The 101,407-nt window shown below is 51.0% G+C and overlaps 2 protein-coding genes and 1 pseudogene across 4 annotated transcripts; 1 reads left to right on the top strand and 2 right to left on the bottom strand.

Annotated features, from left to right (window-relative positions):
- Positions 1 to 25,693: 25,693 nt before the first annotated feature.
- LOC111093311 lies at positions 25,694 to 32,121 on the bottom strand. 3 transcript variants are annotated; one of them, XR_005355927.1, is made up of 5 exons: positions 31,830 to 32,121; positions 28,930 to 29,216; positions 28,769 to 28,836; positions 26,782 to 27,309; positions 25,694 to 25,900 (listed from the first exon to the last, which is right to left on the bottom strand). XR_005355927.1 is itself a non-coding variant. In XM_038531422.1 (5 exons), the coding sequence occupies exons 1-5, from the start codon at positions 31,938 to 31,940 to the stop codon at positions 25,803 to 25,805; spliced, it is 687 nt and encodes a 228-aa protein (XP_038387350.1). In that variant the 5' UTR covers positions 31,941 to 32,032; the 3' UTR covers positions 25,694 to 25,802. The 3 variants fall into 3 exon arrangements, 1 of the variants encoding a protein (XP_038387350.1); XR_005355926.1 differs by having other exon boundaries at positions 26,782 to 26,904; positions 28,930 to 29,005; positions 31,830 to 32,042; XM_038531422.1 differs by having other exon boundaries at positions 26,782 to 26,904; positions 31,830 to 32,032.
- Positions 32,122 to 48,986: 16,865 nt separating this feature from the next.
- SLC9A1 (solute carrier family 9 member A1) lies at positions 48,987 to 97,584 on the bottom strand. Its single transcript, NM_001287028.1, is given in 12 exon segments — positions 48,987 to 50,839; positions 51,450 to 51,522; positions 52,886 to 52,987; positions 53,122 to 53,236; positions 53,497 to 53,670; positions 53,790 to 53,860; positions 54,347 to 54,436; positions 55,944 to 56,146; positions 57,077 to 57,294; positions 58,618 to 58,868; positions 62,043 to 62,503; positions 96,425 to 97,584. Coding segments are annotated over 12 exon segments (2,451 nt in total). The 5' UTR covers positions 96,780 to 97,584; the 3' UTR covers positions 48,987 to 50,501.
- Positions 97,585 to 99,881: 2,297 nt separating this feature from the next.
- Positions 99,882 to 100,435, top strand: LOC100683190 (annotated as a pseudogene).
- The last annotated feature ends 972 nt before the right edge of the window (positions 100,436 to 101,407 follow it).

Raw genomic sequence — 101,407 nt, 5'->3', positions numbered from 1 at the left:
TTTATCATCTTTTCAAACTTCACACATCCAGAGATAAATTCTTGAGCTGAACTGCTCCTCTTGCAGCACATGGCGATTTCCAGTTCTTGGGCTGAAAATCTGAAACACCACCCCCCCTTTTGTTAAAAATATTTTATTTATTTATTCATGAGAGACACAGAGAGAGAGAGAGAGGCAGAGACACAGGCAGAGGGAGAAGCAGGCTCCATGCAGGGAGCCCGATGTGGGACTGGATCCCGGGTCTCCAGGATCAAGCCCTGGGCTGAAGGCGGCGCTAAACTGCTGAACCACCTGAGCTGCCCTGAAACCCCCCCCCCCTTTTTTTTTTTTTACTCCTTTTTTCTCTCACATCCCACATCAAGTGTGTCAGGAAGTCCAGTTGGCTTCACCTTCAGAATACAGACAGAATTCCAGCCCATCTCACTCTGGCCGCAACTTTCCGCGTCCTCATGGCCATCGCCCTTCTGCTGGGTTAGCCTCCCTACGCCCCTCTACTATTGCACTGGTCTCCCACAGTCTGTTTTCAACCCCGCAGCCTGAGTGATCCTTTTATTTTTAAAAAAATTTTCCCCAAAGGTCTAACCCACTTATTTATTTTAGAGAGAGAGAACATGTGAGCACGAGGGGCGGGGGGCAGAGGGGTGGCGGTAGGAGCAGAGGGAGAGGGAGAAGCAGACTCCAGAATGGAGTGCCATGTGGGGTCGGACCCCATGACCTTGAGATTAGGACTTGAGCTGAAATTGTGAGTCAGATGCTTAACTGACTGAGCTTCCCATGAGCCCCAGAGCATGCCATTTTAATGCCTCCATCTCACTTGGAAGAAAGCCAAAGTCCCTCCAATCACAACGCTCTACAGGACACCCTCAACTTCGTCTCCTCCTCTCCCCTCATTCCTCTGTTGTGGGTGCACCGGGCTCCTGAATGTTCCTGTCCCACCTCAGGGCCTTTCTGATTGCTCTAGCACCTGTGCAGACTCACTCTGGAGAGCCACCTGGCTTCTCCCCTGTTTCTCCAGGTTCCTTTCCTCACTGCAGCCTCGCTCACTAACCAATGAGCATGGCCACCTCCCACCCCAGCTGTCCTCTTCTCTGCTTTAGGGTTTCCACTGCCCCCAACACCATCTGCACATCACGCTGCATTTTTACTTATTTTATTTGTTTATTTGTTTGTTTGTTTATTACTCTTTTCCCTGTTGGAACAGAAGCTCCAGGAGGGCAGAGAGTTTGCTTGTTTAGTTTTCTGTTTACTTCAGCTCCTGGAACTGTGTTGCGAGTTATTCAGCACTCAATAAATCTTCATGGAATGAGTGAAGGGGTGCTTGAGGAAAGAAGGAAGGAGCACTCTTCTAGAAGCAGATCTTGCAGGGCGTGGTGCATCATGGCCACAGCCAGAGCTGTGGGTCCTCCCCAAGGTCACTGAAAGTTGGTTCCCGTTTTCCAGCCAAGGAAGCCTGCTCTAATGGGAGCCAAAAACTTGAATTGTAACTTGGGCATAAAAGACCCAGCGTGAAAAAAAAAACGGTGTGTGAGTGGTGGCTGGCATGTAGTCAGCACTCAATGAATGATTGCTCCTCCCAGAAACAGTGCTAATTTGCTAAATGGGAGCAAGGTTGGGACAGGTGTTTTTTTTGGGGGGGGGGGTGTCAAGGAGAAAGGAAGAAGGGTGAGACCATAGATGAGGACGAGGCTCTAGAGGAGAACCAGGAAGACTGGGGGCTGGATCCTGAAGGACAGGAAGAGGCACCAGAAGGCAGAGGTGCGAGCACGGCACCCTGGGACTTCTCTTCCCTCAGGTTCCAGGCTGCTCACAGAGTCCCTCCCTGTCCCCAAGTTCATTGGAGTCTGAGTAGTGACAATGACTGATGATTAATTATGCCCATTTCATGGGTAAGGAAACAGACTCAGGAAAAGAGTGATATGAGTCTGTCTCATCTCCTCTGCTAGAGGAGGAGCTTCTCAGGTTCAAGGGCTCCTTGTTCCCATTTCTGTCTTGTCAGGACTGATGTTGCTGACAAACAGGAATGAGTTCTCATCAGTGGGTTCCCAGCCCCAGCAGACCCCATGCTCCTTTTTATAACAACTATTCTGCAGTACCTCTTTCCTGTAATGGAATACAATTCATAGGTGATATATCCTACATACACATTCTAATATGGAAAAAAAAAAACCCAAGATAATGCCCTCTCTGAAACATAAAAAGAAATAAAAGGAAGGCAATCTCTGTCTTTTTTTCCCCAAGCTTTAATTTTTTAAAAGACTTTATTTATTTGAGAGAGACAGAAAAAAGGAGCAGGGTGGGTGGTAGAGGGAGAAGCAGGCTCCCCACGGAGCAGGGAACCCAACCTGGGGTCCATCCCAGGACTCCAGGGTCATAACTTGAGCTGAAGGCAGACTGAGCCACCCAGGGACCCCTCATGATTTAATTTTTAAAATTGAGATATAATCAACATGTAACATATAAACATCAGGTGTACAACATAACGATTCGATATTTGTGTTTCATTGCAAAATGATCGCCACAGCAAGTTTAGTTAACCTCACCAAACAGAGTCACACTTATTTTTTCTTCTGAGAATTTTTAAGATCTACGCTCAGCAACGCTTAAAGATACAATATTCTTAATTCCAGCCACCATGCTGCACATTACCTCCCTTATGTGACCTATTTATTTTATAACTAGAAGTTTGCAGGTGTCTTTTCTTTAGCCTGTACATCTGCAGCCAGACTCCTGTTAGAACAGGACTTCTCAAATTGGAATGTGCCTGGGAGTCACCTGGCGATCTTATTAGAATGCAGATTCTGAATCAGCAGGTCTGGGGGAGGCCCTGAGAGTCTGCGTCGCCAACCAGCTCCCAGGTGGCGTCCGGGCCGCTGCTCCCGGGCACGAGAGGGACCCAGAAGGATCCCACGCAGCTGCCCTCCCTGCGGGCCTCCGCCCCGAGCCGCCCCCTCCGGGCCGAGCGGGGGGGCAGCCGCGTCCGGGCCGCCCCGCCCCTGCCCAGCCTCATTCCCGGCAGCCCCGTGGCCCGGCGCCCGCTGCCGAGACAGCAGTTCCCACGGGAGGAGCCCGCCCGGGGAATGGGCCGCGGGGAGGGAGGGGGCCCCGGGAATTGACTTTCGAGGGGGCGGAGCTTCCGTGTCCCCCGTCCTGCCAGTCCCGCCCCCTTCCCTGCCGCAGCTGGGATCCCCAAATCCCAGGGCGCTGATCCCTTGCTTCTCCTCTTCTCCTACTCCCTTCGCCCTCAGTTTGGGGAGGCGCCTGCCCTGGGGAGCCCAGACGCATCTAGCTGTTTCCTACCCGGAGGAAACTCCACGTAGGGGCTGGCAGGCAGGCAGGCTCTGTTCCTCTTGAAGCCCAGTTTTCTGTCAAAGGAACGGGGTGGGAGGAAACTCTTTCAGCTTTCTGGGTGCCAGTCACGGAGGGCTTTCTGGAGGAGGCAGGAGACCAGCAGAGTGCGAAGGCTCTGGAGGGATGCTCTGGACAGGCCGTCTCTCAGACTCCCTTGCCTGCTGACTTGGGACACCTGCAGGACCATTGCTGCCGTCAAGATTCCAGGGGACACAAGTCAGGCTCCGGGTGCATGGAGCCTGCTTCTCCCTCTGCCTGTGTCTCTGTGCCTCTCTCTCTCTGTGACTATCATAAATAAATAAAAATTTAAAAAAAATTTAAAAAAAAGATTCCAGGGGACACTGTTTTTTTGGGGGGGCCAGGATCAGAGGAAAGGGTCTTGTAGGAAGGAGAGGCCTGGGTTTGAGCCCCACTTTGCCACTAGCATGCTGTGGGCCTCCTGGGCAGCCTCTCTTCTATCTGGGCTGCTATAAAGCAATGGGATCTGAGGATCCCCAAGGCTGGTCCAGCTCTAAAGCCTACGATCCGTGGGGGCCAGTGAGGAAGATTTGTCCAATCCTGAGGTGGGAAGGCCAGGTAGAAGGCTTCTGCTGGGCTCAAGCTGGTTCTGGGCAGGGGTGAAGTAGTAGGTCCTGGAGAGACTTTGAGGAGGTCTCCCACCTGAGAGCTAGGCCAGATTGATCCACTTTCTGGGCTCTGCTGGAAGGCAAAACATTAACCTGTACGAACAACAATAATAAATGCTCCTCTCTCCTGGGAGCACCATACTCTACAATTTACAAAGCACTTTTCTTGCCACCCTCTCATTTGATCCTCACAAACTTGGTATTATTGCCAGTTGACAGATGAGAAAACTGAGGCCCAGGGAAGCCAAGTCACTAGCATGAGGTACCAGAGTTAAAAGGATTTGCCAGGACTTGGACCCAGTATCCCGTACACGTTTTAGGAAAGGTTTCCTGGGTCTCCTGGGTCTCCTGAGTCTCCTGGGTCTGAATTATCCAGAAATTACAACCCTTCAAATGTTTGAACATGGGGCCCTAAATTTCTGTCAAGTTGACTAACTTTGCGTATTAGAGCTAGCGGGCGAAATCTCTCACTGTGCAGATGGGAAAACAGATCTGGGGAGGGAAAGAATCTTGCTGGAGTCCATAAGCCAGATAGGATCCTGGCCTCCACCCCCTAGGCTCTTGGATGAAGTTCCTGGGACTTTCACAGCTGGCAACAGAGAACCCTTTGTTCTGGGGACAGTGGGGAGGGACAGTTTAAGGCAAGAATCCTCTAAATCAGAGGGAACCTGGCAGGTGGGGAAGGGTTAGGCCTTAGAAAATGTGTTTTGCCTTCAGGCCTTATTTCCTAAGACAAAGATGTGTCACTAAAGCAAGGAGGAGCTGGTGGTGAGTTTTAATTTTGTTTTGTTTTTCACAGGTTGCTTCCCCAAGCAGAGGACTGCAGAGGTGAACGGTGCTGAGCCACCCCCTCATCAGGTCTACTCCTCTTTGGGCTCAGGGCCCATGATTCTAGGCCTGTGTGCAGATGGAGGTGAGAGTTGTTTTCTGCGGCCCATCAGAGCCCAACCTAGAACCAGGGTGGGGCTCTGTCCGGGCCTGGGTGGGGATCTTTGTCACCGGGCTCAGGCCCAGTTTGTGACCAGCGTCGGGGCTCATCCTGAGATCAGGGAACAGGGAGAAGCAGCCTTTCAGGGACAGACCCAGCCTAGGATCCCAACTCTAGGACAGTGAGTCAAGTAGCCTAGCTGGGAGCCCATAGGCTTTTAGGCTCCTGGGCCCGAGCAGAGGCTCTGGTGAAGGTGCTGTCCCAGAGCTAATGCCCAGGGTCTCTCTGGTCCCCTCTCAGATGTATCTTGGGGGCAGGTGACCTCCCATCTCCACCCCACCAAACAGGCTCCCTCTAGACTCTATGGACATGGTTGGCTGCCTCCTCCCACTGATTCTGCTCCAGAATCTGGAGTTTACATGGCAAGTGGTAGGGTCAGTGTCTCTCACTAACCTCCAGGCTCTGTCCAGAGGTATGCTGGTGAACTGGCTGTTAAAAGTCCTCCTCTGGGGATCCCTGGGTGGCGCAGCGGTTTGGCGCCTGCCTTTGGCCCAGGGCGCGACCCTGGAGACCCGGGATCCAATCCCATATCGGGCTCCCGGTGCATGGAGCCTGCTTCTCCCTCTGCCTGTGTCTCTGCCTCTCTCTCTCTCTGTGTGTGTGACTATCATAAATAAATAAAAATTAAAAAAATATATTAAAAAAAAAGTCCTCCTCTGTGCTTGATTTCAGCACCCATGTGATGATACTACATGCAGAATTGGGAAGAATTGGCTCTCACGAGCCAGTAGGAGCCAGTTCTAGTTTACCTCTGGCTCTGTCCCAGGCCTGTGCCTTTCACAGGTCCCAGGAGGTGACTTACAGGGTCCTGTTAACTCACAGGGTCAGGGGTCCCTATCCTGTCCTTGTGAAGGTGACAGCGGCTGTTGTTGACATTGTGCTTGTGATGATTGAGACTTCAGTTGCTACCAGTGGCCTCTTCTCAGTGACAGGGGAAGGGCCAACCGAGGAAGTGCCTCCATCATCTCCCTGGGGAAGCCGCTAAGAGATGCCTGGGGAGCTCGAGGGCTGACTAGACCCTGGCTTCCTTAAAGGCTGGATATTGACTCTACCCGGGACCCTGGAAACTTGACATGGCCTAATGGACACATGTCTTGCCACTGTCCTCCTCCTCCTACACAGTGATGACCTAGCATCTATGTCACTGAGGAAACAGGAGCCCAGCATAAGGGGGAAGCCCTCACCTTACCACTACTAAATCTATATACCTACCTGGACTGTGCCCATCTGCTCTTTCTTCCTGATTCATGCTTGAAGACAAATAATTTCTTCCTGATTCATGCTTGAGGAAAGGAAGAAAGAAAGAAAGAAAGAAAGAAAGAAAGAAAGAAAGAAAGAAAGAAAGAAAGAAGAAAGAAAGGAAGGAAGGAAGGAGGAAAGGGAGAAAGAAATGAAAAGAAAGAAGAAAGAAAGAAAGAAAGAAAGAAAGAAAGAAAGAAAGAAAGAAAGACTCCCACTGAAGAAAGAAAAGAAGAACGAAGACAGAAGAAAGAAAGAAAGACGAAAGAAAGAAAGAAAAAAGAAAGAGAAAAAAGAAAGAAAGAAGAAGAAGAAAGAAAGAAAGAAAAGAAAGAAAGAAAGAAAGAAAGAAAGAAAAAAAGAAAGAGAAAGAAAGAAAAGAAAGAAAGAACGAACAGCTCTGGAGCACCTGGGTGGCTCAGTCAGTTAAGTGTCCAATCCTTGGTTTCGGCTCAGGTCATGATCTCACAGGCTGTGATATCGACCGTGGCTCTGCACTCTGTGGGGAGTCTGCTTGAAGATTTTCTCCCTCTGCCCACCCCCAAAATAAATAAATAAACCTTAAAAAACAAAACCAGCTCTCAGTGGCTTCCCATTGACTGGAATAAATGCCAGCTCTTTATCCAGCTGACCTTTACCTCATTTCCTCCTCCTATCTGGCTTCTTCTTCTTTTTTATTTATTTATTTATTTATTTATTTATTTATTTATTTATTTATTTATTTATTTATTTATGATAGACACAGAGAGAGAGAGAGAGAGAGAGAGAGAAAGAGGCAGAGGGAGAAGCAGGCCCCATGCCAGGAGTCCGATGCGGGACTCGATCCCGGGACTCCAGGATCGTGCCCTGGGCCAAAGGCAGGCACCAAACCGCTGAGCCACCCAGGGATCCCCCTATCTGGCTTCTTATACACTTCAGCTACACTGGCCCCGATTCTGTTCTGGAAGCTTGTTCCTGCCTCAGGGTGTTGGAGCTCACAACTGCCCCAGATCTCTGCACATCTGGTGCTCATCTGTCCAGCCGCAGCTTGAGGAGGCCTCCCCTCGCCTCTCCCTCTGAACGGCTCCCTGGTTTTTCTCTGTTTCATCCTTCTTGTGTTTCAGGCCCCACAGTGGCCTCGTCTACTTAAGTGTTACTACTTTGACTGTCTTCCCCCCCCTAGATTGTAAGCCCCTTAGAGTAGGGACTTCATTCTCTGCTGTATGGGTACCTGGTTGGTGCCAAATACATGGATGTGGAATCAATGAATAGATGACCATGTTTCTTTCCTTTCTGTTCTCCTTGGGTCATTGGTAACATCTTGTTTGGATGTCTACGCCTGGTTTCTGCTCTAAACCGGACTGTAAAAGGAAGGGGCAAAGTGTCCCATCTGCACTTGGCCAGAGTATAAAAGATGGACCAGTGTCCCACAGAAGCACCTGTGGTGGTGGCAGTAGAAGTTGGTGGGTGATCTCAAGGGGCTTTGGGTCTGGCCAGGGTCGAAAGGTCTAGTCACCTTCTTTTTCGGTTCGTTTTTAATAAAGAGGACAGTGTCTCCTCTCAGCTTCTTTATCCCATCATAACCACCAGGCCTCCTCACCGAGTGGATGTTCATTGTTTTTTGGCTGCCCTGCCTCCGCACCCCGTTGCCATTAGGGGGAAGGCCCCACTGTGTGAGACCCCCTCACCCACTACTGAAGCTGAGGGGGACCGCAGACCCCTCCCTGCACCCCAGGCAGGTAGGATAGGGGCACATAACCTGGGCTCAGCCACATGGATGCTCCAGCCCAGAACTTTGAATGTCAGCTGATGCAAAGCCAGGAGGGCTGAGAATTTGCTCAGAAGGCAGCCTTTGGTGGCAGTGGTCAATGTGGTGTCTGATGGTGACCATCATATCCGAGTGTCTTGCAGTGGGGCCCGGTCTGTCCAATACAATCACTTCCTTGCTCCCTGCCCTTCATCTGACCCAGCTCTCGGGCTTTGTGTCCATTCTGGAATGCTGGAGACCCAGCAGCAGAATATTGCTGCAGAAAACCCTCGTGTTACTGTGATATCGCCGGCCCGCAGGAACAGCCTAGAAGTGGCAGGAAATAAAAACCACATACAAACAACACCCCCCCCCCCCCCCCCGCCGCCACCTCCACCCTCAAACACCAACAATGACAGCTAACTCTTCCATAGCACTTGTCATGTGCCACGCACTGTTCTATTATTGTTCCTCTTTTACAAATGAGAAAACACAGGATCGTGCCTCTCTTAACGTTCCGAATCCACGCTAGGATCCGCCACCACCATTAGGCACCACCTTAAACGCCATCAAGTCAATTACCGGCCTCCTCGCCCCCTCCACCAACATCAAGATCTGACATAGCCATCGGCTTTTCCATCACTTGACAACGTCACCATTAGTGTCACTGTCACCACTGCGGCGATTACCCTCATTACCTCCCTCCCCAGCGGCAGGGCGGTGTCGTTGGGTGACCAGTGAGGTCACTTCCTGGCCTTGGTGTTCACAGACGTAATTGCCTAATGAGATTAGCTCATGGCTGCTCTGAGCCAGTAGTTACCCTGCAGAACTAGGAAATCCTCTTGGGCTCTGAGGAGGCTGAGGTTGGTTTATAACTGGAGGGATCTGCGGCTGGGAGCGTCCGGGACAGGCCTCCGGGGGACCATTTCCTCCATTCCCCTGCCTGTGCGGTAGAGAAAAGCGACAGTGCAGTAGCTAAGAGTGCTGCTAGAGGGGGGCCGGGCTGGCTCAGTCAGTGGAGCTTGTGACTCTTGACCTCAGGGTTGTGGATTCGAGCCCCGTGTTGGGTGGAGAGGTTGCTAAAAATCTTTTTTTTTTTTTTAATTTTTATTTATTTATGATAGTAACACACAGAGAGAGAGTGAGAGGCAGAGACACAGGCAGAGGGAGAAGCAGGCTCCATGCACTGGGAGCCCCACGTGGGATTCGATCCCGGGTCTCCAGGATCACGCCCTGGGCCAAAGACAGGTGCCAAACCGCTGCGCCACCCAGGGATCCCAGGTTGCTAAAAATCTTAAAAAAAAAAAAAAAAAAGAGTAGAATCAGCCTAGGTCAACTTAAGCGAGTGATTTCACCTTTCTGGGGCTCAGTGTCTTCAGCTGTGAAATGGGAATTATAAGAATTATCTTATAGAGGGGTGCCTGGGTGGCTCAGTCAGTTAAGGGTCTGCCTTCAGCTCAGGTCATGATCCTGGGGTCTTGGGATCAAGCCCCATGTGGGCTCTCTGCTCAGCCGGGAGTCTGCTTCTCCCTCTTCCTCTGCCTCCCCCCTCCACTATGCTCTCTCTTTCTCTTTCTCTCTCAAATAAATAATCTAAAAAAAAAAAAAAAAAAAGGACTATCCTATAGAAGAATATGGGGAGTAGAGGTAATATAAATAAAGAAACTGGTAGAGTGCCCAGCGCCCAGGAGGCTCAGAAATGGAAGTCGCCAATATCTTTCATTTGTAAAATATTTATACAGTGCTCACTTTGTTCCAGGCACTGTTCTGAGCACCTTACAAATTTCAGCTTATTTATTTATTTTTTAAGTAGGCTTCATGCCCAGTGTGGGGTTCGAACTCACAACCCTGAGATCCAGTCTCATGATCTACCAACTGAGCCAGCCAGGTGCCCTTCCAGTTTATTAATTCAAACTTCATAAGAGCCCTAAGAGAGGGGGTCCTGGGTGGCTCAGTTAAGTGGCTGCCTTCGGCTCAGGTCATGATCCCAGGGTCCTGGGATTGAGCCCCATGTGGGCTCCTGCTCAGAGGGGAGTCTCCTTCTCCCTCTCCCCCTGCTTGTGCTCTCTCTCTTAAATAAATAAATAAAACCTGGGCAGCCCTGGTGACTTGGTGGTTTAGCGCTGCCTTCAGCCGAGGATGTGATCCCGGAGACCCCGGATCGAGTCCCATGTCTTCTTCCTCTGCCTGTGTCTCTGACACTCTCTCTCTCTCTCTCTGCATCTTTCATGAATAAATAAATAAAATCTTTAAAATAAACAAATAAAACCTTTAAAAGAAGCCCTAAGAGATAGGTACTACTTTTGCTCCCATTTTACAGATGAAACCAAGGCACAGAGAGACAGGTTGAGTGGCTTACCCAAGGTTACACAGCTGGTTGGCGACTAGCTGGGATTTTACACAAGGAGTCCTGCTCAAGTCTGAGCTCTTGAAGCTGTTGCTCTTTGTTCTGAAAAGTTGCCTTTCCTCCTCCCCTTCTAGTCCAGGTTGGAGAACCCTCTGCTTTTTTTGTCGAGCAATTAGAAAGGGGCCTCCAGAAGTCACTGCATCCGAAGCCTCATCCTGGGACAAATGCCTCCATTCACCTTGTCCAGGACCTCCCATCCCTCCCAGCCAGGAAGTCCTTCCTGTTTGTCTGACTTGAGTTTGGGTTGAGGCAACAGTTCCTTGGGGGAAACGTCTTTAGCTGGGATGCTTGTCAGGGGGGCCTCAGAAGAGGTGATAGAGGAGGGAGGGGTATTGACCTTGGCCACTGAGAGAGTGGAATTGGGAGCTTCTGGGTGCTTGAGAGGGGACAGAGCCCTGGGGCAGGCCTCCTTGTTAGCGGCTCTCCATAGGGCCTTGTTTCCCCCACCTCTTCCCCTAAGTGCACCAGGGATGTCTTATGCCTCACTGAGCTCCAGGCCCCTGACCAAGCCCCCCTCCCAGGCTCTCACAGGCCTCACCCAGGCCAGCTGTGTTCCTGACGACGAGCCACCCTTCTCTGTCCTCTCTGTACCTGACAGCATCACAGACCCCTGGGTTCTGAGACTCCATCCTGTCCCGGCTCCCCTACCGCCTATGACTGCCTGGTCTCCTCTCCCTCTTACCTGTGTTGGTGGGGCTCCCCGGGGAGCTGGCACTGGACCCCAGGGCTTGGGCGTCCCAGTCATGTTACGGCCTTGTCATGTCCCAAACCTACCACACCTTCTCTCCCCAGTTTGGCCTCCGGTCGGCCAGGGGCCCAAACCAGAAAGAAAGTTGGGAGTCCCCCTAGACTTGCCCCTTTCTCCTCCCTCCACATAATGGTCTGGTGGTCTATCACTTAATGAGTGCTTACTGCATACCGGGCTGAGTAGCACCCACAGTTGGGGCTGGGTGAGGTGGGTTCTGGACATATACGAACCACCCCTGAAGTTCCCACAAATATGGGGAACAGGGAAGAGTTTTGTAAGAGGTCTAAATTTTCCACAGTTAAGCTGGGGTCAGGAGAGCCCCTCTGGGGGGTCGTATGAAGAGCTGCTCATGGAGGCCAGGGGCACCACCCAGACCCCCTTCGGGACTGATGCACTCATTCCCCCAGAAGCTGCCTGATACAAGGTTACGTCCCCTCCCTGGGGGCAGCCTGTACTCAGGTCACTGGGGAGGCTCAAGGCCTGGCTTCTTTCTCTCAGTCTGGGCCAGCTCTGAAGGGCCCTCCCAGCTCCCAAGTTCCTCTTGGGACAGGCTGGGGCCTCTGTTGTGGCTGCACAGAGGCCACCACCTGCTGTTCTCCTCACTTTTTTACAGGAGTCGCTCCTGCAAGCAGCCCTCAGTAGGCCTCCCGCATAAACACCTTGTCTCCGTGTCTACTTCAAGGATCCTGAACCCAGATGAGGTGGCCCCCGAGACAGACATCCAGCCATGGGTGAGGCTCCCCACGGGCTGGACTTCCTGCCTCCTTCTCTCCATCTCCGGAGCCACCACCTGAGGCCTGGTGTCCGTTCGAGTCAGAATCACCAAAGATTCCCAGTTGGTTCCCTCTCCTTTCCTGCCTCTCCTATGCAGGGCAGCCGGAGAGTCTCCAGGAAACTCCGTGGCATCAAGCTCCCCCAGGCTACCTGTTTCTAGGACAAAAGGCTCCTGATGCCAGTGGCCAGACTCACCTCCCACCGGCTCCCCTCACTCTCCTGCCAGCCACCGCCATGGCTGGGACTGGGACCTTGGCCTCTTGGCTTTCACACAAACTCTTCCCTCTGCCCTGAGTGCTCTGTTCTGCACTTCAGATTTCTGCTCAGGACCCTGGGACAAGGTGCTTTCTCCAGGGATAGCCCGTGACTGGTCAACAGGGAGGTTCAAAGGCCTGCCCTCCCTGCCTCAGTTTGGATTAACCCTGAAGGGCTGCCCCAGCTCCCCGGGGGGCCATTTCTGACACCCTGCCACCAATTAGGTGAGGCCTCCTAGTCCCTCATACTTTTCATTCCAAGCCCTTATTCCATTTTGTAACTGTCTTCACTCTTTTGTCCAGTACCTCCTACGTACCAGGCCTGCGCTAAATGAGGAGACGGGCCATAGCACATACATGACACACATAATACGAGGCGGTGCTCTGGAAGAAAGTGAAGGACAAAGGGTAGAAGGAGGGAAGATGCCATCTGTTCTGAGAGCTGTATGAGGTGAGAAGAAGCCACAGAAAAGTCTGGGTGTGGAACATTCCAGACAGGGGGAACAGCAAGTGCAAGGGGCCCTGAGGCCAAAGAATTTGAGGGACAAGGAAGCCAGTAGACTCAGAATGGAAAGAACAAGGGCCAGAGTGACAGGCGACAAGGCAGCAGAGGTGAGAGGATGCTGGTCACGCGGGGCTTGTGAGGCCGAGGAAAGAGTTTGGATTTTATTCCGAGTGGGAAGCTGATGGGAGGCTCAGGGGCGGCGGTTAGGAGGCTGTCGGCACTGCCCGGCTGGTGGAGAACTTTCTGCAGAGGGGAAGCCGGAGGCCTTGTTCGCAGGAGAGGGCCGCTGTCCTGAGCGGGGATGGTGCTGGCCCGGCGGGGCCGGGCGACAGGGGTGGACACGGGATGGAGCAGGCGGAGAGCTGACGGATGCCCCTGCGGGTTGCCTGACATGACGGAGACATCACAGGATGACACCTGCGCTTTGAACCCCTGGTTTTTATGTGACTACTTGGTTACTTTCTATCTTTTTCGTCCAAGAGAGCAGGGACTTTGTCTGCTCTGTTTTGCTCACTGCACTTAGCCTAGACTCCAGTACACTGTAGATGCTTCGTGAGTGTTTGTTGAATGACTGAATGATGGAGATATGGCATTTGCTAGGACTTGAACCCTGATCTTTCGGCTCCGTGACCAGCGCCTTTTCTCTCCCACCAGGGTTTTGATGAGGATCAAAGAGATAGGAGTTGCGCAAGGGGGTTGCAAGTGGCAAAACAGAGCCCACAAGCTGGTGGCTCTGGGGCCATTTACCAAACAGTAGCTCAACAGACTCGCCTCAGAGCCCAGCACAGGCTACAGCCTGTGCTGCCTGCAGGGTGGGCACCCCACTAAGCCAGCCTGGCCAGCCTCCCCTGGGGAGCAATCCTGCCCCTACTCACAGCCCCTGGAGCCCACGCTCGGAGCAGCTCTGCCCAAAGAGTACACAGGTGCCCAGGCTGATGCCCAGGGGAGGGGCCGGTATACTCTGCTCTTCGGACCCCAGGGGCCTAAGCCAGCCCCCCACCCCCTTCAGGAGATGTGGAGCAGATGTGAAGAGAACGTAGGCCTCCCCACAGGCTCGCTCCCCCAGGCCTCGCCCCAGGGAGGCTCCTCTGGGAGACCTCTCCTTCCCCTGGGCCAGCTTGGGTGGGAGAAGGGGTCAGCGGGATGCACTGCCCCCCCGGTTCCTTCACCCCACCTCATTGGTGCCCTAGGGCAGCTGCCTGCCCTGTCCTGAGATTTGGGGTCTCCACCGAGGCCCTGGGAGTAAGAGTCATCCTTGGCCACTGCTGGGCGGCTTTGTGGAGACCGAATCCTTTGTGATTCTCTCTCCTGACCCCTGTATTGTTCTCCCCAAGCCCTTAATCCACTTGCTACCTAGACATTCATTTGTGTGATGAACTACCTGGTGTCAGCTCTCTGGGTGCCAGGAAGCGCCTTCACCAGGAGATACCCAGCCCCCAGCCTGGGCTGGTTTTCGCAGGAGGCACCCAGTAAATGTTGAATGAATGGCTGAAAGCGCTTAGCAAGCTAGAGAGCAGGAGTGATGGGAAAGTTTGGGTCATGAGGGTGGAACAGTAACTGTTCTGTCCACAGGCCGAGGGGGCAACACAGCAGGAGGCCACCAGCCCATGGCTGTGGCTGGGGTGGGGGTCAGTGTAAGCTGAGTGGCCTCCCCCCACCCCCCCCACTTCTACACCCCAGCACTTAAATAACAGTAATAACAGCCTTTCCATCCATCCCTGAGTCTGTGCAACAAAATCACGAGGTGAGGACTACCGTTAGTCCCATTGTGAAGATTTGGAAACCGAGGCTCAGGGAGTTTAAGGAATTTATCCAAGGTAAATAAATGGTGGGGCTGGGATTCAAACCCAGGTCTGTCTGAGGTCAGGTCCACCAGAGGGTTAGCCATGGCACCCTTCTGCTCCTCTCCTCACCTTTAAACTTCTCAGCCTCCCCCATCCACATCTGGCCTCCTCCAGACTCTGCTCTGTCCTCAGGCGCCTCTCAGGCCTCTGTTTATCCATCTGTAAAATGGACACACTAACCCCTGCCTGTTTTGTAGTGAAGGTCCGTGAGGATGGGGACTCTTTCTGTCAGACAAGGGCTGGGCGAGCTGGCACCGAGGGAGTGGAAGCCACTGCAGGGTCCCGTCCGAGGCCACCAAGAGGGGCCGATGAGCAGGGCCCTCTCCCAGCTCTGTGGCTGCGCACGGCGGGCGAGTGAGTATGAGTGTGTAGGTGAGGGTGTGGGTGAGTGTGGCACTAGGCCTGCCTCCTGGGAGCTCTTGGAGGTCAAGAAAAGCCCCCTCTGCTTCTAATTTAAGGCTTCCAGTTGATTAAATAAAAAAAGTAAAAAGAGCTGCATAATACATGGTATATTTTAAATGTTTACATTTAACAAATGAATGCTTTTAACACACAAAATACAATGCAATATAATTGTGCTATTCACAGGATAATTACAGGATTTATAGAAAATATTAATTCATAGCGCACTGCGGGAGGTGTGGCTGGGTAATGAGACACAAGTTTAGAGTTGCCTAATGAGCGGCTCTGTGCTTCTCTCCCATGGTGTACCTCCGTCGCTACATGTTACATCCTCCTTTGGGCATCTCAGTGGCTTATAAGGCCCTACTCTGTCGGCCCCACCTCTCCCCACTCAGCCCCCTCTCTGGCTTCTTTACTGCTCCTTGAACCGCAGCAGGCCCAAGGTTGCCCCAGGGCATTTGCACTTGCTTTGCCCTCTGCCCGGGGCCCTATTCCCTATTCCTTGTGGCTTACTCTCACAGCACATCTTCTGGTCTCTATTTTTTTAAAAATATTTTACTTATTTACTCATGAGAGACACACACACACACACAGAGGCAGAGACACAGGCAGAGGGAGAAGCAGGCTCCATGCAGGGAGCATGTGGGACTCGATCCCGGGACTCCAGGATCACACCCTGAGCTAAAAGCAGACGCTCAACAACTGAGCCACTCAGACATCCCTTTGGTCTCTATTTGAACGTCTCTTCCCTGGAGGCTCTCCTGCACCACCCTATTTAAAATTGCAAGCCATTCCCACAGTCGCTGTTCCTGTCTTTGTTTTTCTCCCTCCAAGAAATTTTCCATGCCACACGCACACATTGGCTTACTGTTCGCTGCACCACCACGGCTTCCACCAGCTGGCACATAGAAGGTACTTAGTAAATAAGAATGAATTATTGGTTCCACCAAGGATCTCTCTCTAGTGCCTTCTCTGCGAGGGCAGTCCCTCAACTGGTGTCCACCCTGGTCCCTAATCCGGTGCCCATGCACTCATTATAGGGTGGATCTGCTGTCTTGTGGGGTTGGCTGCTCGGACCCAGGGATCTCCTGGTGCTGCTATCTCTGAGGCACTGATTTTTTTTTTTTTAAAGATTTTTATTTACTTATTCATGAGAGACACACAGAGAGAGGCAGAGACATAGGCAGAGGGAAAAGTAGGGGGAGCCTGATTCAGGACTCGATCCCAGGACCCCAGAATCACAACCTGAGCCAAAGACAGACGCCTAACCGCTGAGCCAGCCAGATGTCCCTCTGAGGTGCTGATTTAAACCAGGTGGTGCCGGGCCCCCTCCAGTTGGGAGTCTCAGGCTACTTCCTTGGTGGCCTCCAGGAGAGGGGGTGCGGCCAGCGACTAGCTCCCCGAGGCCATGCCCCTGAAGTGCATCTGGGGTGATGGGGCAACCATCTGGGGATGCCTAAGGTTAATTTCCATGTGCCAGACCCTGTGTCTCATTTTACCCTCATCTCATTCTCATTTTTAAAAAAGATTTTATTTATTTATTCATGAGACACAGAGAGAGGCAGAGACAGAAGCAGAGGGAGAAGCAGGCTCCCCATGGGGAGCCCGATACAGGACTTGATCCCAGGACCCCGGGATTACACCCTGAGCCAAAGACACTCAACCACTGAGCCACCCAGGTGGCCCATCTCATTCCCATTTTGTGGTGGAGTCAAAGGAGGGATTTGTTTGCAGTGGCTCCCTGGATGAATTCCCGGCAGACCTCTCCTCTTCCCTTGACATTCCTGCTGGAGGCTGAGTCTGCGATGAAGGCCATGCAGCTTCTCCCATCCCGGACCTTGCTCCTGAGGTGGCCTCCACATTTTCCCCTTCCTGCCCTTATGGGTCTCATCTCTGCGTGGTTGCTTTAGGGCCTCAAGGCAGGGCAAGGTGAGGAGCCTCCTCTGCGATCTGGAAACTCTGTGCTTCCCTCTGGGAAAGCCTTGAGGGAAGGCAGGTGTGTGTGAGGGAAGCAGTTTAGGAACCACATCTGCCCTTTATCAATCTGCCTTCCTCACTAGACTGTCGGTGCCTTGAGAGTAGGAGGCTAGTTTGTGGGTTTTCTTTTGTTTTAGTTAATTTTTTAAAGATTATTTATTTATTTATTCATGGGAGACTCAGAGGCCAAGACATAAGCAGAGGGAGAAGCAGGCTCCCTGTGGGGAGCCTGATGCGAGACTTGATCCCAGGACCAGGGATCGCAACCTGAGCCGAAGGCAGAAACCCAACCAGACGCTCAATGCCTGAATCACCTAGGCGTCCCTGTTTTTTTTTTTTTTAAATAAATCTTGTATTCATTCACTGATCTGTTAGGTTGTTCACAAAGGTTTATGGAGCACCTATTCTATGTTCTGAGATCAAATCTGAGCTCTGGAGACGCAGCAGCTAAGAGAACAGACTATAGGTCCCTGCTCTCCCTCCCCCACAGTCTAGGTGGGAGCTGGACGCTCAAGAAGGAAATCAGGCCCTACAAGCAGTGAAGAATGCCCTGGAAGGGATTAACAGGGACTGAGAGGATTACTGGAGATCCTGGCGCCCAGTGTAGGGTCTGGCAGAAAGTTGGCACCAAAAACATTTGAATTCGAACTAAAGGGCCTCAAACCAACTTGTTAAGTAGCAGGATCAAGGGCCTCACCACCCCTCTCCTGTGTAGAGAGGAGCTCTTCTGGTCCACCTCCTTAGCTGCACAACCTTGGGAAAACTCCTTCACTTCTCTGTGCCTCAGTTTCTTCATCTATATAATGGTACTAAGTGTTCCCTGCCTTTTAAGATTGTTCCAAGAACTAAATGTGCTACAGGCTTGAAAGGGGCTGAACACTCAGCCTGGAATATCTTCAGTGTTAAATAAATGAAAGGGTGAAGATGAGGGTGAAGAGGATGGAAGCCAGGAAAATGGGGGGAGTGTTGGCCTGGCTCCCCTTGCTCTTGGACGTTGGGGCTCTGCTCCGCCTGGATAGGCAGTTTCAGGAATAGCCACGAGATGGTGCCCAAACACCAGTTATTCAGGAATCTTGATTTCTCAGCAGATGAAGCTGTTTAGGGAAGTAGGGGCCAGAGAAGCATGTGCATTCTGTGTTGTAAGATGGGCTGGGGTGGGGACTTTCAGCTACTTGAAATCCAGCCCCTTCTCACCATTCTCTACCTTCAGTTTTCTTCTTGGGGTTCCTGTCCGTGTTCGGGGGTCCAGCCCTCCCTTGCCCCTCAGGCCCCTAGCACTGGAGTCCAAGGCTTCTGTTGAGTAGGTCCTGGTTCTTTTCTACCCAATGAGGGTACCCTGGGTCCTTAAGCCATCACTTCTTCCCCTTCTCATTCACGAACCAGGCAGAGGTACTTAACTGAACACTTCCTTGGGGGCCTTGTAGGATGGAGAGCCAGAGGAAATGACCCTATTTCTGTTCATCGTATCCTGGGGGGGGGGTGTGAGTGGGGGGAGGGGCAGGAGAAACCGAAAGAGGGAAAAGGAAAACATGCAACAGTTACCAAAGGCCTCCTTCTCATCAGCACGTAGGAAACAGCCTCATTTCACACACGCAGGAACCGAGGCTCAGAAGCGCTAGGCCACACGAATGCGTTGCCCTTCCCAAGCACCAGGCTCCTTCGCCAGCAGCGAGGTGTGGCCCAAAGTGAGTATATTCATAAATTCATTCCACAGCATCTACTGAGCTCTGCAGATCCAGCGAGAATCAGACCTGGCCCCTGCCCTTGGGAGCTGGGAGTCTGGAGGGAGATGCTGGCAGAGAAGCACACAAGGGCAGCTTGTCCCCGAAGTCTGTGTTGGGCGCAGTGGTGACCCAGAGGCTGCTGTTGTTGGTGCCACCTGAACAGATGGGAGGGGGCAGGAGGGATGGAAGGTGTGAGAGACTTTGTAGATTCCTTGGGGACCGAGGGTCTGTGGAAATATCATTTTCAAAAAGGTGAAATCATGACCCTCATACAATAAAAACAAGTGAATGCACGTCCAAGATTTCCTTTAGCTCATTAATTGACAAGGAACCAGCAAAATGTTAACACAGCTCAGATGAGGATTCCACTTCAGGCATTTACATTCTCTACTGGACAAAACTTCTTTGTGTTATGAACAAGACTCATTTGCTTGCTCTTGGGCAGGAATCATTTCCATGATTATCGGTTTTCTACAAATCGCCTCTATCCCTACAGAGTTATAAAGTCAATCAAATAATCAATAGCACACAACCCTAAAGAATCAGGTGATCATCCAGAGGACACGTAGCTGACACCCAGACCTCCTCTGAAAGGACACCCAGGAATCGCTCAGGCCTTTTTCCAAGGCTTTGATATGTTTTCTTGACTGACCCCAGAAGGATCGGGATAAATTAGGTAGCAGGTGTTCCAGAGGAGGCAGGTCATCTGGGTCGTCTGGTCTCAGCCTTCTGGGGTTCCCTTTCGGCTCCCAGGAGACGGACTTCCCTCCCAGTCCGGGGGGTGGGGGGTGGGGTGGGTGGGTGGGGGTTGGGGGGGTAGCTGGCCCCGCTCAGTGCCCACCAGCAGGTGGCGCCGAGGCAAATTCGCAGCAGGAACATAGTGGGTTCTGGGGCTGGGAACAGGGGGGCAGCTCCCAATTTTCCGCCATTCCTGGTCTCCAGCAGTCAGGTTTCACGATTTCAGAATTTCAGAGGGCCCTTCCCACCTACAGTTGTTGGTTTAGTCATTCACTGATTCAGTTTTTTTTTTTTTTTTTCATTTGACAAACGTGCCCAGGCCCACAAGTCAGGTTCCCGAGGTTCTCCTTCTCCAGACAGAAACTCACAAGTATCAAAGAATCAGTCCTTGTCTTTGCTTGTCTGGCTTTGCTGCCAGGATTTGGAGCCACCTGAGATTCTGAAATCTCACTCCACCCCACTCCTGCCCTGCCTACCAGGGTGTTCATCCCCCCGCTCCCCGGAAAATTGACCTCATCAGAGGTTGAACAAAAGGCTTTACTTCTATAATCTCCTTTTAAGATCTTATTATTCCCATTTTCCACTGAGAGAGTGGACTCCTCCTCTTCTGGAGCCGTTCCGCTGTGTGGGCCGGCCAGGCCTGCATCCCTCAGGGCTCGAGGATGGCTGAGATGCCACCCCAGACCTCACCATTTCCCTGGCCTTCCTGTACTTACACTCACAGAGGCCTGCAGCATGAAAGGAACCTCCCCAGCCCTTCTGGTGGGTCTCAAAACTTCTGCAGAATGGACTGGGAATAACTATAAACTCAGTGCCACTCAACTCAGCAGACAAGGAACTCTGGAGCGACCTCACTTGCCCCTTCAGCTGAGGCCCTTGCTTTGGTAGAGAGGCAGCCAGTCCCGGGTGGAGATAGGCAGGCAGGGTCCTGATGGCCATGGGGGGGTGAATGAGGTACGTGCTGGGGCATAAGAGCGGGGGTGGGGCTGCCATGTAGGCCACCAGAAGGCGCATCTGTTCCACTGGGGACTGGGCAGCAGTTTCCAGAACGATCCTACCCTAGCTCCTTGGCTCTTCCCTGGATTCTGGGTCCAGGATTGTGGAAAAAACCTTCCTCCACCATGGGTGGGGAGTGAGTCAGGGTACTGGCCCCCACCCCATGACCATGACATCAGCAGAACAGTGGTCACCAAATGCTGTTGACAGGTCCTTCAGGAGTTTCCTGAAAGAAAAATCTTGAGGGAAAAGAGTGAGACTACTTGGAGTGGATCCTGTGTGTGTGGGTGGGGGGGGGGGGGGCGGCGAAGCCCTGGTGTCTGAGCACCCTGGGCCTGCAGACAGTGAGAAACAGTGGGCATGAAGTAGAGATGAGCAGGGGAAGCAGGAGGAGACTGAGAAGGCAGGAAAGGGAGGAAGACTCATGAAACCCTCAGGGGCCTACCTTTCCCTGAGGGAAGTGGCAAGCCCAGACAGGCCCCGAGAAGTCCCCACGCTGTTAGCACAACCTTGAGTCTCCCTTCCCTTCCAGGGCAGCATGCTGCCTGACTCAGCATTCCGGAGGGCAGCTTGGATCAATGGTCTGGACTTCTTTGCTCTAACAAATCAGGACATCCCTGAGTCGTTGCTTCAGACAGATCTCTGGGTGTTTTGTGAAGGCAATAGTTCATCACCTCAGACGTGCTCTGAGAAACTCTTGGAACTTCTGGTTTGGGGAAGGCTGTGCAGCTGAAAATGGGCCCCCTCAGTGGTCCAAACCAGATTTTCTGGTTTCTTCCGCCACCAAGCAAAATTAACTGGAATGGCCTCTGTTGGGCTTGTAGACATTTTGGGGTCCTTTGGACTCACCTCAGGAGAAGAAAAGGTGGACCTCTCACTAGCCTTAGGAGGGACACTCAGCAATCCTGGTATGTTCTAGGTCAGAGGAATTGTAAACTTATTTTGTCCATCATGATGATGAAACAGGACATACCCTAAAAGGACATGGGCATTAGCAGCTGTTTCCAATAGTTTGGGCTCCTTTCTTGGATTGCCAAAGGAGCGTCCCTTCCTCTTCTCCCTGACCTAGATGTTAGTGCCTGAGGTCCCAGTGAAGCCAGTTTGGGTCACACACACAGTTGCCCTGTAGTGCCCTTTGTGACTGCTTTCTGGAGAGCTTCTGTGCCCATTCTCATTCTCATTCTCAGTTATTAGTTATCTATTGTTAGATCGCAGACGACCGCCAAACTTAGCAGCCCTCCATGTCCCTCGCTGATCTACTGTCCGCATCTCAGAAGCGAGTTCCCATCTTTCCCAGGCCTCCACAGCTCTTTCAACACATGCCTTTGGTGCCTTGTGGTTTCTTCAGAAAACTGACCAGACAGGCCTGTTTCTTAGGGACAGCCCAGTTTGGAATCATAGGGACCACCTCAGATACACTAGCTCTGATCCCATCTCACCCTGCCAGCCTGTAGTAGTTAAGGTGCTTTTGGAAGCCAGGGATAGAAGCTGACTCAGCCAGAGGTGGAATTTAGTAGAAGGATGCTAGACTGTGTCACAAAATGGAGGGAAGCCAAAGAGCCAGGATCCAGGAAAGGTAGGGGCCAGGCAATCCTGCCCCTTAACAGCACGGTTCTGTGGGCTGTCGTGGCAGAACACAGCCATCAATGGACGCAGTATCAAAGACGCTTACCTCTGTCCAGTTTCCTGGCAGAGAAACTGATTAATCTAGCTTGAGTCAGGTGCCCATCCGTGTCCAATCAGCAGTGGCGGGGAAAGAATCCCTGCCATGGGGGTTTTCACAGGGACAGGTCCTGAGGCGGGCAAAATTGCGGAAGGCCAAGACCCACTAGGAGATACCTGCTCAAGGCAGAGGTTTGTTCTGTGCACAAAGTATCTGAGATATTAGAAAGCTCCAAAATCACATAGTATCCCATTGTCCTTTCAAGAATCTTCCTGTGACTCTGATAGCCATTCACTTATTCAAGAAGCTTTTCCTCTTGCTTATTCTTCCCCTCTGAATATCCTGCCTAGAAGCTGGCACCAGCTTATGGGCTTTAAAGTCACTTCAAAATGTGGTTCAAAGACCACTTACTTCAGAATCACCAGGGAAACTTGTTAAAAATCCAGGTTCTAGGGATTGGGCCTCAGAATCTGTATTTAAGCCCACTCCACAGGCGATCCTAATGCACAGCAAAGGGTGAGAAGCACCACCTTGGATCGCTTAGGAGGCAGCTTCATCCCAGCTCCCCTGAGCCCCATTCCCTGGCCATCTCCTGGATCTTGTCAGACACTCTCCAGTGACCCTCCTGTCCCTCTCTTAGCAGCAGCATGGGCCCCCGGGACACATGCTTCTTATTCTGACCCTACTTCTGATGCCATCTTTTCTGTTTTTCCTACCTTCATTCTCCTGTCGTGCTGATTCTCCCCAATATTCATTTTAAATTTTATTTTAGCATTTAAAAATCTTTCGTATTTACACAAACAACCTGAAAATCTTTTTTGGAGGTAGGTAATGAATAACCAAATAAAGGAATGAATTTTAATTGTCCCAGTTCCTAGGGGGTTATTAGTCTCTGTGCAGATGGGCCTAATGAGCACCGTACTAGGATTTCTAATTACCCGTAATGAGCTTCCAAAATTCATGGGGCATAATAGGGTGAGGTTGATTGTTACCCAAATGGCCCAATGAATCAAGCCTCCTGGTAGCTACACCCTTGTGTAGGCCCCTCCCACACGGATGCTGGGTTTGGCATGTGACTTGCTTTGGCCAGTGAAGGATCAGCAAGCAAGACACAAACAGGGGCCTGATGAGTGCTTGTGCTTTGGGGGTTTTTCTCAGAATGCGCATGGAACCACCATATGAGGAAACCCAGCCTGGACTATATCTTCCTTGATGATGAAAGACCCCATGGAGAGGGAGTCTAGCCATCCCCAGTGTCCCAGCTGAATCCAGCCCTCGTCCATTGCTCCAACTGAATGCAGCTGCACAAGCAAGCCTGGAAAAAGCAGAAGAATGCAGCCAGCCTAGAGAATAATGAGAAATAATAAATCATTGTTTTAAGTCCTAAATATTGAGTGGTTTGTTATGCAGCAACAGCGAACTGATACAGAGAATCACAGTAATAGTCTCAGAACAGTGTTTCTGTGCTACTGTTTCTAGTTGCTATTCTGGAGCCTCATATAGATCTGCTCTAGTGAAGCAATCCAAAAATACAGTGGCTTAAACAAGATTGTTTCTTTTTCTTGCATGTAAGAGGTCAGAAGTAGGTGATTTCCAGGCTGGGGGTGAGGGGACAAGGGGCAACTCTGTCCACCTTCAGAATGCCTCTTGCATTTCTGGATCCAAGGTGACTGCTCCAGCTCTTGCTATCTTCCCACCAGCAAGAAGAGATAAGAATGAGAGAGGGCATGCCCAATCCTTTAAAAGGCAAAACCTCAAAGTGGCACACATCACTTTTATTCATATCATTTTGGTTAGAACTTAGGCATATGGCCTAGTTGCAAAGGAGCCTGGGAAATGTAGTTTTTAGCCAAGTAGCATGTACTAAGTTAAAACATGGCAGTTCTTATTAAAGAAAGGAGAAATATTTGAGAATAACTAGCAGTCCATGCCGTGGTCTGCCTCCAAGGTGAATATTCTCATTAATAAATATGAGAGTCTCTCAGCCAAGTGGTTTTATTTCTCATTCTAAATCAATAATGGGCATAAAGCTTTTATATATGGATTGGCTAGGATACTTTAGGCTGCAAGCAACACTCAACTAATAGTTGCCCAAAGAGTTTGGAATTTTTTATCTTAAGAAATCTTGGGGCACTTGGGTTGCTCAGTGATTGAGCATCTGCCTTCGGCTCAGGTCGTGATCCTGGGGTCCTGGGATCGAGTCCTGCAATGGGCTCCTCATAGGGAGTGTGCTTCTCCCTTTGCCTATGTCTCTACCTCTTTCTCTGTGTCTCTCATGAATAAATAAATCTTAAAAAAAAAAAAAGTTGGGACGCCTGGGTGGCTCGGCGGTTGGGCCTCTGCCTTCGGCCCAGGGTGTGATCCTGGAATCCTGGGATCGAGTTCCACATCAGACTCCCTGCATGGAGCCTGCTTCTCCCTCTGCCTGTGTCTCTGACTCTCTCTCTCTCTCTCTCTCTGTCTCTGTCTCTCATGAATAAATAAATAAAATTAAAAAAAAAAAAAGGCTTGAAGTCAGCCATTTTGAATGAATACTCCTTTCTTCTTTCTGCCCTCCCATCTTCCGTGTCAAGGTCCCTCTTCCATGGCTGAAAGATGGTGCAGCAGCTCTAAGCATCATATCCACAGATAACAAAAATAGTAGTAATAGCTCTCATGCACCGAGTGCTCACCATGTGTCTGAACTATATAGACATTTTAGGTGTACTTGCTCACTTGATCTTCACAACAACCCTATGAGGAAGGTGCCACCATGATTGTCATTTTGCAGATGAGGAACATTAAGGAGAAGATAGAGTAACTCATTTAGGACCACACAGCTAATTAGAGGCAGAGCCGTGCTTTTACCCTGACTCTGAGCCCCCACTTTTATCAACAGGGGCTGCTCTGTCACAGACAGCAGCCCAGGAAAGGAAAGCTGGGGCAGTGTTTGCCTTAAAAGGGCACCCTCTGCTTTAATCAGAGAGGGAAACCCTTCCCAGAAGCCCCCGAACCACTTCCCCTTCTGTCTCATTGGCCAGAACAGGGTCACCTACTTACCCGACCCAGTCACACGGCAGAGAGGAGTGGGGACACACATACAGTCCCCATCCCCTGGAGGTGGGCACACCGCCCTCACACCTGAACAAAAAGGGCTTCTTTTAGGGAGGAAGCAGGGGGCAGATGACTGCCCCCCGGGAAGAAGCGAGGCTTAGCTGGAGGCTCCCAGCTTGAAATAAAGTTGGCTCAGACGCCATCCCTCACCCTCCACTTCTGCAAAGTCTCAGGCTTCAATTGTGTGGCTCTGGCTTCCTGCTTCTGCTGAATTCTAGCAGCTGTTCCCTTTATTTCTGCCCTGGAATTGACTCAAACATAGGATGCAGCCCATTTCTTCTCTCAAGAAACTGTGAATACCAGGCTGCTCTGTGAGCAGAATTTCACTGACGATGTGTCAGTTTGAGGAAATGGTAGCGTTGCTCAGCCCAGACTGGAAGTGGCACTGGGACATTCCTGTTCTTAAAAAGCTGTGGCCACCGGGCATTCCTCCCTCACCCCTCACCCCTCAACCCAACCCGCACCCTTCCACTGCCAGCCCCTCGTCTTCCACCTGGCCTCCTTCATGGCTCTGGCCACCGTGGTGCTCCAGGGGCCTCCGATCAGTGTAGGGCAGTTGGGTCTCCCACCCCACCTTCTCCCCCCAACTGGCTACCAGGACTCTCTGCCCGACCAGACCAGTAAGAGGCTTCAGAACAAAGGGGCCCTTTATTTAATGAAGCAGGATTTACTCTCTTGAGAAGGAAGCTGTGGTTATAAATAACAATGGTCCCCTTCTGGACTCTTCCAGGTGCATCGGAAATTCCAATTTCAGAATAAGCTGACAGCCAAGAGAGTCCTCCCCATGTCAGGTCCTGCCTGAACACCCTTAAAGTTCACAGTGAAAGACACAGCCACTTTTCCAGAACCTGGGGAGGTAAGACCAAGATACATTAGAAAAACACTGTCCTTCTAGAGTCTTCTAAAACGTCCTTCAAACTGATGCCTCTGGATGTCTTCATGGGTTCCTCTCCCCTGCTAGCAAGTTCTCTGCCTCTGAGGTTCAAAAGCTTCAAAGATTCCTTTTGGGAGCTGTTGTCAGTGGTTTTGAGAGCTAAAGAGGGGGGGATCCCCTGCCATACTTTTGCATAAGTCCCAGCATCCCCACCGATGTTTCTAGAATCATCTCAGAGCTAGGATAGCTCAGAAGGGAAGCCCAGTGCCCACTCCGGCTCACAAGGAGGCAGAGTCTCACCCTAGCCCCCATGCACCCCCACCCAAACTCCCAGGGATGGACCCAGACTCAGGGACTCTCCTGCCCTGGGCCCTCTGTGCAGGTGTGGGGGTTGTGGGCGTGGCCACAGGCCTGACAGAGGGGAAGGGGGGTGGAGGGAGCTGCAGGGTGCTGATTGCCCCAGGAGGGGGATCAGCTACGAGGGAGGGAGGGGAGCGTAAGGAGGGAGAACTGAAGAGGAGCTGGCTGGGTCACGAGTGGAATGAAGGACCGGTGAGAACTTGTGAGTCCCAGGGTCAGGTGGCCGCAGGGCTTTTAAGAACAGAATGTCTCTTGGGCTACTTTCCACTGTGCGCCGTGTCTTTAGTAAAAGTCACACTATAGCCTGTAGTCACGATTGCTCTGGGAACAGGGGAAAATATTCTCATCCCTTGTCCCTCATTTGGGTCAATTCCACGGTAGAAATAAAGGCAACAGCTGCAAGAAATCAGCGGGAGCAGGACAGTGGCCATGAGAGCATCAGCCCTGAGGACCCACAGAAATCTCCATAGCCAGGGCCACAGGGTTTGCACGCACCTGCCTCAGTCTCCAGGGGCCAAGACCGCAGCCGGATTCGGGTTACACCCTGGGGCCCAGACACTGATCCCTCTCTGTGCCAGGATTCTCCAAGTGTGGTCCGGGGCCAGCAGCACCTGGATGCTGGGGAGAATGCAAACCCCTGACCGCCCCCTCAGGCCTACCTAATCAAGCCTGGGGGATGGGGCCCAGAAATCAGTTTTAACAAACCCTGTGGCTGATTCTGAGGCACCTGGAATCTGAGAAGCACCTGTCAAAGCTGACAGAAGCCCGATTGGTTCAGGTGTTCTATAACCAGGGGTTCCCATTCCTCTCTGCCAGTTAGTCTTTAATGGGCAGGTGTGGGACCCCGTTCTGCTTGATGAGACCGAAGGGGGTTCTGGAGAAACCCCTATCCCTCATAAAACAAGAAAGACATCTGAGGAGAAAGGCTTGCTCTGTCCTTTCACTTTTGGTTGCTGTCAGAGGCCATGTAGCAGAGGGCTTAAAAGTGGGGTCTCCACAGTCAGGCTGTCGGCGTGTGGAGTCCTTGGGTAGAGGGCAAAGAGAAGAAAGGAGAAAATTATAATAGTAAGAGTTGCTGCCATTTAGCAAGGGCTTTCTGTACGCCAGGTGCTGTTCTAAGCACATAGCACATTTCACTTCATAATGGATCAAGGACATAGACTCTGTTGTGCCCATTTTATAGATGAGGAAACAGAGGCACAGAGAGGCTTAAATCACTTGGATTCAAGATTCAGACTCAGGCCATCAGGTCCGGGCATTGGCCTTTTGCTAAGCGCAACAGGAAGCTGTTGAAAGATCATTAGTAGGGTGGCAGCTCTGATTTGCCTTAAAAAAAAAGTCACAAAAACACTTTGCTCATAAAATTCTCCAGGTGGCTGGGGAGGAGCCGGAGGCACTTGGGCGCAGGCTCCAGACTCTTTCCCTTGCCTCTGAGACATCACCCCCCACCGTGAGGAGAGCCAGAGGCTCAGGTGACTGGGACCAGGGTGACTCAGATGCTGCTGGGCTGGGAGGACCACAGATCCCAGTCACCCTCTGGGGAAGAAAACAAACAGCACCACATCGCCATGATACTCATTAAATAGAAGAATGGAAAGATGGTCTTCAGAGAGTGGAATTATAGGTGATTTTTTTTTCATCTGAATTTTTATACTTTTTACCAGTTGACAATGTATCGCTTCTTCTTTTTTTTTTTTCTTTTAAGATTTTTGTTTGTTTATTCATGAGAGACAGAGAGAGAGGCAGAGACACAGGCAGAGGGAGAAGCAGGCTCCATGCAGGGAACTCGATGTGGGACTCGATCCCGGGTCTCCAGGATCACACCCTGGGCTAAAGGCAGGTGCCAAACCGCTGAGCCACCCAGGTGGCCCTGACAATGTATCACTTCTTATTTAAAAGCCAATTTTAGGGGATCCCTGGGTGGCCCAGCGGTTTAGCGCCGCCTTCAGCCCAGGGTGTGATCCTGGAGACCCAGTCTCTCTGTCTCTCATGAATAAACAAATAAAATCTTTTTTTAAAAAAGCCAATTTTATTATGTATAAAAAAGACGGGATGAGGGGCCAGAACTCAGGCCTTCCCGGCTGGTTTGGCTTCCACTGGTACCAGTTTTAGCTGAAATAGTCATAATGATGGCTGGACCCTGGGAGGCTATTGAGAGCGTGCTGGCCCCTTTCTCAGGGCTTTATGTGACATGTATTAACTCATTTAATCCTCACTAGCTTGGCCAAGGTCACAAAGCAGAGGAGTGTCAGGCTGGAGTCCAGCCGCTCAACTCTGTATTATGCTGGTTTTCTAGAAATTGTTTCCAAGTGTCCTGTGGATGAAAGGCCTGGCCTTCCCTCCCTCCCTCCCTCCACAGTGAAAATGGCCTGCACTCTGTGACGGGCAGGATCACCCGGGTGGGGGTTGCAGAGCTGGGCGAGGCGATGGCCAGGAGTATCCCGCAGTTGGTCGAATCCTTGAGAGCCCACACGGAACTCACTCTTCTGGCAGGGGTCTGTCCACAGAACCAGCAGCCTCGACTCCAGGCTCCTGGAACTTTCATGGTACCTGTGGGTAGGGAGGGGTGGCTATTTGAGGCTGTAGACATCTGAGCATTATGATGAAAAATTTGTGGCTTCGAATCCCAGCTCTGCCACATACCAGGTGTGAGACCTTTGGCAAATACATCTGTGAGTCTCAGTTCTTTCTTCGGTAAAATTAACATCTTGGCGGTTGTCTGCCACAAAAGGCATAATATTAGTAAAGCTCTTAGCGTAGTGCCTGGGACATGGTGAACACTTATTCAGATGATGATGATTTTTCAACAAGCTTTTACTGGGCATCTCTTTGTGTGTCCAGCACTGTGCCCAAAGCAAATTTCTCTGGAGGTGTTGGAGCCCAGCAATTGGACTTAGCAATTGTCTAGCAGGGTGACAGCTCTGATTTGCCTTAAAAAAAAAAAAAAAAAAGTCACAGAAACACTTTGCTCATAAAATTCTCCAGGTGGCTGGGGAGGAGCCGGAGGCAGTTGGGCATAGGCTTCCCAGACTCTTTCCCTGGTCTCTGAGGGACAAATGCCCACAGACAAAATGCTTCAGCAGAAAGAAGAAGCCAGAGCTAGAAACCCCTAGCATGTCCTCAGAGCACAAGATGGGGTTTGAGTGGAACTTTAATCTTATGGGGCACCCCGGCTGACACCGGGCTTATAGGCATCAGGATGGCACATATACTTTCTTCCCGGGGGGCAGAGGTCTGACTTCTCAAGGTTTGGGAGGCAATGTACCCGGGTCTTGGGAGGGGGGTGTTGTAAATTGTGTCTGGTCTCGACTAAGTACATATGGTTCTCCTACATCCTTTTGCCTGCACAGAAATTGTTCAGAGTCCCTCAGGGAGTCAGCAGGCGAGGCTAATCTCTCAATCCGTGTGGTTTGGTGGTGGCTGCGTGACACACAAGGAAGAGCCGGGTCTCCCTCACAGGATTATTGGAAGAATTAAATTCATGGTTACACGTAAAATGCTTAGAATAGTGACAGGCATTGGGGAAGTAAACAATTGATGTTAGTTGAATTTATCTTTCTCTTCTACCACCTTCTCCTGCTTCGGCTCCTTTGGATGCCCTTTCTGTGCCTTAAATCACCACTTACCAACACTCAAATATCTACATTTTCTCTCCTCCCTTCTAGCACATCTAGCCTTATGACCAGTGGAATGTAAGTAGAAGTGGTACTGGCAACTTTCACGAATCACCCTTTAAGTGGAGGGATTGTGCCTTTCTCCTTCCTTCCCTCTTTCCTGCTAGACAAAACATAGGCATGAGGGCTGGAGCTAGAGCAGCCATTTTGGACCATGAGACAATAGCTGAATGTGGAAGATTTTGGAGCAAAAGTCTAGGTCCTGAATGATTGTGGCACCACCATACCAGCCTGGACTACATTTCCAGACATTCACAGGACAGAAGTAAACTTCTGTCTTGTTTAGACCCCTGTTATTTCTTTTTTTATTTTTTTTAAGATTATTAAAATTTTTTTAAAGTAAAATCTACACCCAACATGGGGCTCGAACTTGCAACCCCAAGGTCAAAAGTCACAGCAGCCAGGTTCCCCAAGACCTCTGTTATTTTGGATAGCCATCGCTCAAAACTGAAATGATTCCAAACTCATACAGGAATAGAACTTGGATTTGGAGCCAAGCTTGCCTGAGGCACTCCACTGGAATAGACGGAAAACTACCTGAATCAGGGTCATAGGGTGAGGAGCTTGGTTAGAAGAGTATTTCAGAGTCCCACTTTAGCTCTGCTGATTTAGACTCTCTTGGGATACCTGGGTGGCTCAGGGGTTGAGTGTTTGCCTTTGGCTCAGGGCGTGATCCTGGAGTCCTGGGATTGGGTTCCCTGCAGGGAGCCTGCTTGTGTCTCTGCCTCTCTCTTTGCATCTCTCATAAATAAATAAAATCTTAAAAAAAAAAAAAAGACTCTCTCGAGTTGGGGCCTGGGCAATTCTATTTTAAGCAAGCCTCTCACCCAGAGGGTTCCGGTGTACCCTCACGTGGGAACACAGCCTGTCATTCTCCCTCTTCTCCCAAGCCTTAAGAAAATCAGGGGGCCGTTCTGATCCTTTGGGTGGAACTACAGGCAGGTGGAAGCCAGGGACCCAACACAATGGGCTTCTAGAAGGGGAGGAGGAGGTGGGAGGGGAGGAGTCAAGGGTCCAGCCTTGGGCCTTCAGGTAATCCGCATCCATCCCCCAGAAGCAGATGCTGTGTAGGCCTCTCCAGGGAGGCAGCTGTGTCCCCTCAGGTCTTGGATGGTGTGGGGGCCCTGTCGCCTCCCCGGCCCTGCTCTTACCCGGGGCGGTTGCTCCCAAGCCAGAGAGATCTCTGAAGCCCCGAGTGTCTATGGCATGCTGAGCTGCTCTCATGGAGCTGGGGACAAGCCCCGGGAGGCAAATCTCAGCTCAGGAGCTGGGGTTTCAGCGTAAAGCTGTGCCCTCTTCTGCAAGCCACACTTCTCCTTTTGAGAAACAGCTCAGGCCTTTCATAAGCTGTCGGGCCCTGGGGGAGACTGAAAGCCTGACACAGGCACCTGGGGACCGTGTGATGAGAGGCGAGCGCTGAGCGCTGCCGACCTTGCCACAAAGTCAGGTGCGCCCAGCAGCATCTGTCGTCAAGGGGAGGAGGCACGTGGGGAGCTGGGCCGGAGTGTCCGGGAGGGGGGCGAGCCGCTGAGCAGGTGCCTGGGTCCCCACAGTCCCTTCTTGGGCTCGCGGCCACCCTCCCTTCCCTCGCCCCGCAGCCGCAGGCCCCGCGACCACTTGCCCAAGGATTGCCCGCTGAGCCCTGGCCACGCCAAGCGCCCCGGGGCCACCTGCAGCAAGGAGGTGAGCGGTGCCCAGCGCCAGCAGGCAGGGCCCTGTCGGGGGCTGGAGGCGCCCCGGGGCAGAGGGACCCTGGGCCGCAGCCACGTCCTCCCCCTTTCCAAAGGCCAGTGTGAGAATGACCTTGGAGGTGATGGAGTGGGGGGAATGAAGGGCTGGGGGGCCCGGGGGCGCCTGTGCCCGCCTCACCCTCTCCCCGCGGGAGGTAGAGTTCGGGCACAGCCCCTCCTTCGGGGACAGGGAGCCATCAGTCCCGGCTTGCTCGTTGCCAGGCAACCCAGGATGAGCCTTCGAGGTCATTTCTCAGACAATTCTGAGCTCTCTCCACAGCCTGTTAACAGATGGTTCTGCAAGCAACCAGCCCCAGCCAGGAATCGATCGCTGTGGCACTGCTGCCCGTTTCCGGCGGCGCCAGTGACAGGAAGCCCTTCCAGAACTCCCAGTACTGCATGTGTTGTCCGGGGGGTGGAAGGGGAAGCGGCCTGAGGTCAGGATCCAGGTCAGCTCCGGTGGCGGCAGGTGGTGTTGCCCGGGGGGGACAGGACCCCGGAAGGAGAGACGTTGGAGGATCGGTGCCAACAAGGCACGATGTGGTTAGACTGTCAGAACGGGCCCAGATGGCGGGAGTGCTTGTCCCAAGTGACTCCTCCACAGAACTCCCCTTGAAAGGAAGCTCTTAATCCCATCTTCCCGTCTCTGTTTTTAGGACTTGGACAGAATTCAAATCTCTCAACCTCAGCTGGGCCCAAGCTTTGATACTTCTAATTGCAAGAGACTCACATTTTAGGACTAGAGATACAGACCCTTTCCTGCCCCATTATTCTGATCATCCGAGATAAAGCTAAGCAACATTCTGACTATTATCCCCTGGGGACAGAACTGGGCTGAGCTGGGTCGTGACTCCTACTCATTTGAGGCAGTTTCAGAGGTGACATCCCAGCATGACTTTCTTGCCTTATTTGAGGCACGAAGAGCTTCAACTTTCTAATAGAAATGTTAAACAGCAAGCCAGCATTTTTTTTTTTCCAGGACAAGGACAAATTCCCGTAAGAATTTTGCAAACATCACATGTTCTCTTTCCCCTTGATGCAATATGTATAATTTATCTTCTGCTATAACTTGCTTAAAGTCACAGTTTGTTAATTCCATCTGCTTCCCAAGAGGGGGACAAACTAAAGCAACGTCCTGAGTTCTGAGTCTCCCACAAGCCACAGTTGGTCAAGAACCCAGGCAATGGAGGGACAGCAATTTGTCCACTTGGCAACAGATCCTTATTTTGGGATCAGGTTTGCTATCCTACCTTCTCTCTGCTCTCTCTGTACTTCCATTCGTAAACTTACCGAATGCCCCTGGTAGGCATAATCTAACACCACTTGTCTCCCACTAAGAAGTTCATGTTTCTGTGAACACCGAAGACATGCACCAATAGGCCAGTGCCCAAGGGAGTCAGTGGGCTTTCCTTGAGCCCATCGCCCGGGACTAGGTGGCCCTGAAGCATGGTGGAAGGCCCTATGGTGTGCTACGTTATGATATGAGCTGAGAGACGGCACCTCATGGGGCCCGCCGGTCTGCAGGTTGTGGAGTGTGTGCTGAGCTAGTCACAACGCATGCTAGCTCTCCTGGGAGTCAAATACGTGGGGCTGGGACCCAGATGGGGGACATTGGAGTAGTTCATACTTAGTGCACAGGTGGAGAACTGGGTCTATCAAGAGATGCAAAGTAGGGGCACCTGGGTGGTTCAGTCAGTTAAGCGACAGGCTCTTGGTTACGGCTCAGGTCATGATCTCAGGGTCCTGGGATCAGTGGTGGGTAGTGCCTCGGGCTCTGAGCTCAGCGGGAGTCTGCTTGGGGATTTCTCTCTCCCTCTCCCTCTCCTCTCCCTGCTCGTGCACACACTCTCCAATAAATAAATCTTTAAAAAGAGAGAAAGAGAGAGATGCAAAAGTGATTCCTCTGAAGTGGAAGCTGAGACCATCACCGGCCATTGAGAAAAGGATCATAAAGTGGGTTTTGGTGTTGGCTAGGGGGTTGACCTTGACTATGAAAAGGGGATGAGCCCACTATTAAACAGAGGTAGGGAGGGATCTGGAGAGAACCTAAGGTGGAGTGGGACCATCTGGGGTCCTACCTTCCTTCAGACCCAGTGGTGAAGTAAGTGGAGGATTTTCATCCTACTTGAGTGAGTCATGAATGGATCTTCTGGCTGCTGTGCTATGGGCAAAAGGAACATGAATTAGGTAGAGCCAGGATGGAACACTGCCCTCAGAGGACCAACAGGACTCAGAAGCCTGTTGGTGGGTCCTGTGGAGGGTGGTAAGGGCTGGATTGGGACCATCAGAGGTAGCCTTGCCAGACCGGCCCAGCCCCTCCTAGCGTAACCTGTGACCTGAAGTCCTTCCAGCCTCTACTTCCTCTCTCTTCAGTCCCTGGTGCCAGCTCTCTTCCTGGAGGGAAGGACAGGGACCCCTGGCTCTAGAGAATAGTTTCGTCTGGGTTTCTCCCTCCGCACAACATTTTTTGGAAGTGGTTCATAGTGGTATATCCAACTTTGGGTCTGGTGTGATTTGTATATAAACTTAAGTTGCTAAGCCTGTCATAATTGTTACAAAGCAATAGATTACTAGCTATGGAACTTTCAGATATTGTTTTTTGGATTCAGTTTTGGAAAGTTTTCTGGAAATTCCTAGAAGTTAGTTCATATTGCCTAAATTTTCAAATATATTGGCTTAAAGTTGGTCATAATATCTTTTTTCTGTTTAAAAATTTGATTGTAAAACTCATGTACAGAAAGGTGCACAAAATCGAAATGCATGGTATAACATATAGTTATAAAGCAAACATCCATGTAATCACCACCCAAGTCAAGAAATTGAATATTGCCAGCACCACTAGCATCCACATGCACTTCTTTTTAATCACACCCCCCTACATTCCCCTTAGGGGTAATCATTCTTGCATTTTTATGGTAATCTCCGTCTAGGGTTATAATTTTATTGTTCTTTATAGTTTATCCATCCATATGTGATGCTGTTTGGATTTTTTTCTTTTTTTGATCTTTGTATAGATGGAATAATTCCCTGCATTTCTTTTGTGTTTTGCTTCTTTTGTTCAGCATTGGATTTATAACATTAATCTATGTTGTTGTGAGATTGTGGTTTATTTTCATTGCTATTTAGTATTCCATGGTGGGATCATAAGAAAATTTATTTATCCACTTTACTATTGATAGGCATTCTGATTGTTTTCAGTTTTGGGGCTACATAAATAATTTTTCTCTGAACATTTTTGTGCTTGTGTCCTGGGACATAGCACATGCACTTCTTAGGGCATTTTTCCAGTAGCAGTGTTGCTGGGTCACAGGGTATGAATATTTATACCACTGTACTGGAAAATGCCGAACTTTCCCCAAAGTAGTGAGGCTAATACTCACCAACTGTCTGAGAGTTCCTTTTGTACCACATCCTTGTCACTCTTGGTCTTGCCAGGCTTTTGAATTTTACCCAACAGACTTGTATATAATGATATTTCATTACAGTTTTTGCACTTCCATGATTTTTGTATGGATTTAAGGACTTTTCCACATATTTATTGGCCATTTGGATTTTCCTTTTTTTGTGTGAAGTGTGTATTGAATTTCTTTGCCCATTTTTCTATTGAGTGTTTTTCTGGTTGATTTCTGGAGTTCTCTATATATTCCAGATAGGACTCCATTAGCTGTTATATATGTTCAAGTATTACTCCACTGCATGGCTTGTCTTTTTATTCTCTCTTTTTAAAAATATTTTATTTGGGGATCCCTGGGTGGCTCAGTGGTTTAGCGCCTGCCTTCAGCCCAGGGCATGATCCTGGGGTCCCGGGGATCGAGTCCCGCATCAGGCTTCCTGCATGGAGCCTGCTTCTCCCTCTGCCTGTGTCTCTGTCTCTCTCTCTCTCTCTGTGTGTGTGTCTATCATAATAAATAAATAAATAAATAAATAAATAAATAAATAAATAAATAAAATCTTTAAAAAAATAAAAAGATTTTATTTATTTATTCAATGAGAGATACAGAGAGAGGCAGAGACATCGGCAGAGGGAGAAGCAGGCTCCTGTGAGGAGATTGATATGGGACTCATCCCAGGACCCCAGGATCACAACCTGACCAAAGGCATATGCTCAACTACTGAGCCACCCAGGTGCTCCCTCCTGGCTTTTTATTCTCTTTATAGAGTTTCTCAATTTTTATATAATTAAAGGTATCTCTCTCTTCCTTTATGGTCACTCGCAGTAGCTTGTTCCCTTGTGTGGTTAACCGTTCACATTTAAAAAAAAGGATTTTATTTATTTATTTGGGGGGGGGGAGACAGAGAGTGAGCAGGAGATGGGAGGGGGATAGGGAGAGGGAGAAGCAGATTCCCTGCTGAGCAGGAAGCCTGATGGGGCAGTGGTGAGGTGGGGGGTGTTCAATCCCAGGACCCCGAGATCATGACCTGAGCCGAAGTCAGATGCTTAACTGACAGCCACCCAGGCACCCCCACAGTTCACATTTTTAAAAACATAATTTGAGCCAAAAATAAAAAAATAAAAAATAAAATAAAAAATAACATAATTTGTTAAAATTCTTGAGGCTTTGGATGATGGCGCATTCCTTCAGAGGGCATTTGTATCTGCTTCTAGCAGGTGCCAGGGGCATTGGAAGCCCAGGATCACTTTAAACTAAATTTACAGTCAGAATATTTGTAGACCACAGTAGGTGATGTGAATTTGGCATGCAGTTCTGCATGGACAGCTTTAGGATGCAACTTCTCTGGATGGGCTTTTTCTCTCTTGCTCTTTGTGACATGGTGGCAATTTCCTTGCAGTCCCCTGGGGGTATAGGAGTAGTTTCTTCTGGTTCTCTCTGGCACGGAGATTGTGACCCTTTGGGGTCTAAGATTCTCATTCTTGGTTAGGTCCTGGTTTTTGTGAGACCAAATAAGCCCAAAGTCCCTATGTATCTGGCTGGCAAATGACCTCCAGAGCTTGGCTCACATCTCTCACTTCCCTTAGATTTTGCCTGGTTATTCATTATAAGCTTGTCAGCTCTTTTCAGGAAGATGTTTTTAGGAAGATGCTTGCCAGAAATTTCACTTACAAAGACTTACGTACTAAAATGTTAAGTTGGTAAGCTAATTATAGTACATACAAATTAGGTATAATAGGTAATGTTCAAATGGGGGAATTATTAAATTATAATTTTACATATGACAATTACCATGCTTGTTTTCTAAAATACCCGCTGTGGCAGACTGCTGGATGTCCTGGAAACCCATTCTCTCCTTCCTTGGCATTTAGTTCAGTTACCTAGCTGCCCAGGTAGCAGCTGCATTTCTCCAGCTCCCTTGTGGCTGGGTAGAAGGCTTTATCATGGGCTACTGTCAATGGATGTGAACAGAAATGATGTGTGGCGTCTCTGAACACACCTTAAAATTTCAGCTGTATTCTCATTCACGTCTGTTTTCCTCCCGCGGGGCTGAACACAGACGCTGCTTTGACGATGAAGATAAAGACAACACCATGGGGGATGTCAGAGCAACAAGATGGAAGGGACCTGGTCACTGAACAACCCCCACAATCTGGACCACTTATCTCAGGATTGAAAAAAAAATCCCATTAAGTCTGCGTACTGGGGGCTTTCTTATAGCAGGTTAGCCCTTTCCTTAACATACACCCACTTCATCTGCTTGTGCCACATGGAGGTGTCCAGGCCATGAACCTCCATTTCCACCAACTTCAAGATTTACTTCTCTTTCGATCTCTTCTAGATTCTATGGGTTTTTTTTTTTTTTGTTGTTGTTACAATCGTGTCCCTGCAAATATAAACTCCTTAACCTCTCTTTTGCTTCACCTTGCTTACTTGGCAAAACCATCCTGGTACCTGTGCTCAAGTATCTGAAGATCACTGAAAAAATCACACAAGTAGGCTGACCGGTTTCCTGTTCTCAAACATCCAATGGAATCAACATGGAAAATTCTACTGTTTTCCTAATAAGAATGATTTCCTTCTTCTCCACTCTCTCAAGATGATTATTGCATTCCTTTCCCTCATTCCTCAGATTCCCTACCTCCTCTCCCTGATATAGTCTCATTTGGCGACCTTGCCTCACTCCTTACTCAGACAATTAAAGCCCTCTCTCACCCTGACATGGTTTCATCTTCGCCTAAGTCTGCAACCCCAACTACTTGTGCACGCTCTGGACAAGCTGCACCAGGGTGTTTGAATCTTTACCCCTTTTTACTTTCTCAAAGTGTTTCCTTCCCTACTGGGTCATTTCCCAACAGCTTAGGACCATCTCTAATATACTCCCATCTTCCCCAATGAAACAAAACAAACCTCGGTATTGGTCTTCTGTTCCACCTAACACACATCCACGAACTCAGCGGCTTAGAAGAGCAGATTGCACCACAGTTTCTGTGGGTCAGAAGTCCAGCATGTTTTCGCTGGGCTTTCTGCCCAGGGTCTCACCAGGCTGAAAACAAAGTGTTGGGCAAGGCCGTGACCTCTCCTGAGGCTCGGGCTCCTCTTCCAGGCTCACTGGTTGGTGGTAAAATTCAGCTCCTTAGAGTCGTAGGGCTGAGATGGCCACTTTCTTCTGTCAACTGGGAGCCATTCTCAGCTCCTAGAGGCCAGCAGCTATTCTCTGCCATGGGGCCTTCTTCACGACATGGCAGTTGGCTTCTTCAAGGCCAGGAGTGGAATCTTCTTTTAAGGGCTCACCTGATTAAGTCAGGCCCACCCAGGTAATCTACCTAATGATTAACTCCCAAGTCAACCAATTGGAGACTTTAATTATAACTGCAGAATCCTTCACCTTTGCCATATAATGTAACCTAATCACAGGTGTGATGGCCTATGATAGTTTCTGCCCACACTCAAGGGGAGAGAATTATACAAGGCATGAACACCAGGAGGCAGGAATCTTGGGGGCCTTCTTAGACTTCTTCCTATCACAGCATCTCTTGACTCTACCTCCTGCAGTCATTGCCTCAATCCCCTCTCCCTAACACAGCAAACTTAAAAGTGCAGTCTAGACTTGATGTGTCCCATCCACTCCCCAACCCACTCTAATCCATTTATTGAGATATCCTTGTCAAGTTACTGGTGTCCATCTTGCCAAATCCAATAGGCACTTTTCTTTTGAATTTTTTCTTTTACTTTTTTTTATTATGGAAAATTTCAAACATAAGAAAAATAGCACAATACAATGAATGTCCATGAACTCAAGCGCTCAGCTCCAAGAGATACCAGTGGGTGGCTAATGTTCCATCTCAGCCCTACCACTTCTCTCTTCACTATTCTTCTGATTATTTTAAAGCAAATCCAAATTATTTATATCATTAATAAATAAATCAGTACCTCAGGATGGATTTCTGAGATAATGACTTTTTAAAAAAGATTTCGTTTTTAAGTTATCTCTACACCTGATGTGGGGCATGTACTCACAACCTCGAGATCAAGGCTTGCATGCTCCATGGACTGACCTAGCTGGGTGCCCCTAAGACAATGACTTTAATTTTATTTATTCATTTATTATTTATTTAATTTTTTTTGAGAGAGAAAGTGGGGAGGGGCAGAGGTAGAGGGAGAGGGAGAGAATCCCACCCAGGCTCCAAGCCCCGTGTGGAGCCCCACACGGGGCTCAATCTCATGATCCTTGGATCACCACCCTGAGATCACGACCTGAGCCAAAATCAAGAGTCAGAGGCGTAACCAACTGAGCCACCCAGGCGCCTCAACAATGCCTTTTAAAATATGAGCACATAGCATTGTCAAGAAGAAAATAACAATTCCTTAATGTTACCTAATACCAGTCCTCACATTTCCCTGATCGCTCCATAAATCTCTTTTGTAGTGAGTTAGTTTGAGCCAAGATCAAAACGAGAGCTATTCATTGTATTTGGTTGATAAAGTCCTTACATTTCATTTAAGCTACAGTAATCCTCTTCTTACTTTTTGAGGTTTTGGTCTTGCCGCTTACTTTTCAAAGCAACGTGGTCACTGTTCCAGAAATCTCCCCTCTCTGGATCTGGCTGCTTGAATCCCAGTGGTGATGTATCACAGGTTCCTCTGCCCGATGAGCACTTTTCTATTATCATCAGACCCATCCTCCTAGCTGCATTCAACGCTACTGGCCATTTTCTCCTCCTTGAGATACTCTCCTTTTGCTAACACAGCTCCTGACCCTTCTTCCAAGTCTCTGGCCAATCCTCTTTGGTGTTGCACAGTTTGCTCCTCTTCTACCCACACTTGAAACACTAGTGGTTCCTCAGGCCCCTGGCTGGACCCTTGGCTTTTATGTTTACCTGCTTTCCCTAGTTCTGTGGCTTTTAGTGTCATGAAGACACTGTAAGACTCACACCATTTTCTCTCTGGCCCAGTCCTCTCCTGAGCTCCAGATCACTTCTGTGAAGACTTACTTGATGGGTCTGCTCAGCTCTCCCACCAGCATCTCCAACTCAACCCATGCTAAAGGAACTCTGGATTTCTGGCTTCCCAGACCGGTTCTCCCTCTGAGTGAACAGCTGCACCCCACCCAGCCACTGGAGCCTGGATGCTGGAGTCTTCCTTGATTCCTGCCTCTCTCGCTTCTTCTATGCAACCCATCAGGGTCTGTCATTATACCTCTCAATTACACACGCCTACGCCAGCCTTGTCTGCAACCCAGTCCCAGCCATTGTCACCTTGATCTGGGACACTGATCTGGTCTCCTTACTTTCTCCTTCCATTCCAGACCTTCTTCAATCAGTTCTTCACATGGCGCAAAGTCATGCTTTCGAAACATACATCAGATAATGTAGCTCTGCTGACTGAACCACGGGAATATGTCTCCAGTGCACTTGAAATGGAATTCCTGCCTGCACTCCTGTGCTTCTGTGCTTCTCCAGCCACAAAAAGCCTCTTGGGTCATAGTCCTGCCCATCTCTCTGACCGAATATTCTCCTTACTATGCATCATAGCTGGTGCCTTCTTTCCCTTTAGCTGCAGTCAACACAGTACCTCCTCGGAGAGGCCTTCGGGGTCCCCCGAATCTGAAAGGGCTCCCTCCTATTATTCTCTTGGTCTCCTTCAGTGCACTGAGCATAAATATAGTGACGTGTGTCCGTGTTTATTAGCTGTCTGCTCCACTGGACCACAGTCTGTTTCACCTTTGCATGAATGGTGAGCTTGTGGAGAATGGGCCCCTATTCCAGCTGCACGACTGGGCTGACAGCTAACCAGCCAGGCTCCCAGAGCCCTCCCAAGCAGCGGCAGAACACTGGGTGCTGTGAGGATTAATTATGCAGGATGTGAACTGCAGGGCCCGTGGCTAGATTTTTAAATATCACTTTTAAAACATGGGCATAAAATTCATCCATAGTAATATGCACACATTCTAAGTGACAACACTCTGATCAAGATAAGGAATATTTCTCTCACCCCAGAAATGCCCCCTTGCTCCCTTTCAGTCAACCCCCAGACTCACAGCAACCACTGTTGGTAGCTGGATTTTCTTTTTTTAAGAATAAAGAGAATATTTTTAGTAATCTCAACACCCAATGTGGAGCTTGAACTCACAACCCTGAGATCAAGGGTCACACACTTCACCGTTTGAGCCAGCCAGGCCACCATGGTAACTGGATTTTCACATGCTGTCCAGGCAAGGTCAGCGGAGAGTTCTAAAATATTCCAGCCAGTCCCCATATCTTGACAACACTGTTTTCACCAGTGAGATCCATTTCTAATAACAGTGTGCTCGCTGGCCCAGCCTCTGGGGTTGATGGGAAATAAAAGAAGCTGAAACCCTGTGGTGGCCAGGATGAGAGAATTGCCCTGCTGGCTAAATGGGGCCGATAACCTCCACCCTCACCTCTCCCGGGGTTGATTCCGTCAGAGTAGCTGTCCACTCCTAGAGCTGAACTAACACCTAGCTAACATCACACCGTTGGTGCTCAAATTCAGATGCTACAGCAGAGTAGAACCAGGGGAACAGGCTGGGCAAAAGGGATAGAGTCTGGTTGATGTCCTGTGGGCCACAAGGCCCAGTCCAGCAGACATAGACCACATTCGAACAGTCTTCTCTGACCACCTGACACCTCATTTGAGAGCCGCCTCTGACCCCCGCTTCCCCCTTTCCCAACGTAGGGTCATATCAGGGGCTTCTCTGAGACATGAAAAGAGAAACAGCCCCAAAAATGCATGGCCAAGGCTGCCCGTTTCTCTCGGAAGCCCCCAGGTTTTCCACCTTCCCGGAGTCCAGGGATTCCTGCTCCTGGGTTCGGTTCTTGTGGTCATCCTTCCTGAAGTCTCTCTCTGGGACACCCCGGGAACTAAGATGAGGTGAGGGGGAGGTCTCAACTCTCCACAAGTGCCCCCCTCTAATGTCCATCCTTCTCCTGAGCACACGGTGCAGCATGTAGTAGGTCCTCAAAAAATATTCCTTGATGGAAAATTGCTTGCCTGGCTCTCACCTGATCCTTTCATTGAGCTTATGATGTGGGTAGAAATTAGGAAGACTGTCACAGATGAGGAAACGAAGCTGAGGGTGGGTGTCCGCCCCACCAGCCTGCTGGTGCTTCCAGGACAGGGGTGCTGGTGCTTCCCTCTTATCACCCCACAAACACACGCACGTACGCCTGCACACTCTGGGCCTACCTGCTGAATTGCATGGTGGCAGCTAAGACTTGGTATCTTTGTAAAATGGGGCATCGTGTCACATGTTCTCCATCTGTCAGTACAGGCTCACTCTTCACCTTTCTTCATTCTGCACTGATCAGTGGAGGCCGACCTTCCCCAAGGCTGCAGCTTTCACCAGGTTCTGGAATCTTCCCTAGTTCCCTCGGGTGGTAAAAGCTTCTTGCTGCTGCTAGCCCTGACTGCTTCACCAGCCTTTCTTGGTTCCTTTAACTCTGCCCACCACTTTGTAAAAGTCCCTTCCTCAAACCCTTTTCAATTACCCTTTAAATATGCCATCTGTTTCGATCCAGGGCCCCGATGGCTACGAGAATTGATATCAGAATAGCCCTGGGAAATAGATCCTTGGATGCGATGCTGACATCTGAAATTGGGCTGCCCACACATCTTGGTTAGTGCTCGAACAGCCTCCTTGACAGGGGGTAATGGACAATGGTAATTGAGGCATGTGGCGGCATCATAGCCACTGACTTCAGGGCCAGTGGTGGCAAGAGATGGACGGGGAAGATGTTGGGAGATCAAGTATCTCTGGCACTTAGTCACCATGGTGACAGTAGTGATTACAGACTGGAGTGGCCTTCTGACTCTACATCTGATTGCCCTAGGAAACATACACAAAGAAAAAAACAGATTGAAAACCTTAATCTGGGCTACGCTAGGGAAAAAGTTTCTCAGTATTTGCCTGGAGGCAATGAGAGGCGATGGGGTGCATTCTGAGGAAAATCAGCATCCCTCGTGAGGCAACTTTCCAAGTGAAGTCACTGAATGACTTTTATGCCAGGAAAGGCTGGTTTCCTCAGAACGAAGGCAGGGCATTCCGCCCTCACCAACAGGGAAGATTCAGGGTATGTTGGGGGTTCAAAATTCTACCCAAATATCCCATCCCATGCCTGAGGGTCCTATTCCTTCTGAACCAGTGCTCTTCCCTCAGCATAAGATACTTGGTGGGGTTGCCATCTCACTGGCTCTGCAACCCTGGGGTTTTGACAGGGCCTGGGCTTGGTTCTCTGCTACATCTGTGCTGTCACTTCCAGAGAGCAGAGATTCCTTCAGAATCACCCTGGAGGCTTTCTGAATTTCCTCTCTTGCATTAAGTCATGAGTTCAAGGCTTTCAATCTGTTCTTAGCCCCATAGGATCCAAGGGCCCATAGACCCTGTGTCTGTAAATTAATTGGAAGAGTCCTCCCACTAATTTCCTGACTGGGAAGTGTGGAGGTGCCAAAAGGAGGTGTGGAAAAGCCAAATGGAAGCCCCTGAAGAGCGACGTCACCACCATTAAAGTAGCCAGCAATGCTGTTTTCCTAAGGGAATTTGAGAAATTAGTAACACCATTAAAGATCTAAAATATGCAGAGACTGTCATTCCTATCAAGACTGTTTACCTCATCTCGCTGGTGCAAAAACCAGCTGGGTCTGGGGAATGACTACAGATTAGGTATGATGCCAATTGCTGTGGTTCTACACATGAGATCTTTACTGGAACAAATCAACACATCTCCTGGTCTGGTGTACACCTTTGACCCCAAATGCTTTCTTTTCTATTCCACTAAATAAAGGTAGTCAGAAGTCATCTGCCTTTGTATAGCAGAGACAGCAGCACATTTTTCCCTCCACCACCCCAGAGCTTTGTCTATTTTGCGGATAATATAGTCTGAAGTGACAAGAATCATCTTGATATAGTTCAGAACACTATGCTGGCTCATTATATTAGTTAGATTTTGGTAACTGGGCCTAGTGAGCAGGAAATTGGGAGCACTTTAGATTCTTGGTAGAACATATATATGCCAAGGGAAGGGAGATAAATCTCACAAAAATTCAGAGGCACGTCATGTCAGTGAACTTTCTAGGATATCAGGTGATCTGGGGCATATCAGGATATCTACTGTAAAACAAGACAAGTCACTGGATCTTATACTGCCCACTGCAAAGAAAGGGGCAAAATGTTTCATGGGACTCTGGATTTTCGAGGCAACATATATTCCATTTGGCTGTGCTGTTCTACCCATTTACTGAAAAACTGTAAGACTGCCAACTTTCGAGTAAGGCTTGTATAGGTGCTGTATAGATGCTGCATAGACAAGCTCCAACAGGAAAGTTGCAAGACTGTTACAGACCTTTAGGGTTTTGGATTAATTTGTGTTCACTTCTGCCAATAACCAGTCTCCACTTAAAAACAGCTCCTGGCTCACAACTGGACATGGTGGAGGCTGAATGCCTGACTGTGGACACCAAGTGACTCATGCCACCAGAAATGGATATTATCTGATCTAGCTAATCAAAACACTGGACATGCATGGTAGCATTCTATTATTAGATGGTATATATGAGATCAGGTCTGAGCAAGTCCAGAAGGCACAGGGAAACTGCATGAGCAAGTGGCTCAAATTCCCATGATAACTCCTCTTATGGCTTCACTGCTTCTCCCTCAGGTTGGGGAAGCTGCTATGACCAGTTTGCATGGAGGAAAAAACAGAGACATGATTTCCAAATGAGTCTGCTTGGTATGTAAGCACCAGCCACAAGTGGATAACTGCTGCATTAAAGCAACACTCAGGGTGTCTCTAAAAGACAGCGATGAAGGGATAACCTCTCAGAGTATCAGGGTAGAATTTCTGGTTCTATCGACTGTCCATTCTGCACGGAAGATGGCCTGAGGTGCAGACCTACACTGATTCATGAGCAGTGGCGAAGAAGTTTGCTGACTGGTCAGAAACCTGAAAATGACAAGGTTGGGAGATTGGTGGTGAGGTCTAAGGGAGAAATATATGGATGGACTTCTTGAAATGGGCACAGGTGGGGAAGCTATTTCTAACCCACACAAATGCCTTGAGAGAGCATCCATTACGAAGACAGCTGCCAATAATCAAGTGGATGAGACACATTCTGTAGATGCCAACTTCTTTTCCCAGCTACCTGGGTTCTTACTCAATGGGCCCACATACAAAGTGGCCATGGTGGCAGGGATGGGGGCTATAGTTAAGCATAATAACCTCCCAAAGATGTCCTAATTCTTGGGATCGGTGAAAGTATTTTATATGGCAAAGGTGAATTTAGGTAGTAGAATTAAGGTTGCTAATCAGTTAACTGTTAAACTAGGGAAGAGTATCCTGCATTATCTGGATGGGTCCAATGTAATCACAAGGGTCTTTGAATGTGGAAGCAGGAGGTAGTCTGTGTCAGGGTGGTGTGGGAAAGGACTGGCCATGGACAGGCTTGAAGATGGAAGGACATGTGCTAAGGAATGCAGGCAGCCTCCAGAAGCAAGAAAAATAGATTCTCCTCTAGGGACTTCAGAAAGGAATGCAATCTTGCTGACATCGTGGTTTTAGCCCAGTAAGACTTATGTCAAGCTTCTGACCTCCAGAACATAAGATAATAAATTTGTGCCCGAAGCTGCTAAATTTGTGGTAATTTATTATAGCAGCCATAGAAAACTAATACACACAGGCTCAACACCTTTCCCTCACGTAATCTGATGGGCAGTACCGCTGCTGAGCACCCTGGCTTCCAGCAGCAACCACCAAGCTGAGTTTCCTACGTGGCACCATTCCCCAGGGCAATGGTTCTCAAAGCGTAAATTAGGAACTCGTGGGGGTTCTTCAAAATTCTTTCAGGACTTCTTTCCTATTAATACTAAAGCATTCTTTGCCTATTTCATTGTCATTCTTTCACGAGTTTATAGTGGAATTTTCCAGAGGGCTCACATATGTACAACAGACTAAATGCTGAAGCAGATTTGACAATCTGTCTTGTATTAAGCCAAATCTCTTTAAGAAGTTTGCAAAAATGTTAAGTAATGCTGCTCTCACAGTTTTCGTTGTGAAAGTTAATTTTCATGCAAAACTTTATATTTGTATTAACATGTAATAGATTTATTTTAAATGAATATTTTAAAGTTTAATTTCTAGTCCAGCAAAATAAATATAAGCCCCACAAAAACCTTTATAATTTTAGAGTATAATATTTCAGTAATTTTTAAGAATGTAAAGGATTTCTGAGACCAGAACTTTGAGAACCTCTGTTCTAAGGGGACCATCTAGCTATCCATTGGCAGGTTGATTACACGAACTCCTTCTTTTATGAAGGGAACAGTTACTTATTAGCTCATGGTAATAAATATTTATTTCTGATATGAACTTCCCTTCCCTGCCTGCAAGGCTTCAGCCAGGACCATCATCTCTGGACTCTCTAGAAGGCCTTATTCATCACTCTGCTACCTCACATGTTGCCTAACTTCATTTTATGGTGAGAGGCATAAAGCAACGGTCTTAATGCACTGGACTTACAATGTGCCCTGTCACTAAGAAACAGTTGAGTGTATAGGATAGTGTTACAGCTGGGAGATAGCACTCTGTAAGGTGAGGTTGACAGGTAGTATGCAGTATGTCCTTTAAATCAGTGGCCAATAACTGGGTCCACCTCTCGTAGTCAGAATGCAGAGGCCCAGGGACCAAGGGGTAGTGATGGGAGTGGCTCCTCTCAGTATTATCCCAAATAACTTACTGGAGGAAGTTTGGCTCCCCATCCCCTCAACTTTGTGTTCAGTAGGTCTCTGGTGCCCAAAGGAGGAATACTTCTTCCAGGGAACACCTATGCGGTTCCTTTAGATTGGAAGGAGAGTCTTCCCTTGGGTCATTTTGAGTCCTGTCTGTTACTCAACCCAAAGGCAGAGAGGGGGGTCAACTGTACCAGAAAGTGTGATCAATCTAGATAACCAGAAGGAATATGGGGGATGGGCAGGAAGGCTATATCTGGAATCCAGAGGATTTACTGGGTGCCTCTTTGATCTCCCACATCCAGTAATGGCCATCAATGGGAAATTTGGCAACCCAACAAATCTTAGGCCAAGAAGAACCTGAATTGCACAGGACTAAAGGCTTAGGACATCCCACCAGGTAAAGAACCCAACCAGCCAGAGAGCTGGCAGCTGGTTAAGGGGGACATGGAAGGGGGTGGTGGAAGGAGGGTGCCATTGAGTGCTAAATGAAGCCTTGTGACCAGCTGCAGAAAGGGATGCTATGGTGGGTTCTGGTGTAATTCTGCACCCTATGCTCCATATCACTGAAAGAGCCTTGGGGATGACTAACATTTTAAGTTAAAGGGTATGATTGAAGGAGGACAAGAATATGGTAAATATGACAAGGAGGTGGTGGCTGATGAGACCATTTTTCCTGTTGGGGATGAGCTTTCCTTCCATTTTTAAAAGATTGAGGTGAAACTCCCATAACATAAAATGAGCCGTTTTAAAGTGAATGATCAGTGGCACTTTGTACCTTCACAATGTTGAGCAACCAGCACCACAAATGATTTCCAAAACTTCTCATCACCCCAAGCAGAAATTCTGTAATCATTAAGCAAGAGGAACATGAGTTTTTCATCTGCAGGATGGGTGGGTGATGGAGGGGCAAAAGGAAGGGCTCTGTTCAGATATATGTCCCCTAAATCCACTCTCCTCTTGCTCCATTTACTGCAAGGCTGACCTTTGGGGATGGAACTCAGTAAAGTCACTCAGGAGCCTTCCCTTCCAGCTTTTGGATGAGTTTGGCCAAGGGGAGGCACCAGCAGGATCAAAGACAGAGTATTTATCCCCTGCCTCCCTGCCTGGCAGGGACGATGCTCTACTTCCTATGGCTATGGCTCCAGCAGGGCACCCCTGTCCCATAGTAACGGCTCCCTCCTCTTGTTCAGGGCTAGGAGTTAGAACAGCTTCACTGTAGTGTGAGCCCCTTAGGCCTCATTCCTGGTAGGTTCCCTTAACCCTGCCCACACCTCTGTAAAGAATCCTATAGTTAAAGGCTCTTCAATATCCCTTTGAATGTACCATCGGTTTCTTGTTAGGACATCGAGACTGATACAGGAATGGATGCTACAGTTCTTCCCTACAGTTCTTTTGGTACTGACCACTCCAGACTCCCAGGCGGAGCAAACAAGATGCTTTTTCCAGGCAGCCCGGGGTTCCAGGGGTGCCTGGGGTGTGTGCCAAGGCCCCACTGCCCTCTGGTGGTCAGTTCCTGGAAATGCACCTCAGGATCCGACCTCCACTGAACCAAGCCCACTGGACACCCGCACTGTGCTGACCCCGACACACCTGGGCACTTTGATCCACAGTCACTGTCCTCACTTTACAGGTGACAGAACCTTCCCATTGCCCTTAGGATAAACCAAAATCTAACCGAGGACTGCAAGGTCCCGGCTTTACCTCCCTTCTTGCCACTCTGACCCAGCCAAATGGGCCTTTCCTCAGATCCTGGGGTCTTTCCAAGTGCAGCTCCCAATGAGAATATTCAGGAACTCTGAAACATTCTTCAGCTGGTTAACCTCAGCTCATTCTCTAGTCCTTTCCTAAGATGACCTAGGACAGTCCTCCCTGCCCCCTTGCCCCCCCTTCATTCACTGTCATTCACAAACATTGGGTTTTTCCTGGTGTGTCCACGTTTGATTGCTGCTGCTCCCTCCCCAGAAGGCTGAAGGCACTCAAGGGTCCCGGGCGTCCTGCTTTGCTCACTGCTCTACCTCCAGTGCCTGACACAGTCATAACCATGCCAGCAACTGACGTGGATTAAACATTTCTCTGTGCCAGCCATTGAACTAAGTCCTTCAGGCCTCCAGACCACCCTCCTTCCCAAAGTCCTGGTCCCTAGGAAGCAGCCCTCAACTCTATAAAAACTCACACAGATTTATTAGAATATGAAAAAAGATTCCGTTTCTTCTGTACAGGCGGCAGAGCAGCAGCAGCTGTGGTGGCTTTGAACATGGTTGTCAATGTCACCCTTGCACGGTGACTCCTGCCCAAAACAGCACTTGCATGGAGAGAAGGGGTTAAGATGAGCACCCACTGCCCAGTCCGCTGGGAAGAGGGACACTCTGACTATTGCACAATCCTGGGGAAGGACAGACACCGATAGGTCTGGGCCTGGCCATGGTGGCAGTGGGGTGGGAGTGTGTGCCTGTGAGCAAAGGCCTCTGGGGGCCCAGGACTCTGCCCACCCACCAACCCTGGTGGGGTGGGTGATCCTCGGGGAAGCCTTCTCCCCTAAGGACTGGGCTTCACAGCAAGCTGGGTGCGGTGCACATAAGAGGTCCAGGGACCAAAGGGGTGGAGGGGGATGAGAGAAAGAACAGGCCAGCAGGAACCGAGGGTCAGGCCCAAGAGCACAGAAGGGGCCAGGAGGCCCAGCAACAATGAGTTAGAGAGAATCATGAATTGGAGTGGGAAAGGTCACTTCTAAAATCATAGCTTTGGGGCCACGGTTAAGAGCCCAGGAGGGAGAGGACCAATTTGGGGGAGTGTTGGGCAGACAGGCACAGATGAGGAGGAGTAATTCTCTGGAGTAGGAGGGCCAGAGCTCTGTTAAACCAGGGGTTTTTAAAATGTTTTAAAAACAGGAATGCCCTCTGTGCAAATTGAATCATACATGGAGTGTGAACAAACAAAACAGATAAAAAGGCAGCACTTTCTGGAGCCTCTGACAGTAGCCCCTGGTGGGCTCAGGGGTCTCTTCTTGGGACAGTTTGGAAAACTAAGTCATATCACTGTCCAAAGTGCCCCAGCTCCAGTCAGAGAAGCTCAGAGATGCCCTCATCCTGCAGCTCTGAGTAAAGACAGGTCAGGGGGGCTGGCCAGGGGGACAGAGATGGCAGGAGGGAGGGTGGGCCTGCCATGTGTCACCAATCCCTACCCCAGACAGACACCCGGTCCCCCAGTCTTTCCGCTGTTAATGTAGGGTCTGGCTGAGGCCAAGAGAGGTCTTGATTCCTTCCCTTTCCAGGCAGGACCAAGGCTGAGCCAGAGGCTCTTTGGTTAGGAACTAAGATTGGTTTGAATGAGGATGATGGAGTAGGCGGCAGGCCTCCGAGGGCTGGGAATCTCAGAGGCCCTCGGCCGGGGTTTGGGAGAGAGCCTGAATCGGGAAGGGGCAGATCTGCCTCACAGCCCAACAGTTCTGCCAAATGGTTTGGGAAGGCAGTTCTGGTGGGAGGGAGGGTGCTTCCCAGGAGGCAGGGGGAAGCCGTGCTGCGGTGGGGGCTGTGGGCCCAGCTGCCATGCGGTCGGGGGAGGGGCAGGGCCAATCCAGGTCAGGAAGGATGAAGGGAGCCCCCAGTTCCCCCAGCAGCCCCTGCTCTGGTGGGAGAGTCTGTGGTGGGATGGGCACTGCCCACTGACCCCAGTGCTACTGCCCCTTGGGGATGAAAGGCTCTCCCTCCCCAGGCTCAGGGTGGGGACCTGGGTCACTGAGGCAGCGCTGTATCCTCTGGGAGCTGGGGCTGTCATTTGGCCCAGGGGTGAAGACATCATCGGTGCCTGGGGAAGAGGGCTCCTTGGTCCGCATCACAATGCCCCCATCATCCTCCTCGTCCTCTTCCACCACCCTGGCTGGATCTCGGTTCAGCCCCAAGACTTTGCCCTTCAGCTCCTCATTCACCAGGTCCACGGACTCAGGCGACTGCGGGGAGGCTGGGTCGATGGTGATAACAGGCAAGTCGGCCTTCGGCTCATAGGCCAGCGGGTCTGGAGAGGAAGAGTGAGGCACAAGCTGGCTTCTGCCCCTGCCCAGCACTTGCCCCACTGTGGCATGTGCCAGCAGCTCCCACAGAACCTTCTAGTGAGTGTGGCAATGCTGCCATGTTTCAGATTACTCCACATGGGCTGTATGAGCCCTTACCAGACAGTTTTTCCCCTCACACTGAAGTTCCAAAGGTCAGGCTGTGTTCTTCTCCTCAGAACAGGGCCTCCACAGAGGACCCTCCCCAGACCAAGAATTAGAGCTCTTCCTAAGGTACCAGCTGCCCCAGGGCCCACATATTGGATATCCCAAGACCCTGCTGGCCTCCCTGCCTGGCACCAAACCCCCTCACAGTCCTCTCTGTAAGCCCCAGAGGGAGCACCTCTGTCCCTGGGGAGGACAGCAGGGCCATTCCTCTGCCCTCTTGAGGGGACCCCCAACTCCAGCCGATTTAGAAGGAGCTCAGGGATTGGGAGGAGGTCAGAGGGAGAAGCCTGTCCTCCCCCCAACGACTCTCTGAGGCCCAATCCTGTTGGGAGTCTCATCCTCAGGAGACAGTGGCACGGACTGCCCAGCCTTGAGGCCCCTCTCCTGGCACCCTGTGGCTTGTCTTACCTGAGCCAATGCGGGCCCTCGACATGGTGGGTGAGTCCAGCTTGTGGGCTGGCACCGTCAGGTAGTTATTGATCTGGCAAGAGAAAAGGGCAGACGGAGGTGAGCATGGGCAGCCCTGGGGATGGCACCTGAAGCTGGTGGCCACACCCTCCGTTGGCATGTTCGGGTGCCTGCTCCCTCCTTGGCAGTTCCTCATTAGGTTCTTGGTCTGTCTCCCTGGTGCCAGTGATGAGGCCATGCTGGAGCTTCAGGGGTTCCTGAAGGCTCAGCCCAGCCTCTGTCAAGCTATGCAGTCTCCGGAGCCGCCTTCAACTGTCCTGTCGTCTCCCACAGTGACACTGCCCCAGTCTCTTCTCCAGCCCACACTCACCCCAGAAGTCCAGACCCGTAAAGTCAGCTCAGGAGTAGACATCTGGCCCCCAACTGGCCCCCAGGTATCTCAGCGCAGTATGTTGAAACAGCTCAGATTCTGATCATCTCTTAAGACCGTATTCCATCCTCAGCACCCCCTATTGCAATCACCACTCCCTACACCCCAATCAGAAGGCTAGAGAATGACCCCTCTTTCCTCTTACCGCAGCCCCACCTCAAACTGGTGACCAAATCTGGCTAGCTCCACCTCCTAAATGTCCCTTGAATGTATCCACTCCTTTCCATCCCACCTCCCACTTCCCTCCCCACCCCCTCCCAACTAATCCAGGCCACCCTCTACCCCTTCCCATGTCATCCCAGTCTCAGATCCCTTTGTGACTCTTTATGTCCTTGGAATAAAGCCCAAAGCCTGACACCGTTAACTCAGTTTCTACAACGGGCCTTGTTCTGTGACTGGGACCTTATGCACACAGCCTGGGCCTCCCTCTGCCCATACTCCCTTCAGCCTGGCTCTGTTCCTAAGCTTACCCGACTATCGCCCTGTTCAGAGTGCTCAGGGCCCTTGCACTTCCTGTCCTGCCTGGGCTGCTGCATGAAAAGCTCTGCAAGGGAGGGACTGGGTTGATTCACTGCTGGATCCACAGAGGCTACTCTGCTGCTCAGCATTTAGGTACCACTCAAAAAAATGTTCCTGAGCAAACGAACATGAATGCATGTAAGCCTTCCTTGCATTGTTATTTGGGGAAGCTCCCTTCTTCCTTGGCCTTAGTGTTTTGTTTTGTTTTGTTTTTACCAGAAAATAAGAGGTTAAGCACACGGATAGACTCAGATGCCTAAGGATGCAGCAAATAGGCACTGGCCTCTTTGCTGCCCTGAGTGGGGAGGAGGTGGAGGAGGAGGCAGCTTCTGGAACCTGCCCCGGAGCTCAGTCTTCAAAACAAGTAGAGGAGTCGAAAGAAACTGCAGTGGCTCTCTCTGCAAAGGGACTTGATGGTAGGGTATAGGAAGAAGAAGAACCCAGACTCCCAGGGAAAGGCAGGAGCCAGCTCCAGTCCCAGACACACCTTCTGCTCTAGCTGCCGGGCCTTCTGTCTGCGGAGCAGCATCTGGTTCCAGGCCTCCTCGTAGGGATCTGCCACCAGTGTGTGTCTGTTGTAGGATCGCAGCTGTGGGAGGAACAGCTGTCAGCCCCCGGAAGCTGGGCCTGACGGGGCCAGGGAGGCTCTGCACCTGTGTGGGGCAGGGCTGGAGCAGAGGGGCTCCTCTGCTGTAGGGCACCCGGCAGGGAGCTGCCCCTCACCCGCTGCCTCGTCTTCTGTAAGTTGTTCCTCAGGATTTTGCGGATCTCCTCCTCCTTGTCCTTGGACAGTGCCGGCAGGATGCGCTCAGCAGGCAGAGACTTGGGGTGGATGTTCCTGCAAAACAGGCCACAGGTTAGGTCCCCCAGAAAACTCCTGTGACCCTGGAGCCTGCTGTCCTAGGCCAGGAAGTCATCCCAGGGATGGCATGCGTGGGTGGTCATCTGTGGCCCTGCAGCTCTCTCAGCCACCTTGCTGGGACAACAGAGGGGCCTGCCACTGCCCCGCCCCCCGGCCCACTGGTGGCCTGCCAGGTTGGTGTGGACTGGGTCGGTGTGGGGGTACGGAAGCTGCCAGCGTTGGCCATCAGCACTCACTGCATGGAGACAGTGGAGACAGCAGAAGGGATCTTGCCCATGCCACCGCTCTCCACCAGCTCAATTGCCTGCTTCATCTCCATCTTGTGGTAGAAGGCGATGAGCTGGGGTTCCTTGGAGCGCTCCCCTGCTATCAGACACTTCTTCACATATTTCTTGTTAAACCGGTTGAGCCTGGTGGGAGGAGGGAGAAGATGCGTGTAGGCAGCTCCTCAGGGTGGGGAGACACCCAGGCCCAGGGAGACCCTCACCTGCCCCTCCCCACCCACCAGCCCACCAGGCCTGCCACCTACTTGTCCTTCCAGTGGTGGTGGCCGTAATGGCCACAGATGTCCTCGATGCCTGTCAGAAGGTGGTCCAGGAACTGAAATGGGCCCAGGGCCAGGTCAAGCCTCACTACTGGGAAGGTTCCTTCCCTACCAAGATTTCTGACAGGCCCCCCTCACCCCCCACCTTCCACCCTGGTGCAGCTCTGCTCAGCCCAGCCTTGTAGTTCCAGGAGCAGCCAGCAGGTGGCACCAACATCTCACTCATTCTGAACCTGTAGCACCTCAAACCCCGACAGGGAGCCTGGCTGAGCCCCCTTCCCTGAATCCACTTGTGCCCAATGCCTGGGTTAGGTTCCTACTAGAGGTAGAAATGGCATGACACCCCCTCCTAGAGTGGGCTCCTGGTTGCCCACACTACATGTGCCTATGGCACGATCTGGTGACCTCAAGGGGCTGAAGGATCACCCAGCACTGGGATAAGGGTGGAGGGGCCAAGTGAAGCAACGGACATGAGGCCTAGCTGCTGCCCAGCTCCCTGAGCCTTCTCCTGCAACCAGCAGCCAAGGCCCAGTGTCCAGTACCTGTGTGTGGATCTCCTCGTTGATAGAGCGCTTCGTTTCTTGCTTTTTCTTCACAGCCAACAGGTCTACCAGGGGCCGAATGGTCATGCCCTGGAGGACAGGTGGGCGTCAGGCACTCCAGGTCAGTGACCCTGGCAGGGAGGCCACAGTGCCTCTCTCCCCCACCACCACCCAGAGCCCCTGAAGCTGGGATGCTTTCTGCTCTGAGGTCCCCACTCCCCCAACCTTCATGTCAGCCCTTGTACAAAGGCAGGTCCTTAAGGCCCACTTCTTCCTGAAGACATAGCCCACCCAGCTGAATGACTCACACATCAGCCATCCAGTCCGGGTGAGGGGGTCAGAAGGCCTGGGTTCAAATGTGGACTCAACCTCAAATGCGCTTTGTAACCCAGAGAAGTTAGATCTGGCTGATAGGGAAAACCACTTCTGTTCTACCTCCCTCACAGGACTGCAATTGACCAGCTGGTAACGGCCGCAGCAAGCTAATTTAATTGCACGAATACCACGTGCCAGAATTAGTTGTGATTTACTAGGTACTAGCTCTTGAATACCCACACTGACCCTGAGAGGTAGGTTCTTCCATTGTCCCCATCTTACAAGTGAGAGGTTAAGTAATTTCCTGAGGTCTTACAGAAGTAGTGGTAAAGCTGGATTCAAACCCAGGCAGGGGCACCCCTCCCTCAATGCTGACTTCATCGAAAATGGGCCTGGCTAGCCATTAGCGTACACAACTGCAAAGTCAAGGTGATAAAATGTTTTTGACGATGGAAACAGGGCAAGAGGGCAAAAGAGCCCTATCCTTGTAAGGGACAGAAGGTGAGTCTGGCCCCAGGAAGATGTCTCCACATGGTTTTCTCCTGAGAAGGCAATGCTGTTTCCCATGAAAGCTTTGCCAAGATTTATGTCTAGGAAAGACAGAAGGGACAGAGAAATGGAGGCCCGGACAGACTGTTTCTCACTTGCCCAAAGTCAGAGGTCAGGTACGGTGGAGCAATTTACACCATCCAGGCTGGGTTTTTCTGGGAATTCTGAAGGGGCTGGGGGAACTCTCAGCTAAGCCAGGGTCATTAAATGCACAGAAATCACTGGCCAGCAGGCTGGAGGGACTCTGGGATCATCTGCCCTCACTTCATAGATGGGGAACCAAGACCCAGAAACAGGAGGGTCTTTCCCAGGGTCACAGGAGAGCAGCAGAGCTTGGGCTGACTCCAGACCTCCTGTTGCCCAGTTCAGCAATCTTTATAGCTCCCCGTGTTGTGCTATTATTCCCATTTTATAGGCACAGAAATGGAGATCCTAAGACATTAGGTCATTTCCCTAAAGCCCTATAATGAGCACCACAAGCCTGCTGACTGCACCTTCTCTCAACACTGTCTGGATTGAATGTTAGGCAGCATTCTGACTGGTCGCTCATTATCACAATTCCCCCTTCACAATTAAGGAAACTGAGGCCCAGAAAGGAGGAGCGGCTTGCCCAAGATTGTGTAGCAAGTTATCGGTGGACCAGAGCCCATGGCTCTGTCTCAGGTTGTGCGCCTCCTCTTTCCACCTGCAGAGTCAGGGTCCCCAGGCAGGGCCGCTCCGCCCTGGCCAGCACCTGCACAAAGACGGTGAAGAAGATGACAGTGATGATGGCAGTGAGGAACAGGTCACACATGGGGAAGTGCTTCTTGTCCAGGAGGTAGCCCAGGGAGAAGGCTATGGCCCCTCGAAGACCCCCGTAAGCGATGATGAACTGGTCCTTGGGGGTCAGCTTCACAATTCGGAACTTGTTGATGAACCAGGTCAGGCCCAGCACACCTGCCAGGGAAGGGCAAGAAGAGTGTCATGCTGTCCCCAGCCCCTCCTGGCTTCTGCACCTGCTCTGCCTGGAGGAAGCCTTGGCTAGTATACCCACCCAGTGCACTCATTTCCTGGGTCCCTCAGCCATGAGCTGGGTGGATCCTTAAGGGGGTCTCCCAACCTGGATGTGCTTTAGAGGCATCACAGAGGCCTCCAGTGGCTGGAAGTCAGAAGGGAGATGGCAGGAGAGTTGAAACAAGACTGGCCACAAGTTGGTATCTATTAATCACGATGGGTTTGTGGGATCTACTTTTCTGTGTGCTTCAAATTTTCCATAATAAAAAGTTTTTTAATGCAGAGACCTGGATTTGACCTCAACCCACAGAACCAGAATCTCTAGAGGATGATACCCAGGACTAAAGGGGTTTAAAACACAGCATACCAAGTAGATGCGATAGCCAGTCTGGCTCAGGGACATAGACCTACTCTTAGAGAGGAGGTGAGTGAGATCCAGAGGGGGAAGCGACAGAGTCATGAGGTGAGGGGTGTCTAGAAATTATAAGCAGAATCCAAGCTCCCAAGGCCTGATCCCTGTGTGTGCCCCGGGGCCGGTAGCACTGACAGGTTTGCAAGTGCTCAAGTCATCCGTGCCACGAGGCAATGCAGAGGAACATTCAGAGAACTTCCCGGGCTCTGTGGCACAGGGTCCCTGAGGTCCCTCCTTTCTCACGCACTGTGGCCGTCTTCCCAGAGATCACGGACTCACGGTGAGCCATCGCAACGCCTGGCAGTCTCAGCACTGCTGAGGGGGCAGGGAAGCCCGAGCAGCCGGCAGCCACCTGGGGCCCCTCAGACCAGCCGCCCGGCCCTCCCCCGGCCCGGCCTGCCCTCCACCCCACACGTGCGTGCACGCACACACCTCTACCCGGCTCCAGCCCGGGACCTCACCCAGCACTCGGGCGATGAGGCAGAAGAGCAGGGTGCTGATGACAAAGGTCCAGTTCCAGTGGTGGGAGCCGGCCACGGTGGAGACGCCGAGGAAGATGAAAATGAGGGTCTCACTGACGCTGCTCCACATCTTCAGGAAGTACTTGATGGTCGTATGAGACTTGTGGGAGATGTTGGCCTCCACGTAGGGGCGCATCACCACTCCTGAGGCGATTAGTCTGGGGTCAGGAGAGAGGAGAGTTTGGGGTTCAGTGGGGCTGCACCTTCCCAGAGCCCCTCCACTGCAGGGAGGCGGACAGGTGCCCGCGTGCCTTGCCCCCTGACGGGTCAGAACCCGCCACGGGCCTTACTGGTCTCTTTGGCCTCAGTCTTCTCACTCAACCCTCCAGACATGGGCACATTTTTTTTTTTTTAAGATTGTATTTATTTATTCATGAGAGACAGAGAAAGAGGCAGAGACACAGGCAGACGGAGTAGCAGGCTCCATGCAAGGAGTCCGATGTGGGACTCGATCCCAGGTCTCCAGGATCACGCCCGGGCTGAAGGCGGTGCTAAACTGCTGAGCCACCCGGGCTGCCCTTGCATTTTTTTAGATGAGGGATCTGAGAGAGAGATCACTGCCTGTCCACTGTCACCCTGCCAGCGAGTGGCAGAGCTAAGATGCGGACTAAGGTCTGCCCAACTCTAAAGCCTGTGCCTGGGGATCCCTGGGTGGCGCAGCGGTTTGGCGCCTGCCTTTGGCCCAGGGCGCCATCCTGGAGACCCGGGATCGAGTCCCACGTCGGGCTCCCTTTGCCTATGTCTCTGCCTCTCTCTCTCTCTCTCTCTCTCTGGAGGACTATCATAAATAAAATAAAATAAAATAAAATAAATAAATAAATAAAGCCTGTGCCTCTTCCCCCTCAAAGCCATGCTGCCCCTCTCTGCCTAACAGGAGTCATACACATGTCCATGGCCTTGGTTTATTCCCCTGGAGCATGGTGTCTCTAATGCACAGGCGTTCCCATAAGGAGCTCTGTTCCAAGCAGCTGCCCACGTCCTCGCCTGGCGTCCATACCTGGGCTCTGCTCCTGCTGGCCCGGCCTCCTCACGGTCACCCCGAATCCCCCAATCCAGCCTGGCCCCTGCATTTCCAATGTCTTCCCCTACTGGGCAAATCTTTGCACCTCACTGCCTCTCCACATTCCCTGAACTTTAAGACCCAGCTGAAGCCTCTGGACCTCTGCATTCCTCACTGCAATGGAAGCCCCAAGCCTCCTTGCTGCGGCTACAGAAGGAAGGGCACAGTGAATGTGAGAGCCTGTGCCCAGCTGCAACCAAGGAACTCCCTTTGAGGCAAATGAAGGGAAGAATTAGCAGGGCTGAGGCCTTCCAGAACTTTAAACTCAGTGCTTCCAGGGGCAGTCCCGGGACCTGGAGCCTGGTCCATTCCATGAGTCTCATCCCAGAGCCAGAGGCTGGGCCCTGGAGAACTCCCTTGTGACCCTGCAAGCCTGGGGAATCCAAGTTGGCAGCCTCCCCAGTGCTGCACCCAGACTCACGCCATGATGCCCGACAGGTGGAAGAGCTCAGCTGACAGGTAGGCCATGTAGCTGTAGAGGAAGACGAAGAGTGGCTCGATGACGCGGATGTGGGCGGTGAATCGGGAGGTGAAGGCTGCGATGACTCCGTAGACCACACCTACAAACACCCCGCCCAGGGACACTACGAAGAAGCTCAGGAAGCCAAGGACGATGTCCACGATGCCCACTCGGTCATAGTTGGCAAACTCCTCAAAGAGGTGATACAGGACCTGGGGAGGGTGTGTAGGCTGGTTGGCAGGAGGGCAGGGCCCTGGCTGTCCAGCTCCCTGGGGTCCACCTAGGGTGAGTGCATGTCCTCCACCAACCATGGCTACAAGAAGAGGCCACATGATAGCAGAGAAACCCTAGTGCCAAGCAGGTGGTCAAAACCACCAGCCTAGGGGCTAAAGGGCCTTGCTTCAGGCCCTCAGCATGCCATGCTGATTAAGAGCACTAACTCTGAAGCCAAACTATCTGGGTTGGAATTGTGGCTCTGCTGCTCCCTAGCTGTATACATGGGGCAAATGACTCAATCTCCCTGTGCCTCAGTTTTCCTAGCCATACAATGAGTTAATAGTACCAACCTTATAGGGCTATGGGGAGGATGAAACTAGTTCATAAAGGCATAGTGCTGAGAGCTATGCCTATCACAGTGGTAGCTACTATTGGTGCTACTAAGTGGCCTCTCGCACTGTTTGACCTTGGGCCGATTGTGTCCCTGTCTGGATTTCATTCAGTCTTTCCTTAGCACAAAGCAGAGAAAGTTCAGACAATGAACTAGAACAGGACTTCTTAGCTTCTGAAAATTTCTGAAAATATACACAGCCAGGCCATACCCCACTTGGATTCTCTGGAGGTGGGGTCCAGAAGTCTCTATTCAATAAGCTCTCCAGGTGGTCACCCTGCAGAGCCAAGTTCAGATGCTATGCAACTATAGGTTTTCTAATGTTTCTCCACCTCCTAGACCAGGAAGTAAACAGTCACTGTAATGCTATCGTCAGACGTTTACGTGGCAGGTCACATACTAGAAAGCCCTTGGACAATGGCTATCCTGCTAAACACACAACAGCCTCATGAGGCAGGCGACCCAAGGATGCCAGGTTCCTTTCCTACACTGAAGCTCAGAGTGGTGGAGTCCTCAATGGCAAAACCAGACCCAGAACTTGTTCCCTGACAGCAGTGGGTAGGCTCTCCTGGAGAGGGGCAACTTTGAGGCTCTGCCTCTACTTAGGGGCTGGCTCCCTGGCTACTGGACCTACTCCTAGCCAGCTCTGCCAAGAAAACAGTTGGGCAGTTTCCAGGCCTGGGGCCGCTGAGAGAGGGAAGAGGGCCTGAGAATTGCTGAGAAGGAACTCTCCAAAGCCCCTGCTACTTACAGGCAAGGAGGCATGGGCAGGGGTGACCTGCTCCAGAGCAAAGGCCTGAGACCATGCAGCCCAGGGGCTCCTTCTGCTTTAATGTTGGGAAAGAGTCACACTCATGCCCAGAACTCTAGAAAGGGCCTGACTTGGGCCAAGCAAGAAGGGGAGATGCCAAGCACTGGCCTGACCCCAGTGCTGCCTGGGAGCTGGGGCAGGGCTCCAGCAGTGGACAACAGGTGCGTTCTCAGCTCTAGGCCACCTAAACTCACTCCTGGCCTGAGGAGATTCATGGGTTCTGAGGGTCTACCATCTGGGTCAACAGGGCAGGTAGAGAGGGCAAGCTCCTCCTTTTCCACCAGGTTGTACTATCAATGGGACTACAGAGGCAGCGCAGCATAGTGGCAAGTGTGTGCATTCTGGACTCCCACTGTGTAGGTCCCAGGCCCAGCTAACATACCCCTGGACGAGTTCCCTGTTAGTAGCTATTTCCTCACTTGGAAAAACTGGGGATAAATACAGTGCCAACTTCATGGTGTTTCTGTTTGGGTTAGATGAGGCAATACATATTCAGACAGGAAGTGCTCAGACAGGAAGTGAGCAGGAGCAATTAACACCAGCACTCCCACCACCTGGGGAGGTGTGGCCAGCAGCCCAAGGTGGTCTTGATATAACCGCACCCCACTGTTTCCCAGGAGTGCCAACCTGAACCCAATACTCAGATCCAACTGGAGAGGGCTTGGTCTTTGGTACCCACTGGTGTGACTCCTATAAGAACCCAGGGAGAATGACAGGCTGGGTACTGCAATCCTTGTTACAGATAGAGAAACTGAGGCAGGAGCTGGTGCTAGAAGGACCAGCACCGAGGCCTGCCTGCTTAGACCAGACTGCTGTGCTGCCCCACAAGGACCTAATGAAGGCAACAGGGGAGGAAGAGGACAAGCCAACCACCACTGTCTCTTCTCTGAAGTGTGGCTTCCTGAGGGACTGGGGGAAGGTAAAGAGGGAATGCATGTGTGAGTATGCACTGGCATGCACACGTGTCCTTGTGTTTTCCTGTGTGTACAGCTGCTCTCTGAGCAGTCCAACTAGGAGGAGAATGGGGGTATTTTCACAACATGATGTGAGTGTGCACATACACATATCTGTTTCCTGAGGAAGCTAGCTGGGAGGAAGGGCATGTGTAAGCACGTACAGTATGGCCATGTGCGGACCGCGTTAGGAGTTCCTGTCCTTGCTAGACCATAGGAGGAAAGTACTACCTACTCGGCTACTTTGCTGCTAACAAAGGTGAGGCCCAGAGAGGTACAGTCACTTGCGTAAGGTCACATAATAAGCAAGTGGCCAAGCTCAGGTCAATCCATTTATTTATCACTTTCTGGAGGTTTGTGTTTTTGTTTTTATAATAAATTTTATTTTAGTTTTTTAAAGTAGGCTCTATGCCCAACATGGGGCTAGAACTCATGACCCTGAGATGGAGAGTCATAGGCTCTAACAGATTGAGCCACGTAGGCACCGTTTCTGGATGTTCTGAGGGCAGGGTCCCTTTCCACCACGGCTGCCCCTGAACTCTACACAAACTGAACTGTAACGTAGGGCACAGCCAACATGATGGCTAAACTGGCCCTCATAGACTAAATGGCCTATAAAGGGTAAACTGAAGTCTAAAGATGATACATAATTTAACCAAGTTCACATCACAGTCCAAGTCAGGGACAGAACATATGGCCTGGGAAGGCCAGGAGCTCAGGCCCTGAAGTCCCTGGCTTCTAACCCTGGTCCTATCACATGTTAGCAAGGTATCTGACTTCAGGGGGCCTGCTGCCTCCTCCATAAAGTGGGAATAAGAAGCACCTCCTAAGGTCATCACAAGGATTAAATGAGATAATCCACATCGAGTGCTCAGCACGATGCCTGGCACACAGCAAGCAGGAATGGACATTTGCTGTTTCGCTACTATGATTAGCAGGTGGATGTGGGATTCGCTCTGGACCCGGATTCGGGTCTGAGCCCCGGGTGCATGCGGGTGTGGCCACTGCTCCTCACCACAGTGACGGCGTCATTGAGCAGGGACTCCCCAAAGACAAGGATGTGCAGCAGCTCATTGATGTGGATCTCCTCGAAGACGGCCAGCACGGCCACCGGATCCACGGCGGAGATGATGCTGCCGAAGAGCAGGTTGTCCAGGAGGCCGATGTTGTTGATCTGCTCACCGCCCACCAGGCACACGGCGTACATGAGGCCGCCCAGGAAGAAGGCATTCCACAGTGTGCCCACCACAGCGAAGATCAGGATGGTGCCCAGGTTCTCAGTGAACTGCCGCAGTGGCAGGAAGTAGCCAGCGTCCAGGATGATGGGTGGCAGCAGGAAAAGGAAGAAGACGTCTGATTGCAGGAAGGGGGGCGTCTCGCCCACGCCCTTGATCAGGCCCCCCACTAGCAGCCCCACTACGATCAGCAGGCAGCTTTCCGGGACAATGCTCGAGATAGTGGGGATCACGTGGAAACCTGCAGAGGGCAAGAGAACGGGAAGCCGTGGGCTTGCGGCGAGCCAGGACACGAGGCTGGGGATGGGGCTGGTGACAGCAGTGCAGGCTTGGCCTCAGAGGGCTGCTCTGTTAACTCCCTGAGCCTTGGCCTCCTCACCCATGATGTGGAAGTGGTAATACCAGCTTCCCAGGGTTCGCTGTATAAACTAAGTGATGATGCTCTTAAAATGTTTTTTTCTAGGATATATAGATGTTATCTCTGTCTCTGTCATAAAAGAGTAGAAAGAAGTGGCTCTGTATGCCTCCGGAAGGCAGAATGATACATTGCTTACTGAGGCCCCAGGTATCTAAGGGCATTACCTACACCTCCAATCCTAGACTCATGTGCTCTCCTGCTGAGTCCAGAGAGCTGCTCAAGAAGCCAAACAGAGATCAATCAATTTTCCATGTGAGATAAAACCTATCTGCCATCCTGTTTCTAGCCTAATCCTATCCACTTTAAAGATGGAGCAGCTGAGGCTCAGATAGAGGAAGGGACTTGCCCAAGGGCACACAGCAAATCAGTAGCAGAACCAGGACAGAAGCCAGGTCTGGCCTCCCACCCTGCCAGCTCCTGTCAAACTCCTAAACTCTTTAGGTCAAGCTCTGCTCTCCTCCTCATCAAGGCATGAACATGTCCCTCTCCCCGAACCAGCAGCAGTGGCCCCTGGGGCTCCCAATCTAGAACTAGGAAGTAGCACAAATCTCCCCGATGAGAGGTCAGTGCCAGGTTTGGCCCCAAGCTCCCAAGGGGTTTTGATTTGGTTTTGGGTGGGGAGGTAGGTGGAGAAGACCCAGCCACCCAACTGCGTGTTGGGTACTAAAACCCCAGGGTCAGCTTAGTTAAGAAAGTATGATACTTTGCTCAGGGTGAAAGCTCTTGCTCTCCTCCTCAACCTCCCTAGCCTATAAGCTCTGTGCAGGCAGGTACCCTGTCTGTCTATAATGAGATCCCCAGGGCTAGGGGCATAGTAGGTATTCAGCAAGTACCTACTGATCTGAAAATGCACAGGGTTAGGCCATTACTCACATAATTTCTGATAACCCATCTGGCCAGGCTTTGGCTCTCATTACCCCTGAGAGCCTTGGGAAGGAGCAGAAACATCCCTCCCCATGCCCAAAGCCCCTCCCACTCTCTACTGATCTGGGTAGTGCCAGTATAGCTACAAGTCAAGACTCAACACTCGAAACACTGGCAAGGCCCAGAACATTGGCACAGTGCCGAGCTCCCAAGAGACACTCAAAACATGTTGGGAAAAAAACATGTCTCCATCCTAGGCCAGGAGAGAATCCCAAAGCCACCATGCACGTTCTCCTGGCTTTAAAACAGACTTGACCAAATTCACCTCTTGCTGAAAAATCCCCCAGTCTTTACAGTGTCTACCAGTAACCCCCAGTGTTCAGTGGCTGGTGCACTGGAAGGGGCATTTCCCCCAAATGAGCCACATCCTCTTTTGATCGCAGATCTTTGCCTAGTTATCTCTCCAGAACACTATTCTTGTACCTCTATCCCTACTGTGTGTGACTGACACTGCATGTTTCTGTGTGCTTCCTGGAGCACCCCTGTCTGCTCATGTTAGGGCAGGAGTCCTCCTCTGATGCCTCTCCTTAGACCTTCAATCCATAGTTGCTACCCAGATTCCTCTCTCTGCCTGGCACCCCTCGAGGTCAGACAACCCAGGCAGGAGCAGTGAAGACAGGACGATGGTACCACACCTGGAGACATGCATTGCCCTGGAGGGGAGATAGGATGGCACCGGGGTTGAGAGGAGCAAAGCTCCTGCAGCCAGTGGGAAGCAGCTTCTCAAGACCAGGAGTCAAACTCCAGGTCTAGCCAGCTGACCTTGACACCCAAGCCTGGAATTAAGCACCTGTCCTAGAAGTGAGCACCAACAAGTGCCTTAGGAGAAGGCACAGTCTGAAGAGAAGCCCAGGGCAGGTAGATGACAGTCTCCACCTCCATCTAGCATATTAAGCTTTAAAAATGCCTCCCCACCATCAGTTGGGGAGGCACTTTGCCATCAGTTCAATCTATAATACTTGACTGGCCCCCGGAAGTGCCATGCCATGCATTGCAGACCCAGAGACAAGTACCAGAGGGACAGGGTAAGGTGGCCTGTGAAAGAAGCCAGGAGTAGTAACACAAAGAACGCTCATTATTCCTCAAGGTGCACGGTGAGCCAGGCACACAGCATCTCTCTAGTTCTCAAAATAGCCCTGTGGGATGTGTGCTGTCCCCATTTTGCAGAAGAGAAAGCTGGGGCTTGGCAAGATTCAGTAGCTTCCCAAAGTCTAAGGCAGGAGTTCTACTCTAGCTTAGAATATCTGTAGCACAGAAAGCTACTCAATCTTTTACTCAAACATGGCTATTTTCTCTGAGCCAGGCTGGTGCCGTGCACTGGGGACGCTGAGGTGACTCAGAGTCAGAACCTCATGACCAGCTCATGGGAATGGCCACGCTTTTCCCAGTCTCAGGACCTTCGGGCCATCAGGCCTCCCTCACTAAGTTAAGAGACAGCTGGCATTCCTATTCGACAGAGAAAAGCCTGGAGTTCAGAGGAGGCAGGACAGGCCCAGGCCACTGAGGACCTCTAGGTCCTGGGCCTCCTGACTTGGGTGCGGTGTACTTTCTTCTACAGAAGCTGGCTCCCAGAGTAGTTCCCAGCTGGAGCCATGTTCCCAGAGCACGTCCCCCTGGGTCTTCCTGTGTTGGCCCTGCCTTTTGGTGAGCAGGCTCTGACGGGCAAGGGCAGGGAAGGGATGGGCCCAGGCTTAAGGGGAAGGTCTGCAATCCACTCTTGGCTCCATACTTCAGGTAGGCGGGACATTAGTGAAAAGTAGCTTCCAGGGGGGAAGGGTGCAGCGGTGTAGGGAAGGGGGGGTGCTGAGGGCCTGTTCTGGCCTCTTTCAAGGCCCTAACTCCACCAGCTGTCCCCACCCTGCAGCCTTGAGAGTCTCCTTAAAACACAGGAAGTTTGCTGATACCAGGTGTGGTGAAAGGGGGCACAGTTGGAGCTCCCAGTCCCCTGACAAAATCCCAGCATGAAAGTTAGACCCCAAGATGCCAAGAAATAAGGCAAAACTTCCAGGGCCCAAATTTGTGGCAGTAGTGATGTCACCAGGATGGAATCTGGGGTGGGGCAGAGGCAGTTAGAGTCAGATCCAGAGCTGGGAGAGCTGGACCAGACCCTGGACATCATCTAAACCCTCTGCTCCTTGGTCAGGGAAACGGAGACTCAAAGACCACCGGTGACCTGTCACTGTCACATGACCATTCCACAGTGAGAATGCAGGAAGCTCCAGGTCCAGCGATCTCTCAAACCACACGGCCTCCCGTGAGGGCATCCAGTCCTCCCAGAGCAAGGGCCGGGGAAGGTGTGGAATTCCACAGCTCCCAGTCACAGGGCGAACCCACTCACGTGGTTCCCGCCATGGGAGGTGAGCATTTCCGTGTCCAGTATAGGTGCCAGGACTGAGGGACACACTCCCCCACACTCCGGCTCTCTTACACTCTCAAACTCTCTCTTACACACTCACCCACACACATTTTCACACACCACTCTCACGTGTGCTCTCATACTCTTACATACTACCTTTTACACATTGTATTACTCTCTAATACACACTGCTCACACTCACCCACTCTTATACACACTCACTTCCTCTTACACTCATCCACACTCTACCTCTCTTGGATAACACACACACACACACACACGCTTATACACATACAGAGGCACACTGAACAGACATTTGACCAAACTTCATTTGGTCAAACAGACATTTGACCAAACAAAATTTGTGAGGGGTTCCTGGCACCCCACAGCTTCTCTGCCCTCCACCACGAGCGTGTTTTATTTACCTCTCCTGGGACAGTCCCCAGCTGCTGAGACTGGTGCAGTGGAGCAACAGGCAAAGCTGGTCTACGTCACCCTTGGTTGCCAGGGTGATGGGACACCCCTGATCCTGCTTCCCACCATCTGTCCCCGGTGGTCAGAGGGGAGTGCCAGGAAGAGGGGCCTCCTTGGCCCATCCATGCCAGTCACCAGAGACCCAGGAGTGTGCAAGGGGCTCCGCCGCCCTAGTTCCAGGCCAGAGGACTGCTCTGGGGCTGCAACTCGGCCAGGTCCCAAGGGATTCCTGGTTGCACATGATTCCATTTCTCTAACTCCCTCTTCAACTGCCCCAGCAACCAGTCTCAACTACAGTCCTGAAAGGTAATACGTCCCTAGGAAAACCTGGCACTCTACAGTTTACCGCAGTGTGCTCTGAGAGAGCTTGTGTTCTTAGCCACTCATCACATCATCTCTGGTTTTATTCTTATTTTGTTTCTAAGGGGAGCGTCAATGCCCAGGCCCAAAGAGGCCCAAAGTGGCCCTGAGAGAGCCAGAGATGTATTCTTTCCATGAGCTCTCCTCCAGGGAAATCTCACTACTGCTCCCCTTCCACTCTAGTGGCCTAGTAAACACCTTGGGAAATCCTTCCTATTTTTAGGTTTGCCCCCTCCAGGAAGCTCTCCCAAGTTAAATCAGTCAGAAGTGCTCAGTCTTATCTGCTAAATTTCTAAGGCAGGAGGTGGGAGTTATCAGAAGGCTCAGCCTCTGTCGGCCTGGTCTGTTTTCAGCTCTGATCTCCGCTGGGACTGGAGGCTCCGTGAGGGTAGGAAGAGCTCTGATTCTTCTTTAGTCTGATTCTTTCCACCATCAACGTTAGCTATGAGGATCAAGGTAAAAGGACACACCCTGAGCCAGTATCCCAGCAGGCTGACAGCCAGACCAGCAGAGACAAAGATATGTGGCACTAGCTTCCCTCCCTGGATTCCAATCAGGGTTCCTAGCTGGGCAGCCCTGGACATTTATGTTTCATCTTCTACTCTCAGTTTCCCTATCTGTGTAAAAGCCTATTTCAGAGTGTGTCTGGGGTACAAGAGGAAGTAATCAGGGCAAAGCATGCCAAACAACGCTGGCACTCAATGTTAGCAAAAAGTGGCAACTGCTATATTATTTTAATTTCTTCAAAACCAAAGTATAACATGAATCACTCTGCATTATCAAGATCTACTGGTGTAAACCTGTCCATCACTGGGCATTAAGCTACCTAAAGGTGGAAATTGTCTAGAGCCATCCAGCTCTCCAGCTTCCAGTAATATAGTAGGCATTAACCATTTGTGAATTAAGATAAAACTGACTTTTAGGGGAAGGAGGTGGGGATGGCTAAAGTTTCAAGAGTAGGTGATGCTCCCAGGGCAGGGACCATTTGGATTGGGCTTTGAGGGATCAATAGAAGTTTGCCAGAGAGTAAGAGAGAGAAGCAGGAGGAGAGCCATTCTAGGGTCTGAATCCTCTTAAGAGCCCAGGACAGGGCAGCCTGGGTGGCTCAGTGGTTTAGCGCCTGCCTTCAGCCTAGGGTGTGATTCTGAAGACCTGGGATCGAGTCCCATGTCGGACTCCCTGCATGGAGCCTGCTTCTCCCGCTGCCTGTGTCTCTGCCTCTCTGTGTCTCTCATGAGTAAATAAAAAAAAAAAAAAAAAAAAAGAGCCCAGGACAAGTATCCTGCACAGAGCAAAGAGATGTAAGGGTAATGAATAAATGAAAGACAAGGAAAAATAAAAGAGAAATAGGAAGGCAGGCTGACTTCACCAAGTCTTTGCCAATATTCACATATGAGTGTTTTTGTGAAGAGCAAGTGAGATGTTATATGATATATGTTGCCTGTGTCTTTCAATCTTAGTCCTTATTCTGTAACTGGGGTGATAATGTCACCCCCAGGGTAGCTGTATAAGTATCACTGAGATAATCACTGATTAGCTTCTGGCCTACAGGAGTCACCCAATGAATGACAATTTTTAAACGCATAACCCAACAGTGCCCACTCAGGGATACTGTATTTGATCATGACTCACTTGAAGATACACTCTCCAGCACAGAGAAGAAAAACATACATGCTAGACCCTCTGAGGTTCTGACACTAGGGGCTGCGCTGGAGCTTGCACGGATCTCCTCTCATTTCCTATTTTTAACCCAGACTCTCATTTGATAGATGAAGAGATGGAGGTGCAGAGAAGTGAAGTGACTTGCCCAAGGCTACCTAGCTGGCAAGTGGCAGAGGCAAAAGTAGAACCCAGGTCTCCGGATTGCCGGCTCTGTGTTGTGCTGTGCCAATGAAAACAAAGCCCGTCGGGATCAATGGGAAGAGCATTCAAGTTTGCAGTATGCCTCCGCTGTGGATGGAGCCATAAATAAGTCTGTTCCAAGTACTCGGGCAGGAATCATTCCCCGTAGCGGGGGAGTCAATCTCTCCTTGCCTCCCCCTCTCGTCTTCCACATGGCACCTCTATTTCTTGCTTGCTTCGCTCCACATCTCAGGGAGACAGGGTTCCACCCTCCGGGAACATCGAGTGTGGGTAGGAAATTAGCTAAAAAAGCTCTCTGAGAACACAAACAGCATGTATTAGGCTGCCTGAGGCGTGGAGGAAAGAAGACTGGGCCAGGAGGCCGACACCCAGATTCGAGGCCCAGCTCTGCCCGCCAGTAACCACGATGCTCTGGGCAAATCATTACCCCACACACAGGCCTCAGTCTCCTCACGGTAGACAAGTGAGAATCAAGGGGTTGGACACAGAAACAACTGCATTTTGTCAAGTAGCAGATTAACATCAGAGATGATTGATGAAGAAGGAAGGACAGAAATGCCACATGAGCTGGAGGGGACCTGCTGGCCAAAAAGACTTGAAAGCAATAGGTAGAGTGACACAGCAATAGGCAGGCCCTCTCAGAGACCTCACAGGAGAGGTGCTCCAGAGCAGGTGCTGTGGTCAGGTTTCCAGGGTCGGGGAGCTGGCCAAGCTTAGGGTTAACCCCCAGCACTTAACCTACCATCCCCAACCCCTGAACTCCACTTGCCAGAAATCCTCACATCCCAACTGTGTAAACACAGAGGGAAATTATTTTTCACCTCTATTCACCTCTCAAAACCTAATTTCTGGACCATGGTGGTGTCACCTCCTCTGAGAAGGCTTTCCTGAGCTGCCCCGGCTGAGTCAGGTGCTCCTCCTAATTGTGGAGCCAGGAGCTCCATAGCTAGTGTTCTAGTCAGCTTGGCATCCCAGCACACGGCCTGGGGCCCACAGGTTGATGTTCAGGGAATGGTGGAAGCTTCCTAAAGGATGTGGGGCTGAACCTGGGCCTCGTGAGCTGAAGCCTATAGGGGGAAGAGTGTGAGCAAATGAGTGGAGAGGGGATCTCAGTGGTTTACTGAGGGCCCTGAAATTCTAGCCCACATAGGAACAAGGCTGTACAAGGAGGGAGACACCAGTGCACAGCGGGATGAGACAGGCCATGCAAGGAACTGAATCAGGGGCCCCAGCTGGTGCCGTAGGCCGCAGACCTTCATGTCTGGACCCCAATACCCCTGACTCAGCCTTGAGCCAGGTTCTTCTCCTGTTCCCACTAGTCTTTTCCCTGGGTTTCAAGGACACACATCAACAACCCCTACCCCACCTCACCCCCCACTCGGGTGGCACTTCTTGGTACCCAGCCCAGCCTCCCCAGTCACCTAAGCACCCCATAAACATTTGTCGGATGAACTTCCCTCCAGCAGATTCTCCCCACCCCCCACAGGAAAGGCTCTGGATTGAGAGTCCCTATGTAGTGAGGTAGAGGATGAGTCACTCGAAGCAGGGGGGGGTGGAGGGACAGGGACTAGGGACTGGCAGTAAACAATCCGTGTGTGTTGACAAGATACAGAGCTCCAGGAGGCAACAACAGCGCCTGGCCAGCCAGGGGTTCCCAAGCAGCCAGTAAGGATGACAGCTCAGGGGGTGGGTAGGACCTCAGGCTCCCAAGACTTGTGGCCAGCCTGGATCCCTGGCAGGTACATGTTCCACATACTGGTTTCTTTTTATTTTTTTCTTTAATGGAAATACATTGCTTTGATGATTTTTAAACAGAACCCAAACTCATTTAAAACTTTTTTGCAACAGGATCTAAGTACAGTAAGCAGAAGGAGGATTATCTCCCAGTGGCTCTCCTCCTTTCCCTTTACCTGCTATACAAGACACCCTCTTACCTCAAATCCACACTGTGAACAGTTCAGTATACAAAATTCTAAACTATTCTGTATCTATAGTTTTAAAATTTGGTATAAATGGCATATTCTACATACTGAGCTAGAACTGCTTCTATGGGGCAGAGACTGCACCAAACACTTTGCTGAGGCATCTCATTTAAATTTCTCAACAACCTTAATGGTACTATATTATTAACCCCCATTTTAAGGTAAGTGAAGAGAATATCAGCGGGATGACTGCTTCCACGCCCCAAGGTCACAGAGCCAGGGCTCCAGAGCAGTGTCTCAGACCCAAGATGACCTCACCTCCTACTGTCTCCCAGGCCCCTCCTCCGTGGAGCAACTTCACTGTGGCCATGGCCCTGCCTGGGCCACAGTATACTGAACAGTCCCCTCCATGATGGCATTAGGATGAAGGCTGGTTTCTCATACTGAAATCCTCCCTTAAGAGCCCCAGACAGTCCTGCCCCTGTGGCTGGCGGGGAAATCAGAGGGCCTCTGCTTCTCTGCTTCCACTTCTGTACCTTCACCCGACCCCATGGGGTCACTGGCATCAGTAAAGTCGAAACCATGCCCCTTGCAAGAGAGGCCCTTCTCGGCTCCCCGAATTTCAACATGTAGTGTAGAGGAAGTGGAAGCATGGAATACTTGAGCTGGAAATGAACCTGGGCTTAGTCAGGATTCAAGCCCCCCACTCCACCCCCACCCCCACCTTCCTCTCCTGGTTCCCAGGTGGGCGGCTCCCCAGGGGTGAGGATTTGCCCTCCCCCACCCACCCCATCCACAGCCCTTCTCCTGCCAGACTATCCTCAGAACCTGCAGGCCACAGCAGGAGCTCGAGCCGGCTGCCCATGCCAGAGGCAGGGGGGAGAAACAAGAAGCTCCATGAGAGAGGTTCCATTTCCAGAAACTTTAGACCTTGGGAAAGCTGGATTTCTCTTTTTCTTTTCCTTTATTAGGGGTATGGTCGAGTTTGTAAAATGCAAATTTAGGAGAAAACTGAAATCAAGACTACCGAATACCTGTTGTCCTTTAGTTTCCCTTCCAGTTGAAAGTCACTTAGCTTAGAAGCTTAACAATGAGTTAAATCCATTATATATAACTTGAACTTTTTCACAATATCATCAAAGCAACACAAAGAGAAATTCTATCATTTCCAGGACAACAGCCCTGCGGAAAGCGAGGCCCAGCGTCCCATTTTCAGCTGCTCCAGGGGAGGGAGGAGGGAAGCTGTGGAGGGAGAACCAGACAAGACTCTAGAGGTGCTGGCTGGGTGACAGAGGGAGAAGAGCACCCAGGGAAGCCTCCGGGGTCCCTTCCACTGCTCCCAGCTCAATCAGTGCTTCCCAGCATCTGGGGGCAGTGATAAAGAAGAGGTACCAGGTGCCCCTCGACTTGGGCTTTTCAGTGAACTCTCAGAAGGGAGAGACATCAATGAGAAAACATGACTTTCAGAGGACTGAGTTTGCAGTAGGGCCTGAGAGGATGAGGACGCTTCTGGGAGGGTGGGGCACAGGTGACCCTGAGCCTGGTGTGCATGGGGTGGACTCTTAGTGGCAAGGGCGCAGGAGCTGAACTCTCATTTCCCTACCACCAAACATGTTCCTCCTCCAGTGGTCCCCACTGTCCCAGCATCATTCAGTTGCTCAGGTCCCAAACCCCGGAATCATCCTGACTCCTTTCTCTTATACCCCATCTCCAAACTCCCTCTGGCTCTACAGCCTCCTTGTTTTTCCTTGAACAGGAGAACAGTTCCATCCCAAGGCCTTTGCATTTACTCTTCTTTCTGCCTGAAACACTGTACCACATAGTTGAACCAACAGATTCCCTCCTTCTTCCAGGTCCCTGCTCAAATGCCACCTCCTCAAGGAGATCCTCCCGGGCCTCTCTATCCACTCATCTTGCTTTATCTTTACTGTACTCACCACTACTTGAAGTCTGTATGTGCTCATGAATGGGTCCCCAGTTTGCCTCCCTGAGGGCAGGCTGTCACGACTGCTGCTGAACCCCTAGCACCTATAGTTGTACCCATCACACGTAGGCTCACTATCAGTATTCGCTCATCTGACCAACTTCTGCCTCAATGACCTAACAAGGTTGTTGTGAGGAGCACGTAGGACCACAGATAGGAGAGCACTGAGCAAACCAGAGGCTTTGTTTGGTGGATTAACTGGAGAAGCACTCCGGTTCCTCTAGCAGCTTTCCCTCAATACTCCCCAGGGCAGAAACTTGTCACACTTGAATCCACTCACACTGTGCAGTTGATGGGTTGTCTCCCCCTGCAGACAGCTCTCAAGGGCAGGGACTCTGTCCTAGTCATCTTTCACCCTCCGGCACTTAGCACAGAGCCTGGCACGTGGCAAAGATCGAGACTTGTCTGTTGAGCCTGCATGACTATCCAAGGGCAGGATTCCAGCCTGATTTAACCTCATGTCCAGAATGTGGCAGCAAGCTTGTGTGCACTGAATACCAACTGAACTGGCCTGACCTAAAGTTAGGGAGGCACTGGGGGCCTTTGGGGCACAGCAGTGGCATGTGGAAAGGTGGGAGGTGTGGGTAGAAGGTGTGTGGAACAAGCATGCTATACTGAGTTTTTATCAGGCACAGGTGACAGTGAAGGCTGGAAAGGAAGTGATGACCTAGGTGGGCACAAAGCAGCCATTTCTCTGGGCAGTAGACAACAGATGAAGAAGCAGTTCGAAGCAGACACTCTCCCAAGATCACATGGGTAGCAGCAGAGCCAGGTCACAAATCTGGAACTATTGACTCCCAATCCAGTGCTCACACAGAGTCATCAAAAGGCTCTAGTCTTAGATGATGTGAAAGTCCTGCCAGTAAACACCTCGGGGAAGAAGTAATGGGAGATGGTACTGGACACCCCCCACCCCAGCTTGGCACCCTGGAGTGGGGAGAGCAGTCCAGTTGCAGAGCTGTTAAGGCTAAGCTCCAGGGGCACTTGTACAACCTCTTGCAGATTCCAGCAGGATCAAGGAGCCTGCCCACCCCTCCCCCAGTCCACCTCCAAATGCCTCAGGAGACCAGAAAGCTATATTCGGGGAGAGGAAGAGCCCAAGCCAAACCCAGGCTGGGGATTGATGCAGAGACCTGGGTTCCGATCTAGACCCTGCCACCAACTTACTAGGTGCTTCGAACAAGCCCATGCCTTTCTCGGGCCTTCCCCATCCTCAGAGGATGTTGAGGGCCTTTTCAGCTCTGATATCTGACCAGTGAGCTCTGCTATTAGACAAAGCACTTCATGCTCACCATCTCTGTGCATGCCAACGAGCACAGTACCCTGAGCCCAGGACAGCTTCGCGGTGTAAGACAGCACGAAGCATGGGCTGGTGTAAAGAGCCCTGGTCTGCCAACACAGGAGCTGGCTTCTGTCCCAGTTCTAAACCTGAACTTCTCTGTGATCTCCGGCAAATCACAGTCCTGCCCCGAGCCTCACTTCCTTCCTCTCTAGCATGGCGATAAGCAATGCTCAGGGCACTAGGTGGCTGTGAGGAAGAGAAAGTCAGGTCTTGGATGGAGGGGTGGGATGGCAAGGGGCCTCTATGTTCCCAGGCAGCAGAGCATGTCTGCTTTCCGGGGCTCGGCCTACTCTGCAGCCGCCTGACTTGGGTTCCACAGGGACACAGCAGGAATATCATGCCACCAGGGGGGCTAGGCCTCCCGCTGGAACAGAGGTCACTCACTGGCTCGCTCTGGAGCCAGGGCCTAGTGAGAGGAGGTCCCAGCAGTCAAGTGCTCCGGAGGACTGAGGCAGAGCAACTGGGCCTGGGCCAGGGGAGGTGGTCCCACATGCAGGGTGGAAGATCCTCAGTGACACAGCTGGGAAAGGTGACATCTGGAAAAACAAGCAAGGATACAGTTGCCTCAGGGATCTGTCTGAGGTTTCAACCCAAACTCACTCAGCTGGGAGCCCCGTGGTTGAGAGTATGGTCTTGAGAACCAGGGGCCTGGTTCCCTGGCTCTGCAACCTACAAGCCATGTCTCCCCTGCAGATACTCTGACTCTCAGGTGAATCTCAGTTTCTCCATCTGAGAAGTGGGCTCATAATCATTTCTATTTCAAGGGCTGTTCTGAGGATCCAGTGAAATTATGTATCTGGAGCCAAGAACTGCCAAAGAAAACTCTCAGCAAAGGGCACAGTCCCATCTCTGTACCCCTAGTCCCCAGGCCCACAGAGGGCCTGCTGGCATCAGGGCACAGCTGCCAGGGAAGCAGCCACAGTTGGGAGATGGAGCCACACTCTGAGGCAGCCCCTCTGAAACAGGGCTTGGTACCTTGTCCCTGTCATTGTTGGTTCCAGGTTGAGCCCGGTGGCAGAAGCCTATGGAGATGCTGAAGGGAAGGGGAGAGGAGGCAGAGGGGGAAAGTAGATTGAGGCAAGGGGAGACAGAAAGAGAGTCGGGGGGAGGCTGGGAGAGGCAGAGGAGGCTAAGGGGAGGCACAAGCCCTCTGGATCCCCACTGAACCTATTTCTTGTCCCCTTTAAAATCTGTAGAACTGCTTTCTAGGGTACCTGAGTACACACAGGAACTGTGGACGTAGCTGGGCCATGCACATGCAGGTTCCCTGAAACCTCAGCAACAAGCCTCAGAGGCAGGCTGGCAGAGTGGGAGGCCAGAGTTTCCCCGAAGCAGGTGCCCAAGGCATCCGTCTCCAGGAGATGCACTGGAAGGCTCCCACACACTTCTGAGAGCAGCCCAGCTGGCTGAGCATCCTGAGGAGGGAGACACAGAGGGCACACTTGGAGGGCCTCTCCCTGCCTCCTCTCCCTATCCACTGGAACAGTTTGTCACCTCAGGCCTCCAAGAGCCATGAGATGTACTGAGTGGATGGGAGAGCTGAGCATGCTCAGTGGAGGCTGCCCTTTAGAGGACACTGCAGAGAAAGGATGAGGACACGGCTGGCTGCAGGCCTTGGTCCTGGTGCCAGGAGGGCCCAGAGCTACAGAAACAGCAAAGGGAGGTCAGGTCTCTCCTGGGGTTCAAGAAGAAGCTCAGTAAGAAGCTATAGGCGGTTAGAAGAGACAGCCTTCTGAGACCATTCCAGCCCAACCCCTCCATTCCATAGATGCAAAGAATAAAGCCCAGAGAGGGCAAGGACCTCGGCCAAGGTCACATAGCAAGGTGTTGGCAGAGTCAGGATTCAGCCTGAGGACTCACACTCCAAAGCCAGTCCTCGTGTGGAATGCAGTGCCACCTCTCATTACTCCTAACTTTACCTACAACTACCTTTTACCGAGCACCTCACTGTGACGTGTTGTACGCCTTAACTGTGTGCGTTCCTTAAAAGTTCTCTGACCTACGTATCATTCTGCAGCTGAGGAAACTGAGGCAGGGAACGGTGAAGAGACTTCATTAACCAAGGTCCTACAGTTAGGTCTTTCCCACTCCAGAGCTTCGGACCAGCATGCTTCCCCCAGCTCTGGGCCCTGGCTTTCTGTTCTGCTGTGCTGGGAACAGGAGGCCCTGTTTGCTTTGGGCTGTCATCTGCTTGCCAGGGGACTTTGGGAGTGAGATACCCACCCTCTCTAAACTCCTGGTTTCCTCTAAGATCCCCAGCAGCGGGCAGCCTGGGTGGCTCAGCGGTTTAGCGCCACCTTCAGCCCAGGGTGTGATCCTGGAGACCCAGGATTGAGTCCCACGTGGGGCTCCGGGCATGGAGCCTGCTTCTCCCTCTGCCTGTGTCTCTGCCTCTCTCTTTCCTTGTGTCTCTCATGAAGAAATAAATAAAAATCTTTAAAAAGGGAGGGGGGGACGGGAGGAAGGGGAGGGGGATGATCCCCAGTAGCATCAATACGTCCTGGTTCTGTGTGTGTTCTGCCAGCAGAGACAGGAGCTGTCTGGTATCCCAGTGAAGAGAACAGAAACCTGGAGGCACCTGCCAGGCCTGGGTGAGGCCTGCAGGGCCCCTTCTTAACACCTGCGTGCACTGCTCTGGGGGACACAGTGTGGTCCACTAGCCACGTGCCAGCATGGGAAGGGAGAACTGTCACCAAGTCAGGTGCTTACTCATTTGGCCTCAGCAATCCCATAAGGTAGGCATTATTTCCATTTTCCAGAGGAGAAACTGAGGCATGGAGTTTAAAGAATTTGCCCCAGTGGCACCCAGCCAGGCAGCAACAAAACTGATACCTGATTCCAGGGCTGTCTGACTCCAGAGGCTGAGGTCTGTGCTAGCACCCGGCTGCTCAATAGGACATGACCTGTAACTGCTTCCTGGGGGTGCTCTCCACCAAGGGGACAGGTTCTGGAGTCCAGCCCACAAGTGGTTATGCAGTGAGGGCCTGGCTGGAGGCTAGGAGCCCATCAGTGATGAGGTGAGCACACAGGGGCAAGGTCCCAGGCAGGCTGAGAGGCTGCCGGCCTGCCGCCTTGCCCACCACCAGTGTGCCCCATAGAAGTCACTGTCCCACAACCTCAAACCATCCAGTGAGAGAGGCACTATCACACTCACATCACAGACAAGGAACCCGCAGCTCAGAGGGGCTAGGCCACTTGCCCAAGACCGCCTAGCTGGTAGGGGGCAAGGCCAAACAGGATTCGAGCCCAGGAAGCTGACTCCAGAGAGGCCGGGTGCTCATCCTCCGGGGTATTTCTCCATCATGTTCCTCATCTGAGTCACAGAAAAAAGCTGGATGAGTATTTCTCAACTCTCCAAAGGATGGCCCTAACTAGACTGTCTCAGAATGTTCAAAAGGAGCAGAGTGGGGTCCCTGCTATGGTACTAACTATGCTTATTATCCATAAATGGATAGAATACCGGCCCTGAGTGCCAATCCCCATGTGCCTGGACTCTGGGCCTCGGGTTTGCCCAGCCACACAGTGATAGGGCCAGGTAACCTATTAAATAGCCTGTTCACTCTGGCTTCCTAGATTTAAGGCCACTGGGTTCCACCACTTTCTTGTGCATGTGACCCTGGGTGAGCTAGTTAACTTTTCTGAGCCTCGCGGTCCTCATTTATAAAACAAGGATGCCTCCTCTTGCCTCACAGGGTCAGATGAGGCCCACCAAAGATGATGAAGGCAGAGAGTGCCACACAAAGCGAGAGGTCCAGCAGAGGTGGCCTCCTATTCTTGGTGCAGGACTTCTGTGACATCACCATTCACTGCCACCAGGACATGTGTCACTGCACAGCCTTGCCCTGAAAGTGAATACGAGGGCTCACACCCCACCCTGGACCAACAGGGCACTCCCAGCAGCCCTACCCAGCCACCTGATATCACTGCCATGGTGCTTTCATAAAGAGCTGTGGCTGCAAAAGAGGCGGGAGCCAGAGTACAAGGAGCCACTTCTGCCTTTGTGTGCCTGGTACCCAGTGCGGCGGCCAGATACAGGGGGAGTGGAGCCCACCTGGGCTGGTTCTGTGCCAATCTTATCATGCCAATTCTTCCTGGGGAGGAGCAGGGTAAATGAGGCACAGGCCCCCGCCCAGGCTGGTCAGGGTTCTGCTTCCGGATTCCTGACCTCAAGTCTACACCGGTCAGCTCACAGGCTTGGGGGAGCCCTCTCTATCCTCTTATAAAGCTGGGATGGCAAAGGCTCAGGTGATCTGAACACTATGATATAAGATGCCTCAGAGACTACGCAACTCCGGGCTGTTACCTGCAGGAGGGGACAGGGAGCAGGGGTGCTGGCTGGCTCCTTAGGGAGAGGCAGGGAGCTCTGTGGGGCCGGGGAATGGACAGAAGTTCAAGCTTGGGGGCACAGTTAGGACGGAGAAAGTGCTGTAGCCTTGACTGGGGCAGCATCTCTTCCCTACCCAAGCCCCCTACACCTCTGCCCCACCTGCCCGCTTCCCCACCCTCCTGGACCAGAGCACCCCCTCCGCTGGGGCAGTGGTGGGAGCTCAGAAGCTGCGGGGCCAATGTCTCCCTTGATTTGATTCTGGCTCCATCACTTGCTGGTTCTGCAGCCTTCCCTGGGCCGTGGTTTCCTCACAGGCAAGAAGGCAGGCTGGGCTCACTTCTCAGAGGCCCGTAGCTCTGACAGTCCGTGATTTTACATAATAAGCAGCACACGTGCGTCACTCTCCACCTCGTACTTTCCACTTTGTACTTTGCTGTATGTTATCTTCTACCCTAACATTGATCTTTCCTGTATGTTATCGCGTTTAGATTTAGACCTTGTGGCATCCATATGAGGCAGGTGTGGGTTCTCCTGCATTAAAGAGAAGAAAACCAATGCTCGGGGCATTTAAGCCCAAGAACACACCCAAACAGGGAACAAGAGAACAAGGCTTGCACCCAAGGTTCCAGAAGCCAGGAGGAAGCCTGAAAGCAGCCCTGCCAGGCCAGAGTGGAAAGCCCCAGGTGACTGGTTCAGGAGCTCATTCCAGTCTGTTCCTCTTAAAGCTGCTCCTTCAACGCGGATAAGGGAACTCTTAAAAAGTCAGACGAAATAAAAACAGGTAAGTTGCAAAAGAGTATAAACAGCATGATTACTATGTAACTATTTTTATTAAAAAGAACTCCAGGGTCTCTGGGGTAGTGCAGTCCGTTAAGTGTTCCACTCTTGGTTTTGGCTCAGGTCATGATCTCAGGGTGGTGACATCCGCACTCAGCACAGAGTCTGCCTAACTAAGTTCCTCTCTCCCTCTGTGCCCTGCCGCCCACCATGTGCACCCTCTCCCTAAAAATAAATTAATTTAATTTTTTAAAAAACTTCACACGACAGTCAAATCCAGGCAAACAGTGATTGCAAAGCGATCAGCTCTAAAGGGCAGGTGAGTGAGAGGGACAGGATTTGCATTTTTTCTTTACACACTTCGGTAGTGTTTGAATGTTTGGTTCCTTTTTATGAACAACAACCACAATCTGGGAGAAAAAAATGTTTTGGGCACCCGCTCTAAGTCCAAACTCAGTATGAAACACTTTCCTATAATAGATTATTTCATTTAATTTCCCAAAACCCTATGGAGCATAAGAATGTTCACAGCAGCATTATTCATAATTGTCAAAGGGAACCAGGGGCGCCTGGGTGGCTCAGTGGTTGAGCATCTGCCTTTGGCTCAGGTCATGATCCCAGGGTCCTAGGATCAAGTCCCGCATTGGACTCCCCTCAGGGAGCCTGCTTCTCCCTCTGCCTATGTCTCTGCCTCTCTCTGTGTGTCTCTCATGAATAAATAAATACAATCTTAAAAAAAATGGGAATCAACTCAGATGACCATTGGCAGGAGAGTGAACCACTGTGGCTTCTTCACACAAGGCAATGCTGCACAGCAATAGAAACACACTCATGCATGTGACAACAAAGAGGAACCTCCTGAGTAGGCTGTGCAGAAGCAGCCAGATACAAGCAGTACCCACTGTCTGACTCCGGTTATATTAAGGTCAAGAACAGGTACAAGAAACTGATGATGACAGAGGTCAGAACAGCAGTTACCCCAGAGGAATGTGGGGGTATGGACAGCAAAGGGCATGAGGGGACTTTAGGGGGACACACAGATATCCTCTCACTTGCTTGTTTTGTTAACTTCGTCGCAAACATTGGTAAATCATCACTGAGCTGTTCACTTTAAGATTAGCACACTCTGGGCAGCCCGGGTGGCTCAGCAGTTCAGCGCCACCTTCGGCCCAGGGCGTGATCCTGGAGACCCAGGATGGAGTCCCACGTCGGGCTCCCTGCATGGAGCCTGCTTCTCCCTCTGCCTATGTCTCTGTCTCTCCCTCTCTCCTGTGTTTCTCATGAATAAATCAATAAAATCTTAAAAAAAAAAAAAAAAGATTAGCACACTCTACTGTATGCATTTCTGCATGTTATCCCTCAATTAAATAGAGGGAGGGGAGGACAAGCTGAAAAAACCATGCAAGGGAGAATCACATACAGACGAATGATGTTCACAGGTCAGGTATTCGGCCTAATGTCACATAGCTGGCAGTAGCGCAGCCGGGATTCGAAGCCAGGTCTGCTGGACTCTCACAACCTTAAGCCACCAGGCTCTGCTAACTGTACTGTACTGGCTGTACCACAGGATGCCTTGAATCTCCACCATCTGGGCCCCAGCACAGGCATCCCCGCCTCTGCTTGCTCCTCACTGCTAATCACTGGTGGCTGTGGTTCAGTCACCTGCTCATGGTGAGAGGAGCCCAGCTCAGCACACTCAGAGCTGCTGTTTCACCCGCTACATGCCACAGGGAGCAGAGGCCAGCCCCACAGCTAAAGCTTTGGGCCTGGGGACCCCTGGGTGGCTCAGCGGTTTAGCACCTGCCTTTGGCCCAGGGCCTGATCCTGGAGTCCTGGAATCGAGTCGAGTCCCACGTCAGGCTCTGGGCATGGAGCCTGCTTCTCCCTCCTCCTGCGTCTCTGCCTCTCTCGCTCTATGCCTATCATAAATAAATAAATAAATCTTTAAAAAATAATAATAATAAAGCCTTAGGCCTGCTGGGAGCCAGGACTGGAGGTGTGCTCTGTGCTAGGAGAGGTACCCTGGACACAGCTTCTCGCCATAATGGGCTCTGGCCCACAGTGATGGAACTTCAGATGGGGAAGGACAGCTGAGCAGCAGAGCTGGGCCTGGGCTTGGCTCTGACACCTGGCCAGGTGCTGAGGCTGCTGGGGCACAAGCCTTACATTGCCTCCGAAAATCATACACCTGCCAGTCAATCATACACCCTCTTCCCAACAGGGGAGCAGAGGAACTTTCAGGAACTTGGCTCCTCCAGAGCCACCCACTCTGCTTTAAATTCCTAGCCCAGGCTCCCTCTCTCCTCCTTCCAAGGGAGCCACCTCCTGCTGCTAGGCATGGATCCCCCCCTCCTGCTACATCCTTTCATTCCCCCTCCAACTCCTACACAATCCTTGTCCCAAACCATTTCCCGCAGTTTTCCATCTGATCAGTTTCTTGGGAAGGATAATTATCTACGGAGGGAGGAGGCGGAAAAGTCCCAGAGCCAAGAACACTGTGAGAAACTTCATCTAATCCATTCTCCACCTGCCAAGAGACCCTTCATCCTCAACACAGGCCAGCTGCGATCATGCCTCACCCCAAAACCTCACCACTTCCCGTCACTACAAGAAAGAGTCCATACTCCTCAACATTGAACCAGAGGCCTTCCTGATTTTTCCCAATTTAGGTTCAGGCTCTGTCACCACTGCATTTTAAGTGGCAGTGCCAGAACCAAGCCCCGTCTGCCACCAGGGCCCACGTTGCTCCGTGCCGCCTCCTGGTGTCACTTCAGCCTGTATGGGGGCTGTTTACATGTCTGTCTCCCACACACTACTGTCAGTACCACCAGGGTGGGAGCCCCTGCCCTCACAGCTGTGCTGACACACGGCAGGTGCCTGGAGGCCAGCTGAAGAGAACCTGGGACACCCAGGGCCAGCCACCTCACCTGCAGAGGGAACAGGGGGCTGTTTCAGGGGGAATTGTGGGGAGGAACGAAGACACCCTTACACCGTCACAGAGGGCCTCTGCATTAGGGGTTTGGGAGACCTGGACTAACCCTGGCTCTGTCACTGTCCACTGCAGCCTGTGGGCAAGTCATTTCCTCTCTGGCCTTTTGCTTCCTCCTCTGTGAGATGAGGGGGTTGGGCTAGGCTCTATGACTGCTCACCAAGCATTTGCCAGCCTTACTGCTGGGTGCTCTCCACAGCACTGTCAAGGACCGCCCCCCCCCCCCCAGGTCTGCCTGCCAGGCCCCCCAATGCTGCAAGAGCTGGCAAGTCTAAGCCTCTTGGTCCCCAACCCCCTTATCTTTTCTTTCTCCAGCCTGGATCCCTCACTCTGTCCCTCGCATCCTTCGTAACAATAAAATCTGATTCTCTGATTCTAAGCTTGGTCTTTCTGGGTCTGGCAGCCACCCAGGTCATGTGGAACCATAGATTCAGCAGGGAACAGACATGTCAGAAGCCTGGCACTTGGCTACACCAAGGCTCGCACAGGACAGGTCTGGTGACTGCTTGCCTGCAGGCGCTAGGGTGGGGCAGGGGAGGAGGAGGCAGGAGTCCAGCAGAGCCTGGCGTCCTCTCAGCCCCTCCCTTCCTCATGTGCCCTCATGCCCCTCCTGCTCTGCTCCCGCTCCCTGTTCACCCTTTCCTGGGAAGGGCTCTCCCAGGCTGGAGCTTCTGTCCCACTGCTGGTCTGGACACAGGTGCCTGCATGGAAGCTTCGTACCTGTTGCTCTCCTAGACCTGGGCCGAGTGGCCATGGGCCAGGACTTGCTTTGCTCAGCTCACTGAGGCCAGCACAAAGCCAGAGCCAACTCTCCATCTCCGGCTCCTGGGCTGCTCTGCACATCCCTTCCCACATCAGACCACATCACCCTGATCAAAAGCGTTCAATGGCACCACATAGCACCTAGAACCCAACCCAAGGCCAACCCAACCCACTCTTAACACTGTCTTCCCCTCCATTCTCAAACCACATCTCCTTCCCTCCCCCTCCTTCTCATTCTACTCCGAGTTCCTCAAACATGCCTTCCCCATGGCCCCTGGTCTTTGGAAGGCAAGCTCCTTCTTGTCATTTACTCAGCTCAAAAGCCACCTCCTTAGAGAGGCCTTCGCTGAGGATCCAAAGGAGCACATCTCTCTCATATTTATTTTCTTCAGGATACTTATCACTGCCTGATACCATTGTGTCTACCGCCCAACACCCCACACTGGCATGCGAGCCCCCCGACACCAGGAGCCTCCTTGTCTTTCTCCTGGCTGTGTCCTCAGCACCCAGAATAGTGTCTGATGTGGGAGGAGGGAGGTGCTACACACCAGACTCGGCGGCCAGGGAGGCCTCTCTGAGATGACCTCCGATGCAGGGCCTGGACAGGGAGCTGGCCTGTGGTGGGCGGTCTTCCAAGCGGCTGAGAGCAAAGGCAGAGGCCCTACAGAGGAAGGTGCACCTGAGAAACTGAGGCAGGCTGGTGTGAGCGAGGCATGGGAAGGACAACAGGCAGCGAGGGTGAGAGGTATAGCCACACCTCTCCTGGATTTTCCTCTTATCCCAGGTTCATCAGGAAGCACTTGGAAGGTTTAAAGCAGGGGAATCCTGAGTTCTGGTTTGCATTTCTGAACAATTCATCTGGCTGCTCCATGGAGAACTGATTATAGGCAGAGGGGAGTGCAGCCAGGAGCCTGTTCTGGAGGCCCCTGGAGTCACCCAGTTACAGACGCTCGCACAGGGCTTGGACAGGGGGAGCAGAAGTGGAAATAGAGTGAAGGGCGAGTCTTGGATCTGTGCAGCCATGCTTTCTAACTGCCTGAGGAGCCCTCTGGCTGGAGTTCTCAATGCCTGGGAATCCAGGCTAGCCCACCTACCCAGTCTTATTTCTCACTGACCCCCAGCCCAGACTATCCCCCACACCCAGCCAGGGTGCCTCACTCACATCCACAGCTCAGAGCCTCAGCTGATGCTACAACCCTTGCCTCATCTGCCCCCCACCCCTTTGCGAGGTCTTGTGAAGGCACCTGCACAAAGGTCTCTGATCTCCCCTCATTCAAGCCACATCTCCCTTCTCCCTGAAGTCCTCCTAGGCTGAGGTATGGCACAGCAATCACTGGATGCTTTTATTCCATTTCACTCCCTGAGGTGGCTGTAAAGACACACGCACCAGGACTTGCACCCTTCAGGGTTGCCGTGACACTCGGACAACAATGTACCGTGAAGAGCCCTTAGCACAAGGCGAGGCACTTGGTGGGTCCCAGAAAACAACAGCTCCCTCCTTGCCCCCTGCACACAGCGACATCCAGCACCAGGGCTCACAGCCCACAGGGAGGCTCAGCTTCTCAGCCCAGCCAAGCAGGAGGGTGAATATGTTTGGGGCTGAGGTTAAATGGCTGAAAGACACCCCAAAAGGTTTTACCAGAAAAGGTCAATGGTTCTGCATTATCTATGGCTCTGTATTATTCACATCTCTGTGCCTTTCTCCAGCTCCACCCTGCAGGTGAGCAAACACCTGCTTAACCTTCAAGGCTCAGTTCAAAACTCTGGGAAGCCTTCTCTGCTCCACCTCCCACCCATCTCCTCCTGTGCACCCACAGCATTGTGGGGCCCCACTGCAGCATTTCACAGCCTGTCACAGGTGCCTATTTATGTGTCAGTCTCTCCTATGAGGCTGGGATTATGTTTATTCATCTCTCCATCTCCAGCACAGCATTTCTGAGGCACGAATCAGTGTTTGTTGAATGTGTGCCTCCCCCTCCCAGCTGAGACCAAACTCAGACCCCTCAGCTCAAGGCTGCATCTGCATGCCTACCCCAGTCCTGGTGACAGTCAGCATTACCCAGTGCCCTCTGGCTCTCACACCTAAAAACCATCTTCCAATCATTCACGTTTCCTCTTCCTTGAATGCTACAGGCATAGTGGTCACTCCACTTCTGAGTGTTTTTGATGTGCCTGGAACTTTGCACACATTACCTGTTTCACTGGAGAAACTGAGGCTCAGCGAGGGTGGTGGAGTTGCAAAGCAGCAGAACCTCTGTCCTTCATACTGGCACAGTTCACCTGGCACCTCATCATAGCCGGGCCTATTTTAAAAACCATCATCTGTTCTGCAAAATTTAGTGCTTTTATAGCTACGCATCAAGTTGTCATACAAAGTTGTGCTTTGCTCATTAAATGTTTCAAGTGATAAGTCTTGCTACTATGGCTGGATGGTGAAATGACTATTACATAGGAGAAACAGCAGAGAACTTGGAATGAAAAGCCCTCACTCCGGCTTCAGCCGTGCCAGTGAGGCTTATATGCTCCTAGGCAAGTCATCTAACCTCTTGGGACCTCAGTTTCCGCATTCGTAAAAAGAAGAACAGCATCTCCCCAGAAAGTTTCCTGATGCAGGTTGTAATGTGCTTTAGCCACCTTAGGAGTGTATTCATTAAAAGGATACATATGACTGATCCACAGCCACCTCACATCTGCACTTCGCACAGCACTGGACACACAGCGGGGCATCAGTAAGCCTTGCTGAGTGATTATTCAGTTGCTGGGAGATTCGAGAGTCAGAAGAAACAAGCCAGTATTTCCCTTCCTCCTGACCCTAGAGGGATTCCTGAGTGCCACCATTTATCATGTGTTTGGAATGTGCCAAACTCTGTGACACCCATCTTCCCAGGGCTCTCCCCCTGAACCCTTCCAACGTTGCTGCCAGGTGCCACTTTGCGTGGCAGGTGATCAAACTAAGACTCAAAGAGGGGAAGGGACTTGCCCAAAGTCACGGTGCCACAAAGTGGTAGAGCTGAAATCTGAATCTAAGTCCATGGTGGGGCAAAGCCTGTGTTCCTAACCACTATGTTCCCAAAGGGAATTGGTCTGGGACACTCCTAATTCCAAGGCCTTCCCCCAACTCGAAGCTTCTGGCTGTGCCCAGTGAGACCCATTTCACTCAAGCATCTCATCTAAATCCTACTTATTCTTCAAGGGTTAGTTCAACTATCACTTCCACAAAACCCCCTTCCTAACCTCCCAGGTGGTAAGGTCTTTCTGCCTCTTTTAAACCTTCAGAGAATTCCATCTGTACCTCAAATCACTCCCACTTTCTACTGCCTAACTGTCCTGCATCTATATGGCATTTCTCAGACCAGTCCCTGAATTCCTCAAAAGACATGGTTCTCATTCATCTTTGCTTGGTCTGCCAGCCAGGCTGGCCAGGGGAGGGTGGGGTGGACTCCTGTTCCCCTCCTCCACCAACTTGTAACATGAGTCTTGGGCTGTGCTGAGTGAGGTGAGCTGGCTCTGCCTCAAGCAGGCATCCTGCCTACCTGGTACAGCATCCAGATTCCTGTGGGCCCTGGCCCAGGACCCAAAAGATAAGATCTTGATGCCTCGTTTGATGGCAAAGATGCTATAAAAAGCACAGCACCCAGGCTCAACACTGGCTTGTGATGGAGTCCAAAGCCTTTGCACTTGGTTTTCCTGCAAGGAGGGGCTGTGTGGCCAAGGCCAAATGGCTTCCTTGCCAGGAACAGCTCTTGGATTGATACTCCAGCAGGAAGTTGCCCTTTGTAGGCTTAAAGGACCCATCAGAGTCACCAATGCTTAGAAACCAACATCCAGGCCAAAGACCACAGCCCTTCCTACTGGTCCATGTCTTACTGTCCAGAGACCCCTGAGTTATTAGTTAAGAGAGCAAGAAAAGCCTCCCTCTGCCATTGAACTCCTGTGTGGCTCTGGGCCTCAACTGGAAAATGAGAGGAAGGGATCAAAACATTTTCATCTCCCTTCTGGGCCCCTGGGCCACAGGTTACCATAAGGTTCTTTCTATTTCTAGCATTCTGCAGGTAGAAAAATATTCTCTACTTTCACTCCCAGAATTGGTAAGAGCAGGAGATAAAGTGTCCCAGTCCAGAAATAGCAAAGGCCAATCACGGCTGCCTAGCACTGTGCCCTCAAAGCCTGTCCCCTTCAGAGGCAATCCCTTGTCTCTGCTGCCTCAAAGGTAGCTTCTTCCCCTAACAGAAACTCAGAGATGTGTCTGGGCCCTACCGACTTTAGGAAAAATGGGGAGAGGCCTGAATTACCTTTCAGGGTGTGAACTGGACTCACCATGGAGACCTAGCAGACCCTGGGGGTAGAAGGAGCCCAGCACCTTCCCTGCCAGCACAGTAGGGCAGGGCAGGAGGAGCCTGCTGCACCTGCTTTGATCCCCAATCCAGAAAAGCTTTTCTCTACTTTACAGGGTCACTTTCCTTTCTCTTCTCCCAGGACACAGCTTACTCATTCTGACTGGGTTCAGTTCCCTTGCCTAGAATGAGTTCTACAGTCTCCCAGGCAAATCCCACTTGCCCTGGGGTTCAGTACAGTACTTTGCCCAAGGAAAGTACTTTACCGTTCTTCAAATTTTCACAGCACAAAAGTTCAAAGCTCCTCAACTTTGTGGGTCCACACAGATCCCTCGGAAAATCTGTGGCTAGTACTACTCTCTCTCTGATAAAAACACATACATACAATGTCTGCAGACTATCTTGGGGGGCCCATAAGTCCCCTGAACTCCACCATGGACTCAGAAAGACTCTTAGGAACACCTAGGTGGCTCAGTCAGTGGAGCATGCAACTCCTGTGAGTTCAAGCCTCACACTGGGTGTAGAGCCCACATACATAAATACATAAAAAGAAGTATCTTAGAAACCTAAATCCTAGAAGAAAAGCAGGTCATCCAGTCCATTCTCCCACCTAAGCCAGAATCCCTTCCAAAAGCAAGTCTTACCAAACGATGTTCATCTTCTCCACCTGGCCCACTCCTCAGGACCACTCCTTCAGGAAACCTTCCCTCATGTCTCCTCCTCTAATCCAATGCCCCATCATCCCAGCCTGAGCTACACACTCTCCAAACCTCGTATTTTGTCTTACTTCTCCAGCAACCAAGCTGGCTCTCTGCGAACCTGTTCATTTGATCTCATAACCCTGACTGGAGTTGGAGAGGACCATGATCCTATATTTGGGAATTCCGTACTCTGAAGCCAGGGCTGATGACAGCAGTGGCCCATCTCCCAAAAGGCCTCAGTCTGCCCAGGCCTCACCAGAGCAGGAGCTCCTCTGGGATGACTGTCTTTCCTACTGAAAACTCCCAGAGAGGCCTTTCTTTCAATAACTGGAATCGACAGATAGGAAAACTAAGGCCCAGGGAGGCAAAATGACTTACCATAGGTCAATCTGCAAGAAAGAGCCAGAGCTAGGACTAGGATCCAGGTCTCAGCCTAGAACTCTTTTTCCTTTATACAAATGGTTTTATGAAAACTAAATCTATCCTCATACTCCCACACTCATATATGCATAGAGAATTTATGAAAAGAAGCACAAGAAAGTTAACTCTGGGGAGTAAGACAGTCGGGTTATCAGAGAAATAAGGAGGGAACCTTTTACTTTTTACCTTAATACCCTTCCAGACTGTTAGTTTTATTTCTGTTTGTTTTGACCACAAACATGTTTTATTTATTCATATTTTAAAAATAAATCTGCCACAGAAAGGAGATTCTGGCCCCAGCCCACTCCCAACACACATAAAAACAAAGAGAAGCCATAAGTCAATCTGTCTAGGCACAACCATAAATTAGTGCAGATTGCCTTCTTGCATGGTTTATGGACACTGGTCTCATTCATTCACAGTCACGGTGCAGTTGATGGCTTGAAGAATCTTCCCGGGAAAAGTTCAATTCAATTAGGCCTCTTGGCAGCTCCCTGAGGAAGCTCTGGTATCTTGCTTTTACTTACACAAATGGAGGGCAGACCAAACAGAACCAGACTTTTCCAGAGAGACCCCACCCAGCCCAGAGAGGATGCCCTTAAAGACTCTCCATTAGAGCCAAGCCCAGGGAAGTGGCGAGGGAGGGAGGTGGTCTTGGCAGCACCACTCACATGCGGGCTGACGCCTCAAAGCACTCTAAGTGTCACTTTCTGAGTTCAGTGAAACTCCTGGCCTGGCATTCGGTCTTGTGAGGAGCCTCTCCAACCCTTCCTCTCCTTCTCTGAGCCGTCAAACTGGTTTCCTGCCTGACCCATGCTTCACACGGACCCCATCTCTACATGGAAGTCAGTCATGCACTCCTTCATTCCCCAGAGATACAGGAGTCCTTCCTCTGTGCCAGGCACAGAGAAGAAAGCAAACAAAGGCCCTGTCCTCAGGGGGCTTACACCCGTGGGGATCGTGTGCTAAGAATAACTCTCTGGGTCCTGCATGGCTATCTTATTCCTCTCCATCCTTCAAGACTAGCTCAAATTCCACTTCCCCTGAGAGGCCTCCACTACTTACCCCTGCCCTCAGGGATTGTTTATTCCCTGAACTTTGCCTGCCAGGATGTTTGTGCCATCCCCTCAGCACAAACAGACCATTTTCTCCTAAGCACACTGGAGGCTCCTAATGAGCAGGACCTGGGGTTTCACTTTTCTTGGTTGCCTGATGGCCCACAATGCTAAATGCCTGGTGGCTGACTTCGCCGACCTGCCTCTCCAATCTCAGCTTGAAGAGACAAATTAATTAGCTGCTCTCAGGCTGACCAGGACAAAGACATAGCCTTTGTGAGCTTTGCCTGGCACACGGCAAGTGCTATGCAAGTGTTAGCTATTTATTATTTTGGTGAGCTCGTGGGCTCTGCCTGAAACACAGCTGTGATGTCACCCCTCTGCCTTCAGAGCCTGGTTTCCAACAGGCTGAGTTCTGTGGAAGAGTGAGACTGGGCTTAGGGGTAAGTGTCCCCACAAGGGACTGGGAAGGGGGCACTGGGGAGGAACAGGACTTCTCATCCTGAACCTCACTGCAAGCCGCTTACAAATATATCTTTTCAGAAAAGAACTTGTGGAGGTGATTTGGGGAACTCCAAATTCTCAGCAAGTCAGTATTAGAACTCAGGGGTCAGGTCTGGCCGAAGAAGACCCTGAAATTGGTCCCACACGTTAGATGAGCTTTAGGGGGAAGAAAGTGAAGTCAGCATGATCTCAAGGAAGGGGGAGAGCCCACTGATCAGACCCAACTCAAAACTTACTTCAGTTAAAACTAGATTAGCCCATAAGATTAAAAATACCCACATATAATCACGGGCTGCCTAAAAGTATCAGTTGATGTTTATCGGCATCTAAAGAGATGGTTTGGCCCAGGGCGGTGTGTGCAGACAACCTTGGGGAGACATGTCTGACTCAGACGTTTGCAGGGGGTGTGAGTGCTGCAAAATGAGGCCCACACAGGCGATGGATGACTCAGGAATAACCCAGGTCCTGGGTTTGCTGAGTGAGCCTTCTCTCCTCACCACGGAGGGAAAGGGGGCAGGTGCGGGGATGATGGAAGGAGGCAGGCCAGCCAGCTCAGGCCAGGCTGACATTTCCAAAGGGAGTCTGAGGGCCCCTCCACTCCCATTCCCTGCCTCTCCTTTGTTTCTGAATGCCAAACCTCAGAGAAGGGCTATTTAATTCACGGTGGGACATGGAGAGGTGGGGGGTAGGGGTGTCACAGGTTTTTCCCTAAACCCAAGAAACGATCCACAGAGAGCAGGCAAGACTTGAAATAGTAACACCTTAAAACTCTTCCTTTTCAAAATGATTATGGGAAAAATCAGACTTCCGAAATGAAAGGGAGTTGGGGCATAATGAAGAACACGGGCTCTGGAGTCAGAAAGATCTGGGCACGAACTCCAATATTTTCTAGCTGCGCAAGTACCTGGCATAGTTTCTGAAATAGGAGCTTAATAGGCAGCCACTAATGTAATTAAGAAATATATGACAAAATTATTACAAATATTCCTTAACAGGAGCTCAGAGAGGTTGTACCTTGCCTAAGGTCACACAGCCCAGCAAAGAACTAAGACCAGATCTCAGGTTTCTTGACTCCCTTGTTCCTGCCCATTCAGCAGGTTTTTGGTTGTAACTCACTTCTCTGCTTCTCCTATCTCCTCCCGGAGGCCTTACAACACTTTAAGGAAAAGCCCTCTATTTCAAACGTTTGCTGTTCCATTGACCAGGGCTCTGAGAATGACAAGCACCGAGGCTGAGTTCAGCCCTCATACTCTTCATAGGAACTAGGAGTTGATCTGGCCTGGGCTCCAGATGACCCCAGATGCCTTACTCCTTCAGTTCTCCCCTCCTACTAGGGGAACTGGTGTCTTTTCTGACAACCACTGAGGTTACCAACGTGGATGTGCCTTGTCACTTACTCTCATCAAATCCTCTTTGGATCTCTGGTCTCCATTCTCTTTATAATGACCCAGCATGTCAGCCAGGCAGGAAAGAGGATGGAGTCTTGGGTTAGAAGCCCAGAGATTAAAACAAAAGAAGAAGTCCAAGTCCAGAGATTGTGTCCTTGGCACTTACTTGCTAAGTGGCCTCAGGTCCCTTAGCTGTATAATGGGCACATCAATACCACCTGCTAACCCACTGAGACAATCAGGATTAAATACTACATATGCAAGTGCTTTGGAAACAAGTTACAGTAGTAATGAGAATTACTACCAAATTCTACCTGCCTATAGGGCTAAAGAAATTTGTGCCACCTGCTCCCAACACAGAGGCTGCCTCTCAGGGGATCCTGCTGGGCCCTGAGGGTAACCAAAAGCAGCCCCACACCCTTTCTTCCCAGAGGCAGAAGGTCACAATCACAAGGTTAGCCACCCGCTGCTGGCTACCCCCCCCCCCCTTCACTGGCACTCCCCTGCCTAACCAAGGAAGAAGGAAGCCTAGTCAGACCAAAGAGATGGCAGGCAGGGTCACTACCAGAGGACCAGGGAAAGCCCAGGAAAGTCCTGCAGGATTCAGCTGTACCTATATGCAACTCATGGGGACAGGGGATAGGCCCAAAGCTGGGCGCAGAACCCCAACCGCTTTCTCGGGACAGAGAGAGGGCTCCCACCACTGTCATCTACCCCACCCCTAGAGGGAGTCCGAGTGCAGCATGCTGGGCATCGACTCCACAGAAGGCCACGTGTGCATCTGCCCATGGGACTGTGAGGGGCAGGAGATACAGTTGCACTCCTCTGGGAGGCTATGCCAAGACTCACACAGAAAAGAAACAGCAATTCAACATCACGGAAGATAACCTCTATGAGCTGTTTCCTCATCTGTAAAACAGAGATAGCCTTTATTTCGTATGATTATAGTAGGAATTAAATGAGACCACTTTTATAAAGTGCCTGACACTACTCTGTAGATACTCAATAAATGGTAATTCTGATTAAAACGCAAACACACCCAACAGAAGAGATGTCACAGGGCAGGCTAGGCCTCATGCCAAAGTTGTGGATAAACAATAAGGGAAACGGGTTCAGGGGGAGAAGTCAGAGCAACTGCTGTGGGATGGAGTGGGTGGGAAGACCGCCCAAAAGGGTGGAGTCTGAACAGGCCGTAGAAGCTGTCTCAGCAGCCAGGCACAGTGCTGGGCATTCCCAAGGGTGCCCTCTACACCGGTCTTAGAAGGCTATCTTAGCATCTTTACCTTACCAGTGAGGCAAGTCAGGTCCAGCGAAATGAGGCACCTGGCCATGGTCACTGGTCCTGAGGGGCAGGAGCAGAGCCCAGACTTTCTGACCATGTCTGCTTTCCCAGAGCTAGAGGAGCGCAGTGGGAATGAGAGGAGGAAAGGCATGCCTTGTGGGAGCTCAGCTAAACGAAGTCCAGCAGCTTAACCAATCGAAGCCCTCCAAGCACCCTGACACTTCTGGAGACACATGTCCTACCTGAAGGCTTCCTCCCAGACCCCAGCTGACCCTCCCCCTCCCACCCCTCCCACTGTCCTGCAGTCCATCAGCTGTTTTCCCAAAGAGAAAAAGGTCACCCCTTTCTTTTTAGAGAGTGCTGTCTGGGCTTCTTGAGACAATTTCAACATGACCTTTAGAGTTGTTCCTCTCTCCTTTATTGAAGTGGGAGAGGTGAGTTCTAGTCTTAGTTTTACAGGAAACCACTTGCTGGGTCTGACATCCATGCATGTGAAGTGGGCAACAGTGACCCTACCTCCCCCCATCACAGACTTGTTTAAGAAGGAAATGGCAGGATATGCCTTGCAAAGACCAAAACAAAACAAAACAAAACAAAAAAGCTATAAAGCTATAAGATGTGAAAGACAAAGGAAGGCTTCTTGTCTCTGGTCAGGAGACAAGATGAATACCTGCTTTATGGGTTCTCAGGCCTCTGCCAGGAGTTCCAGGTCAGGGATATGGGCAAACAAACTCAGGGGGTGCCAGTGGTGAGCTGGGTTACAGGGAGGCTCTCCCTTGGAACAATCACTAGACTGGGAGTCGGGTGAACTGGGGACAAAGTGTAATTCACACAGAGCCCACACATCACAAGGGGGGAAGAAGCGGGAAGCAGACCTAACCTAAGGCTTGGGGTCACGTTCACAGGTCTCCCAATGGTCTAAACTCCCCTCTTACCACCAGCCCCTCCCCGTCAAGGAAAAGGCAAGAATCTCTGTCAGAGAGAGCAAAAAGGCCCAGAGAAGGGCCTCCTGTCACCCACTGAGCCAGTCAGAAGAGAACCCAGAAGCTTTTGTTACTCTAGAACTTCAACTGTAGCCCACTCCGCCCTCCCACAGCTCTCTCTGATGGGGGCAACCCGAGGCCCTGCTTGCTGATTAGGACAGGAAGGTGAACTGCATACAGCGCTTTCTGCTCTTTAAGGAGGGGTACCTTGCAAGGGAAGCAGCTGCCAGCCATGACAGAATGAGGGCTTGCACAAGACTCCTACCCACACTGCGGCGCTGAGAGAGTAGGCAAGACCCCAAAGTGAACTCCTAGGCTCCTGGGTATCTGTAGGTGCAGAGGGAACGTGGCCTCAACCCCCACCCTGGGCCCCTAAGTCAGTTGGTGCTGTTTCCCCTCCCCACCCAGAACCAGCCCTGGAGGCAGCTGAAGTAAGAGGAAGAACAAAATCAGGACACACCCAACACCCCAAAACCTTAAGGAAGGACACCGTGTGACAGCCTAGGGTTGAGAGATTTGTGATTCTTCAGCTTCAGAGAAGACTGTATGTATATAGGAGGCTGAGGTAGGGATGCATCGACCTTTGGTGGTGAAAATCCCAAAAGGGGCAGCTGTCACTCACTTAGCGCTTCCTGTAGGTACAAAGGCAGCTTTGTATGTATTAACTTGGGTCACTGTCACATTGGCAGCACTACAGGTACTATTATTTTCCCCATTTTCTATCTGGGGAAGCGGAGGCTCAGAAAGGCTAAGTGGCAGAGTGAAGAAGCCTTTATCTAACCTCAGTTCTACTCTGCAAAGAGAAAGGGACAAAATGAGCAACCACCTTTGCCACCTGAAAGGGGACCCTTGAGATCTTTTGGTCCTAATTCTCTCTCCCAGAAGAGCCAGATGCTAGGGCTCCTCTGTTTTCTGAATGCCCTTCCAAGCCAGAGACACAGACTTTTAGAACTGCAAATGCCCTGAGATCATATCCAGCCTCCTCATTTTACAATGAAGAGAATTGAGGCCCAAGGCCGAGTGACTTGCCAGGTTACCCGAGTCAGTGGAATGGCAGAAATGACAGACCTGGAAGTGGCCAAAGATCAACTGACAGGTGGGGAGGTGTGCCAGGCCCAAGGTCACAGAGAAAGGTGGGATGAGAAGCCAAGTTTCCTAACTTCTAGATTGATGCCCTTGCCATGGCATCATCTCTGTTCTCCAGCTCCTCAGGGTCTCTTGGCACAGGTACTGGGGGGAACAAAGCAGGCCAAGCCTGACCCCATTAGAAATAGATACCAGGCCTTCAGGGACAAACTCCTTACTGCCCAGAGTAGGATCTCTGTGGTCATGCTGTTGTCCCAAGAGAAGGCACTGAGACTTGTAGTGTAGCCCCCAGTGCTCAGTGCCCTAACACAATGCCAAGTATCACTGGAAGATGAGGGAGTTGCAGAGAGAAGGGTAATTTATAGACAGTGATTATGGTCTCATACAGGCAAATGACACGTCATGGTCACTAGTTTCCTATAAAAAAATTAAGACACAGGTTTCATGACTCAATTGATATGGTCAAATTTAGAGATTCTTGCCAGTTTCACAGCTGGGCAAGACCTGCAGGAAAAGGCCCCAGCTTGTTCAAGGTCATGTTGTTGTCGGAATCGGTACACATGGCTCCCCTTGCCCAGTCCTTGATTTTTACCAGGAAGCTGGCTGCCACTGGGGTATAGGTGCATGGAGCTGGGCCACCAGCTCCATACACTGGCCCTGCTATTGCCACAGCACCAGAGCTCCACACCAGCAACCGGATCTGTCAAAACAGAGTGTCCTCCTGCAGCACGTCCCAGAACCTGCCTCACACCAGCCTGGCATCTCCTCTCGGCTCTAGCATGTCCTTGGAAAAGCTGCGAGGCTTCCTACCAAGAGTCACAAACTCTCCAAACCCAAACCAGCAGAATCCCAGATCTTCATGCCTTCTGCAGATAGCTGAGGCTAAAAAAGCAAAGGCAGCTTTCAAAGCCCCCTTGGACACACTTCCAGGGACTTCTGGGCTATGCAGGCTCCAGTGAACTCCATCAATCACCCAGCAGAACAGAGTGTTCAGGCCTAGCAGTGAGGGAGACCAGGGAGGGGAGGGAACTACTTTTTTGGTTCCTTCTCCCAAAAAGAACACTTCAAAGTCTCTTCAGACCAGAACATCCTGAGCCCACCCACCTGTCCCTCTCCCCACTTGGTTGAGTGACTGGCCAGCCCATGTAGCACCTTGAGACACAGCCGGGTGCCAATGTGGAGGTGAGTGGGGGGGCGGGGGGGGGGGGGAACAAGCTTCAACCTCCTCCACTCCCCCCTTTGCCTCCAAAACAGACTTTAGAAACTTCCAGGGCCCCACTCCCATAAGCTGTATAAAGGATAGCATTCCTGGGCCGGAAACTGACTCAGGGGCTCCCAACCAGCCTGGGCAGGCAAAGCTGACAGATAACATTCTGGGAATAAAGGAAGGTGACACTATGAGGATCCCTCACGTTCCTCCACACTTCTAGGTCTCCAGCACACAGGTCCCCTGCTATACTTAAACTCCTCAGACAGACCAAGTAGATATAAACTCCATCCTGGAATGCCCTCCCATGAAGCATGTAATTGCCCTGGCTGCTGTTGACAGAGCAGACTGTGCCACTTGCTGGAAGACACTCCTGTCTCACACACACCTGGGTACCTGGCTCCCCTCAGGGTCTGGCCCAGTCAGAGACCTGCAGGGCTTGGAACCCTTGCTGAAAGTACCTAGTATAAGAAGCATCCCAAGTTCTAATCCTGATTTCTCTCACGCACAGAGCTGGCCTCAATCTTGGGAGCACTCGGACCACAGAGCTCAAGTTTGAAAAGGACTAAGATGGCAGGACGGAGGCTGCCTACATTACTGGAGTGGCCCAGACCCTCACTCCTGGGCAGTCTCAAGCGGTAAGGGTGGGGCAAGAAGCCCACCAATTTGGTAGCAGCAGAGGTGTCGGAGCAAACTGGACTTACCTATCTTCATGAGGCAGGCCAGCAGGATCCAAAGCGAGATCTCAAAGGGTGTGCGCACATGTGTGTAGTCAATGCCCAGGACTGGGAAGGCCTTTCGAGTCTTCATGCTGTGCTCAGTGACAGAATGGTTAACAGGACGGCTCTCGGGGGCCAGCTCCGGTGGGGCAGTGGTGACATCCCCAATCGAGCGTTCCCGTGGTGGCTCTGAGCCTCGGATGGTGCTGGCAGTAGGGCTGGGCTGCAGGCCATGGCTCCTGAGAACAGGTAGCAGCCCCACCAAGGCTACCGCCACCAGGAACGAAGGGAAGATTCGCGGAGGAGCGCGGCGGCAGATGCCAGACCACAGAAGCAGCATGCTGATCCCTTGGCTCAGCAGGCCTTGACCGTTAGCAAAGTGAGAGTAAGACCCGGGACATAGGTGGCAAGGGGTCAGCAGGTGGAAGACGGACTGGGGGCAATCTCTAGAAAAAGTTCATGTTTCAGAGAGGTATTTGTGTGGAAGCAGATCTCTGCGGGGTGGAGGGAGGCTGGGTTTGCAATGGAGAACTCCAAAGTGGACAGAGGGGACAAGGACCCAGAAAGGACCACAGGAGACCAAAAAGGTCCAGGCTGGGGAAAGGAGGTGGGGGGAAAGAGACTGCACCCTAGGGACAGAGGAAGAGACAGGATAGGATGGACCCCAGGGAAGGAAAAGAGGGAAAGATGGAATTCTTGGCTGAGCAAAGTGACTGAGGAGCTAGGACTCAGCTAAGGGAAGGGGCAGGGAGCCTGAGTAAAGGAAGGGGACCGAAGGTGGGGGGGGGGGGCCGGAGGGCGGGAGTGGGAGCCAGTCCAGGAAAGGAGAGAGGGGGCTGGGAGCTCAGCCTGCAAGGAAGGAGTGAAGCCGGAAAGCTGCTGCCGGGAGCTTCCCCACCCAGAGAAGGGCCGGGGTGCAGGCAGGCGCGCTGGGCTGAAATTCCGGGGAAATGGAGGGAGGCGGAAGGCGGAGGCAGGCGGCCTGGCGGGAGGGCGCCTCGGGGCGGGCTGGGGGCGGCTCGCGGTGGGCCGGCAGCAACACGCCCCTCCTTGCGGCCCTGGCGCGGCGCGGCGCTCCGCCCCGGCCCAGCTTCAGTTCCGCCGCGTCCAGCTCCAGTGACAGCCCCAGCCCCGGCCCCGGCCCCGGCAGCGGCGGACTGATGCTTCGCTGAGCCCGGCGCTGGTATTTATACGCACCAACGAGCAGCCAGCGCCGCGGGCTAGAGGGACCTGTCAGCGCCCGCGCACCGCAGCGACCACTGCCGCCAAGGGAGGGAAGTACGCGTAGGAAGAGGAAGAGCAGAAGAGGGAAAAAAAAAAAGGGGGGGGGGGGATTGAATCCCCAGAGATTCTAACTAACAAGGATAGAATGCCGTACTATTTACAAAGCACTTTCACGTAGACACCTGCGGGATCGTGAGTTCCCAGCTATCTTGGAAAGGATATATTTTATCTTATGTGTTTGGTTACTATATGACCTTGAACAAGTTACTTAACTTCTCTGTTCCCTAGCTTTTTTATCTGTCAAGTGCATATGGTAACACTACCTATTTTGGAGGGATGCTATGATGACCAGATGAGATAATCTACACAAACTGTTTAGAATAGATCCTAGCCTATAAAACCATTCCAGTTTTGCAGGTGAGAAAACAAGAGAATTCCTTAGCTAGTATATAGTTATATTAGTTTGCTAGAGCTGCTGTAACAAAGTACCACAAACTGGGTGGTTTAAAGAATAGAAATTTTGGGGACACCTGGGTGGCTCAGCAGTTGAGTGCCTCCCCAGGGCATGATCCTGGAGTCTCGGGATCGAGTCCCACATCTGGCTCCCTGCATAGAGCCGGCTTCTGTCTCTGCCTATGTCTCTACCTCTCTCTATGTCTCTCATGAATGAATGAATGAATGAATGAATGAATAAATAAATCTTTAAAAAAACAAAAGAAGAGAAATTTTTGTCTTATACTCTGCAGACTAGAGGTCTTAATTGAAGGGGTCAGCAGAGTTGGGTCCTTTTGAGAGCTCTGAGGGAGAATCTATTCTTTGCCTCTCCTAGCTTCCAGTGGTTGGCTGACAATCTTTGAGGTTGGATGATTATGCCAACATAACCAGTCTTCATGTGGTCATCTCCTTGGGTCTCTGTCTCTCAGTCCAAATTTCCCCTTTTTACAGGATCACCAGTCAGATGGATGGGGGCCCACCTTAACGATCTTATCTTAACTTGATCATCTTCAATCATCTATTTCCAAATAAGGCCATGTTCACAGGTCCTGGAAATTAGAACTTCAACATCTTTTGGGAGGGTACAATTCAATCCACAGCAGTGGTGAAACTGAGATTTGAACGTGTTCATTGGAATTGGTAAAATTTAAGAGGTCATAGCTGTAGACAGGAATCATTGGAAAGCTTAGAGCAGTACCCAGCAAACACCACACATATATATGCATATATGATGTGTATATATATGCATATATATGCATATATATATCATTATCTTTATTTACATGTACTGAGGGCCTCAAATGTAGACTTTTGGTGTTAGGACTGCATGAAGTTATACATTCAGTCACATAGACACATTGACAGACTAAAAGGAAGGGATATCTGAAAATTGGTTCCATCATGAGACTCTACCACCTAGAGTGTGCTATGAATTTAATAATTTCAGATAAATTATATCACTATTATATTATTCAGGGTAAAAGTGTGATCTTATTAAAAACAGTTAAATATACTGTGATATTTCTAACCCTGTTTTAGCAAGTCCTCATTTTTTAACCATTCCAGCCCCATCCTTCTCAACTCAGAGAAGACATGTTTGTGCAGATCTTTCCCCCTGCAGATCTAGTGCAGTCTCAGATGCTTGGACCTTGGGTGGCATCTCCTCCCCCCGCACCCCCAGCCATGTCTGCTTCCCTGTCCCCTCACTGAATATTTTCAACAAAAGTAATGGGAATTTTATGGAATTGCTATAGCTATGACATCAATATATGTAGCAAATAATGTGTGGAAAGAATATGCTGGGCCGCTTACTAGCTGTATGTCATGACCAAGTCACATTTTACATTTTGTTTTGTCACTTAGTTTCTTCATATACCCAGAGTAGGTCTTGAACCCACAACCCTGAGACCAACAGTCACATGCTCTACTGACTAAGCCAGTCAGGTACCCCTGTGCATACCTTTATTTAAAAATACTTTATTTTTTTACCCAGGGGTGCCTGGGTGGCTCAGTCGGATAAGCATCTGACTCTTGATTTTACTTAGGTCATGATCTCAGGTTATGATATTGAGCCCCATGTTAGGCTCCAAGCTCAGCAGGGAGCCTGCTTCTCTCCCTCTGCCCCTCCTCCTGCTTATGCACGTGCTCGCTCTCTCTCAAATAAATAAATAAATCTTAACTTAAAAATACTTTATGGCTTGTTTGGCTTTCAGTTCAGAGGAGGTGAAGGTGCAACTGTCTTTGGTGGTCTAGAATCCAGGTTCATCTGACACCAGCCACCTCCACCATGCCACCTAAGTTTGACCCCAACAAGATCGAAGTCATCTGCCTGTGGTGCACCGTTAGGGAGATCAATGTCATGTCTGCCCTGGGCCCAATCCACCCTCTGGGTCTATCTCCAGAAAATGTTGGTGATGACATCACCAAGGCAAGCAGTGATTAGAAGAGTCTGAGGATTACAGTGAAACTGACCATTCAGAATAGATAGTCCCAGATTGAAGAGATATCTTCAGGCTTGGCCCTAATTATTAGAGCCCTCAAAGAACTGTCAAGAGACAGAAAGAAGAAAAACATTAAGCACAGTGGAAATATCACTTTTGATGAGATTGTTGACATTACCTAACAGATGCAGCACAGATCTTTAGCCAGAGAACTCTCTGGAACCATTAAAGAGATCCTGGGATGGCCCAATCTGTGGGTTGCAGTGTTGATGGCCACCACCCTCATGACATCATAGATGACATTAATAGTGGTACAATGGAATGCTCAGCTAGTTAAGAACTACAAAGGAAAATATTCCAATAAAGGATCATTTGGGGTGCCTGGCTGGCTTAGTAGAACATGCAACACTTGATCTCAGGGTCATGAGTTTGAGCCCCAGTTTGGGTATAGAGATAACTTTTAAAAATAGTAAGTTAAATAGCATATTTTTTAAAAGAGAGACAGGGTAGCCTGGGTGGCTCAGCGGTTTAGCGCCTGCCTTCCACCCAGGACTTGATCCTGGAGACCCGGGATCGAGTCCCACGTCGGGCTCCCTGCATGGAGCCTGCTTCTCCCTCTGCCTGTGTCTCTGCCTCTCTCTCTCTGTGTGTCTCTCATGAATAAATAAATAAATAAAATCTTAAAAAAATAAAAAGCAAATAAAAAGAGAGACTCATTTGACAAGACTCCCCCCCCCCCCAAAAAAAAAAAAACTTTATGGCAAAAAAATGTTAACCACCATCTGAGTTTTCAGCAAGTCATAATCTTTTTGCTGAGAAGATCTCACCTCGATGTTAAGGCTGCTGACTGATGAGGGTGGCGGGTGCTGAAGGCCTGGGTGACTGGGGCAATTTCTTAAAATAAGACAACAATGAAGTTTGCTGCATTGATGACTCTTCCTTTCATGAACGATTTCTTGGGAACATACAAAGTTATTTGATAACATGTTACCCACGGTAGAACTTCTTTCAAAATTAGAGTCAATCCTCTCAGACTCTGCCATTGCTTTATCAACTCAGTTTATGTACTATTCTAAATCCTTTGTTGTCATTTCAACAGTCTTTACAGCATCTCCACCAGGAGTAGATTCCATCTCAAGAAACCACTTTTTCACTCGTCTATGAGAAGCACTTCCTCATCCATTAAAGTTTTATCATGAGGTTGCAGCAAGCAAGTCAATCCCATATTCAGGCTCCATTTCTCATTCTAGTTCTCTTGCTGTTCATACCACATCTGCAGCTAGTTCCCTCGCTGAAGTCTTGAACCCCT

The sequence above is a fragment of the Canis lupus genome, chromosome 2 (assembly GCF_011100685.1).
Source record: "Canis lupus familiaris isolate Mischka breed German Shepherd chromosome 2, alternate assembly UU_Cfam_GSD_1.0, whole genome shotgun sequence".
Taxonomy (NCBI): Eukaryota; Metazoa; Chordata; class Mammalia; order Carnivora; family Canidae; genus Canis; species Canis lupus.
This window is presented reverse-complemented; position numbering and strand designations above follow the sequence as displayed.

Bases quoted from the DNA above. Each gene is read 5' to 3' on its own strand.
- LOC111093311 (XM_038531422.1), bottom strand. From the start codon at position 31,940: ATGACCTCGAAGGCTCATCCTGGGTTGCCTGGCAACGAGCAAGCCGGG. The intron at 29,217-31,829 runs GTGAGGCGGGCA...TTTTTTTTTAAG, and splicing joins CTACCTCCCGCGGGGAGAGG to GCAAATCAGAGCTGTCACCC. The intron at 26,905-28,768 runs GTGAGTTCCGTG...CATTCTCCCCAG, and splicing joins GACAGACCCCTGCCAGAAGA to CATCCAGGTGCTGCTGGCCC.